Source organism: Pipistrellus hanaki (genome assembly GCF_964339955.1).
Source record: "Pipistrellus hanaki genome assembly, chromosome: 9".
NCBI classification, from domain to species: domain Eukaryota; kingdom Metazoa; phylum Chordata; class Mammalia; order Chiroptera; family Vespertilionidae; genus Pipistrellus; species Pipistrellus hanaki.
The window spans coordinates 64,520,978-64,658,683 of record NC_140511.1 but is presented as its reverse complement, the minus strand read 5'-3'; the positions used below and the strand labels follow the sequence as shown (position 1 = coordinate 64,658,683).

The 137,706-nt window shown below is 48.3% G+C and overlaps 10 protein-coding genes across 20 annotated transcripts; 6 read left to right on the top strand and 4 right to left on the bottom strand.

Moving 5' to 3' along the window:
* Positions 1-255: 255 nt before the first annotated feature.
* On the top strand, positions 256-13,405 carry SMTNL1 (smoothelin like 1). Of its 3 annotated transcripts, none has more exons than XM_084894868.1 (8): positions 256-504; positions 6,064-6,755; positions 7,005-7,137; positions 7,245-7,296; positions 8,232-8,390; positions 8,589-8,703; positions 8,807-8,958; positions 13,115-13,405. In XM_084894868.1, the coding sequence occupies exons 2-8, from the start codon at positions 6,066-6,068 to the stop codon at positions 13,257-13,259; spliced, it is 1,446 nt and encodes a 481-aa protein (XP_084750994.1). In that variant the 5' UTR covers positions 256-504; positions 6,064-6,065; the 3' UTR covers positions 13,260-13,405. The 3 variants fall into 3 exon arrangements, with proteins under 3 accessions (XP_084750994.1, XP_084750995.1, XP_084750993.1); XM_084894869.1 differs by lacking the exon at positions 256-504 and adding an exon at positions 856-1,086; XM_084894867.1 differs by lacking the exon at positions 256-504 and adding an exon at positions 1,072-1,427.
* A 2,440-nt stretch (positions 13,406-15,845) lies between these two features.
* On the bottom strand, positions 15,846-26,452 carry UBE2L6 (ubiquitin conjugating enzyme E2 L6). The gene is made up of 4 exons (XM_084894980.1): positions 25,772-26,452; positions 21,982-22,077; positions 18,167-18,353; positions 15,846-16,630 (listed from the first exon to the last, which is right to left on the bottom strand). The coding sequence occupies exons 1-4, from the start codon at positions 25,796-25,798 to the stop codon at positions 16,479-16,481; spliced, it is 462 nt and encodes a 153-aa protein (XP_084751106.1). The 5' UTR covers positions 25,799-26,452; the 3' UTR covers positions 15,846-16,478.
* Positions 26,453-34,977: 8,525 nt separating this feature from the next.
* On the top strand, positions 34,978-45,988 carry SERPING1 (serpin family G member 1). Its single transcript, XM_084894862.1, has 8 exons — positions 34,978-35,089; positions 35,546-35,623; positions 37,062-37,584; positions 39,341-39,475; positions 41,499-41,699; positions 41,894-42,033; positions 44,463-44,682; positions 45,579-45,988. The coding sequence occupies exons 2-8, from the start codon at positions 35,570-35,572 to the stop codon at positions 45,830-45,832; spliced, it is 1,527 nt and encodes a 508-aa protein (XP_084750988.1). The 5' UTR covers positions 34,978-35,089; positions 35,546-35,569; the 3' UTR covers positions 45,833-45,988.
* Positions 45,989-71,696: 25,708 nt separating this feature from the next.
* On the bottom strand, positions 71,697-76,332 carry YPEL4 (yippee like 4). Of its 5 annotated transcripts, XM_084894982.1 has the most exons (6): positions 76,090-76,332; positions 74,317-74,473; positions 73,429-73,754; positions 73,247-73,290; positions 72,783-72,891; positions 71,697-72,612 (listed from the first exon to the last, which is right to left on the bottom strand). In XM_084894982.1, exons 3-6 carry the CDS (start codon positions 73,567-73,569, stop codon positions 72,523-72,525), a joined length of 384 nt encoding a protein of 127 aa, XP_084751108.1. In that variant the 5' UTR covers positions 73,570-73,754; positions 74,317-74,473; positions 76,090-76,332; the 3' UTR covers positions 71,697-72,522. The 5 variants fall into 5 exon arrangements, with proteins under 5 accessions (XP_084751108.1, XP_084751107.1, XP_084751109.1 ...); XM_084894981.1 differs by lacking the exon at positions 74,317-74,473; XM_084894983.1 differs by lacking the exons at positions 74,317-74,473; positions 76,090-76,332 and adding an exon at positions 75,422-76,081.
* CLP1 (cleavage factor polyribonucleotide kinase subunit 1) lies at positions 75,113-84,718 on the top strand. Of its 3 annotated transcripts, none has more exons than XM_084894854.1 (3): positions 75,113-75,250; positions 82,018-82,645; positions 83,619-84,718. In XM_084894854.1, exons 2-3 carry the CDS (start codon positions 82,040-82,042, stop codon positions 84,288-84,290), a joined length of 1,278 nt encoding a protein of 425 aa, XP_084750980.1. In that variant the 5' UTR covers positions 75,113-75,250; positions 82,018-82,039; the 3' UTR covers positions 84,291-84,718. The 3 variants fall into 3 exon arrangements, with proteins under 3 accessions (XP_084750980.1, XP_084750978.1, XP_084750979.1); XM_084894852.1 differs by lacking the exon at positions 75,113-75,250 and adding an exon at positions 80,782-80,983 and having other exon boundaries at positions 81,993-82,645; XM_084894853.1 differs by lacking the exon at positions 75,113-75,250 and adding an exon at positions 80,839-80,983.
* A 6,074-nt stretch (positions 84,719-90,792) lies between these two features.
* ZDHHC5 (zDHHC palmitoyltransferase 5) lies at positions 90,793-113,569 on the top strand. 2 transcript variants are annotated; one of them, XM_084894843.1, is made up of 12 exons: positions 90,793-91,122; positions 94,176-95,355; positions 103,222-103,343; positions 106,936-107,093; positions 108,238-108,410; positions 108,563-108,665; positions 109,307-109,398; positions 109,823-109,955; positions 110,634-110,757; positions 111,152-111,264; positions 111,716-112,575; positions 113,076-113,569. In XM_084894843.1, the coding sequence occupies exons 2-12, from the start codon at positions 95,252-95,254 to the stop codon at positions 113,239-113,241; spliced, it is 2,148 nt and encodes a 715-aa protein (XP_084750969.1). In that variant the 5' UTR covers positions 90,793-91,122; positions 94,176-95,251; the 3' UTR covers positions 113,242-113,569. The 2 variants fall into 2 exon arrangements, with proteins under 2 accessions (XP_084750969.1, XP_084750970.1); XM_084894844.1 differs by lacking the exon at positions 90,793-91,122 and adding an exon at positions 91,178-91,344.
* Positions 113,570-115,792: 2,223 nt separating this feature from the next.
* On the bottom strand, positions 115,793-121,053 carry MED19 (mediator complex subunit 19). The gene is made up of 5 exons (XM_084894969.1): positions 120,746-121,053; positions 116,887-117,143; positions 116,627-116,723; positions 116,218-116,312; positions 115,793-116,024 (listed from the first exon to the last, which is right to left on the bottom strand). Exons 1-5 carry the CDS (start codon positions 121,050-121,052, stop codon positions 115,956-115,958), a joined length of 825 nt encoding a protein of 274 aa, XP_084751095.1. The 5' UTR covers position 121,053; the 3' UTR covers positions 115,793-115,955.
* Positions 121,054-121,296: 243 nt separating this feature from the next.
* Positions 121,297-128,564, top strand: TMX2 (thioredoxin related transmembrane protein 2). 2 transcript variants are annotated; one of them, XM_084894956.1, is made up of 8 exons: positions 121,299-121,561; positions 125,208-125,268; positions 125,514-125,627; positions 125,886-125,962; positions 126,202-126,308; positions 126,473-126,538; positions 126,631-126,760; positions 127,771-128,564. In XM_084894956.1, the coding sequence occupies exons 1-8, from the start codon at positions 121,373-121,375 to the stop codon at positions 127,915-127,917; spliced, it is 891 nt and encodes a 296-aa protein (XP_084751082.1). In that variant the 5' UTR covers positions 121,299-121,372; the 3' UTR covers positions 127,918-128,564. The 2 variants fall into 2 exon arrangements, with proteins under 2 accessions (XP_084751083.1, XP_084751082.1); XM_084894957.1 differs by lacking the exon at positions 127,771-128,564 and having other exon boundaries at positions 121,297-121,561; positions 126,473-126,527; positions 126,631-126,755.
* Positions 128,565-128,689: 125 nt separating this feature from the next.
* SELENOH (selenoprotein H) lies at positions 128,690-131,011 on the top strand. Its single transcript, XM_084894978.1, has 4 exons — positions 128,690-129,283; positions 129,369-129,514; positions 129,603-129,733; positions 130,821-131,011. Exons 1-3 carry the CDS (start codon positions 128,946-128,948, stop codon positions 129,701-129,703), a joined length of 585 nt encoding a protein of 194 aa, XP_084751104.1. The 5' UTR covers positions 128,690-128,945; the 3' UTR covers positions 129,704-129,733; positions 130,821-131,011.
* A 133-nt stretch (positions 131,012-131,144) lies between these two features.
* On the bottom strand, positions 131,145-133,616 carry BTBD18 (BTB domain containing 18). The gene has a single exon (XM_084894864.1). It carries the CDS (start codon positions 133,383-133,385, stop codon positions 131,538-131,540), a length of 1,848 nt encoding a protein of 615 aa, XP_084750990.1. The 5' UTR covers positions 133,386-133,616; the 3' UTR covers positions 131,145-131,537.
* Between the last annotated feature and the right edge of the window lie 4,090 nt (positions 133,617-137,706).

Sequence of the window (137,706 nt, the reverse complement as noted above, 5' to 3'; positions counted from 1 at the left end):
AAACTATGGATGTGTAAAGGAGATATCTCAATACTGGAGACTGCCAACAACCATCAATATTGAACTGTCCGGCATTGGTACCCACACATCGCTTTCCGATCACCCCAAGCACAGGCCCCCAAGTTCCAATCCCCAACTTCTATTAACTAAGTAATTAGCTCCTGTATTCAATATATTGAGCACCTCATGTGAACCAGGCAATTTGCTAGTTCCTGGGCAGACCGCCACGAGCAGAGTACACACAGTCCCTGCCTCAGAGAGCTTAGAGTCTAATGAGAGAGTCAGATAATAAGGTAAATTTGGATCCCAATAAGTAGTATGAAGAAAATGAAACAGGCTGAAACGATGGCGTGGAACTGAAGGTCACAGAGCCCTCTCCGAGGAAATGGAATTCGAGCTGCGAGCAGAAGAACGAGAAGGAGCTAGTCTTGCAAAGAGCAAAAGCAAAAAGGTTACACCCCTGCGTGTGGCGAGGAATCGATTTATTTAAGGAACAGGAAGGAGGTCAGTGTGGCTGAAGTGGTGGGGGCCGGGAGTGGGGATGGGGGGAGCCACAAGCTTCCTAAGTTGTGTGCGTGGGTAGGAGAGGGGGGACAGGGGGGCGGGAAATGCTCTGCACACATTTTCCAAAAAGCAGGGCCTCTCATAGGACATAGAGAGAAGGTAACGATGGGCTTGGTTTTTCTGAACAAAATCTAGATTCAGTACAAAAAAAGGTCACTTCACTCAAAACTGGAGCTCAGCTTTGTGTTCCTAAACTCTAAGCCCGGGGATCCATCTCCTTGGCCCCTCAGTCTTCTCCCCCCGCCCCTCCCCCCTCCAAATCTCTGCCCGGTGTGAGCCCGGGGACTTCCTAGACACCCCAGTATAGTCTGGGCAGCAGCTGTCCCACTGGCTCCCTCCTTAGCCCACCCTCCAGCAGCTGCTTTTGTCTGAGGAAGAGTAAAAGGGACTGACTATTTAAAGACACAAGGTGGGGGGCGGGGCAGAGGAGGCCGAGCCTGGGCTCTGGATGAACAGGGGAGGCCAGAGGCTGGGGACCATCCAAATGGGCCTGCAGATGGTGTTCCGGGTCTCCGGGGCCAGGCAAGTACGCTGGGAAGAAAGACGACCAGAAAATGCATGCTGCTGGCGGAGGTCAGGGCAGGAGGCACAAGCACTATGATTGAGAGGTGCCACCTGTCAGATCTCCCTGGGAAATCTGAGCCTCCCAGGGCAGGGGACAGTGTTGTACCAACAGGGCCGTAAACAATGCTCTTCGGAGACCCAAGGCTCTCGAAATGGGGGTGGGGTGGGGTGGAAGGAGGGCGGAAGGTGGAGGGGGCAGGGACAGAAGCACTGGGGGCTAGAGGCCTCTGGCAGCCAGGCGTGAGGTGCTCAGCTAGAAGAAGGAGACAGCTCCCCAGGCCCCGGGCAGAGGCCCCCAGGTAAGAGAAGCCCTGGGCTCCTTTCTGAGGGGCCCCCCTTTATCTGCCAACCCCTCTCCCACATCCCAAGGGCAGCAGCCTCCAAGCAGGGCCCCAGCGTTGGAGAAATCCAGGCTTCTTTTTAGATGCCAGAGCTCAAGGACTCAGTCTCAGGGGGTGCTGGGCAACCCGAGATCACCTACCGAGCAGCCTGCAGGTGGCCATCCACGGGAGGCCTGCTGGGCAGAGGGGCTCACTGGCTCAGGTGGGCCGGGTGGCGGACTCTCTAAGCAGCTAGGAGTGGCCTCAGGACTGCCGGAAGGCAGATGGGTGACAGTGGGTCTGACGGTGTCAGCAGAACCATCAAATGTCATCAGCACCATCTGAGGCTTGGAACTGGGGCTCCTGGGTTCTTTTCCTTCCCATCTGCCAAGAGCAACAGGAAGGGGAGAGGAACTGTCTGCAGGGCAGGCCTGCTATGAAGGCTTCCTGAGGGAGGAAGGAGGAAAGGAAGTAGAGAGGAAGGATGAAAAGAGAGAGCCCAACTCCTCAGCCACATCTGACTGTCCTCACCCATCAGCGAGAGGCCCCGCACACTGGGCTGGAGCCTTTTTTTTTTTACAGAGAGGAAGAGAGAGGGATAGAGAGCTAGAAACATCAGTGAGAGAGGATCATCGATCAGCTGCCTCCTGCACACACCCTACCGGGGATGTGCCCGCAACCAAGATACATGCCCTTAACCGGGATCGAACCCAGGATCCTTCAGTTCTCAGCTGATGCTCTGTCCACTGAGCCAAATCAGTTTCGGCTGGGCTGGAGCCTTTGAAGGACTCTGGCTGCGCACCTGGTGGGAGCAGCCACTGTGGTTCAGGCTCCAGCTACTTGTCAGGAGACCTGGATTCCAGGTACGGGTTGGCCATTTAATTGTCCTGTGACTTTACTCAAAAGACTTCTCCTGCCCCAGCTTCGAATTCCTAATGTGTGCCATGGGGCCATCCTGCCTGTTCCCAAGGGCTAGAGGCGGGAACCAGCAAGGTAAAGCAAGGTGCTATGTGAGCTATAAGCTGCTCTAGAGTTGTTCGTGCTGGGGGTGAGGTGTTTCTGAGTTTCTTCACTCTTATCTATTTATGACAAGCCTGGAGGGTGGAAAAGCAGAGGTGATGATGAACACGCAGCGTGGCTGAGGTGTGTGTGTGTGTGTGTGTGTGTGTGTGTGTGTGTGTGTGTACACCTGTCCTTCCCCTCCACCACCCTGAGGGTGTAGTATGTAGATGAAGAGAAAAATGGGTGCAGCACTTTGCTATGTCTTGGCCCATTACTACCACACTTTGAGGTCTAAAAAGGGCTGGTGACCAACTTACTGGCCTTCAGTTCTCTTTGTCTTCAAGGCTAAATGCCCTCACAGCTGGGTCAGAGCCTTACATGGCTGGGAGGAAGCCAACCTACACAGTCCCAGCTGATGCGTGCTGAGGGTGCCCTCCCCAGCAGGCAGGTTTCAGAGTGCTTCCTATGCAGTGGTGTCCTTAACGCTCCCCATCCCTATGCAGCGAGACCTATTTTTACCTCCAAAAATCAAAACACCAGACGGGCAGGTAGCTTGCTCAAGGTCACACCATTAGCACCTAGTGGGAGCTGGGGTCCCATCGTAGGAAGACTCCTGAGTCACGATCTTCACCACTACTCGGTACCACCTCCCAAGCAAGAGCGCAGGGCAGTGAGGGGTTATGCGGGCCATGTAGACCAGGCTGGGCCATACTTTCTTCTGCTAAGCACGGCATTGCTCAAGGAGTAGGCGCTTCAGGAAAAACAGCAAAAAATAAAAGAAAGCAAGAAAAAAATCATGGTCAAAGAGGTTTGGGGAGCCCTAGATGGTTTGGCTCAGTGGATAGAGCATCAGCCTGCAGACTGAAGGGTCCCAGGTTCGATTTCAGTCAGGGCATATGCCTGGGTTGTGGCTCGATCCCCAGTGTAGGGCATGCAGGAGGCAGCTGATCAAGCATTCTCTTTCACCACTGATGTTTCTATCTCTCTCCCCCTCTTCCTGTCTGAAATCAATAAAAATATATATTTTTAAATAGGTTTGGAGAAAAGTTAAATAAGGTTAAGCCAAGTTAAAGTTTCTTTACTATGGGGTATCTAAGTGCTCATGAAGTTGCATAGTTTAAAAGGGTAAAGTTTAGGTTCTGAAACAACCTTAGCCAGAGACTAAACCCCTCGGCCCTTATTAATGTCTTAGTGGACCCTAATTTTCCACGGAACACAGTTTGGGAAAACTGATCTAGACCCATCCTGTCATTATTGGTAGAAACTGAGGCTCGGAGAGGCAAAGGGACTCGCCCAGGTCTCAGAGTGAGTGACTAGGAGATGGGGACAAGGCCAGCTCAATGCCCTGGCTCACGTGTCCCCGCTAACACATGCTGGGGCAGCTGAACCATGAAGGGCTCTGGTGGCAGGGGCAGCACTAGGACAGTGTGAACACCTTCGCCAATTCCACCTGCTTCCTAGGAAATGGTGGGCACGAGTCCAGGGACCCTCAGGACCCTGGTCTGGGGCAGTAAGACCCGAGAACAGAGCCCTGGCCCCCCTCTGCCTGTCCTGCCTCTGTCCCAATTACCCAGGTGCCCTCTCATCCAGAAGGATGGCATTGCGGAGGGCAGGAGGTATTTTTAGCCAGTGACAGGAGTGTCTGCTTTTCTTACTGGCTGAGTCATGGCCTGAACACTATTTGGGGGTTGATTTCTTTGTCAACAGACCCCTCAGAAGGGCAGGGCGATGAAGGAGCTGGCCCCAAACTCCTCATCCACCTGTTATTGCAGATCCTAGAGTACATACAGTACTTGAATAGGAAACCCCAAGTTAGGTGTCATAACCTCCCTCCCCTCACCAAGCCCAGGCAGTTGAAGGATCACATTTCCCTTCAGAGGTTTGAGAGTCATTTCTATTCTTTGCCAAAGGAGACTCTTCCACGCCCAGGCTCACCTTTTCCGAGAACCAGAGGCTGGCAGAGCTGGCAGAGGCTGAGACCAGCGGGCCCAGGGATCCCCAAACTTCAGGCACCCTTATACTACCTCCCTGATTTAGTGCTATCTGTACCCCCTGCTTTCCTGAATGTCTTCCTCTGAACTAACCTATCTGTAAATTCAATAAATGTGGGTGGTGGTTGTTGTTTAAAAAAAACAAAAGAAAAACATTATATCACTACTATAGGCCTGGTGCATGAATTCATGCACGGGTGGGGTCCAGCTGCCCCGCCCTAATGGGGGCTGGTGGAGGGGGGGTGGCACGGGCAGTTGGCCGGCTGGCCCCACCCCTGATCAGGGTGAAGGGGGCCAATAGAGAGCCGGGCTGGTGCAGGGGTTCCGATGGGAGACCAGATCAGGCTGTTGGCTGCGCAGTGTGCATCATAGCCATTGGTCATTCTGGTTGTTCTGCCGTTCCGGTCACTGAGCTTTCATATATATACAGTAGATTGGAAAAAGCAGTAGAGACAAAACCATATTATTAAACCCTGTCTAACTGCTCCTTTCTGCTTTGGGCTCTGCGCCTGAGGCTCGTTCCATCACTGTTCCAGAATGCTAGTGTGGAATTGTAACCACCCAAGCATCATCCTATGCACTGAAAGGCTGTTAGTTCAATGCCCAGTCAGTGCACATACCTAGGTTGCGGGTTCTATCCCTCGTCGATATGTACGGAAAGCAACCAATCAATGTTTCTCTCTCAGATCGATTTATCTCTCTCTCTCTCTCTCTCTCTCTCTCCTTTCTCTCTCTAAGTATGTCCTCAAGTGAGGATTTAAAAAAAAAAAAAAAGGCAAAAATCATTGAAAAGGCATTATGTGACCTAATATTCTTTTGTTGTTGTTGTTAATCATCACCTGACGATATTTTTTCCATTGATTTTTATTTTTATTTATTTATTTTTAATACATCTGTGGGGGTTTTTTAATATATTTTTATTGATTTCAGAGAGGAAGGAAGAGGGAGAGACAGAAACATTCATGATGAGAGAGAATCATGGATCAGCTGTCTCCTGCAAGTCCCCCACTGGGGATCGAGCCCAGGATGCAGACATGTGCCCTTGACCGTAATAGAGCCTGGGACCTTTCAGTTTGCAGGCTGACAGTCTATCCACTGAGCCAAACCATCTAGGGTTTTCCATTGATTTTTAGAGTGGAAAGGGGGAGGGAGAGGGAGAAAGAGATAGAGAAAGAGAAGGGACAAGAGAGAGAGAGAACATTGATGTGAGAGAGATACACAGATTGGTTGCCTCTCCATATACCCTGCAACCCACGTATGAGTCCTTGACCAGAATCAAACCCATGACACTTCAGTGCACTGGCCGATGCTCTAACGGCTGAGAAACACTGGCCAGGGCATGACCTACTGTTCTTTAAAGCCCAAGCCACAATCTGCAAAGGGCAAGTAGGTGGACACCATCCAACAATATGTCAGCGTGGCCCACTCCCCACCTCTGGGGAAGCAGCCCTCTGTCCCTTCATTTTACCCCAGGGAAGTGGATGCTCTGGTCACATGTCCACGTAGGGGGCACCCAGGACTGAAGCCCAGGCCTCCAGACTCCTGGCCAGCGCTGTCTGAGGGCGGGCTCTCACCTCATGCAGGATGGGGCGTGACCAGGCCTGCTTGTCTTCTCTTCCCAGAGATGGAGCAGAAGGAAGGGAAGCCCTGTGAGGATGGGACCACTGTCTCCCCAACCCCAGGGACCCCAGGGACGCCAGGAGGTGACGCCTCTGTGGGAAAGGAGGCCAAAGGCACCAGCACCGCCGCAGAGGGGCCTCCGGATGGGGCAGGAGAGCAGGAACGAGCTCCAGCGGAGGGTGGCGCGTCAGCGGAATTCCAGGGGGGAGCCAATGGGTTGGACGAGGTCAAGGTGGAGTCCAAGGTGGAGGCTGAACCTCCAAAGGAGGACCGTGGGCAGGAAGAGACCAAAGAGGCTCCTCGGGAGGTGACGGGTGGGAAAGAAGAGACCAACTCTGAACCCAAGGAGGCCGAGGGAAAGGCGGGGACGGTGTTAGCCACGGAGAAGCAGAAGGCTGAGGAGAAAGCGGCCACGCCCGAACCCGGGGAGAAAGCCGATGCGGAGGACCAGGCCAACGCTGAGCTGAAGCAGGGCGCTGCCGAGCAGGAGGCTGGGGCTGCGTCCACGGAGGCTGATGGGGAGCAGGAGGCCCCGCCAGCCTCTCGGGAGGAGAGCGCCGAGACGGAGGAGCCCAAGGCTGAAGCCCAGGCGAAAGCCAGTGCCCCAGAGGCCACGTCGGACTCCGAGAAGAAGGCTGCTCTGGAAGATGAGGCCCAGGCTGAGCCACAGGAGAGTGGCCCGAGGGAGGAGGTGGTGAGTGAGGCAGGCGAGAGGAGGGAGGAGGCCCCACGATGCTCAGGAATCCCCTGCCCCCAGGGAAGCAAGGCCCCTGAGTTTTATTTCCTGGGGAAAGTCCAGTCTCCCTCCCATGGATATCAAGAGCCTGGGGCGGGAGCTGCTGCACCGTGTCCAGGCTGCCTTGCAGATCTTTCTGTAGCCCTCACAAAGCCCTGGGCAAGCGCTTGTGTGGCTATGAGCTCATCCAGATCATGTCGGTTCCAGGAGTCAGGCGGTCCCAATGAAGAGCAGGACCAGGGTGTGGAGAAAGAGTTGGAGGAAGGGGCAGGGGCGTGTCCCAGCTCCCCCGAGGAATGGCCCGAGAGCCCCACGGAGGAGGGTCAAGGCCTCAGCCCAGGTGAGTGAGAGCCAGGAGCCCCCAGGCTGCTGCAGGGGCTCTCCTGGAGGGCGTGCAGGGAGGGGGCCTGGAGGACTCACCTCCCTCCCCCTGCTCCTTTCCTGCAGAGGGGCTGGGCCCAGACACCGCAGCTTCCGGAGAGACCAGTCCCTCAGCCAGGTAAATGCCCAACCCCAGGGCCCGGCTCCAAATCTCCCTAACTCCAGCCCCCCTCAGCTGGGCCTGGGCCTGGGCCTCCCCAGCACCTGGCCTGAAGAATTCCAGGATTCCTGGTCTTTGGCACCTTTCCCAGGGCAGAGCCCAGGAAGCTGAAGGAGCCAGGCCTTGGAGGCCAGGGAGCATCAGCACAGCTGGTCCCCCCCTGTTCCCCTCCATCCCTGGCCTCTCGGCATCCCTGGCAGGCCTTACTGAGGCCCTCATCTTGCCGCTCAGCATGTTTCCATGGTGCCAGCACCTTATACAGAGCATGAGCAGAAAGCCCGAGTTTGGACGACTCTGCCACTTACCAGCTGTGTGACCTTGGCCATGTCTCTTGGCCTCTCCTCATGTGTGACGTGGGTGCAGTAACTGTTCCGCCCTCGTAGGGCCCGTGTGAGGCTTACATCATATGTGTATAAAGCACCGAGCACAGTGCCTGGTGCCCAGTGGGTGCTGGAGAAAATGAGAGCCGTAACTGCCCAACTTCAGTCATTGGAAGGATCTTCCTTTATTTGGACCCGAGATCCACCTCTGTGTTACTTTCTTAGAGAAAGATGTACTCACTGAGTGATCACGTAGTTCCGTGGCAGGCTCTGAATTCCCCTTCTTACTCAAGCCTGAGGGCCATCTTGTCAGACGAGGAAGCTGGGGCTCAGAGAAGTTGCAGGAGCAGTGCCAAGATCACACAGCAAATAAGAAGCAAAGCCGGGCTTCAAACTCAGGCCAGAGCCTCGCTATTCCTTCCAGCCCCTTCCAGTGCCAAAAGTGGGCGCCCCAACTGTCCATGTCCCTCTGGACTGCAGGGACCCCCACTCCCAGCCCGGTCCCACCCCTTCTCAGGACCCTGTGCTGACTGGCCCCAGCCCTCTTACTGGTCTCTGCGCCTTTCTGCATAGTGAGTCTTCACCCAGCGAGGTGCCCCAGAGTCCCACGGAGCCCCCTCCCTCACAGGAGAAGAAGAAGGAGAAGGCACCGGAACGCAGGGTGACAGCCCCTGCCCGGCCCCGGGGGGCCCGAGCCCAGAACCGCAAAGCCATCGTGGACAAGTTTGGAGGGTAGGGAGCGGCTGGGCTGGGCTTTCCCAGGCCGTGGGTTGGTAGGATGGAGGCCTCAGGGGGTGGGAACAGCCCAGGCCAAGGTGGGAGGGCTGACTGAGGGTGGCGGGGCGGTGGGGAGAGCTGGGGCACCTCCCTGAGGGCGCTCTGGGTGGCCTCCCACCTCTCCCGCCCGGCCTTCTCCATCCCTCCCCACAGGGCAGCCTCAGGCCCCACGGCCCTGTTCCGGAACACCAAGGCAGCCGGGGCGGCCATTGGCAGCGTCAAGAACATGCTGTTGGAGTGGTGCCGGGCCATGACGAGAAACTACGAGGTGGGCGCGGGCCAGGCCTTCCCGGGCGCAGAGCTGGGAGGGCTGCGGGGTGCAGAGCCCGGGGCGGAGGCTCACGGAGGCCGCCCCTTCCCGCCGCCCGCAGCACGTGGACATCCAGAACTTCTCGTCCAGCTGGAGCAGCGGCATGGCCTTCTGCGCCCTCATCCACAAGTTCTTCCCCGACGCCTTCGACTACGCCGAGCTGGACCCCACCAAGCGCCGGCACAACTTCACCCTGGCCTTCTCCACCGCAGAGTAAGCCCCGGCCCGGACCCTGAGCCCGAGGGGACGGGGCTCGGTGCCCAAGGCCTAAGGGGGCGCTACATCACCACTCAGGGGGGTCCGGAATGTGGCCACACCTTGGTGTAGCCCACAGCCTTTGATCACCAGAAACTGTTTCAGGCCAGAGCAGCGGGTGAATTGACAAAATCCCTGCTTGCCCTGCAGCTTACAGTCCAGAGGGAGAGAGATCCTTAACACGCAAGCACATACCAAATATCATGCCCAGGAGGAATAGGTGCCATAAAGACAGCGCCAGCAGGGGAGGGGTAGAGAAGGGGGAGGGGGAGTGAAGGGGGGACAGGCCTGCTGTTTCAGACAGGGTGGTACAGGGATTTGGGGTCAGGTTCTGACTCGGCCATTTGTTGGCTGCGTCATCTTGGGCCTTCACCTCTCTGAGCCTCATATTCCGATCTTTAAAATGGGCACGAGGTTCCCTCTGCTGCAGGGCTGTCCTGAGAATTAAGTAAATGACTGGTCAAGTCCCCAGAACAGTACCTCACACCCAGAAGACACTTTGAAAGAGTCCTCCTAGCTGCTGCTCCTGTATCGTAATGAACGAGACCACAGCTGTGAAGGTGTGTTTCACTTTGGAACCGGAAGGAGGGTTTGTTCCGGAGACGCACACAGCTGGGGGCCGGCAGTGGTGAGGGACGGAGACCTGGGTGGGCCTGGAAAGGCAGGAGGCGTGTGAGGAACAGAGTGGCCCAAGGAAGAACCTGAGTGAGAGGCAGATACGACTGCTGAGTGGGGGCCAGGGCGGCGCTCTCATCACCAAAGCACTAGAGCCAGACGTCGGTGCCCACCAAGGCCTGACCGCTTCCTGAGGCCTCAGGACTCCAAGGAGCTCCCGCCAGGAGCGCCTGTTTTCTCCTGTCCCAGGGAGAGGCTTCCGAGCCACCTGGCAGAGGCGGGACTGTGCAGAGGCCGTGGCCAGTGAGGGCAACTCTGGCCTTGAGTGGGTGCCCCAAATGTCTGTGACCCTGGGGGCACTTCTAAAGCCCGGGACCGGGAAGAGGTCACAGCCGGTGTTAGCAGCCCCCACGTCTGAGAGGCTGAGCCCTCCGGTCCTGTGCGGGCCTGGCCACCACCAGGCTGCAGGGAAGCCTGGAACAGCAGCCTCCCGCTCTCCGGGCCTGCGTGTCCCCATCCGCAGAACGAGAGCTTTGGGTATGGATCTGTGCTTTCGGCGGGTGCTTTCCCCCCAGCAGATTTCCCAAAGTATTCCATGAAAAACAAATTTAAAGGAGAATCTTTTTAGGTCGGAGGATTCTTGGAGCTTAATGCCCAACCTCCCTTCCCAAGAGGGTCCCTGAAGCATGTCCATGGGCCCTAGGGCACCTGGAGTGCCACTGAGGACCACCCATTGATGGTCCAGAAGGTTCCTTCCAGTTCCACATCATCCCGCCAAGGGAAGGGATGTGTGCTTGGGTGGGGGCTCAGCGGCTCAGAAACACCTTTAGGGACAATGACAAGGCAACATGGATTGAGAGGGGCTGTCTGCCAGGTGGGCTGCTAAGTGCTTCCCTTGGCTTATCCTTCCTGTTCACGCCTCACAGCATCCCAGAGCGTACATCCCAGAGTGTGCTAGTAGATGTGGAGATGTTCCGTGACATCCCAGGGTGGGACAGGAGGGCTGAGGCAGAACTGAGACTGGAAAGTGAACTCCTAATCAGGACTGAGAGCTCCACACGAGCCTCAGAAGTTTCGCGCAGCCGAAACCGGTTTGGCTCAGTGGATAGAGCGTCGGCCTGCGGACTGAAAGGTCCTGGGTTCGATTCCGGTCAAGGGCATGTACCTTGGTTGCGGGGTGTGCACACACCAGTAGGGGGTGTGCAAGAGGCAGCTGATCTATGTTTCTCTCTCATTGATGTTTCTGGCTTTCTGACCCTCTCCCTTCCTCTCTGTGAAAAAATCAATTATATATATATATATATATATTTTTATTTTTTTTAAAAAAAGAAGGGTGCACAGCTCCGCCCTGGCCAGGGGTCCCTGGCCTGTGGGGCACGAGGCATTGCCCTCCTCTGGCAGCTGCCTCGCCTTGGTTCTACGCCAGGCAGAGCCACAGGAAGGCAGAAGGAAGCTCGGCAATGATGATGGGCTGACAGGAGGCATCCGACAGCAGGGTGAAGGGGGGGATGAGGCAGGGACCGTGGGGATGGAGGTTGGGGAATAGAGGTTGAGGTGCCGAGTGTGAATCCTGCCTCCTTAGCTCTGTCGCCCTCGGCAGCTGACTTAACCACCCTTATGGGTTCGAGTGAAGATTAAATGTGCCAACTAAGTTGGCCCCTGCCAGGGCCCTGGCACCTTACCGTCCCCGTAGAACTCCCCTCTGATTCCTGTGAAGTCCTGACCGAGGGGAGGACTTCCAGCTGTGCTGCTGGAGGAGCCTGGCCCCCAGCTCCTGTGCAGGGAGACCCACACCCAGAACCCGAGGTCGCTGTAGGGAGCAGGTCCCATTCTTCGAAATCCTCCCGTCTGCGCTCCTCCCCCGGCACCCAGGCCAGTCCGGCTTGGGTTTCGGCCCAGCTGTCTCAGCCCCAAGGGAGGATTTCTGCTGGGACCCTGGTTTCTCCTACTGCCAGCACCCACGTGGCTTGGCAGGCTGCGGCTGCGGAGGCCTGGCTTCAGGGCACGGATGCCAGAGGTGCCAGGCCAGCCTGGGGCCGAGTCCCAGCCCTATCACTCCCTCCCTTCAACCTTGGGCAAATGATCAAACTGCTCCGCGTGTCCAGCCCCTCCTCTGCAGGCCGAGGACGGAGGGGAGGTGTAAATGAGACAGTTCAAGGGGAAGCGCTTGATAAAGCACCTGGCCCACGGGCGCAAGGCCCCAACAGTGGTTAGCTCAGATTACCAGCCTTCGCAAAGCCACCAAGGGCAGCTGGGGAGACAGAAAGAGAGGACTGACCTCCGTGCAGCCCCTCACACGCATCGAGCACACCTGCCTCAGGGCCTTGGCACGTGCTATTCTGCTGCCTGGCACCCTCATCCAAGATCTGGACACGATTTACTCTCCCCCAAGAGACCTTCCCGGAGCACCCTTCTAAACATACTGTCAACACAGGAACGTCCCCGGCCTCCCTCCTTGCCTCTCACCATCTGATGTACCACCTATTTCATGTGTTCGATTACCGTCTTCTGCCACGAGATTGCCAGTTAACCTGAGAGCAGGGAAGTTTGGGTTTCATCCAGTACTGAATTCCCTCAGCAAATACACGGAGACGGGATGAAGATGGAGACGGTTCAGCTATGAGCCATCATTCTAACTAGGATTGGAGTTCTGTCCTTTATTTTTTTTAAATGTATTCTATTGATTTTTTTTTTTTTTTTTTTTTTTTTTTTTTTTTTTTTTTTACAGAGAGGAAGAGAGAGGGATAGAAAGTTAGAAACATCAGCCGAGACCGGTTTGGCTCAATGGATAGAGCGTCGGCTTGGGGACTGAAGGGTCCCGGGTTCGATTCCGGTCAAGGGCATGTACCTTGGTTGCGGGGATATCCCCAGTAGGGGGTGTGCAAGAGGCAGCTGATCGATGACTATCTCTCATCGATGTTTCTAACTCTCTATCTCTCTCCCTTCCTCTCTGTACAAAATCAATAAAACATATTTAAAAAAAAAAGTTAGAAGCATCGATGAGAGAGAATCACCGATCAGCTGCCTCTTGCATACCCCCTTCTGGGGATGTGCCAGCAACCAAGGTACATGCCTTTGACCGGAATCGAACCCGGGACCTTTCAGTCCGCAGGCTGACGCTCTATCCACTGAGCCAAACCGGTTTCGGCTGGGGTTCTGTCCTTTAAACTCTTCCGGAGGAGCTTGGCCTTCGGGAGGACAGACACAGGAGTGTGTGAGAGGGGCGGGTTAATGCAGACCTGGAGACCAGGGGGTCCCGTCCCACGTGAGGCCACCGTGCAATGAAGACGGTGGGCTCTGGAGTCAGACCAGGCGGAGCGTCAGTTTTGACTCCATCCGGGCCCCAGCTTGCTCATCTGTGCACCGGGATAGCTGGCCTAGATGACTCCCATCTCCAACACACAGTCCATCCGTGCTGGGCTGCCCCCACCCTTTCCCCTGGCTCCCAGGTTCTTCACCTTGGCTCTGGTCCTCACCCCACCCCTCCTCTGCCTCTCAGGAAACTGGCCGACTGTGCCCAGCTGCTGGAGGTGGATGACATGGTGCGCTTGGCAGTGCCTGACTCCAAGTGCGTCTACACCTACATCCAGGAGCTGTACCGCTGCCTCGTGCAGAAGGGCCTGGTGAAGACCAAGAAGAAATGAGGAGCCGACCGACCCTGTGGACAGGGTGCCCAGCTGCCCAGCCCCGGCCCAGGACTGCCTTCTGCTCCAGAGACAAGAGAGCCGGCCGGGGCTTGGGCAAAGGCAGGCGGTACCAGTCTTAACGAATTAAAGGTACTTTTGTAAAATCCTGTCTGGCCCTCCGTGCTCCCGCCCTATCCCAGCTGGGAGCCTGTCCCTCTCTGCGACAATTAACCCTGGCTGCCAGGATTTCTCAGCTGACATTTCCTCACCCGACACAATCTTTTCTTTCTCTCTCTCTCTCTCTCTCTCTCTCTCTCTCTCTCTCTCTCTCTCTCTCTCTCTTTTTAATATATTTTATTGATTTTGTACAGAGAGGAAGGGAGAGAGATAGAGAGTTAGAAACATCGCTGAGAGACATGGATCAGCTGCCTCTTGCACCACCCCCACTGGGGATGTGCCCGCAACCAAGGTACATGCCCTTGACCGGAATCGAACCCGGGACCCTTCAGTCCACAGGCCGATGCTCTATCCACTGAGCCAAACCGGTTTCGGCTCTTCTCTCTTTTTTCAGAGATTTTTTAAATTGACTTTTGGAGAGCTGAAACCAGTTTGGCTCAGTGGATAGAGCGTTGGCCTGCGGACTGAAAGGTCCCGGGTTCGATTCCGGTCAAGGGCATGTACCTTGGTTGCGGGCACATCCCCAGTGGGGGTGGTGCAAGAGGCAGCTGATAGATGATTCTCTCTCATCGATGTTTCTAACTCTCTATCCCTCTCTGTAAAAAATCAATAATATATATATATATATATTATATATTATATATATTATATATATTATATATATATATATATTTTTTTTTTTTTTTCTTTTGGAGAGGAAAGGGAGAGGGGAGGGAGGAACAGCAATGTGAGAGTGAAATATATCGATTGGCTGCCTCCTACACGCCCATTTGGGGGGATCAAGCCTGCAACCCAGACATGTACAGCCTGGGGATCAAACCAGCAACCTTTTGGTACATAGGACGATGCCCAACCCACCGAGCCACACCAGCCAGGGCTGACACCATCTTTTCTACCGGCATGAAAGGCATCTGGGAAAGGACGATGGCCTGGGTTCCACCACCACCAACCCACCGTGTGGCCTTGGGCCAATGAGCTAACTCCTCTGAACCTCTTTGCCATCTGGTAGTGGATAAAAGAAGTTCAAACCTCAGGGAGGCGTTGTAAGGATTAAAGGAAGTACTTAAATGGGCAAAAGCCTTGCCTGGCGCCTGTCACATACACGCTCAGTAAGTGGTGGCCAAGAGTAAAAACAAGTCTTACATTTTCGGCCAGCGGTGGCACTTTTCCCGTCTCTTCCCGCTCTCCACACGTCTCCCGGGTTAGAGAATTCCAGGGCAGGGCTGGAATGGATGCTCTAGAAATCACACCCAAAGTAGGCTGGTGGGGCCTACAATGAAGCCTTGCCTCAAAGATACCCCACATCGCCGAAACCGGTTTGGCTCAGTGGATAGAGCGTCAGCCTGCGGACTGGAAGGTCCCAGGTTCGATTCTGGTCAAGGGCATGTACCTTGGTTGCGGGCACATCCCCGGTTGGGGGGTGTGCAGGAGGCAGCTGATCGATGATTCTCTCTCATCGATGTTTCTGGCTCTCTATCCCTCTCCCTTTCTCTCTGTGAAAAATCAATAAAAAATACTAAAAAAAAAAAAAAAAAAAGAAGATACCCCACATTTCTGTCTCTTAAAAGCAAATGGGTGCTCACTTCGGCAGGACATATACTAAAATTGGAACGATACAGAGATTAGCATGGCCCCTGCGCAAAGATGATACGCAAATTCGTGAAGCATTCCATATTTTTCACAAAAGAAAAAAAAAAAAAAAAAAGCAGATGGGTTTCCTGTAACTCAGAACCATCACACCCAGAAGCGTCTTCCTTCCGATTAGTTAATCCCTCCAACTCCAACTCCAGCTGAAGCTGTGGCTTGTTTTTGTTTTTCCATTGCTCATTAGAGAGGAACTGAGGACTGAGCGGATGACAATGTCCTGCTAACAGCCCTGTCTGGCTTTATCAGCCACTGGGGAATGTTATGCTGATAACAGCCCATGGAAAACACCGAGACAAAACCCAGCCAACTTGGCACCGAGACAGGAGGTGATCTGGCATCCCACTCTGTGCCCTGTGCGGCTGCCGCCTCATCTAGGAAATGATGACATTACCCCTGTGACGGTGTTGATGGCCCTCTGGCCAGGATGGCCTAGCCTAGGGGTGTCGAACTCAATCAGAGAAGGGGCCAAAATCTAAAATCCAACCTAAATCGCGGGCTGAATGGTTTACTGAACAGTCATAAACTGACAATGTCATAAACTGACAGCGGAGTGCAGTGATGACAGCGCGGTGCGGGCCACATTGCAAGGCCTGGCGGGCTGGATTTGGCCCGCGGGCCTTGTGTTTGACACATGTGGCCTAGCCCCTCGTGGCCCCATAATATTTGGGGTTACTCCCGGCACAGGGCCATCAGTTCATGGACCCGACAGCAGCTAACTCCCCAGCCTCCTCTTCTCCTGGTGAAACCACCCCATCCCCTCAAAGGAACACAGAGCCAGAATCCACAAGTCATCTGAGACTTTAATGGCTGGAAAAACACATGGTTTCTGTGACTCCCCCTTGACTGGAAGCTGAAGGGGCCACGCCTCCCAGCCTGAAGCCTGGCCCCCAACCTAATGGGACTGCAAGTGGTTTGGAAACTGTGTAGTCAGATTTCTGGGACAAGGATGAGATTCTTCCCTTAGGGATTCATCGGTGGAAAAGAGGTTTAGCACTTAAATCTACACAGCCCGACTGATAATGTAATCAACAAACCACCCAATTGCAAGGGACTCGCTTCCATGTGCCCGCCTCCCGCCCCCACTCCCCCCAGAAGCCTGGGTCCCAGGGGTTTTCTGGTTGGCTGCCGGGCTCATTGCCCAGCCTGGAAGGGTATCTCTAAGATGGAGCCACTTGCAGGCCTGTGACTCTGCAAACCTAAACTGCCTGGCTCTGGGGGACAGGAAGGGAATGGAAAGCACACCTGTGGTCCACACGTACCACACACACAACTAACAACTAACAACCTGAGAAAGGAAAAACGCAGAAAAACTGAGCAGGACGTGGGCCTCCAAGAGGCTCCGGCCCCAGTCTGTGCGGTGCGTCCGTCCGATGCACGGACAGGACCCGGTGCAGAGGGCCAGGACCGGAGGAGCTAGGAGGGCCGGGGTACTCCAAACTGGAGGGTGAACTTCTCGGCGTCACTGTGGAACTTCTCCGAGTCCAGTGTCAGCAGGTCGGCGAGCTCCAGGCGCAGGGGCTCCGCCAGGTTCGGCTCATTCACCAGCTCGTTGAGGGCCTTCAAGGCTGGGGAGAGGGGCCAGAGCAGGACATGAGGACGGAGAGAGAAATCCTGGGAAGGGTCCAATGGCTGCCCACTCCCAGGCTCCCCTGGAACTCCATGCTCACTCCCTGGGGGACCCCCAAGAAGGTCCAACCTCTCAGGATGACCCCCCTAACCAAACCGAACGCCCCTCACGTCCCCAGCTGACGCCGCCGAAAGCTCTGACGGGTTCCATCAGCGGTTTCTAAACTGTGTTCCGCGAGGAGATCCGCGGGGTGTCTGGGTCCCACGCTCCCTTTTCAACAAGAGCCACTTCGTGTCCCTCGGTTTGATACTAGGATTCCAAATGAGCTTTTACTTGGGAAAAAGGGTTCTGAGGCTGAAGGCTGAGAACCACTGCTGCCCGGCGGCTGACCTTGCACAGGTGCCTTTGGGAACCTGGGGAAGGCAGGGGCCCGGCTCCCCAGGCCCATGCACATGCGCACACACAGGCAGCTCTGAGGTCAGGGTGCTTCACGGGTCCCTGAAGGTCATCCAAGGAGCACTCCCCACCCGCCCCCGCCCCAGGACCCCTCCCAGACCGTCCAGAGGCAGGATGACAGATCGCACATCGACGTGAGCCAACAGCCACCTGTGCTTACCGCGTTTTCAATGAACTGAAATGAACTGTAACTAGGAACCCCGTTCCTCGGCCCATGGGCCACATTCCCAGCGCTCAAAGCCGCGCGGTGGCCACTGATTGTGGAACCGGACAGGGCACACAACACTTCCATCGCTGCAGAAAGGCCTGCTGGATGGCGCCGAGCCATCTGAACGGCCTCAGGCAAGCGCCTCACCTCTCGGTGCCTCCGTGTGCTCATCCGCTAAGTGGGGCTAAGGAGAGCACTGTCCTGTGGAGTTGCTCAGGAGGAGATTCAATGGGATCATGCGTGAAGCTCTCCGCATGGTGCCCCAAGTGCTTAGTCAAGTGACGTGAATTGTCATTACGGGGCCACGCCCTTCCACTGTCCTTCAGGGCACCGGGCCTTGGAAAGGAGTGGAGACTTCGCCGAGGTCCACAGATACAGAGCAGCCGCCTTCTTATCCCCAGCCCGTCCCTCTGGAGCTCAGCTGCTTCTCTCCCGGGACCCACAGACATGTTGCTGTCACACCTGCCCACATACAAGAACAGGAGCAGGTACCTCAGGACGCGCCCCTTCTGTCCACCAACAGACTCCACTGAGACCCACAATTTTTCTCTCTTTTCTTTTGGGTTTTTTTTTTTTAATATATTTTATTGATTTTTTACAGAGAGGAAGGGAGAGAGATAGAGAGCTAGAAACGTCGATGAGAGAGAAACATCGACCAGCTGCCTCTTGCACACCCCCTACTGGGGATGTGCCCACAACCAACGTACATGCCCCTGACCGGAATCGAACCTGGGACCTTTCGGTCCGCAGACCGATGCTCTACCCACTGAGCCAAACCGGTTTCGGCTCTTTTGGGTTTTTCTAACTCAAAATCAGCCCCATAACCCCGCTCCAGCGTGGGCCCCTCCCTGGAGGCAGAGCCCCGCCCACCTTGGTAGGCCTTGGTAGAAGGATTCCAGTTCTGATGGCTGATGATGGGTAGGCAGACCTGGCCATCATCGCCCACGTTGGGGTGGTAGATCTTGGTTGTGAACGTCACCGTGGGGGGACTCATCGGATAGTCCTCGGGGAAGCTGATGCACACGTTGAAGGCCCTGAGGTTGTAGGGTGACCGCTCCTGGATGAGAAAAGGAGTGAAGCTCTGTTCAGTGGCAGGGCTGCTCTGAGATCATTCTCCTCCTCGGGCCCTGGTCCCATTTCCCCTTCCCTGCCCCCACCCCAGGGTCCAAGGCAGCCTCTACTCCACTCCTAAAAAGAATCATGAGCCGAGACCAGTTTGGCTCAGTGGATAGAGTGTCGGCCTGCGGACTGAAAGGTCCCGGGTTCTATTCCAGTCAAGGGTACATTGGTTGCGGGTACATCCCCGGTGGGGGGTGTGCAGGAGGCAGCTGGTCGAAGTCTCTCTCTCATCGATGTTTCTATCCCTCTCCCTTCCTCTCTGTGAAAAATCAATAAAATATATATTAAAAAAAAAGAAAAAAAGAATCATGAATGGAGACAGATGGCACCTGCATTCATTTGGCAACTGAGCCATGGGTTAGTGACGAGTGGAATCACTAAAGAATTCTGAGGGGGAGGGGCAGGGTCCCAAGCCGGATTCTGGCTTTTGCTGGGTGACCCAGGCCAGTGCCTCCCATCTCCAGGCCTCAGTTTCCTCATTTGAAAAGTGGGTAAAGTTTGACTAAATAAGCTCTAAGGACCATCTCATTTTTTTTTTTTTTGTACAGAGAATTAACCTTTCCCCAGATTTATTGAGAAATAATTGGCACACACCATTATATAAGTCTGAGGTGTATAGCCTGAAGATTAGGTTTGCATGTATTGTGAAATAATTACCATAACAGTACCAGCTAACGCTTATCTTCTCAGATAGAGACAAGAAAAGAGAAAAGAAAAAAATGTTTCTCCTTGTGATGAGAACTGTTGGGATCTACTCTTTTTTTTAATATATTTTTTTTATTGATTTCAGAGAGGAAGGGAGAGGGAGAAAAAGAAACATCAGTGATGAGAGATGATCATTGACTGGGCTGCCTCCTGCAAGTCCCACAACCCAGGCATGTGCCCTTGACCAGAATAGAACCTGGGATCCTTCAGTCCACAGGCCCATGCTCTATCCACTGAGCCAACCCAGCTAGGGCAGGATCTACTCTCTTAAAACAACCTTCCTATAGACCTACAGTGGTGTTAGCTATGATCATCACATTATATATCTCATCCCCAGCATTTACTTACCTTATAACTGAAAATTTGCATCTTTTGACCACTTCCCTTCATTCCTCCCGCCCTCCACCCTCTGATCTCTTTTTCTTTCTTTTTTTTTTTTAAATATATTTTATTGATTTTTTTTTACAGAGAGGAAGAGAGAGGGATAGAGAGCTAGAAACGTCAATGAGAGAGAAACATCGACCAGCTGCCTCTTGTACACCCCCTATCGGGGATGTGCCCACAACCAATGTACATGCCCTTGACCGGAATCGAACCTGGGACCTTTCAGTCCGCAGACCGACGCTCTACCCCTGAGCCAAACAAGTTTCAGCCTGATTTCTTTTTCTTGGGAGTTTTGGGGTTTGCTATTTTTACTTATTTTTTTTAGATTCCTCTTTGATGTGAGATCATACGGTATCTGTCTTTCTCCATCTACCTTCAAGGTCCATCCATGTTGTTGCAAATGGTCATCTCAGTTTAAAGCTTCCTGAGAATTACGGAAGAGAAGGACACACAGCCTGTGTCTGGGAGCTGTTAGCAAGTACAGAACACCGTGGTAGAAGGGGATGAAATGGAGGAAGTGAGGAAACCGTAAGAACTCAGGGGACTGGAGGTGTAAAACAGGCAGCCACTGTGGAAAGCTGTACAGGGGTTCCTCAAACATTTAAACAGAATTACCATATGATCCAACAATTCCACTTCTGGCAATATACTCAAAAGAAGTGAAAGCAAGGACTCCAATAGGAATTTGTACACCCGCATTCACAGCTGCGTTATTCATTATAGAAAACTGTGGAAACAACCCAACTGTCCCTCTGCGAATGAAGGCTTAAGCAAAATGTGGCATGAACGTACAATGGAATATTATTCAACCTTAAAAAGGAAGGGAATTCAGCCCTAACCGGTTTGGCTCAGTGGATAGAGCATCGGTCTGCGGACTGAAAGTCCACAGGTTCGATTCAGGTCAAGGGCATGCACCTTGGTTGTGGGCACATCCTCAGTAGGGGGTGTGCAGGAGGCAGCTGATCGATGTTTCTCTCTCATCGACGTTTCTAGCTCTCTGTCTCTCTCTTTTCCTCTCTGTAAAAAAATCAATAAAATATATTTTAAAAAGAAAAAGAAAAAGAAAAGAAAGAACACAGTGGCTAAAGAGATGGAGGGATGGGAGCTGCTGGGACCCAGTAGGAAATCCTCCAGAGTTTGAGCAACCTGAAGGCTTGCCTGAGCACCTACTCTGTGCGGCCCTGTGCTAAGGGCTTGGCACACATTAGGTCGTGTAGCAGACTGTAGGGGTTGCATGGGCTTTGGAGCAAAACTGCCTGGGTGTGAATCCTCACTAGCTGTGTGACCTTAGGTAAGTAGCTTAACTTCTCTGTGCTTCCATTTGGGAATAATAATACACTTCTTCATAGGTTTCTGTGAGGATTAAGTGAGTTATGCTAAGGACTGAGAACAGGGCCTGGCACATGGCAAGCACTACATTGGTGTCAATGGTTATAAGTATTATGAAAACTCATGACTATCAGCATCTCCAATTCCATATGAGGAAACTCAAGTTCAATGCACGCAAGTAGTGGCAGGGCTGGGATGGGAACCCACGCTGTGGACTCTATTTCCACACATGAACACTGTGCTACACCCCGAGACAGAACTTCGGTGACCCCAGTCCAGGCTGGTGCCAAAGCTCCAGACCTTTCAGAACCTTTGCTGCTGAGGAGACAGGACAAAGACAGGATGGCATACAGGGTGACATTCAGGGTTTTCAGAGAACTCCTCTGCCTTAGCAGAAGGCAAAACAGAAGGCACAGTGGTCTTGGATATGTCTGAAATAAGAGATGGGGCAACTAGTGGGCAGATAAAATGTCTCAGCATTTATGTTCTTGAATAACAAGAAGGGGGTGGGACCAGGAAGCAGAGACATGGCCAAAGATGAGGCCTCACCAAAGGCTAACTGACTTTTGCATCTTATCTGTGAGCTCTGAAAACTGAACAAAACGACTCCATGTAATTAAGCACCAACACTGTAGGAGAAGGGCCTCCTAAAGAAAGTCTTCTCAGCTCAACGGACTCATTTCTGTGTCCATCACCCCCGACCCCTTCAGGACACTGATGAAAGGTGCTCTCTCTCGCCACCTGTGTACATGTCGGCGTCACTGACAGTCTTGATATAATGAGCATCTAGGGAACAGTGGAGGTTGGCATAATTTGAGGAACCACACTTTACCTTCGATCAACTGTGGGAAACAGGAAGTTTATCTCTGGCCCCTGACAAAGGCCCAAGAAACCTTTTCTTTTCTTTTTTGTTTTGTTTGTTCGTTTGTTTGTAAGAATAAAACCTTACCATTTGCGACAGCGTGGATAAACAAAGGGTATCTGCTTCAACCTCAGAAGCAGTAAATTCAGAGAGAGATCCCAATGGCAGAGACAGTAAAAAAAAGAACCCCAACACGGGGAAAATTCTTGCCCAGTCCTAACCATCCCTGCCCAGGCCCCTGGCCTCAGTCACCCCAACCCAGGCCCAGGACCCCAGGGGCACTCACGGGCAGGAGGAGGACATGCCACACCAGGACATCCGCGTCGTCGCTGGACAGGTTCCGCAGGTAGTGGGGAAGGTCCCTCTGCAGATCCTCCAGCTCCTGGGGGAACGGGGACAGTCGGCTTAGTCTCCCCTACTTCAGCCGCTTCCCCCCGCCCCAGCACAAGCTGTCCTAAGTCCCGAATGGGGCAGAAGCCGGCAAAGTCAGAGCTCCCATGTATTGAGCGCTTAGTACGTGCCAGGCCGGTGCTGAGTGCTTGACGTGACAGCCGGTGTTAGTCTCACACAGCTCCGGAGGTGCCGGGTGAAGGGACCATGAAGGTCACTGCGTCCAGATGTTAGAACCTGGGAGTCAACTCTCTTAGGAGTCGTTTCTCCTCAAGCCAAGGCACTTCACCTCCATCCTCTAGTCCAGTGTTTCCCAAACTTTTGACATATGTGTGCCCCTTCTATAATTTGCGTAATGCTGAGTACCCCTCGTACTCATGAGAACGTAGAATTAGGCGCAGCTAAGCACGGTGCAGTGCATATCCCCACCAAACTCTTCCCGTACCCCTGGGGGTACGCGTACCACACTTTGGGAAACACTGCTCTAGTCTTTTTCCTAGAGAGTCACAATGCCCTATACCCTCCCCACCTCTGGCCCTCCCTAGCACCCACCCATTAGTGTCCAGCGTGACAGTGTGTCCTTACATGCTCACAGCAGCAGAGGCATCACCCTGTGCCCAGCAGACCCCTCCATCCCAGGGTGAGGGAGGGAGATGGCTCAGACCATGCAAAGCAGACGTCTACACACCACCCAGAGCAACAGAGGATGGAGTGACCCACCTTCCAGTCACATCCCTGAGTTCTCCCAGCAGCCCTCCCTGAGCACGCTCTGCTAACACCTGACTAAGACAGGGCCCCGTCCTCAGGAACTTCCCTGGAGCAATGGAAGAACCAGGGGTGTGATGACCTGGACAACAGCGGGGAAGGAGAGGAGGGGACAGCAGGGAGGCTCTGCAGAAGGTGACCCTGAGCTGGATCATGGGGCAGTAAAGGAGCCCGCCCTGCAGAGAAGGGGAGAGGCACCCAGGCAGAGGACCCAGGCAGCGCAAAATGTGTGTCTCCTGCAAGGTTAACAGTGACCACGGTCAAGTGCTCTGCGGGACGCTAGCTAAACCGATTTCTCTACGGCAGGACTTCCCTAGTCTTCAATATGCTACTGGGAGTCGTGAGCCTCCAAGATGGGAGCCCACAACATACAGTATTTCTCAAACGTATTGGACCAAGGAGCCCTCTCCCTTTCAGGGTTCATCCTGTGGGACAACAGGCCTTTGGTGGGGGAAACAATTAAAAGATTAAAAGACATTCAAGCCCTAACCGGTTTGGCTCAGTGGATAGAGCTTTAGCCTGTGGACTGAAGGGTCCCGGGTTCGATTCTGGTCAAAGGGCATGTATCTTGGTTGCGGGCACATCCCTCAGTAGGGCGCGTGCAGGAGGCAGCTGATTGATGTTTCTCTCTCATCGATGTTTCAAACTCTCTATTCCTCTCCCTTCCTCTCTGTGGAAAATCAATAATATATATATATATTTTTAAAGACATTCAAAGGCAGGTGATATGCTCTGGAACACAGAATGGGGGATGCTACTGGCATTTAGCAGGCAGAGGCCAGGGCTGCTCACAGACATCCTACAAAATATTATCTAGCCCAAAATGTCAGCGGCGGCAAGGCTGAGAGACAGACCCTGGGGTAAACAAAAGCAGAGAGAAAGCTCCTCACAGGCCATCCACACAGAGGGGTCCCTTAGTACGGTGGGCCACCTGAACTTTATCTGCCCCCCAATATATAAACACCCGTCCCCCATTTCCTAGGTTCAGCCCATACTCCATCTCTGTTCGTGCCAACAAGCCACTTCTACCCAAAGTATCTGGCCCTCGTTTATCATTCACCCCAAACTAGAAGAAGCATCTGCCACACCAAGTCCCCGTTCCAACGTAATCTGTGACTCTGTGGAAACAACGAAGGCCAAGGTGGAACAGAGTAGCTGTGGGACAGACACTTCCTGGCTTACTATAACTGGGGTCGCTCTTATTGGTGAGTTCTGCCAAAACTTGCCCCAAGCCCAAGAATGTGGAAACCCAAGCAAGGACGCACGGCTCCTTAATGAGGCCTGTAAGGGAATGACCTGACTCAAAGAAACAGAAAATGAAAGCAGAGAGGCGCCCCCCCCCCCCCCCCGAAAGAAGCTGCAGGTTGGAGCCCCATCCACCTGGACTCAAATCCCAGCCCCTTCACTCCCTACTGGATGACCCTGACAACCAAGCGATTCTGAGCCTCAATGTCCTCATCTGTAAAATGGGGGCAAATGACAATTACATGAAATGACTAATGTGTAAACAGCTTGGCACCTAACGGTGCCAGTGGGATAAATACCAAAGACAGCTCCTAGCCGAGACTGGTTTGGCTCAGTGGCTAGAGCGTCGGCATGTGGACTGAAAGGTCCCAGGTTCGATTCCGGTCAGGGGCATGTACCTTGGTTGCGGGCACATCCCCAGTGGGGGGTGTGCAGGAGGCAGCTGATCGATGATTCTCTCTCATCGATGTTTCTAATTCTCTATCCCTCTCTCTTCCTCTCTGTGAAAAATCAATAAAATGTATTTAAAAAAAAAAAAAAAAGACAGCTCCTAGCTCTTTCCCACCTGGCTGGAAGACCCTCTGCCCAACCCTGAGATTTCAGTTCTGGGCTGTGTCTGCTCCCGGTGCCCCAATCTGGGACCGCCTTCCTCTCAAAGGCTGAAGGTAGCAGGCGCTCCCTGTCACCCTCCTCAAGCCTGCCCCCCACTCTGCACAGTAGAGGGGCACTTCTGAGAAGGTCAGAGTCTGGGGCATGTCAGACTCATATCCCCACGATTGCTCTTCCTTCCCCTTCCATCTCCTGGCTCCACCCGATCCGGTAAACACCCTGGATCTCTCCACCTCCTGGGAGAAATCCTTCCGGATTGTTCCCCATCCTTCCGGACTTCATTTCAAATCGTGTCCCCGACTGGGAAGAACGCTGAATGAGGGCAGAATATTTGCTCATCTCTGCACAGGAACCAGCACACATAGTAGGGACTCAATATTTGTAGAACGAATGAATGCACACTCTTACTCCAGGACACCTTCCAGGTCCCTTTGGATAGCTTTTCCTCCTGAAAATACGCAGGGAACTTTGTTCCCAACTTCTACTCAGCACCACCGCCCCCAAACACACACACACACACACACACACACAGAGAGAGAGAGAGAGAGAGAGAGAGAGAGAGAGAGAGAGAGAGAGAGAGAGAGAGAGAGAGAGAGAGAGAGAGATGTAGGTACCAAAATAGGAGGCGGGCCCGGGCTATTTATTCCAAGACAAGGACCTTGTCCTGGTTATATCTCCTCCGTTCAAGCCCACCCCACTCCGCCTGGCTCCTGGAACCAACCCTTCATTCAGCACCTGAGACTCCAGCAGCCGTTGTTATCGCAAGTTTCTGGCCGGAGAAAAGAAACTGAAACCAGTTTGCGGGGCGCCGGCTCATCCCCATCTTCCTTGCGGCTCAGGGAGACAGCGCCCCCAAACGCCCCTCCGCTCCCCAAACTCCAGCTCCGACCCCTCCCGCGCACCCTGCTTCCCCTGGAGGGGGGAAGGGGGAGATAACGGGGTTCAGCGGCCCCGGAACCCGCACAAACAAGCGCGCGCGGAGAAGTCCGGGAGGGACGGGACGGAGGGCAGAGGGACCGGGGGCGGCGAGGGCAGCCGTGAGAAAGGGCTGCCCTCCGTGCGCTCACCTTCGCCACCCGCTTGCACGCCGTCATCTCGGGTCCGAACGCGGGCTCCGGTGTCGGCGGCGGCGACAGAGAACGGCCGGCGGCCCGGGCTCGCCCCGCACCGAGGACCCCGCCTCCGGGAGCCCCGCCCCCGCCGCTCCCCGCGCGCCCGCCCGCGAGCCGGCGGCGGGGCCGTGGGAACCTGCTCGCCGCCGACCCCGCCGCCAACGGGAAGCCGCCGAGGGCAGGAGACCAGCGGCCCGGGCCCGGGTCCTGCGCGGACGGCTGGGTCCCGGGGACTCGCGCGCTTTGTGGGGAGAGCGGCGGGCCCGGGAGCGCGCGGCGCGGCTAGACCTGGGCGTCCCACTGGGGGGCGCCGTGCACCAGGCGGCGAGCCGCTCCGGGGCGCGGGGCTGGGGTCCGCCCCGCCGCTGCCCGACGCCGCGCCCCCGATCCCCCAGCTCCCCGCCGCTCCAAACACATACTTAGTCACCCCAAGTCTTTGGTTCTGCAATCGCTGGTTTCTGCAAACGCTGCTCCCGACCGCTCGCTCGGCGGCCTCCACCCTCAAACCGCTGCCCTGAGCTCCCCCACTAGCGAATGTTTGGAGCCCCCTGGTCATGCCATTTTCCTTTTCTGGGCCCCTCGCCCCATCTCTAAAAAGGAGTGCGGCACAGCATGCACTCCATGCCCTCCAGAGGCCCCTGCCCTGGCGCCTGAGATCCTTTGTGCGCGATCCTTCGATGGCGCAATCGAGGGTCGTTTCTCCCCGGTGACGGGGTGGTCCAGAGCGCCGCAAGGGGGCGCTGTTGGATCCATTCCCTCTCTTGCTTTGGATCCTTCATTAGATTTAATATTTAGTTAGTGCCAGTTCTGTGTCGATTGGGCAAACAGTGGTTGGGAGCGTCCCAAAGACAGACGTCAGGAACCTCCCTTCTTTTACCACCGATTTTATTACAACCTGCGGGCCTACTGTGTGCCTCCAAGGGGCCCGGAGCGTAAAGGCAGGGACCCATTCTGAGGCCACCGTAGAAGAGCAGTCCCTGGGCACCGAGCAGCATCTGGGGAAGAACGCCCTGGTGATAATGAGACGCCTTGGGAGGAACGAACCCACTTTCCTTACCCCACCACCGCTTTCAGTCCAGCTGAGGAGGAAATGGGCATGCTTTGAGCCCCTGTTTTGAGTTCTGTGCCCGCCACCTCACGGGTTTGTTGTGTTTTTTTTTTAAATCTAAGTGTCTTGGAACGGAATTGCTTTTCTGCGCAGATGTCCAATGTATTTGCAGAACGATTAATTGTTTAATTCAATTCAATAAACTTTAACTCGGCTTCCTCTACACGCCAGAAATGAATAGGACACTGGTCACTATCTTAACCTAGGTAGAGTTGAGGGAACCCGGGTGTTTCACCCTACCTCTGGTCATTCATCTCAGTTAACATGTATTTACTACTGAGTGTCGGGCCCTGACTTTTAGGGAACAGCACGAACCTTGCCCTTGAAGGAAAGAATGTGGCCCCTGCGTGTTATATATATATATATATATATAAAATTGATTTTTTACAGAGAGGAAGAAAGAGGATAGAGAGTTAGAAACATCAATGAGAGAGAAACATCGATCAGGTGCCCCTCGCACACCCCCTACTGGGGATGTGCCCGCAACCCAGGTATATGCCCTTGACCGGAATCGAACCTGGGACCTTTCAGTCCACAGGCCGATGCTCTATCCACTGAACCAAACCGGTTTCAGCTGGCCCCTGTGTTTTTTAATGCAAAGTGGTAAGCAGGAGGATCTAGGGAGCCACCTGGTGCTGTGGGAGCCTGGAGTAGGGGTCACCTGACGCAACCTCAGAGAGGGCCAAGGTTTCCTGGAAGACATCAAAACCCAAGTGCGTTGCAACACAGGGGGAGTTCGCTAGAGTAAGAGCTTGGATGAGTGTGTTCCCAGAAGAGAGAACAGAACAGGAAAAGGTGTGGTCGCAATGCCTGTGGAGACTGAAAGCAGTTCCATAACGTGGAGCAAAGTCTAACCAAAGTTCCGCGGCTCTCCTTCCTTTCTCATCCAGAAACCCTGCCACCCCGGAGTGAATTGGATTCAGTCATGGATTTAACCCAGCCTCCCTGTCCTGGGATGGACTCTAACCGCCCAAACGGCTGGGAGGCCCACGTGCATGACCTCCTCCTTGCACAATGCAGACCTTTGTGTGTGTGTTTGTGTGTGTGTGTGTGTGTGTGTGTGTGTGTGTGTGCCAGAAACAGCCCCAAGGAGAACCTGGATTCCAGATCTACATGGGCCCCCCGTGCAGCATGGCTTTGGGCAGGCTGTGGGACCTCCCACCTCCTTCCCAGGACCACAGTGAGGCTAAGCTCACAGAAGTGGAGGAACTTTGAAAATTATGACTCCCAGATACAAATAATCAGGATTCAATCCCAGCTCGACTATTATTATCTGAAAAACCTTGGGCAAAAATTACTTAGCCTATCCATCTCCTCGTCTGTAAAACGGGGCTCCTAACAGTGGGTGTAAGGAGTAATGAATTAATATGTGCACAATAAATGATTGTGTAATCATCTATAATAATAAAAGGGTAATATGCTAATTAGACTGGATGACCTTGCAGACGAAGCCGTTGGCTGGAGGGAAGCCAGGAGTCCCAGGTGCCTGCTGGCCGTTAGAGCAAAGCCCAGGTCCCGGGTGCCAGAGGGAAGCCGGAGCCAGCAGCCGGGGGAAGGAAAGCCTACTCTAGCACAACTTTTGTGAATCCGGCCTCTACTAATATAATATTCACCTTCATATGCTGCAGCCTGTCTGTAAGATACAAGATATTGTGATGTTCCCTGGGGAGGGTGACTAGGTGACTCTGTATGGGAAGGGAAGGAAAATTTTTCACTATAAAATCCATTTCCTTTTAAATTATATTCTACTAGCCGGGACCGGTTTGGCTCAGTGGATAGAGCGTCGGCCTGCGGACTGAAAGGTCCCAGGTTTGATCCTGGTCAAGGGCATGTACCTTGGTTGTGGGCACATCCCCAGTAGGGGGTGTGCAAGAGGCAGCTGACCGAAGATTCTCTCTCATCGATGTTTCTAACTATCCCTCTCTCTTCCTCTCTGTGAAAAATCAATAAAAAATATATTTTTTTAAAAATTATATTTTACTAGCTGAAACTGGTTTGGCTCAGTGGATGGAGTGTCGCCTGCAGACTGAAGGGTCCCAGGTTCATTTCTGGCCAAGGGCATGTACCTTGGTTGTGGGCACATCCTCAGTAGAGGATGTGCAGAAGGCAGCTGATCGAAGTTTCTAACTCTCTATCCCTCTCCCTTCCTCTCTATAAAAAGATTAATAAAATGTATTTTTTTAAAAATATAATCCAGATCTGATTCATTATTACATTTATTGTTTCTTCTGTTAAATTTTTTAATTCAAGTATTTTCATAAACCCCTAAAAGTATCTTGGGCTCAAGACCCTGTGTCTGGTCAGCCCTGATTCATTATTCTATTAATAGTGAGCGCTACTGATTTTCCATTTACAGAGAGGTCAAGTTCCCTTTTTATATATGTGTATTCAAGAAAACAAAACAAGTCCATTAAACAATATTGTATTAGTCAGCTCGAGCCACCACAGCAAAATGCCATGGACTGGGTGGTTTAAATAATGGAAAGTTATCTTCTTAGAGTTGTAGAGGCTGGAACTCTGAGATCAGGCTGTCAGCATAGTACTCTGGGGAGGTCCCTCTTCCTAGCTTGCAGATGGCCTTGACCTCTTCACTTTGTGTCCTCACACGGAGCGTGTATCTGTGGGCCTCGCTCTTCCTCTTCATAGAAAGCCAAGTCCTATTGGATCAGGGCCCCATCCTTATGACCTTAGTTAAACTTAATTACCTCCTAAAAACTCTCTCTCCAGATACACGCATGCTGCAGATTAGGGCTTCAACATATGAATTTGGGGGGACACAATTCAGTCCAATACAAATATGAAAGAACATAGTATAGGGGTGTGTGAGATAAAGCAAAAATGAAAGACATTCATTTTACCGATGACTGAAGCCTAGGAATAGGAAGCCCCAAGGAGCCAGGATTGGGATTCCTACGCATTCTGGGTCCTTCAGGACACCTGGGCTCCTCCAGCTCACTTCCGGGAATGGGATGAGCCACTCCTGCCCCACGGCCTTTGACCTGCCCAGAGAGTCAGGACTTGCCCCACAGCCTGCTCTTGCCAAGCCCTGCGTCCTGGGGAGTCAGCTTCCCAGAGGAGCTAAACAGAATTTTGTTTCATCAAAAATCTGATGCATTTTGTTTCATCAGAAAGCTACCAAAAAAAATACAAATAGACAACAAGCATGAAAAGGTATCCCATTTCATGAGTAATCAACGAAATAAAAATTAAGACCATAATGAGACATTAATAGTTGGCTAAAAGGCCAAAACCGGTTTGGCTCAGTGGATAAAGCATCGGCCTGCAGACTGAAAGGTCCTGGGTTCGATTTCGGTCAAAGGCATGTACCTTGGTTGTGGGCACATCCCCAGTAGTGGGTGTGCAGGAGGCATCTGATTGATGTTTCTCTCTCATCGATGTTTCTAGCTCTCTGTCCCTCTCTCTTCCTCTCTGTTAAAAATCAATAAAATATGTTTTTAAAAAAATAATTGGCTAAAAGTTTACATTATGACAACCCAAGTGTTGGGAGAATTTGATGGATAGTAACTTTTTGTGTTAAACACCTCTTATTCATCCCATTGCTGAGGGAGGGATTCCTGCCCTATAGTTAAGGGGATGGCTGAACCCATGGCACCTAACACCGGACAGATAAGATAATAGCTGGTGATTGCTCACATATGCTTCCCTCCTGAAGGAGGAAGACATCACATGCCACAAAGGGCCAAACGGAGTTGCACTCAAGAACAGAGCGAGCAACCAGGGGGTCTGGGTCTCGGCCTTTCCAGTACAAAGAGAATGGTGCCCCCTGGTTCCCATGGGAGGATGTAGTATGTGGTTGACATGTTTGAATAATTCTGCAGGCTGTCAGGGAACCGAAACCCACTACTCAGAGTAAGTGGGAACTCTGCCTTCATAAGGAGAGTCATTTGGCTACAGCACCTGATCTAAGGAAGCAGAGTGGGGAGGGGACTTGAAGTTGGGCCATTCACATCTCTCCTCGTTTTACCAGCTGGCAAAGCAGCACATAAGAGTGAGCCTTCAGTTTAGGTCTGCATTAGGCTTATCCAGAAAAACAGAACCAACAGGATGTGTGTGTGTGCATCCATATATACATGTACATGTAGAAATCAGTGGACGTTGAATAAAGCAGATTGCCCTCAATAATGTGGATGGGCCTCAATGCAATTAGTTGAAGATCTTACTAGAATAAATGTTTACCTTTGCCTTTCTCTATATATAAATAGATAGATAACAGATAGATATAGATATAGGTATAGGTATAGATATAGATATAGATATAGATATAGATATAGATATAGATATAGATATAGATATAGATATCTCAAAACAAAATTCAAAAAAGGAACTTAGGATCTGAAGAGGACTAAATTCACAGCTGAGTAAAGAGTTCAAACCTGAGTTTTCTGTCCAAAGAGATGGCAACAGAAAGTTGGAGGCAAAGGTCAAAGACGGAAATGTGGCAGGGAACCCAGGTAAGCTGCTGAGTAAGAAGTGTAAAAGTGGGCAGACAAGACGGAGCCTTTTGGGACCAGTGTGCAGATAGGGGGTTGGGGGGAGGGGGGTGTCAACCCAAATGTATCTCAGTGTGAGATCAAAGAAATAGATTGTGGTAACAACCATCCAGTGGAATACTATGCAGCTGTCAGGAAGAATGAGATAGAATAATGCTCTGACAATTAAGAAAGGAAATATGGAAGAGTAATAATTATGTGTTTGGGAAAGATGTATAAATTTCTGTGTTTTTATAAATAAAGAGGAGGTCTGATTGATTTCAGAGAGAAAGGGAGAGGAAGAGAGAGATAGAAAAATAAATATTTTTTAAAAAAAGCCCTCGCCAGTTTGGCTCGGTGGATAGAGCATCAGCCTGTGGACTGAGGGGTCCCAGGTTCAATTCCGGTCAAGGGCACATGCCCCAGTTGTGGGCTCACCCCCACAGTGGGGGGCGTTCAGGAGGTAGCCAATCAATGATTCCCTCTGATCGTTGATGTTTTTATCTCTCTCTCCTTCTTCCTTCCTCTCTGAAATCAATAAAAAATATTTAAAATAATAATAATAATAAATAAAAAATTAAAGAGGAGGTCTGGAAAAAAGACATTTACAACTGTTACCAGCAGTTGTATCTGAAATATCTTTTCACTTTATAAATGTCTGGGTGGTCTGAAAATTTTGACAAAATATATGCATGGTATTGCAGTGACAACTTTGACAAAGTAATACAAAAATTCCTTAGAACAGAAGAAATTAGGCCATTTAAAACGCCTGTAAAGACTCATCCCTTGTGTCTGTCTACCCAGAGAAGTTCTGTATTCCTTGGCCTTCCAGGGTCTTCAAATACATTGTGAGTTTAAGGTTCTGTGTGTTCGTGTCTGAACAATTATTTGGATCTAATTCCTGTCTTTGTCTCTCATCCCCACCCATCTCTACCCGAAGACTAAAGGAAGATGAAAAGAAAAGGGACTGTTCTATTTTACCTTCATGAGAACACATGAGATTTATCTTCTGAACAGATTTTAATTGCGCATTATTGTGGACCAAAGGTGCAATAATTGTTCAGCAGAGCTCTAGAATCTCTTCATCTTATTTCATTGAAACCGTACACCTGTAAGATGTTAAAGAAAATTTTATGCCCCTCCAATGGTATTTTGCAGCTGGGTTTCTGAAAAGAGGATGGAGCCCTAATGCCCAAGGCATTCTTTGTAATCCATCAGCATCTTTCTGCGTCTAGAGTGGTACTAGTTGAGTCCTTTCTGGGGGAGCACTGAGAAAATTATCACTTGAGTGATTCTCTGTGTTGTGAGAATCAGCTAACCCTGATCCGTCTGCCTTATTTCCAAGTTTTTGTATAGTTTTTCTCCAGAGGAGAAAGTATAGGTATATTGATTGTGAGAAAGTGTTCACCCACAACAACTGGAACCTTTAGTATCTGAGGATCTGCCTGGGAGAAAAAGCTGATTAAATGTTCGAGTTCAGAAAGAGCTTTAGTGAGAACTTAAACTTCATCCAATACCAGAAAACCCACAGCAGGGAGAAGCCATGTACAAACAAAACATGGGGGAAGACGTCCCTGTGGGCTCGTCCCTCCTCACCTACCAGAAGAGAAGGTTCTCATGGCACAGACAACCGAGACCTGGCCCCAGGGCTGGGGGAAGGACCGAAGTCACAGCCCTAAGCTGACTGACTGTCTGAACACCCACGCGAGGGAGGAATTCTCCAAACACCACAATTAAGTCATCCTCTGGCCATTCGGTTAGGGGAAATCCAGGGAGAGCTTCAGCTCCAGCTCCAGCTCTTCAGGCAGGAAAGTCTCCACAGAGCACACACAGCGCTAAACCTGCAGAGTGCAGGGATGGCTTTGGCCAGAGAGCTGAAATGGTGGAAGGAAGTAGACCCCCAGGCTGGGAAACCTTCCACTGGGTCTTGTCCACCTGAGACTTTGGTCCACAGAGCATCAGAGTCCTGCAGCTGGGCAGAGGATGCTCAGTCTCCTGCCTGCTTCAGTCTAGCCTTGGTGTATGCAGTAATGTATAGGGTCAAAAGACTCGGTCCATATTTTGGCCCCGTCACTAACTATGTTAGCTGAGTCAGTTAAATTCTGTGAGGTTCTCTCTCTCTCTCTCTCTCTCTCTCTCTCTCTCTCTCTCTCTCTCTCTCTCTCCTCTCTCTCTCATTTAAGGTGGGACTAACATTATCACCCACTTCATAGGTGTCATGAGAATTAAGGAGAGGGTGAGTGAGGTTGTTTTCCACCACCTCCTTTTTGATTGTCTGACCTACTTCCCAGAACTCACAAGCTCAATGTGCCTTCGAGGCCCTCGGTTGGAACCAGTGTGCAGTTAGGGGGTCAACCCCAATGTATCTCAGCGTGAGATCAAAGAAGTAGGCTATGATCTCAGTTGGGTCCTGGGATAGAGAAGTGATATTGTGTTTGCAGCTGCTCCAACCATGTGTCACATAAACTCAAAAAGGGTCTGGAGGCTTTGGCTAGAAATGAGTGAGAAAGGTTTATTCAAGGGCCTTTGAGTTTGCCCATGGGCAACACAGGCAGGCAAAACCGCAGAAGTGTTCCAAAGAAGAAAGAGCAGTTAAGTGTTCTTACAGTAAAAAAGAGCCTTCTTGAAAATAACCCATCGTGCTGCACTCTTAGCCCTAGGATTGGTCCAGGAAGGCTATCGGTCAGACTCAGGATGATGGATGCCAGGTGGTCTAGACACATGAGTCCTCTTGGGGGGGCGGGGGGGACCATCAGAGGTTTGGTGTATATTCAGACATGGACACAGGACTGGCAAATTTAAAAGTTTAAGTCCCCCGGGTTAGTTAAAATGAGAGTAGACTCATGCCTCAGCCTTCTTGATCTTAGTAATTCAGCAGCTTGACTGGAGTGACTCCGTTTTGTTTCTGGCACTGATGTGAAGGAGCTTACCCACCTGTAGGAGGTTCCCAAGTGGCCACAGGAAATTAAGTTCCCTCAAAGCAGGTGCAAAGTCTTCACAGGTCTTTTCCAAGCCCCTCCCTCCGCCCCCCAACGTGACATTCAAATATTCTCTCCCGTTTCTGCCCCTGTCAGTCCCTTAGAGAAGCACTTCTGGTGGTGCTAACAGCCAACTTTCCCCGACAGGCCCGGTGAGGGGTATCAGGTCACCAGAGAGGGCCTTGTTCTTCAGAGGAGGCGTGCATGGTTGCCTGGCTTAGCAGATAAACTCAATAACTTAACTATCAAACTGTCACAAAGGGGCCTATTTCCAAAGGGTTACGGTACTTGGAAGATCAGCTGAGATAAGCAACTCTGCTTACCCTGGACACTGTGGAGCAACTTGTGTCTGGGCTGCTGTTACCGTGACCCACGAAGGTGGAGGGGACAAGCTTCCTCCTGTAAAGCTCAGAGCTGCACCCCCAAACTTCCCCCCTTCCAGCTCCCAAAGGCCTTCTGGCTAAACCCCTGCTCCAAGCCCCCACAGCCCACCCAGGGACCTCTCCCAGTGTGATTTACAGGAAATCACACCAGCGATCAATCCTCCTTAATTTGTAATTGGGCTGTGTCCTGGGCCAGCCAATAGCAAGGCCGACCCCCCCACACACACACATACACACCCCACCCTCTCTGACCCCGTGGGACTCTCCACTCAGTCTGCACTAAAGCTGCCCGGTGACCAGGAGTTGGGGAGCAGGTTTGGTTCTTGGGAGGGGTGGGGTGGAGGTGGGAAGGGGTCTTCTCGTCTCCCTTTTCCCCTCCCCCAGTTTCTGGCCCCCCTTTTATCTCTGCAGTCTCTACAGACCTGGTCCCCCTAGAGCCTTCTGCCTCCCCTTTCTCTTCCCCTCCTGGGCAGCCCCCTCTGGCCCTCCTCTCCTCCCCCAGCCTCTGGCCCCATTGTTTGTCTGAAGCAGGACCCCCAGGATGGAACAGATGGACAGAGACCCGGGCCTGGGGAGAGGCTGGGGGGGGAGGGAAGGGGAGGCTGAGCCAGCTGCTGCCGGGAAAGGGAAGCGGTTTTGGGAAAAACAAAACAGAGGGAGGAGCCTGGAAGAAGAAGGTGGCGGGGAAGGGCCCCGGAATGGAATGGGGGCGGGCCCGGGGGTGGGCCCCACGCCTGGAAGCCGTCCCTGACGCTGGGTTGGCCCCGCAGGTCCAGGCGGACATCGCCTCCCAGATGGCTTCCTGGTTGACCCCTGTGACCCTCCTGCTGCTGCGGCTGCTGGCTGGGGTGAGTGGCCCTTCGTGGGATGGGAATGGAGGGGTGCCTGGGATTAACCCTTCAGGCCCCGGAAAACGCGGAGATCTCCTCCTGGGATCTTACAAGGTGATCCGTGCAGCTCCATTCATAGAGAGGCTGGGAAGAGCTGGAGACTCTGGAGGGACACAGGTTCGAAACCTGACCCGCTAGGCTCCAGCCTGGTGGCCTTGAGCAAGTCACTTCCTGGAGCTCTCCTGCTCCGGTTTATATGGTGGAGAATAAAGGAGGACCAAGCAGGGCAAGGGAATGGACAGCATTTTGCGATGTAAAAGCAAAGGTTGTTGTGGACACGGAGCTGTGGGTTTGCAGCAGAGACACAGGTTCTCCCGAGGCTGGGCCTGTGAAAGCCAAGTGGCAGCAGACTCACCTGGATGGGTGTGATTCCGTGAGAGGCACCCGTGGTCTGGGAGGTCAGGGGAAAGCAAGGTGGGTGCTTGCCCTGGACTGTGTGTTCCTGGGTGCGGGAGGAGGCACCCACGGTGTCCTTTGAGATTCAACAGGTGACGTAGTGACACGCAGGGGCCCGGAATCAGACTGCGGCTTGGCTCCTAGTTTTTCCTCCAGCTTCTGCAAGACCCTGGACGGGTTACTTAGTATGACTCAGCATCATTTTCTTTTGGCAGTGAAATGGGGATCATAAGTACATGGCTTCTCAACCCAGAGCAAACAGCATTTGGGGCTGGATAATTCCTGGGTATGAAGGGCTGTCCTGTGCACTCTAGGATGTTCTGCTGTAAGCCTGGCCTCACTCACTAGATTCCAGTAGCATCTCCCCCCTCCCCCCAACCTCTTCCCTCCCATATGACAACCAAAGGTGCCTCCAGACATTGCCCCAGTTCCTCGGGTCAAAATGGTCTCTGATTGAGAGCCACTGGTATATACTATTTCTCCCCCCTTACCCCCTTTTCCTTCCTTCCTTCCTTCCTTCCTTCCTTCCTTCCTTCCTTCCTTCCTTTTGGAATGCCGATTGTTTTCAATACCCACTAATGGGTTGCAATCCACAATTTAAAAGGCCACAAGCTCAAATGTCTATACTGGGCAGGTAGGTGAGCCAAGGCTGGCAGATATATTTATTTCAAGAACACAGAGAAGTGGCTGCTGACACTCAGCTCCAAAGTTTGGGAAACCACTTCCTATATGGTAGTACGTGGTCAGCGGTGACAGAGTCCCTGGCTGCTCTGCATCTTCTCAGAGAAATCCCTCCTACCCACACCCCACCCACCGCTGCCTTGCCCCCTATCCTGGAGGAATCCATGGTCATGGCTCCAGGGCAGGCCCCTCACCCACCAGGCCTTTCAGAAATTATCTTGGTACAGAATATTGTCTACATCCCCACCCTCTCTTCCCACTTTCAGTGTTTGAGGGAACTTTGCCTCATAGAAAAATGAGACTGTTTCTTGAACCACAGGAGAATGCCTTCTCACATCCGAATGGTACCAGCTTCAGCCTCACGGATTTAACGAACCAGATATGGGAAATCAAAGAAGACATCTCCAAGGAAGACATCCCCGAGATCCAGTCCACTCAGCCCAGAGTGGGCTCTTCCACGAACCAGACATGGGAAATCAACGAAAACATCTCCGAGAAAGAGATCCCTGAGATTCAATCCACTCAGTCCACTGTGGGCTCTTCCACCAACTCAACTATCCTAAGAGCCAATGGCACTTTGCCCCCCACCTCCCAGCCCTACTTCCAGTCAACCACTCAACCTGCCGACCCAACTACCAGGCCCACTACTGAGCCCCCCTGCCCCGAGCCCGAGATCCACTGCCCTGACTTGGAGAATTCTTCAGCGGAGACCATACTGGGGGAGGCTTTGCTGGATTTCTCCGTGAAACTCTACCACGCCTTCTCATTAGTGAAGATGGAGGAGACCAATATGATCTTCTCACCTTTCAGTGTCGCCAGCCTGCTCACTCAGATCCTGCTTGGTAAGAACCTGACTGAGTTCTCTCTGGTTATATGTCGAACTCTCCCATGAGGGTCCCCCAATGCAGACACCTACGAAGCTACGCCTTAGTGAGGAAGCTATAAAAATGGGTTGCAATGGAGTGTGTGTAAATGTTTTTATTCTTGAACTTTCATGTAACAGTGATTTAATAGGCACTATTGCTTATAAAAACCCTATGGACGATACAAGAACATATAAAACAAGGTCCCAGCCATTAACTATGGTTCAAGTTCAGACAATAACTGAGATGAAACCGTAAGAGATAGAAGTAGAGTAGAATCGTGACAATGGGGGGATGCCACTGGCATCTAGTGGGGAGAGGTTTGGAGTGTTAGGATTCTGGGATTCCTAACTGTGTGACCTTGGGCAGATGACCGAACATCTCCGAGCCTGAGTCCTCATGTGTAAATGGAGATAGTTGTATTTACCTCCTGAAATTAAGTAGATAGCCCAGCACCTGGCTTGATGAGAGATCAAAAAATGCTAATCCCCCTACCTACCTGAAGGATTACTGTCAAGTGCCACAGGTTAATTACCTTAGGAGGGACACAAACAAATTGCTATAAGCAGTGAGGACAGAACTGTCACTCCAAGGGGGAAATTCCAGGAAGGCTTCGAGAGACAGAGGGAGCATATATAAGAACCTTTCCTCTGGAATCCCAGAATCCTAACACCCCTAACCTCTACCCGCTAGATGCCAGTAGCTTCCCTCCAGTTAAGACACCAGAGTATCGCCGAAACCGGTTTGGCTCAATGGATAGAGCGTCGGCCTGGGGACTGAAGGGTCCCGGGTTCAATTCTGGTCAAGGGCATGTACCTTGGTTGCAGGCATATCCCCAGTAGGGGGTGTGCAAGAGGCAGCTGATAGATGACTCTCTCTCATCGATGTTTCTAACTCTATCTCTCTCCCTTCCTCTCTGTACAAAATCAATAAAATATATATTAAAAAAAAAAAAAAAGACACCAGAGTATCTTCAGACACTGCCAAATGCCCCTTGGAAGGCGCATTTCAGTTGATTGGTTTTGGTTAATTTCTTTTTTCTTTGTTTAGTTGATTTTAGAGAAGGAGGAAGGGAGAGAGAGAGAGAGAGAAGCATTGATTGGTTGCCTCCCATGCACACCCAACCTGGGGTCAAACCCACTAACCTTGGCATACCTGGATGATGCTCTAAGCATCGGAGCTACCCAGTCAGGGCTGATGCTGATGTCTCCTCATAGTCATCTAGTATCCCTGCCTATATGGTGAACCCTTGTAAACCTAAACCAACTAAATACTACCCGTGTTTCCCCGAAAATAAGACATCCTCTGAAAATAAGACCTAGTGCATGGAAAGATAAGACATCCCCTGAAAATAAGACCTAGTGCAACTTTGGGAGAAAAAATTAATATAAGACACTGTCTTATTTTCGGGGAAACAGGGTAGTTCATGTATTGTAGTACAGGCACCACCAGGCTTTGAATGATGAGTGGGATAAAAATTAGGTAGAAAATAGGGGAGGAGAGTATTTGCAGCCCGGGAAAAGCCTAACCATGATTATTCATAATCCCCCCCACCCCTCTCTGTTATATGAACTATCTCCTGAAGCAATGCTTCTGGCTCTGATGATAGGTGATCCCCTTCTAGCAGTCAATGACCTCCCCCCACCCCCATTCCAGTTGGTCCCTCTAAAGTGGTCCTGCTAGTAGCTCCCCCACACCTCCTGCAGTTGGCCCTCATCTTTGCCTTTTGTCGTAGGAGCCGGAAACAACACCAAGAAAAACCTGGAGACTGTCCTCTCGTACCCTGAGAACTTTCCCTGTGTCCACCAGGCCCTGAAGGCCTTCACATCCAAAGGCTTCACCTCGGTCTCTCAGATCTTCCACAGCCCAGGTGAGTGCCCAGCGGGGGGCAGCTGCTGGGCAGGGTCCTGAGGGGATGCTGAGGGGGACTCAGCACTGGGGTAAAGGACAGTGGGAATGTGAGAGATAGAACATCCAGGATGGCCTGCAGAGCAGGTAAGGGTTTCAGCAGACAGATAGTCCCCATGGTGAGATCTTGGGTAAGTCATTTGCACTCATCAACTCCATTTAGAATAAGAGTTCATGAATAGATAGGACTAGAGAGCTATAGACATAAAATAGGCAGAGAATGTTTGCTAATCTGGGTTAGGGAAATCCTGGGCCCTCTAGTCTGCACTTTATTTATATTATATGAATTTGTTGTCGTTTACATGTGTTAGATGAATAAGTAGGTAATAAGAGCAATAAACTTCCAGCATGATCAAATGCTTCCGCCCCCCCCACCCCCCAAGGTTGGTCCACCGAGCCCTAGGGTCCTGCAGAGCTCCTTCAGAAGTCACAGTGGATGTGGGGACCAGGAGGCAGAGTGGGGGTGCTTCCTGTGAGAGGGACATAGAGCCAACTGGAGCTCTCAGCTCCTGCCCAGTCTCAACCACAGCCCTTTTATATTGTGGGCTTCAGACATGACATTATTTGAAAACACAGCTCTGCTGCTTGAGAAGGGTTGAAAATTATAGATGTATTATAGTCTCACCCTCTCTTTACTTTTTTTTTTTTTTTTTTTTTTTTATAGAGAGAAGAGGGTTTAGAGGGAGAGAGAGAAAAACACTAATGTGAGAATCAACAATGGGCTGCCTCCTGCATATCCCCTACCAGGGATTGAGCCCACAACCTGGGCAGTCCCAGTGCCCTGACTGGGAATCGAACCAGCAACCTTTCGGTGCACGGGGATGACACCCAACCAACTGAGCCACATAGGCCAGGGTGACACTCTGGCTTTTTTTTTTTTTTTTTTTAACTGATGAAAATAATACTTATTCATTGTAAAAATTGAGAAAATGCAGATAAACAAAGTGGGGGCCGGGAAACCACCCTCTTTTTTAGAGATGGGGAAATATGACATTAAAGTAACATTGTATTTACTTATTTACTATAAATCAATTTGATCCTCTGTTTTGCTGGGTTGGTGGTAAATACAGCTGCCTTCAATGTCAGTTATTTAGTCCAGGAGAATTTCCTCTTTTAGACACTGTTTTTCTTTAGTGGGTCTGGGCTTGGGAGCGCCCACGCCAGGAATTCTAATCACAAACTTTTGCTGAGGCTGGGAAGCAGACTCTATTACCTCTTGAATTAAGAAAAGAAGGGAGGGCCGAAACCAGTTTGGCTCAGTGGATAGAGCATCAGCCTGTGGACTGAAAGGTCCCAGGTTGGATTCCGGTCAAGGGCATGTACCAGTAGGGGGTGTGCAGGAGGCAGCTAATTGATGATTCTCTGTGATCGATGTTTCTGACTCTCTATCCTTCTTTCTTCCTCTCTGTGAAAAATCAATAAAATATATTTTTTTAAAAAAAGAAAGAAAGAAAGAAAGAAAGAAGAGAAGAAAGGAAGGAAAGGGAAGGGAAAGAAGGGAAAGGAAAGGGAAAGGGAAAGGAAAGGGAAAAGGGAAAGGGAAAAGGAAAGGGAAAGGGAAAGGAAAGGGAAAGGGAAAGGGAAAGGAAAGGGAAAGGGAAAGGGAAAGGAAAGGGAAAGGGAAAGGGAAAGGGAAAGGGAAAGGGAAAGGGAAAGGAAAAGGGAAAGGGAAAGGGAAAGAGGGAGGAAAATACAGGCAAATGGAAGTTTCCAAGTACCTTGCCAGCCATGGTCAGTGGAAGCAGAGGCAGGTGGGGCCTGGGATGAGTTCTGCTCCAAGTTCGGGGTTGCCTTCTTTGGGCCTCATTGTCACATCTGTACGAGGAGTGGCCTGGACCCCTGCTCCAACATACTGTGTTCACTGGAGTGAGCACAGAGATCGACGGAAACACACCCCCTCTCAAAACCTGCTCTCGGAAGCAGGGAGAGTGTTCTGGGACTCATGCCTCCTTCTCTTGACCTGCATCCCCCCCACCCCCCACCAGACCTGGCCATAAGGGACGCCTTTGTGAACGCCTCTCAGCACCTGTACGGCACCCCCAGAGCCCTGGGAAATGACAGTGATGCCAACTTGGAGCTCATCAACACCTGGGTGGCAGAGAACACCAACCACAAGATCAACTCTCTGCTAGACAGCCTGCCCTCCGACACCCGCCTTGTCCTCCTCAATGCTATCTATCTAAGCGGTAAGGGGGCCCTGGGCCAGGTCATCTTCCCATCCTGAATCCTTCCTCCCCTCCTGGCCTCAAAGCCCACCCGACCCCACATTCCAAGCCTGGATCCCATTGTACCTGTCTTACCCTTTGCTTATCGGGATTTCAGCTCCATATCCTTTCCCCACCTGTATGAGAGTAACTGTCCCCCTCTCTCTTCCCTCTAGCCAAGTGGAAGACAACATTTGATCACAAAGACACCAGGAGGGAGCCCTTTTACTTGAAATCCTCAAAGAAAAAAGTGCCCACGATGATTAGCAAGAAGTACCCGGTTGTCCAATTCACTGACCCTATGTTGAAGGCCAAGGTGAGTCCTTGCCTCTTCTTACTCCTGTTTCAGCGCCTCTTATGTGTCCTGATTTCTTTCCTGCTAGGGCCCCATTTGTTTGGGGTGCACCCTTATTAATTTCTACTTCTTCCCTCTGTATTTCCACCCTGCCTTTTCTCTTTCTTCCTACTCCCGTCTTGGCCGAGGCAGGCATGGTATATTTTAGGCTGGAAAGCAGGATTCTAAAGTTTCTTCGTTCGTCTCTACTCCATCAAATGGCAAAAACGTGAGTCGTGGTTCCGTCCTGTGCATCGGATGTATGCATGCAGGTGCAGCATGCATATATGTGTGCACATGTGTAGGGATAGCTGTATGTATATATACATGTGGTATTGTGTGCACATGTGTTTAGTGGCTTAAGTTCCTTAGCAGGAATTGAACAGTATCATTTCGGTGGACAGGGAGTGGGAGACAGGAAATACGGAGCCCAGAGGATTTTAATTAATAAAATGCCTCAAGCCCAGTGATCAGATGTTTCTGCCTTGTTAGGACATCAAGACACAGACCTATTAGATAGAAAACAGGGGGAGACACCCAGTGATTCAGTTCCAGGCGAGAAGTAAAGGATGTATCCTGGAACACGCCGGGCTTGTTTCCACCCACCTTGGGAACTGGCCTTAGCTTTCCCTCTGCCTCGACCCTCTTCACTCAGATTTTCACATCACTGTGCCTTCTGCTCATTCAGGTGTCAGCTCAAAGATTTTTCCTTAATCCAGTCACTGCTAACAGATTAAACTTCTGTAAGCCATTTGTTCCATTTATAAACATGGTTACAAATACAGATAATTAATATTCCCATAAGCACTTCGAGCTTATGGGTATACTTTATAAATAAATATACTTCTTTTTTTTTTAAGTATACCATATACCCGACAGGGCAGAATTACAGCCCTGCTTGGCCACATCTTCCAAACACCTGTGACCTGAAAACTAAATTTAAAGAGTAAATCAATTTTAACCCCAACATCTCAACATTGTTCTCAAACTTAACGAAATGATCCTTTATCTTTTTAAAAAATACATATATTTTTATTTATTTCATAGAGGAAGGGAGAGGAAGAGAGAGAGAAACATCAATGATGAGAGAGAACCATGGATCAGCTGCCTCCTGCATGGCCCCCTACGGGGGATGGGGCCCAAAACCCGGACATATGCCCTGACCAGGAATTGAACCATGACCTCCTGCTCAACCGCTGAGCCATGCTGGCTGGGCCCTATACTTTTTTGCTTAGAAGTATAAAACTAGTGTGTCTGATTTTCTTAAGATTATCCTGAATTTACCATCTGGTGTGAATATTATGAAGTTGGTTTACTTTGTCCTTTCCATACTTAATTCTGAATCTTCCTGGGACTTAAAGAGTATTCATCCAACTAAGGGGATTACAGTTACCAGCTCAGGAATGTTCAGGTTACTGGCTTGGAAATTCAAAGCCATAACATGGGACTTTTTAGTCAGAGACTCGAGATCCATCCACAGGGTGCATACTGCCCCAGTGATCCCACCCTAGTTGAAGCCTCCATCAACAGGGACCCCATGTCCGTGCTCCTCAGTCAATAGCAATTTATATCCTGCTTCTTCTGGGCCATGTTTTCACATTCTAACAATTGACTGGTTTCTGTTCATTTCTTCATTGCTCAACTGAATTCCGCAGTCTCGATTCTTCTCATCCATCCTTCAACCTCAACCACATGCCCTTTTAATGATATTCTCTTACATCCTATTTGTCTAAGGTGCCACCCTTGGCCCTGTTGACCTTTTGGGTTGGATAATCCTTCGTTATGCGGTGCTATCCTGGCACTGTAGTATTTAGCATCATCCCTGGCTTCTACCCCTCCTCTAGCAATGACAATCAAAATGTCTCCAGATATTGCCAAATGTCCACTCGGGGCAAATTCACACTGAATTGAGAACCACTATATTAGACCCACAGAGTCCTGCACTTTTCTTATATTTTTGTCTGGCCATCAGTGAAAATCCCTCTAATGGCAAACTGGAAAGGTCAGCTAGGACCCGCTTGTACAAAACCTTGAATGTCACACGAAGAGATTTATACTTACTCTCATAGATACTGCAGAACCATCAAGTCTTTCAAAGGACTGACCCGGTAACTCTGGTGTTACCCTATACACACTTGAGAGGAAGGGAACAGGGTTCAGAGAGATCAAATCACTTGCCTGTATTACATTGCTCATCAGTGGTAGAGTCATCTTCAGCTTGGGTGATCAGAAATTTGTGTCTCTCACCAGCACTGTTCACTTAGCTGGCATCCCCATTTCATGGCAAAACCTGGAAGCTCAAGTCTGGCTGCTGTTTGCTGAAATGGTACAGATTGGAACAGCAGACTGAAGACCAGCCTTGGAACCCAGAGGGCGGGAAGACTGATAAGGTGCATCTTTTTTCTCTCCAGGTGGGGAAACTACAGCTCTCCCACAACCTGAGCATGGTGATCATGGTACCCCAGAACTTGAAATACAGTCTCCGAGACATAGAGCAGGCTCTCAGCTCCCCTGTCTTAAAGGCCGTCATGAAGAAGCTGGAGATGACCAACGCCCAACCCACCTTCGTGACGCTGCCCCGATTCAAACTCAATAGCAACCAGGACATGTTGCTAATCATGGAGACAATGGGTGAGCCCTGGCAGCTCAGAGTTGCTCCCAGATCATCAGAGGAGAAAAGCGTGGCAGGACGGAGGGAGCCCCTAAAAGGCACTTAGCACTCTCTAGGATACTTTGTACATCTATAATCTCAGGTTGTTCCTCAATCCTGAAAGTTAGAGGGATTTGCTATTATCTCATTAGATCATGAGGAAATGACTCAAAAAATTTACATAACTTAGCCAAGATCCCTTGAGCTAGGTAGAAGTGAGCCAGAACACCAATCCAGGTCTTCAGCTCCCTTGACTGTTTCCACTGTGGTCCATTGTGACACTGTGACAGGTGACGTAGGTGGGTCAGGGATGCTCTTCCCCCACAGCCGTGTCGTAACACTCAACCATCCCACAGATTGTGCAAGAAGCACTCAGGATAAGAGGGTAACTGGAGGCTTCTGAGTTTTTGGAAGAGGCTCCATTTCCTAACCTTTGACCTCACTTCCTGACCTTTGACCTCACTCCCAGCTATATCGCTTCATATTCTGTTAAAGAACTTGACCTCCTAATTAGATAATCTTGTTTCCTGGTATATGACCTCTTTTGATAACATATGACCTCTTTCTATATAGTTCCTCACTTCCAAGGTCCTTGTTGACAGAGAAGCAATGATTTCATTTTGGGGGGTTTGTGAGGGAAGGGGCAAGGCCTCTCACCACTTGAGAGAAAATGGTAGTTGGTGTGAAGATGGGCCTTCAGGCAGAGGACCCCAGGAACTGGACCAGAAGGTATGCTATATATTTTGATAAGCAATGAGGAGGAAGAAGAGAGTATTGGGATTTGGGACCAACCCAGAAAATTCCGGACAAATGTCTCTGACAGCTGAGGGTTTCATGCTGGTCTCTGACTCATTATTTTCCTCTGGTTATGCCCTAGAATTCTTTGACTTTGCTTATGATCTCAACCTGTGCGGGCTGACAGAGGACAAGAATCTCCAGGTTTCTGCGATGAAGCACCAGGCGGCGCTGGAGCTGACGGAGAGCGGGGTGGAGGCGGTCGCGGCCTCCTCAATCTCGTTGGCCCGGGCTCTGATGATGTTTGAGGTCCAGCAGCCCTTCCTCTTCCTGCTCTGGGACCAGCAGCACAAGCTCCCTATCTTCATGGGGCGGGTGTATGACCCCACAGCCTGAGACCTGTAGGGGCCAGGCTAGGGCAATCCCTACCCCTCAAGCCTCTGCTTGCCCAGTTGCAGCTCTCCCTGCTGCTGCCCGCCTGAAAACCACGTTTTGCAGCTTTCTCTGGTTCAAGGTCACTAGACTCTACAAATAAAACCTGGCAGATCCTGACTTCCTCTCTCACTTGCCTTTCAAGGGTAATCGTGCCCTTGTGTCAGCTAGCTACTGCCAGGTAACAAGTCATTCCCAAAGACTGGCTTGAAACAACAACTACTTATTATTTCAACCCAAGCCTCGGGTTGGCTGAGTGGTCTTACTGATCCTGCTGGGACTGGGTTGATCTTCCCAAGTCCGATGGGCTCTATGGCACAGTTGTAATAGTTGGCAAGAAAGGAGTCAGAAACAGGCTGTCTTTTTCACACCTCTGCGTCTCTGCTGGCCTCAAGTTTACCACTGTGCCATCAGCCAAAGCAAGCGAGTCACATAGCCAGACCTGAAGTTCTAGTGGACGGGCACTAGAGTTAGAGGGCAAAGTCATTAACCGGAGGCTATTCGTGCAATCCATGTATACCCGTCTCCATCTCGTATATTTGCCTTGATGACGGTAGTAACAGTAATGAACAGTGTTGGGAGCTTACACAGGTGGTCTGCTGAGAGCTTTACAGATGTTCATCCTCCACAGCTTGATATGTAAGCTCTCAACTTGGAGGGGCTCAGTCTTGCTCAAAGTTGTGCCGTTAGGAAAGGCTGACCTGAGGTTCCAAAGCATGTCTCTGTGACTCAAGTCTAGGCTCAGAGCCGCTATCTCTGCCTCTGCCCTTCTAGCTTAATATCCTGCCTTTGCTTTTTTTTTTTTTTTCTTTTAACTCTCACCTGAGGATATTTTTCTATTGATTTTTAGAGAGAGTGGAAAAGAGGGGGAAGGACAGAGAGAAAGATCGATGTGAGAGAAGCATACGGATTGGTTGCCTCCTGAAGGAGCCCCAACCAGGGTCAGGGAGGAACCTGCAATGGAGGTACCCACCGTTGATCAGAATCAAACCCGGGACCCTTCGGTCCGCAGGTCAGTGCTCTGTCCACTGAGCCAAACTGACTAAGGCCTTTCTTAATATTTTCTTTATTTGTTCAACAGATATAGTGCCCTTATATGTCCTCTGTGCTAAGCACAGAGGGCATAAGGATGACTTAAGCCGGTGCCTGCCTTCAACACCTACAGCTCGATGAGGGAGACCAATGGGAAGGCAGATTTTCACAACTTTAGAGATAAAAAGATGTTCTTTTTATCTCTAAAGATGTCTTAGTGTGTTTTTCTTGTTTCTAGCGTATCCTCACGGATCCACTGGTGCTCTGGTTCTCAGCCCTTCTATCTCCCTCCTTCCCTCTCCCTCCTAATCCCATTGCTTTGTCCCCTGTCTATGTTTCTTCCTCCCCCCCCCAATTTCCCCTCTCCTTGAGGGTTGTCAACCCAACGTTCTGACTGCAATTCTGGGTTTAGCCCTTCCCAATGCAGGTCCCGTCATCCTTGGCCCCTGCCCCTTGCTTCTCTCCCCAGCTGTCACACACTCAGACAGTCAGGTTCACAACCAAAAGCAGCCCAAGGGGTACATGTACTCCCCACAACGACAATAGGGACTCAGCTGTCAGTCCACAGCCATTTCTCATTCCTGTCCTGCCAGTATAGGGTCTCAACATGGACCAAGCTAGTCCTGCCCAAAATATTGCGATAGGGTGAGTTTTTCTTCTTTTTGGTTAATTCTCATCTGAGGATATTTTTTCCACTGGTTTTTAGAGAGAGTGGAAGGGAGGGGGACAGACAGACAGAAACATCGACGTGAGAGGGACACATCTATTGCTTGACTCCTGCACATGCCCCAACTGGGGCCAGGGATTGACTCTGCAACCAAATCGAATCCGGGAGCCTTCAGTCCTCAGGCTTATGCTCTAGGAAACTGGCTAGGGCATGCATGAGTGTCCTTCCTAAGGCCATCACAGCCACCACGACGTAGGCTCACATCCCTGCTGCCCCCACTCAGGGACTTCTGCCACCTGAGGCATCTGGCTTCCCAATTCCCCTCTCACAGAACCCCCTGGTGATAAGGAGAAATTGAGACATAGGGGCAGTGTGGTAACTGATCTAGCTGGGTACTGCAGCTGGGCTGGCAGCTGGCGGTCTTTGGGGCTGGTCCCCTTCTCAATGGCCTGAGCTGGGTGCCAAGTTCTGGGCTGAAATGCAAGGTGGGAGGTGACCCAAGCTTCCAGTGTGTTCTTTCTAGCTCGTGCATGCTTTGGTTGAGGTCAGGGGTTTCTGCGAGGGGAAACAAGAAGACGGTTTGAGGATTGTTTGTGGGTTAGCCCCTACCCCATCCTCTACGACCATTGGCTTCCCTCTTTAGCACCTGGCTGCCCACGTGGGCAAAACCTCCGGACGCCACGTCAGGTCTGAGGCCTTTCTTACAGCTCAGTCTCCCAGCCGAGGCTCAGAACCAAACAAGAGTCACCCAGATTTGACTTGTTGCTCTGGGGCAGTGGTCGGCAAACTCATTAGTCAACAGAGCCAAATATCAACAGGACGACGATTGAAATTTCTTTTGAGAGCCACATTTTTTAAACTGAAACTCTATAGGTAGGTACATTGTTATTAACTGGTAATTTAGGGTACTCCTAAGCTGGCCTTTGCTAAAAACTCAAGGGGCCAAAGAGCCGCGTGTGGCTTGCGAGCCGCAGTTTGCCGACCACTGCTCTGGGGGCATGGAGAGATCACCACTTCACATAGGGTTTGATTGGCAGAATGGTCTCTGTGTGCCCAACCTTTTTCAGTGCCCGTAAGGTCCATCGCTCGGGCTGCTGGGAAGAAGCCAGTTCTCTGTGTGGGCTACTGGTGAAAGCAGAGGCACCTCCCAAATTCAGGGAAACTGCCCCTTCCTGCAGGAGAGCCGGATGTGATGAGACATGACCGAGCAAAGGCAGGGGGTGGGAAGGGATTCTGATCCAGGGGCACAGCACTTTGCACATGTTTTTACCCTCCTCCCTCCTCTCATGCCAAGATCCAGGTGTTATCTCTGCTTGTGAGATAAGGAAGGGAAAACTCAGAAAGGTTACGTAACTATCCAGAGGTCACACAGCTGGACAGTGATCCCATGGCTGAATTCGAATGCACTCAGCGGCTTATTTGGCCAGGCTTCTTTCCTTTCTGCCCAAACCAGACTGTAAATCAGGCCTGTGTTTTTTTATGCCCTGTGCCCCCACCAAACCTAACAAAGAGCCTTTACACTGGAAAAAAACAATCTATTGAATGAATGAATGAGTGACTAAATGAATCACTACATCCAGATAAAGGGAAAGAAAAGGTTCTTATTTTTCTGGGAAGAGTAGAAAATCTGGAAGAGAAGAGACTTTTCTGTTCTGAGCCTTTTCCTCTTGTAAGAGAGCATGTATCACTTTGGGAGGGGGTGGTGTTTGTTAAAACAATAACGTTCATTGAGTGCATGAGTCACTGAGTCTGTGTGGGCCTGGCAGGTGAGCTGGAGAATTAGCTGAAAGGTATGATGAGGTTTGGCTTTGCTGAGCTTGTATAGCCTCTTTCATTGTCTTTGGCCTTGGCTGAAAGGAATCAGCTGACAGGTCCTGCTCCTTGTGGTCTGCCATCTTCCAGGAGGATAGTCTGGTCTTACTCATACGTGGAGGTTGCAGGGGTCTAAGGAAGTGAGCAGAGGCAGTATAACACCACTTCTGCCTCATTCTATCAGCCAAAGCAAGTCATGAGACCAGCTTAGGTACAAAGAGTAAGGAAAACATCTCTACTTTTTTTTTTTTTTTTTTTTTGAGGGGGGTGGGGATAGAAACATGGATGAGAGAAAGAAACATCAAGGATGGAGCCCACAACTTGGGCATGTGCCCCATCTCGGAATCAAACCAGTGACCTCTCAGTGCACAGGATGACACTCAATCAGCTGAGCCATACCAGCCAGGGCAAAAGTTGAGAAAAGACTGCAAATATTCACTTAAATGAATAATTGTGGTCACTTTTCCAATCCACCACATATTTGTAGAGAAACTATTAACAATTTCCCCCAGTAACTTGCTACTTTTTGCCAATATCATATTAGAAATGATTTATATTATGTGAAATTTCAAGTGTCTTACATATCGTTTTACTCTTTTCTGCTCTCTGTCATATTTAACCCCTGGCTCCTCCATCTGCATGTGTCACTCTTGAGAAAGAGGGCCATACATTCATAGACACACATCCCTAAGACCCTCACCCTCCCGCCCTGCCCTGCAATCCTACTCTGAGACAGACAAAGTTCCAATGATCTGCTTCCCCTCCCCAAGGACACAGTCCTCCACACCTGGGTTTGGTTGAGGGCTTCCTGAGAAAACCATCAAGCATGATTGATGGTCCGTTGTAGTTATTCCTTACTGCCACATGGTGTCGCTGTTGAAACTTTGTCTTGCATAGCCTTTTGGGCATTTATAACTTCCTGTGAGGTACCGGATTCTTAAACAACCACTGTGGAGATTTAAACTTTGATCCAAAGTTTACAGTTCATACTTGTTAGCCATTGTTTTTTGTTTGTTTGTTTGTTTGTTTGTTTGTTTATTTTATTGATTTTTTTACAGAGAGGAAGGGAGAGGGATAGAAGGTTAGAAACATCCATCAGCTGCCTCCTACGCACCTCCTACTGGGTACATGTCCTTGACCAGAATCGAAACTGGGACCCTTCAGTCCGCAGGCCAACACTCTATCCACTGAGGCAAACCGTTTAGGGCCAGCCACTGTTCTTTGAAGATGCATATCTTCAGGTTCTGCCTGGATTCTGGAAGGCTTCTGATCTGAGCCACGAGTTGTGTCAGAACCATCCTGGTCCCTACAGATCTTTAGGGCCGAGGATGATAACCAAATAGTAGCAAAACAGCACGCATTGAGCACTTACTTACCAAGCTGTCGGGTGCTGCCGTGCTGAGAATTTTTCATGGATTACATTTCCTTTAAAGGGAGACGACAAGTGACTTAAGACGTCGAATGATTCAAGACTTGGGTGATTGGACACTATGTTTTCCAGACAAATAAGTGTAAAAGGCGGGGAGAGGAATCCTTAGCCACTGGAGCATCTGTTTGCCTGTGTGTTATTTTTTTACTCACTAAACTCTCTAATGTTTCACAGAGTTGCCTCTCCTAAGTTAACTGCTTGGCGCATCATGGAAGTGGGTTGGGCTGTTTCCTAGCGTCTTATCACATCTAACTTCCATTAGAACACTATTGAATTTGGAAAGTGGATTTTGGCACTCATGCCATCAGTTATTAAACTCTAAGATAACATCATTCTAGATTACAGGAAGTATTTTAAATGATAATACTGGATATTAAAATAACAGCACATTAGTCATTAATGTCACTATCAGAAGCCAGGAGGAGCATCAAGGACAGCTTGGTTCACAGGATCTAACGTTGATGGCAGATACGGTGCAGCTCAACTGGTGCTGTCATGTAGCACGGTCTACAACCCACTCGGCTCACCAACTAGGACGTCATGCAACCCTGGTGTTTTTTGTGTTTTTTTTTTTAATTTAAAGGGATTTGTAGTTTTTCACATTTTGCATCATTCAAGTGTCTATAATATATGGTAGCACCACACCGTTTTTCTCCCCTTTTTGTGAATGGAAAAATGAAGCCTTAGAGAGCAGTGAATCTGCTCCTTCAAGGTCTCAGCTGGTGAAAAGTGGAGTTGGGAGTAGATCCCAGTGCTCAGTAACCTGGATTCCATTTCTCTCAAGGTAATTTTATTTTAGAGGATTTACTGATATTCTTTGTCCTAAGCTTTGGTGGAAATTACTCTCTACAATTTTGAGTCTCTGGAAGAAATGTTGGGGAAATAGGAATTCCCCTTATCCCAGAAAAACACGTATGCAAACCTGGCAGGAGTGGCTCAGTTGGTTGTTAGGCTGAGCGTGTCCGGTGCACCGAAGGGTTGCCGGTTCAATTCCCCGTCAGGGCACATACTTGGGTTGTGGGTTTGCTCCACCATCAGGGAACATATGGAAGGCAACCGACGGATGTTTCTTTCTCACATCCATGTTTCTCTCTCCCTCCTTCCTGCCCTCCCTTTCTCTCTCCAAGCATTCCTCCAATGAGGACCTGCTTTGGCTGCGGCTGCTGAGGGAGTGGCAGCTCCACGGAGACGGCGGAGGCACGGAGGCTTCTGTTTCTTCTTCCCTCAGGACAGGGGCTGCCTGCCGCCTGGATCACTAAGGCAACGAGTCAAGTGACTTCTTGAAACTGAAAGTCACTTCAAGGGACCCAGACAGAAGTCTAGCATTTCCCACTTTCCTCTCATTGCATGTTCTAATCTTTGTCTTGGCTAGCAACTTAGCACAAAGCACACTCAAGTACACGCAAGTACACACATAGTTGCAGATGTGTTCACACATGAACTGGGACAGGAGTCACAAACACGCACATACACACATGTACCTGCGTGTACAAAAGGCACATGCACACCAACCCCTGGGAGTCCGTCCCAGAGTTCCAGGACAAACTTTGCCTCCAGTCCAGCCCCCCTCCCCTGAGGAGGGCCTCTGGCCGCGGAGCAGGGAGCTCTCCCTCAAGGGAAGAACCTCAGAGCCAGTCAGCACTAATTACAAGCCATGGGATAGGCTCATCCATCATCCTGGAGTGACAGGCTGGCTGTGCAGCCGCCTCCTGGCCTCCCAGCCCCCTCCCCCACTCCCCTCCATTTCTCCTTTAGTGACCGCAGATTGGCTCAGCATTTTAGCCGAGTCTTCAAATCCTCTCCCGAGTCATAAACGTGGACCTGCCCTGGCTCAGCAGTTAGGAACCCTGCTCTTGTCTGCACACTGAGAGCGCACGGAAGCTCCCCCTCCCTCTCAGGCACAGCCCCCTTTCCACGGGCCTTGTACCACCTACCTGCCTTGAAGCCCCTCCCCCCCCCCCCCCCCCGGGGGCTTCACATTTTAGTATTTTCGAGGCAACTGCAACTTTGCAAGAATCCTGTGACATGGTATCCTTTTGCCAGATTCACAGATGAAGAAAAGGAGCCTCTGAGCTACAATTTGCTCAGGGTCACCCAGCTGGAAGGCGAGATAGTCAAGCCAGAGTCGGCTCTGAGTATCTCCCAGGATCCAATGCTCCTCCCACCCCTCCCGCCTCCCTGTGTGACTCCCCCACTCACCATCTCAGTTTGAAGAGCTGGTGTACTGCCAAGCATTTCCTCTCGGAAGCCCCACGGGCACCTCTTCCTATCTTCTCCCTTAAATCCGCTCAAGAGCCAAAGTCTGAGGAATAATCACAGGGGGAGGCCAAACACCAGCCCCAAGAACCAAGGGTCAGGGGCTGAGCAGGAAAATGCATGGGGACAGCAGCCTGGGTGAGATGCGCGTGGTGCTGGACGATGGCCACGCTGAGCACCGAGTGGCGCAGTCACAGTGAGCCAAGTCCTGAGCTGCTGCCACAACCAGACTGTCGGCCCTGGATGGCGGACCCCTGCTCATGAAGCTGTGCTTCGGGGACCTAGTGTCCTATAGGTGCCTCTGGGGTCCCCTCCGAGGGTGAGGCCAGGACAGTGTGAGCCTCATTAGAAAAATCTGCTCCCCCAAGGAAATAACTTTTGGAAACCTCCTGGAAGGCAGGGACCCTGTCTTTCTGTCATTGTCCTCATATTGGCTAAAATAAAAAATAAAAAAAAAAGGCTTTCGGAATCCTGTTGGTTTATTTAAATGCTGTCATTATTCTGAGTCTGATGCAAACTCCATCGCCCAGTCATGCTCTCTGCTCTTCCCAACCAAACGCCCTTCCCCCTCCTCCAAACACCACACTCAACATATACCATTACCTTCTATAATTCAGGCCATGTTCATGAGTATTTGCCTCTTTTTACATATATGTGTGTGTGTGTGTGTGTGTGTGTGTGTGTGTATGTAAAAAATCAATAAAATATATATATATACATTTTATTGATTTTTTTACAGAGAGGAAGAGAGAGGAATAAAGAGGTAGAAATATCGACCAGCTGCCTCCTACACATCTCCTACTAGGGATGTGCCCACAACCAAGGTACATGTTCTTGACCAGAATCGAACCTGGGACCTTTCAGTCCGCAGGCCGATGCTCTAACCACTGAGCCAAACCGGTTTCGGCAGTATTTGCCTTTTCCCTCCAAGGACTAGGAAGCTCCTTGGGAACCTGATTCAACCCATGTTTCTCTGACACTGTCTATGCCTATAAATGCACAGCAAACACTTGATCCGAAGTGTGCAATGTCCGCACTTGGGTGAAGACTTTATTTTGTAGCGACGACATTAATTTTAGTCTTATTTTATGTGCCTCCTCGAGAAATCATTGTAGGAAGGAGTACCCAAGCATGGCTTCTCATACTCGTTAGGGTCAGTCAGAGTTTGGCCCTTAAGAATTGTCTCTCCACAGCGGGGATTGCACATTTGCTTTTGGGTGGTCTTTCTTCCTCACAGCTGCCCCCGGCCTTTGATCTTGGGGTCAGGATTTAGCTCTCCACTGATGGAAGGCCGCTGTGGGAACCGGGGGAGGGTGGAGGGCTCTGCACCCTTCCTGTAGGTAAACATCTGGAGTCTGGAATTTTAGCTGTGCTAAGATTAAACAATGTGACAGCCTTATGGATTGTCACGCCTTATCTATTCAAACAGACCACCTAAAGAGCATCTATAGCTGTTATTGTCCGGGGGAGGGGAGCGGGGGGGGGGGGCCTTATCCCCTTCCCTCTCATTGATATGTGCCTTCTACAGAATCCCCAGATTCCCCTGGTTTGTTTCCACCTAAGGTATTTAACCTAACAGTTATTTACATATAGAAAAAAAAGACACACACACACACACACTCAGGATGTTAAAAGAAAGGAGCGAGCTAGTCTCTTAGTATATGAACTAGTCTCTGACAAGAAGCACCATTTTTGCAGCATCATTCACAATAGTCAGAAATGGAAGCATCCTAGAGGTCGGTTGGATGAGCATTGTGTGAATTTTTAAAATGTGGCATATACATACAGTGAAATAGTATTCGGTCTTCTAAAAGAAGAAAATCCTGCCATGTGCTACAATGTGGAGAAAACTTGAGGATGTCGTGCTAAATGAATAAGCCAGTCACAAAAAGACAAATATTGTATGATTCCACTTATATGAGGTATCTAAACTAGTCAAACTCTTAGTAGAATGGTGGCTGCCAGAGGCTGGAGAGAGAGAAAGAGAGAGAGAGAGACAGACAGAGAGAGAGAGAGAGAGAGAGAGAGAGAGAGAGAGAGAGAGAGAGAAGGGGGGTTGTTCAACAGGTATAGTGTTTCAGTTTTGCAAGATAAAAAAGTGCTAGAAATCTGTTGCCCAACAATGTGCATATAGTTAAGTCTACTGTACGGTACAAGATAAATAGTTAAAAGGGTAAATTGTGTGTTATACGTTTTTTTACCACCAGGAAGAAAGCACCATTCATGGGTAATAACTGTCCCAGGAATTTCCCAGTAGTATTTTACTACAACCTTGCACAATGGGTATTGTTTGCCTCACTTCATAAAGGGAGGAAAGGAGAGGTCCAGAGACATATGGGAACCTACAGCCACCTGACTCCAGCAGCCATGCTTTCTAGCCAGGTCTCAGACTTTCTCTGCCCGCAGGTGGTATTTGGGGCTGGTGACATTGCTTGGTAGAGAAGAGCTGTGAGTGGAAGCGTGAATTCAGAGAAGTTTCTCTGGTTTGGCAAGGCCAGACTTTTCCTGTCACACCACCTCCCCAACCAGTTCAACTGTCTCTCCCAATATACTAGTATTTCCTACTTTGTAACAGAGCCTCTGACTTTTAGCTGGTTGCACAGCCTCCTGAAATGAAGACTTCCTTCACTGAAGCTAGCTGTGGCCATGTGACTAAATTCTGCCCAATGGGATGTAAGCAGAGGTCCCATAGGTAAATTTTGGGAGGTCTCCTTAAAAAAGGAGCACACTTTTCTTCAGTCCTCCTTCCACCATTCTGCTGGCTGGAATAAAAGATGATGGCTGGAGCCCGAGTGGCCATCATGGGTCATGAGGTAAAATCCAATCTTAACTGATAACCCAGACCATAGCGGGTTGATACCATCACGTGAGGCCCTCGCACACAATGCATCTAATTTATGGATGCTGCAAATGTGGCACATGGGAGAAATTTGAAGTCATCCCACTAGTGCTGACATGTCTAGTAGAACCTTCAATGCTTATGGCTGGATAGAATTACAAGATATCAAATGCCTGCAAAGAAAGTACAGAGGTTTCTGAAGACAACTTTTACGAATTAGAAGCCAAGATCATTGACTTCTGTTTTCTCATTTATTCATTTGTTCAGCAAGTATTAATCGAACGCTTAATATGTACTAGGCATTGTTTCAGGCACTGGGAAGACAGTGTTACACAAGACAGAGCGTCCTTGTCCCCACTCCCCGCCCCAGATCGTGCACTTTTATGGATTGATAACGTCTTTCTTCCACTTCCCACCATGTAATGGGAAATGTCCCTGTGTATGTGGGGGGTGTGGGGGAGGACTGAAATGCAGGAGGAATTTTTAAATATGGCCAAGGAAGAGCAATTTTCTTGTCCTAGATTTCCTCGGAATGTCCATTTTGGAGGCACATAGGACACATTCCTGCCCTAGCTTATGTGGGAGTCAGGGTTGAGTCAGAGCTTTAATATGAAGTCTATTAACTCACCTAGCAATCCACGAACCAAGGCCAATTCCTTAAGTTTCTCTGGGGTCCCAATGGACCCCAGCTACCAAAAAAGGATTTCTGGCAATAGTAATCGGCAAATGTGGTCAGTTCACCAGAGGGTGACCTGTATTTTCAAAACCAAAATCATGGCACACATCTAAGAAGTCCCTATACCTATGGGGTCCACTAAAATTGTAAACAGAACTCTCTCCAGATATAGATTTGAAGCAGATGACATTATATCATATTAGCTAGGCCCATCACCCCTAGATCCTTTCCTGCTTCAAATGACTCTAGCAATTCATTGCAACACAAGTACAATACTAAAGATGTGAAAACAATTTGAATGCCCATCAACAATTGAGTGGGTTTTTAAAATATGGTGTATATATATGCAATAGAATACTATTCAGCCTTAAAAAAGGAGAAGCCCAGCCAGCACGACTCAGTGGTTAAGTGTCGACCTATGAACCAGGAGGTCATGATTTGATTCCCTGGGTTGCAGGCTCGATCCCCCGTGTGGGGCATGCAGGAGGCAGCCAATCAATAAGTCTCTCTCAACATTGATGTTTCTATCTCTCTCTCCTTCTCCCTTCCTCTCTGAAATAAATAAAAATATATTTTTAAAATAAATAAAAATAAATAAATCAAAATAAATAAAAAATAAAGTGGATAGGTCTTTTGTTAAGTGTTTGAGTGTTCTTTCCACAATAAAATAAATGAAAAATAAATCTGGTGCCCTAACTGGTTTGGTTCAGTGGATAGAGTGTCAGCCTGCAGACTGAAGGGTCCCAGGTTTGATTCTGGTCAAGGACACATGCCTGAGTTGTGGACTTGATCCCCAGAAGGAGGCATGCTGGAGGCAGCCAATCAATGATTCTCTCTCATCATTGATGTTTCTTTCTTTTTTTTTTTTTAATATATTTTATTGATTTTTGTACAGAGTGGAAGGGAGAGAGATAGCGAGTTCGAAACATCAATGAGAGAGAGTCATCGATCAGCTGCCTCCTGCACACCCCCTACTGGGGATGTGCCCACAACCAAGGTACATGCCCTTGACCGGAATCAAACCCGGGGCCCTTCAGTCCCCAAGCCGACGCTCTATCCTTTGAGCCAAACTGGTCCCGGCTCATCATTGATGTTTCTATCTCTCTTTCCCTCTCCCTTCTTCTTTGAAATTAATACAGGCATATTTAAAAAAAAAAAAAAATTTTTTTAATCTGGCAATGAACCAACAATTTATCTAGCACTATTCTGGGCCTTCTGATTGCTGCTCCTGAGAAACTTCCATTCCACCCAGGAAGATAGAGCAAGGAGAAATGAAAAGGCACCATTCAGGGAAGCTCTTGGTCTGGTGGGAAATCAGACATCAAATAACCCCAACCGCCCAAGGCAGAGGTGCCGCCAGAAAAGCAGGTAAGAATAAATTTGGAAGGCCTTAAATGCCATGTTAAGCAGTTTGGAACATATTCTCTTTAAGGTCTAACCTTAAGGGAGGAGAGGATATGTCATCACATGGGTCGGGTATATAAAGGGACTCCAGAGGGTTCATGTTCCCCTTGAAATGTACAGCAAAACACAAAACACAGATTTTTCTAGAAAGATTTTTATCAGCTTTTTATAAAAGGACCTATGACCCAATAAAGGTTAGAGAGCATGATCTAACACTTGGGAGCCATCACAGTTGGAGGCAGATAAATGATCTGAGGTTTGAGTTATGAAGGAGGAAAGGAAAGCTTTTCAGAGGAGACACAAGATCCCAAGGTGGACATTAAACTAGCAAGGGGATGGAGAAAGCAGGACATGACATGTCTGAGAGGAGAATGCACAGGTTTTAGGACAACTTGACTAAAGGTAGCATAGAAAAGGAAAGGGAAGGATTCAAATTATGACTGGAACCCTAAAGAAAAAGACATAAAAAAAAAATTATGACTGACTTTCAGACAATGGAATTTCCTTTCATCTGCTTTAGATATGGAAGGAATATTTTCACAAATGCAGCCCAAGGGTGCCTTCCAAACCACAAGCTCACCAGGCAGTTTGCCCAAATTTCATTTTAGTCTATGGTGTGTTTTGATATGAGAATCAGATACACTCTTCTCATCCTCTAAATTAGGGGTGTCGAACTCAATCAGAGAAGGGGCCAAAATCTAAAATCCAGCCTAAATCGTGGGCCGAATGGTTTACTGAACAGTCATAAACTGACAATGTCATAAACTGACAGCGGAGTGCAGTGATGACAGCGCGGTGCAGGCCACATTGCAAGGCCTGGCGGACTGGATTTGGCCCGCGGGCCTTGTGTTTGACACATGTGCTCTAAATCATGTGATTCACATCCAGAAATTCTGTTACGGTTTAATGACTTGGAGAAAAACCTAGAGCTACTTGTGTGCCTATACTTAAGATTGTATTTCATTGGGTCACCTTAAGGCCGTGGTCAGCAAACTGCGGCTCGAGAGCCACATGTGGCTCTCGGGCCCCTTGAGAGTGGCTCTTCCACAAAATACCATGGCCTGGGCGAGTCTATTTTGAAGAAGTGGTGTTAGAAGAAGATTAAGTTTAAAAAATTTGGCTCTCAAAAGAAATTTCAATTGTTGTACTGTTGATATTTGGCTCTGTTGACTAATGAGTTTGCCGACCACTTACTTAGGGCATCCCCTATCATTGCAAAGCAGAAAGTCTCTTTTATGGTTCTATAAAATCAATCCATATTCCATGGGCTGTTCCCAAATTTCCACAGCAGCTAAGGAAGAGCAAAGATATCAACAAGGTTATCAGTCTAAGCAATTGTGTTATATTTTTAACTGCAAAATAGAACCTACCAAGAGGAGCTGGTTTGTGGGGGAGATGAAGGTAAAGATAATTAAATTGGGTTTGGGCAAACTGAATCCAGGGCATCTCTGAGACATTTCATCTGTTAGGAACCTTTGGTTGTGGGAGACAGAATCCAACGGAAACCAAAGTAAGGAGAGAGAATGCCTTGGTTTATTTACATAACTGAAAACTCCAGGGGTTCTGCTGGTGGCAAGACTGTATCAGTTCTCAAAGGATGTTATCAGGCATCTGTCTCTCCCTATCTTTTGTTTATTACGTTTTCACTTTAAGCAGATTATCCTCCGGTTTCAAGCTTTCCTTCTTCTACTTTCCCAAAGATTTCAGTAAACATCTGATTGACTCTGATTGAATACTCATCCTGGAATCAGTAATTGTGATTTAGGCTAACTCAGCCTCTAAGTCAGCCCCCACGTCCCAGTAACCATACTCTTGTGTAGTCTCCACCTCTTGAGTAACTTATTTTCTATTGTTTGTTTGTTGTACTTTTACTAGCATTTATTTTATGCTGACTTTACTCCTGGAGTAAATTTATTTCTTCAGCTCCTTCTGCCGTATTCTCCCGTGCAACCTCCTCTGCTGTGTTCAGGAACGATCCGCTGTTTTTCAGTCGGATCACCTCAGTGTGGCAGGAAAAGTTCACGTGGGGTCAATCTGTCCATGAGCCCTGTAAATTCTGGGCCATATCTTGGAAGCTTTGTTCACTTGGATGTACTCAGTGACCAGAGAATCCACATCTAAACCCTTAAGTTCAACGCTACTCTCTGCTTTTTTAAGCATGTGCAGCAAAAATATGGTGCAGCAAAAATATGGTCCACTCTCTTTGGACCACTGACCCTGTGTCCAGCCCCACTGTTTGGTATGGCACATGGAATGGCACTCATTGTTTCTGTAATGACATTCTTCAGATACTTGGTGGCTCTTTGAATGTGTGTATACCTTTGATGGCGTAAGCATTTTCACGCATGTTCATTTGAACTCCTTTATTTGCATGGTTTTTTTTTTTTAATTAATTTATTTTTTTTAAGTATATTTTGATTTTTTACAGAGAGGAAAGGAGAGGGGATAGAAAAAGAAACATCAATGAGAGAAGAACATCGATCAGCTGCCTCCTGCACTCCCCCCTACTGGGGATGTGCCTGCAACCAAGGTACATGCCCTTGACCAGAATTGAATCCAGGACTCTTGAGTCCGCAGGCCGACACTCTATCCACTGAGCCAAACCAGTTTCGGCCATTTGTATGATTTTGTGGGGTTTTCTGAATCAAGTGAATAGTGAGCCTCACTGAGAGGTTATCTCAGGCTGCTTATGGGAAGAGAGCAACTTACTTCTAATCAATAATATATGGCAATGTAGAAGGATTGTCACTTCTGTGATTAGGTTACAAAAGACTGTGACTTCCATCTTGCTATCAGACTCTCTTGTTGACATAGATGCAAGCTACCATATTGGAGACACTCACATTGCTAAGAAATGAGGGTGGCTTCTAGCCAACAGTCACCAAAGAACTGAGGTCCTTGGTCCAATAGCCCTTGAGGTACTGAATCCTGCCAACAACCATGAGAGGGAGTTTGAAAGCAAATTCTTCCCCACTGAGCCTTTAGATGAGACTCCAGCCCTGGGTGACCATTTATTTGCAACATCACGAGATACCATAATCACAGGATCCAACTAAGCCCTACCCACAGAATCCCTGAAAAAAAAAAAAAATGTGTTGTCTTAAGCCACTAGGTTTTGGACTTATTTGTTACACAACAATGGGCAACTAATACACCTGGGTTGTGTGACTGCTCCTGAAGGGGCAGATGGGGTCAGTCTCATGTCAACCCTAGGGACTAAAAATATAATAGAGAATAAGTGCCTCCCCAAAGGAAAGTTAAAGGGTAGTTACCAGACTGACTGTATGGGTTTAATAATGAGTGGGACAGGAAGGAGAGATGTAGAAAACCAAGTAGCATTGTGGAAAGTTTCGTGGCAAGTTGTGAGAAGACTTGAGCATGTGTAGGCTGTGGGGAAAAGTCTGGGCTGTGTCCTTCCACTCTAATCTCAAGGTAATTTCAGTTGCTTTTCTTGAGTTCTGTTACATCTTTCTGAGATAACAGGATCCAAAACTTCCCACAAACTAGATGTTGGCAAACTTTTGTTATAAAGAGCCAGTGAGTAAATATACTAGGCTTTGTTGGCCATAGGGTCTTGTTGCAACCACTCAACACTGCCTTTGTAGTGTGAAAGAAGCCAGAGACAATATGTAACCAAATGAACATGGCTGTGTTCCAATGAACTTTATTTAAAAAAAAAAAAAAAAAAGAAAAACAGGCAGAGGTCAGGATTTGGCTTGTAGGCTGCAGCTTGCTTGACCCTTGCTCTAGGCTCATGGAAAGGGATTGAAAATGCAATAAATGGGGCAACTGATGAAGCAAGAATAGGATCAAGACCTCAGGGGAATATCTTAGCCTCAGAAATAAGGTTCTTTCACCTATTGCGGCACTGGTGCAGTCTGACTTATTCTTCGTGTGTCTGCCTTGTGTTCCTCCACTGTGAGCACCTGGGGGCCCAGAATGTTTCACAGCAATGATTCCAGAACCTTCCACACAGGAGGTGCTTAGACACATATGTGGTTGAGAGATGCAGGACTAAGAGGTGCCTGTTGTGAAGGAGAGGACATTGAAGAGGTTCAAAGGGAAAGGTCTCTATCATCTCGGTGAATTAGGAGCCCTGTGATTGGCAACCCCTCTTGCCTCTGTTAATGTTTAAGCAGGAAGCCAACTCTTCTCCAATGTTTCAGATTCAGTCCTCTCAATAGGCAGAGGTCTTCTCATCTCACAATTACAGAATTCCATGAGATTTACACAAATAAAGATCTGGGTAGGACTCTGAGCATTGGGGAAAAAGACAGAGTACCTCCAGACTGGTCCTAGACTTGCTGTGGGGACGGCAGGGAGGGAGGCTACTGCAAAACCCTGGCACATTATGGAAGGATGTAGAGGTGGGGTGGGGTGGCGAGGAGCCAAATAGCTCCTGGGTAAATTTTTTTTTACACTCCTGTAACAAGTTGGACCATGTCTAGCTGTTTCTGGCCTCCATTTTTTTTTTTTTTTACTTCTCTGGGAAGGGATGGGGCCAAGCAAAGGTTTGGAAGGCGGAGAGTGAAAAAGGAAGTTCATCTCTGGGAATGGGATTCCAGAGACTGGAGGCTGAGCTGAGAGGGACCAAGTACAGCCCATCCCTGATGGGGAACTGAAGTCCACTCTGCCCTGGGAAGCAGACCTGCAGATGAAGGCAAAAGCAGCAGAAAGCAGAGGGTGAGGAGGTGGGATGTGTCTCTTGGCAGAGAAAAGGGCACGGGCCCTTTTACCAACTCAAATGATGTCACTGGAGTTGAGCAAGGGGCTCAAGGGAAGTGTTCAACCCTTGCTATTCTTCTTCCTAGGTTCTCACTGACTTTCCAACCTACCCTGAACACATCCCATTTCCCCACATGTCAGTCTTTGTATTTGTGGTTGCCTCTCCTTGGCATTCCTGGTCTCCTTCCTCCTATCTTCTTTTTTTTTTTTTTTTTTTTTTTTTTTAAATATATTTTATTGATTTTATACAGAGAGGAAGGGAGAGAGATAGAGAGTTAGAAACATCGATGAGAGAGAGTCATCGATCAGCTGCCTCTTGCACACCCCCCACTGGGGATATGCCCGCAACCAAGGTACATGCCCTTGACCGGAATCGAACCCGGGACCCTTCAGTCCCCAAGCCGACGCTCTATCCATTGAGCCAAACCGGTCCCGGCCCTCCTATCTTCTTGATCTAAGTCCTGTCTACTCTTCAAGTCTTAGATGCTACCTTCTCTAGGAAGACTTCTTAGATTCCATTCTCTTTTAGGAGCAACACTTCCCTCCTCTGAATTCCTTGTCTGTCACTAGAGAAGTCATTTAGCCATTATCATCTAGTAGTAAGCAAGTATTGAGGACAAGAGCCATTCCCCAGGCAGCTCTGTCTTCCCTTCACCCATAGAACATTACCCAGACACAGGCCCTTCGGAAGAGGGGACTGTACAAATACCGTACAGGTTCAGGCTGGTGCCGCATTCCCTTGATCAGATTCCTACGGCAGTTCTCTCTGCTAACTTAGGGCCCTGTATGCACCAGTCCTAGCTGGTAGCTACCAGAATCCTGGACACTTCTCTTCTAGTAGTAACAGTCCCCTGTTAATTCTGCTTTTAATCAAGCCAAACGTGAACCCAGAGCATTCTTTACCTACCTTACAACTTCCTCCCCTTATCCTATGGAATGTCACCAAGGGGGTCCCTCAACCACATTGATTCAGGAAGCAGATTCTGGGCTCCCCATGTCCTTGTAACCTGGCATACCCCAGAGCTCTGGGTTTGCACATGCTGGTCAGAGGGCCTGTCTGGCACTCCCATGGAGCTGGCTATAGCTTGATCTCAGCCATACTGGCTGATTTCAATCCCAGTTCACACTTGGCTGGCCTGGGTCAGAGAAGTACTTATTAAATAAACTTAATGATGTACATATGCACATGGGCAGTGCCCCAAAGAGATGTATTAAGTTTATGATGCATGTTAACTTGTAAACAAACATAACGTTATTATTTTTAAAAATATATATATTTTATTGATTTTTTTAGAGAGAGGAATAGAGTTAGAAACATCAATGAGAGAGAATCATCGATCAGCTGCCCTCCTGCACACCCCCTACTGGGAATGTGCCCGCAACCAAGGTACATGCCCTTGATTGGGAATCGAACCTGGGACCTTTCAGTCGGCAGGCTGACGCTCTATCCATTGAGCCAAACCGGTTTCGGCTGAACGTAACTTATTCTTGCCCTTGGGCAAGTGACACCCCCCATCTTCACTCCATCAACATCTTGGTTTCTATCGTTGAAAAGACAAGCAAGTTGGACAAACTTGCAAAGTCCCTGCTAGTCCTAATCTCTCATTGTGTCCTGGGTGTACCTCAGCTTTCTTATCAGAACAGAGATGACAGCCATAAGAGAAGGATTCCTGATCAAGGTGGCGGGGATTGGGACCTCACCTGGCTGTTGAGGCCCTTGGTGAATTGTGATTTGGAGCTGGGCGGTTTTGTACCTGAAGAGGAAGAGAAAGGAAACTTTTCCCCTAGCAAGAATCTGAAACTGTTCTTCACCAGCACTGTCCAATAGGGAAGCCACTGACTGCATGCGGCTATTTAAAAGTAAATGAAATAAATGAAATAAAATATATTTTAAAAAGTCAGTTCCTCAGTTGCAGTAGCCACATTTCAAGCAATAGCCACATGTGGCTAGAGGCTACCCATATTGGATGACGCGGACACAGAATATGTCCATCTTCACACAGAAATGTCTGAAGGCCCTAGCCGTTTTTGGCTCAGTGGGTAGAGCATCCCGGGTTCAAGTCTAGTCAAAGGCACATATCTGGGTTGCAGACTGAATCCCTGGCTCCAATCGGGAGGCAACCAATGGATAGGTCTCTCTCACATTGGTGTTTCTCTCTCTTTCCTCCTCCCTGCCGTTCTGTCTAAAAATCAATGGAAAAATATCCTCCAGCGAGGATTAACAAAAAAAACCACAAAAAACAACCCAACAATCCAAAACAAAAGAAATGTCTACATAACAGCAGTCTTCTAGACTAGTAATTTTCAACCTTTCTCTAACACATAAACTAATTACTAAAATTCTGCAGTAAACCGAAAAATACATTATATTTTTTTGCTGATCTGACAAAAAATAGGTATAATTTTGATTCATTAACACTGGATGACTATTATGTTGGCTCTTGCCATTTTTTAATTTGACAATCTAAGGGGAAAGAGGTCAGTTGCCCCTGACTAAAAGTATTATTGTTTTATATACAGGTATTGAATTTTAAAAAAATTTAAAGTTTAAAAAATTCCATGGCCCGCTGATCGCTGTTCTAGACCAATCTTTTGCAAATAAAGAAACTGAGGCACAGAGAGGAGACATGACCTCACCAAGCATGTAATGGGCAGATCTGGGCCTATAGACAAGGTGCCCTGACCCCCAGGCCTGACTCGCTGCCCCGGTCCCTACTTCCTTCATGTTTCTTTGGACTCCCAGCTCAGGGCCTCTAGTGGGCCCAGCACTCGGGCCGGGCGGCTGGGCTGGTCCCAGGGGATGTTTATGACTGAGCAGAGCTCCAGATGCTGCACATTCTTCAAAGGGTCAGACCTGCCCCCAGGCACTCAGGGAATTAGCTTCTCTGAAGAGCCCCAGATCTTCTTTCCGGAGCTGCCTTCTTCCTGGCCAGCCCCGGAGAGCTGGCTGATCCCAGGAGTGCCGTCTGAGCTCTCCCATCGCCTTGGGTGAGAGGCTCAGAGGCTGCCTGGATGCCCTGTTGGCTCAGAGGTATTTCTGGGCAAGGAGAGGGAGAAGTGGGGCAGGAAATTGTACCCTTTGCATCTCCCTAGGTCTACACGTCCAGCATGAGGGGCATCTGGGAGCAGGGCTTCTGCCACATTTGGCGGGAAACGGACTTGCCTTCACCTGCAGTGCTGGGTGGGGGTTGGGGGTGGATGGAAAAGAGCAGAGAGTGGGGCATCCTGGGGTGGGGATAGGGAGGTGAGGGGCCTGGGGAGGGGGCGCCCGGGGGCGCCCTGACCCGCCGGCTGCTGGGAGTCGGAGGGGGATGGGAGTTGGGGGAGAAGAGGGGGGCCGGGCAGCCAATGGGAGGGAGGATCTCGTTTTAAAAGGGTTAACCCACAGCCAATGGGAGCCTGGGGGAGCGGATCCTGCTCACTCCATTCAAGAATCCCAAGTATTCAAGATGGACGGCAGGGAGTGTGGAAGGAGAAAGGGGGCACGGGAGGAAGAGCCGATCGCCGAGGAGAGGGCGCAGCGCCGGGCCGCCCGGGCCCCCGCTCCCGGGGTGGCGGGCGGAGGGAGGCGCGGCCGCGGGCGGGGGATGGAGCCAGGCCTGGGAGCGGGGCCGAGAGGGCGTGAGAGAGGGGGAGCGCCGCCGGGGAGGGGAGCCGGGAGGGAGGGCAGGGCAGAGAAAGAGCCCGGGAAGAAGGAGGTGGCAGGCAGAGGAGGAACGTAACGAAGAGCCATGTGTAGGTATCTATCGGCAGCTCCCAGAAGGGTAACGCCACGGGCTTTCGGGTTCCTTCTCCGCTGGGGAGGAGGGCAGGGGAGGGGTGGGTTCTTTCTCCCTTCCCTCTCCCCTCCTTCTCCTCCACTCATCATCTCCTCTGTCTTCGCCTCTACTACCAGCAACTCCTAACTGGGAGGCACTGGGCGCGCCTGGCCGGGGCGGCCTCGCTGTCACTTTGCAGCGGGGGGTGTGGTGGGGTGGGGGTGGGGGGCTCCGCGGGGCAGGGCTGCGGCCGGGCCATCTGTCCGCCCGCCCGGGTGTGTGAGGGTGAGGGGCAGGGTGCGGGGCCTCGGCGGGTGGGTTGGGAGGGGAGCACCGTGGCCACAGGGCTGGAGCAGGGCAGGGAGTTGTGCATCTTAAGAAGTTGGACGGAGCTAAGGGACTGAGTGTGTGAGTGTGTGTGTGTGTGTGTGTGTGTGTGTGTGAGTGTGGTGGGAGGGTGAGGCCCACCCCTGAGCTGAGCGTTGTGGGGTGTTTGGGGGTGCGGGAGGCCGGGAGCAGGGTTCGGGGTGAGTGTGTAGGAAGGGCTGAGTTGTGCAGCAACTGCGAGAGTTGTGTGTGTGTGTGTGTGTGTGTGCACGCGTGTGGTCCAGCCTCGAGGTGTGTGTGGGGGGTGGCACAGTAGGGTGTTGAGGGAGAGCGCCCCTCACCCCTTTCTTCTCTCCCCCCCCCCCCCCGCCCCCTACCCTTCTCATCCCATTCACAGAACATGGCTTTCAGGACCCTCCTGGCCTCCTCCTCCTCCTCCTCCTGTCGCCATGGCTGCGGGGAGGGGGTGGGAGGAGACAGTTGGGGCCAGCCGCTGCCCCCGCTGCTCCGGCTCACCCTCGCCGGCCCTTTCTCTCCCTTCCACAGGCTGGGCCCCATCCCCTGCTGCTCTGGGGGGCAGGGGCCGGAAGATGGTGGCCAATGAGGAGGGGGAGCAGAGAGAACTTGAGCCGGGCCTCCCCTCCCCCATTTCCTCCTCGGTCTCTACACCCGCCTCTGGAAGGAGCTGGGGGATGGCTCCTGGGCCCGAGGTGGGGGAGGGGCCCTGCTGGCTGGTGAGTTGCAGGGAATCCCGCTCTGGAATGAGTTGGGTGTGAGAGCCGAGGGGGATCTTGGCCCAGGGCCCCCGACTCTCCCTTCTCTTCCCTAGGAGGGCTCCTTTGGTGAAGAATCTTCTTCTGGCCTCCCTAAAGCTGGCTGGGCAGTCCTGTCTCTGCCCCTCTGCCCTCTTGTTGACATGATCCAGTTCCCAGCTGGGACTGGTTTGCCCAACCCGGGAGCAGAGAGGCCTGGTGACTGACCCTAGCGGGGCCTTAGTTTCCGTCCATTAGAACTGTGCAAACGGCGGGACAGGGCCCATGTTTGCAGATTACAGGAACAAACTCTGCCTGGGAAGGCGGGAGAGCCTCCTGCTTCCTGAGTTGGGGGTGGGAGAAGGCTGGAGGGGAAGCCCAGAGGAAGAGCTCCCCACTGGATTTTCTGTCCTCCATTCCCTCCAGTTGGCCGTGGGTGGGGGAGGAGGGCATCAGCATGGTCCAAAGGCCTTTGCTGGTCTGTACCCCCGAGGAACCTCTGCCCCCCTGGGCGGGCCACAGTTCATTCACCAGCTGGGCTTCTGGGGCCGCCAGCTCCAGCCAGGAGCATGTCCCGCTAGAGCTCTGAGCCTTTGGCTCTCCGGGTCCAGTCTTTGAGCTTTGGGTTTTACTCAGTCTCAGGGTTGTTTACCCGGAGTTTAAGCCCCCCCTCCCTTAGAGTAGGATGGGGAAGTCCTGGGTGAGCTTGAAGACTTCCTAATGGGAGTCCCTGGATAAGACAGGAAGCACCCCAGATTCGAATCCCACTGCCAGGGAAAGCCTGTCCCTACCACTCAGTATACGGGACGGACTCGCCCCCGCCATTTTGATTCTTTGTTGAATCCATAAAGTGGATTTTGAAGACCTACAGAGGAGATACAGGGCTATGGCATCACTCAGCTTCCTCCTCCAGACCTGGAAGCTTATCTGTGCTGCCTGGGGACTTGTGACTAGTCCCTCACCCTCTCTGGTCCTGGAGCTTCAGCCAAGATGTCTCCTTGAGGCCTAGGGAACCCCTACACCCCCCCCATCTAAAAAGGAGAGAGAGCTTTAAAAGTAGGGAAGAAGAGAGGGCTCTGGTCCTGGTGGGCACGCTTCTCTCCAGAAGAGAAGCTGACAGAGATACAAACCCATATAATGTTGAGTGTCCCCAAACGTTTTGGGATTTCCACCAGTCTCTTCCTGCGAAGACGAGAGTCGAGCTCAAGGTATGCCTTCTTGCCCCCTGTTCCCCATGCCAAAACTCAAGAAAAAGGTGGTCGCAGTGCAGGGCCAGCGAGAGGAAGAAGGCAAGGAGTGGAGAGAAAATAGAGGATTAGCTCTGGGAATAGAGGAGAAGGGAGGGAGGCTGAGTGGGCCGGGGACTGGGAGAGGGGTGAGGAGGCAGGGCCGGCTCGCCTCTGCTGCAGGCCGGAGCTCTTTTCACATTGTGCTACTGTCTGCACCTACCACTAGCAGTGCAATGTTAAAAGGGCATTGGCCGTGCAGTGCTACCAGCGCCGGCTGTCTCCTCAGCATTAGGACTTCCTCTCCCATCTGGGCGCCAATCAGCTACCCTAGTGGGAATTTGGGAAGCCTCTCTATCACAGGCGAATAGCTCACATTTATGGAAGGGCTTCTGCATACAATCTGTGTGCTAGGCCCTCATTATGTGATGATGCGCAAGTCATACCCATTTCACAGATGGAGAAACTGAGCCAGACGGTTGGAGCAGTATGGCCAAGGTTATAGAACTCTTAAAATTGCAGAGCCTGGACATAACCTTGTCCAGAATCTGACAATTCACCTATCTTTTTGTAGAACCATCTGAAGAGGTTTGGGTAGGTTCTCCACTGAGCTGAGGGGTGGGAGGTTTGAATGCCACCTGCTGGTTGTGTGAGGGTATCTCCCAAAGTCTGAAGCCTTGAAGGATAAAAGTGGTGGCTTGTTGGCTAAGGAGGTCTCGGGCTTGGTTGGGGATTGGAGGGTGGTGAATGGAGAAGATTGACCAGAGTAGACCTCTACGAGGAAAAGCGGATGCACAGGAAAGATAAAAGGGCTAACTTGAAAACACTGCTCCCCAGGGATGAAGACAATGCCTGTGGCTTTTTCTCTGGGTCGTGGCTGTAGAAAGGAGAGCTCACATCCCCCTGTAATTCCCAGCATGACCCCTCTTGGTCACGGGTGTTTGATAATGATTTTTAAAAAATATATTTTATTGATTTGTACAGAGAGGAAGGGAGAGAGATAGAGAGTTAGAAACATCGATGAGAGAATCATCGATCAGCTGCCTCTTGCACACCCCCTACTGGGGATTTGCCCGCAACCAAGGTACATGCCTCTGACCGGAATCGAACCCGGGACCCTTCAGTCCCCAAGCTGACGCTCTATCCATTGAGCCAAACCGGTCTCGGCTGATAATGATTCTTGAGGGTATACTTGTCTGAACCTCCAAGATTTAGACCGCATTGCCCACAGCCTGATCTTAGAGACTAAAACAGGATCCCTGAGCTGGGCCCACAGAAGGTTTCTTCCAGGAAAGATTGCAGGCGCTTGAAAGCTACAACTATGCCATTTACTCCTTTGCTTCCCACGGTGCCTAGTTGGCTTAGTAAGAACTTTAAAAGTAAGTTGAGAGACAGGCATATTGTGGGGAGCCTTAAGAAGGCAGCCAGTTTGTGCCCGATTTTCAAGGTCAGAGATTGAAGCTTCAGAAACCTTCCTAAACTTTGCTGCAAGAAATGGACCAAGAGGGACAGGGTTCTGGGTCCCTTGCTGGAGCCCAGAGGATCTCTAGACATCACCAGGCATGCAGACACTGAAGAGGGGAGCAGACCCCCCCACTTCCAAGACCTCCGATCGGGATGCATTTGCTTTCTTGCACCTGACTTCCAGTTCTCTTCTGTTCTGCCCAGACAGCTCCATTCTGACATCTGACAGTACTGGAGATGCTGCACAGTTTATGTCCCGTACTCTCTTCAGTCTATGAATGGTTCTGCTTAAGTGTCTTCTCTGGGCACACACACACAAAAAAGTCATTTGACGAATGCCACTCCACTTTTGTGAAAAAACAAGAACTTTTCAGTGTTTCCTCAATGCCCTTGGGATGAAATCTTGATTCCCTAAATGGTCTATGACTGCTGCCTGTCTGTCCCGTGTCCTCTCCTCTCTCACCCATTTGCACCTACACTCCAGATATGGGAAACATTTCCTCCTTCAATTGGCTAAGTAAGAGCCACTGACGCAGTTCTCTCTGCCTGAACTATTCCCCCACCTCCCACTCTTCTCTTCACCCACCCAGCTTCTCATCCTGCATTTGTCATCACAGTCATCACTTCCGCTAAGCCTGCCTTGACTTTTCAGATTCTGACTAAGCCTCTCCTGCATGCTCCCAAGGTTGCTCCCCACCCCTGTTCAGATCCCGTCACCTATTGGAATTGCCTGATGACCGTTTGTCCTCCCACTAGACCACCATGAAGTCAGGCCCTGCTGCCTTGCTCTTCACTTAGCCTCTCCTGTGGTGAACGCCATGCCTGAAGAGCAATAGTCGCTTTGCAAATATTTGCAGTATCCGTGAGTGAATCTGGAAATCACAAGCCAGCTTGTTATTCGGTTTTTATAAATGTGTACAGTCCTCTGCAGTTGTCCGTGACCCAACAACAATAGCAACCTCGCATCACTGCCAAAAATGGCGCTTGGGTCACATGATTGCGTTGATGCTGCAATTTTGAACCGTTTTTGTTCCACTCTGTATCACTTGCCAGGGCAGCACCTTGGCTGGTCGACTTTCCTCTTTGCCTTAGGTATGGCCATGGGCTGACCAAAATATGACAGGATCAGGCGCAAAGGCAATGAATGGGACCCAAGAATACCCTAGCTCCGGGATGAGTTTCTTCCAGATGCCCAATCATGAATCCAGGTAAAATTGGATTCATCATTAAGGGCTCCTCCGGTAGACTCAAACTGTTTGGGATGCTCCAAATGGAAGGACTCCCAAAGGCCATCCCTCTTACTAAACAAAACCTCACTTGAATGCCCATCCTTTCTAAAAACTCCAGTGGGGTTTTGCCACAGACAAAGCAACTGCTGCCCCCTAGCGGCATGAAGGAACGGTGGTGGGGAGGTGACTGGTTACTTGCACAAGAGAAGGAAAGTCAGAGGACAGCACTTCATAGCTGCTTTTCCTCTTTTTATTAAAAATAAACCCAAACACTTTAAGTCTCATACAAAAGTTTCATTCGCTGGTGGCAGCCACGAGAACGCCTGGCCCCGTAGCACTGGTATCCCACCTCCCCTCCCAGGAATCAGAGCTGGGCCTCAGGGAATGCCCCTAGAGACCGCTCGCTCCGGAAACAGCCAGCTGGGGGTGGGGGCTGCTCCAGAGGCAGCTCTCCCCATCCCACTAAGTGGCAAAGGTTAGATACTGGAAAGTGCCTCTTTAGTGCCAAGATAAACAAGTGGAGTGAAATGGAAACCCCTGTGATTCCTTTATTTCCCAGGGCATGGGACTTGAGAGTTTTCCTGTCGCCCCCGGAGACTGGTTTCTCCTTGTGTAGGAGGCCCAAACCTCGCCCCAACCCTGATATTCTGTGGCCCTGGATAGACCAGCCCCTGACTCAAGCTTTGGCCTCTGTTTTACTCGAAAAGGCGGAGCAAAAGCAGATTCCTCCTCCTGGCCTCTGCCTAACGCTCGGCCTGCCATCTCCTCCATGTATAGGACCTCAGGCCTAGGAGGAACCCACAACCACCCCTTTCCCCAGTTGTGCCTCTCTCCTGACTGCTGCCCACTCCTGAGCCTTGGACACCCCTGGAGCCCCCCAGACCCCTGTTCCAGAGAGGCCTGGGAGCGATGAGGTGGAGGCGGGAGGGGTTGGTGGGAGCCGGGATCCCCCCAGAGGTGGAGCAGTACTCATGCTGGTACGGACTGCTTGTCAGGGCCAGGAGACAGGTGTGGGAGGGTGGGGCATGCGGAGGAAGGGCACTGCCTGCCTGAGCCCCTCAGTCCCAGCCGTTGTCCTTCACCATGTGTGACATTTCAATGATGTATTTTCCCTCCTTGTACTTCTGGCTCGTCTCAAAGGCTTGCTCCTGGTGGGGAGGGAGTGGTGAATGTGGGACCACGCAGTCCCCGCCAGGTCCTCCTACCTCCTGTATTACCCCTGCCATGATAGTCCTCCCCCCCCCTCACCCAGTCCCCCCCACGAGGGCTTGGAGGCCATGGAGACTGTCCATTTTGGAGGGTGCCCCCCTGTACTTACATATTTCCAGCCCAGTGTGGTTTTGCAGCTCTCACAGAAAATATCAGCTACCGAGTGGAGCCCCGTGAGCAGAAGGCGCTGTTCTGCCGGCCCACAACCCACGTTGACCCTGTCTCAAGAAACAGGAGGGACCCAGCACCCGGTGGAGTCGCTCTGTCAGTCCAGCCCCCAAACAGCCCAAAGGGACTTCCATCTGGAGAGCTTAACCCGCCCAACTGGGAGCGCCCCTGCCTTCAGCGACCGGCCCCTTTAGGACCAGCGCCTGGGCTTCTTCCAACGGGGAATTCCAGTTCTGCCCAGGCTCCCCATGGGAGAACTGCAGCCTGAGTTTCTGAACCCCTTCGCAAGAGGGGACGCAAAGCAGAGTTGCGAGGCCACCTTCTGGCGGCTCACCTTTGTCCACAGAGGGACATTAAGCACACACGCGCGCGCGCACACACACACAAAGAGAGAGGTGGACTCACACGGAGTTAAACAGGTAGGCTCGGCCATGGCTCCCTTGGAAGGACTGTGGAGACATGGGACAGGCAGTGACTGCGGGGTGGCCCTTGAACCCCCCTGCTTGAGTCCCCAGGGGCATGGAGGAGGAAGGGCAGGCTGGTGGGGGACAGGCGGTGGGGGAGTGGCGGGCCCCCACGTGGCGTACCTTGGAGATAAGCTCATCATGTTTGGCCAGGTGTGCTCGGCAGTGGACGCAGCTGTAGGTGCGGTGGCAGCGGGGCAGGTAGCTGCGGAACGTCTTGGCGGGGAGGCAGGCAGGGCCCGGGCCCGGGTCACAGCTGGGCATGACGGGCTGCAGGACGATGCCCTGGCGGGCTGGAGGGGCCGGCGCTGTGCAGCCCCCACACAGGCGGTCGCAGGTGAAGCAGCGGAGCAGGTTGGCTAGAGCCGTGTTTCAGGGCAGGAGAAATGTGGGGGGGCTGCCCGGCCAGGGCCCCCCCCAGACGTGAACCAGATAGAAATAGAAGTCACCTGGCAAGAGGGGAAGGTGCATCATCAGGAGAGCTGTGACCTCATGGAGAGCCCCTCCCGAGGGAACGGCCAACCCGGTGCCCCTCCCCCCGCTGCCCTGCGTGCCCCATCGCCATCAATTCAGCGTCTGAGCCAGCCTCCCTTTTCCCCTGGATTCCCATCTGCTCCGGCAAGCCTGGCAGCCGTTCCAGGCCGCAGGTGCCCTTGCTGGGGAGGCGCTGTCTCACCCCCGCCCCCGGGGGCGGGAGCAGCCTCCAGCATCTCCATGGGGAGCAGCCGCTGGTCCCCGCTGCCATGGGAGCCACACAATCTGCAGTGCTCTCCTGGATTTCGGTCCTCGGTGACGATCTGCCTCCCGCATGCTCTGATAGGCTGAGGGGCTCTAAGCCTCTTAGCACTGGGGTAGTCTGGCAGTGTTTCTATCTCATCGCCTCTACAATTGGTCCTCCATACATTTTGTGTGGGAGGAGGAGGGGAAGATGAAAGGGAGAGCAGGCCAGGCCAGCAGATGCGCACGCTGGGATTCATCCCTCTCCTGGGTGTCTCCTTCTCTACCAGAGACCTTGGAAGGGGCCGCTATTGCCTGGTCCTGCCCCTTGGTCCACTCGGTGCGGCTCAGCAGCAGTGCCTGGCTGTCTTCTCAGCCACTGAGCCCCGGGGTCTCTTCCTCCTGCTCTTTACGATGGCCTTAGCCCTCCATTCAGGGTGCAGGCCCCTAGCTGTAGGAGAAGAACTCTGCTTCAGGCAAACCTGACGGCTGGAATTGATGGAAAACGGGCCCTCTGGCAGGAACGGCAGCACTCCTCCGGGGCTGAGCAGGGCTGGGGGCGTAGTGTATGAACAACATCTTCCAGGAGCAGCAAGAGGGAGACTCGAATATTCAAAAGCTGTGCTTTGGGGCACGAGGCAGAGAATGTCTCCACCGTCGGCTGGGGGCAGGGGCAAACAGCAGTGCCCCTGTGGGTGGCAGAAGATATATTTGGCCAGGTTCTGATTAGGAGTCTTGAGGAAGATGTTGACATGTGTCCAGACTCCAGCCCGTGCAGCTGAGGGGGCTGGAGGCAGAGGATAAGAAGGGAGGTGGCCTCTGGTGGCTCCGATAAGCAGGTGAGATGCTGCCTCCTCCTTCCTGGGGCCTTCAGGGCCGGGGCGGGTGGGTTACCCCAAGTCCGGTTCCGAGGTGCCCGCTGGGTGCTCTCTGGCAACGGCAGGCCCTGAGGCACAGCAAAGGCAGCGTGGCTCCGGGGAGCCTGGGCACACAGGCTGTCCTCCTGCCCTCTGCAGGAGCGGCTGCTGCCCAGCTGCTCCAGTCCTTTCTGGGGCCTGCAGTCTCTCCATAAAACCCCGGACAGAGACCATCTTCCAGTTTCGCGTCCTGTCCCCGTGGCCGGGCCCCAGGAAGACGCCGTGGGCTGAATTCAGGGTGACATTGGGCTCTGGTCGCAAGAAACAGGCTCTCCTCAACCAGCACAAACCGGTCAGCATCCACTTCACAGGTCAGCCTCCAACTTCGCCTGCGGTGGCCCTCTGCCGCTCCACCTAGCACACCTTCCAGGTCCCTGCTCAGCCTCCTTCCCCCGGCGGCCTCCGTCACGCCTCCCACCCCCTCTGTCCCCTGCTTCCCCATCAAGCAAAGCAGAGGCGGCACAGGCCAGAGACTCACTCACAGGAGGGGCGGTAGGGGTCATGTCTTCTCCATCTCAGATCACAGAGAAAAGCAAGTTGGGCAAATGACAGGGAAAAACAAAGACAAGCTGGGTGCTGGGGAGAGGATGGTCCCCGAGAGAGCCGGAGCTGGACCGTGGGAGGCAGGGGAGAGGGAGGGGAGGGTTGGGGAGGGCGTGCTGCTGAGCAACCATCACCGGCAGCAGAGGCCCCAAGGCAGAGGCTCTGGGAACCAGGTGCGAATCCTGTGCCTCTCAGGGGGGCGGAAATGGAGGGGGCCACACGCTCACAATGGATTTTCTCATCTGCTCTGAGGCTTCGGCCCCCTCTGGGCTGGCACTCTCGCATGGTATGGTCCAACACCATTAGCGGCGCAGCCAGCTCCCAGGGCAGGCTTGGGAAGAGGGGCGGGGGGCGGGGGTCTGCAACAGCCACAAAACAATCAACAGCGATGCCTGATGCTGCAGCCAAAGTTGCTGGGAAATAAGTGCGGAACCGTCAGAGCTCGGTGAGGGATGGAGGAGCCGAGGAGCGGAGGCAGCAGGGAGGGGGAAGGGAGGACAAAGGATGGATGAATAATGCTTTTGCAAAGGGGAGAAAGCAACACGCAGCAGGAGGAGGAAATTTGCAAAGGGGGGGAAAATCATTTGGAGAAGGGCTGCCCCCTCACCTTGAGGTCTGCTCCAGAGATCTCCGTCTACCTCTCTCTCTCTCTCTATCTCTCTGCTCACTCTTCTCTCTTCTCTGTCCGCTCCTTCAATTGGGAAGGGGGGTGGGGGGGAGGGGGAGGGGATTCAGGGTCTAGAGACTGGGGCTGCAGAGCTGGCCAGCTGCTGGGGGGCCAGAGGTTGTCTCCCGTCTGTCCCTCGGTCTGTGGGTGAATGTAGCTGTGTGTTGTGGAACTGCATCATAACACTGTGAGTCATCCATCCCCCCACCCCCCTCACCTCCCACGTCAGAGCAGGGCTGGGAGACACAGGAGGCGGGTCGGGAGGGAGAAGGCAGGCATCCAGAGAAAGGGTTGGGGTGGGGGGTGGGGGGAGGAGGTGAGGCAGGGGTGGGAACAGAAAGCCAGGACAGGAGGGGTGCGAAAGAGGAAAGGCTGGTTGCTGAGGAGGAAGACAGTGTGGTCAAGGAGAGAGGACCTTGGGGAAGGACAGGACTGGACAAGGATGGAGCACCGGTGGCAGGGCCGGAGGAGAGGAGGTGGTGAGGCAGGGGGCTGTGAGAGATGGATGCAGAGAGTCAGGCTCCTGTGCACACGGTTAAGATGACATGGTTAAGATGACATTTCCCGTTTCAGCTCGGATCCCAGTCTGACACAGAGAGAAGGCATACTGGTGGTCCCCTACAGCAAATTGTGCCCCCAAGCTCGTGCCAGGCACTTCCCAGCCTCAAAGCCTCAGCTTAAGACCCCCCAAAGGAGTCACCGACCCAAGAGGACATCTTACTCCCAGGAACCTGTGAGCCACCTCCAAATTCCTTGTGCCTCACGAATGGAGACACCTACATTACAGAAGGTTCCCTCCTGGGCAGTAGACTTTCTGAGGCAGGGGCTCTAGGCCAGGGGTCGCCAACCCATGGTCCACGGACCAATGGTGGTCCATGAGGTCTGAAAGGTTGGCAACCGCTGGCCTAGACCACAAGCCAGGAAGTGAGGAAATTTAGCAAAACCCCTTTGGACACAGGGAAACCTGGTGGTAGGGAAAGTGAGGAACGCAGCCTGACAAGAGACGCACCTAGGCTGTCATCCCCTACTTGACACATTGGTTGGCACCTAGAGGACATTAAAATTGTTTTTAATAAAAACAAAAACCCAGCCCTAGCTAGTTTGGCTCAATGGAGGGAGCGTCAGACTGTGGACTGAAGGGTCCCAGGTTTGATTTCTGTCAGGGGTACATGCCCAGGTTGCTGGCTCCGTCCCCCATGAGGGGAAATGCAGGAGGCAGCCAATCATGATTCTCTCTCATCGTTGATGTTTCTCTCTCCCTCTCCCTTCCTCCCTGAAATAAATAAATATATATTTTTTAAAATCCAAGAATTTCTTCCGGGTATTCTGTAAAATCAGTCTCTACCCAACAACCTCTCTCCTATTGGGCTGTGAGTTTTACTGGGGTCTCTTTCCCTCCTTGAATCCCGGACAGTTACACAATGTCAGTCATTTACCCTGCAGGCAACAGGTCAGGCCACGTCTATAAGCCTCTTGTCACGAGCTTGGGCTTTGGAATCTTATATATATTTTTTTAATATATTTTATTGATTTTGTACAGAGAGGAAGGGAGAGAGATAGAGAGTTAGAAACATTGATGAGAGAGAGTCATCAATCAGCTGCCTCTTGCACACCCTCAACTGGGGATATGCCCGCAACCAAGGTACATGCCCTTGACGGGAATCGAACCCGGGACCCTTCAGTCCCCAAGTCGACGCTCTATCCATTGAGCCAAACCGGTCCCGGCTTGTATATTTTTTTGCTATGACATTTGCTCATGGTGTGACTTTGAGCAAATGACAGGTTTACACTTTCTGAGACCCAGTTTCTTGTCTGTAAAATAAGGGTAATAACAGTAACCATCCTCTTAAAAGTTGTTCTGAAGATTGAATGGGATGATACACATAAAGTACTAAGCATGATGCCTATAACAAGAAAGCATCTGATGTTAGCTTTTAAGTTTTTACTGCAGTTTGAGGAGGGGAAGCTATGATAATGCCATCCATTTATACAGTGGCTTACATTTTTCAAAGCCCTTTCAGGTATCTTCTTTCATAGACACTCTGTACAGTCCGTTTTATTACTTCCAGAGGAAGGAGGAGAGATAAGTGGAGGAACTTGCCTAAGCTAGGACTCAAACCCAGGATTTTGGAAACTGAGTCCAGTTATCATAACAACAGCAAACACCTAAGTAGTGCCAGGGACTGTCCTCTAGGCTTTACAGGTGTAAATTCACTTAGTCCTCACTGTCATTGTCATCCTCACTTTACAGATGAGGCCTTTTTTCAGTCTAGCTCACATGGTTAATTTCCTGCTGGCCCTACCTTAGCACTCATTTTCTTAGGATGTCATCCTCACTTCTCAGTTTTTTCTCTGATGATTTGCTTGAATTATTTCATTCATTCACCATGCATGCATGAGTTCCTCAATGAACTATTAGGTATCGCCTAATCTTTCAACATTCTTCAGAAATTCAATTCCAGTCTTCCATTCGCATATGCTCTCTTCAAGTGAGCTCATGCTGTCCTGCTTCTCTACAGTGTTATCTCCTAAATCTGTTTCTTCGCCTCCACACTCTTTCTCTTGAGGCAAATTCTCTGAAGGTCGTCTTTATTTGGATGCTGTACAGCTACCTCAAACTGAATTTAGGGAGGAGCACGCACTCCACCCCCTTTAGACTGCTCTTCATTCTGCTTCGTAAACACAGTCAGGGCACAACATTTAAAGCATCTGTGCATGCCTACACTCACTTTTCTCACCAAGCCCTCCTGTCATCTCCACTCCCGCCCCCAAATAGCACTGTCCTCATGGTCTTTTTCAATCTCCTCTCCAGCTAAATCCTTGATTATTATTTTCCTGAGTTAAATTGATAACATATTTTGCTTCCAAACATTCAATCCTTACCCCCCACTTCCCACTGTTTTCCTCAAAAATAGTTCCTCATATTCCTCCAGCACTTTCATTTCCTTTCTGGTCTGTTGTATAGATAAGAACACTTCCTCCATCTCCTCCCCCTCCCTCTCTTCTCCTTTTTATCCCCCCCCCCCCCCCCCAATTCTCCCTCTCAATGTCAAACTTCTGGTACTCTCACTCAAGGTACCAGAGAGTGCTATCACTCAAAATACATTATGTTTTCAGAATTTATCTTAAACCCCAGAATCCTGTGGAGTTCCTTTCTTCATACCCAGCTAGCAACATCTCCCATTACATTTCTCTAATTTAAGGTTTCCCCTCCTTACACGTGAAAAGAAAAACAAACCATCCACAGGCAATCCTATGTGTAAGTCCCTAACTTTATGATACTTCATGTTCTGTATGTTAGCCTGTTAGAAATTAGGACATGTTCTTTTTAAAAAAATATGTTTTATTGATTTTTTACAGAGAGGAAGGTAGAGGGATAGAGAGAAACATCGATCAGCTGCCTCCCACACCCCCCCCACTGGGGATGTGCCTGCAACCAAGGCACATGCCCTTGACCGGAATTGAACCCGGGACCCTTCAGTCCGAAGGCCAACACTCTATCCACTGAGCCAAACCGGTTTCAGCAGGACATGTTCTGTGACTACACACTTTAGTGATGCGCACAGGGCAGCATTCCAAGAGAAATATTGAGTCAAAATGAAGTATAATTGGAATCTGATAGAAAAATAACACTGAAAGAGAAAAGTTCTTTTTAAAAAAATATATATTTTATTGATTTTTTACAATGAGGAAGGGAGAGGGATAGTCAGAAATATTGATGAGAGAGAAACATTAGTCAGCTGCCTCCGTCAGAGCGAGAGAAGTTCTTAAGACACAAATTTAGCACGTGTCTCTTGAGATAGAACTCTTAATAATAAACCCTCTTTAGGTTCCAGGGTATGAAGTTGAGAACAGTGTTTTGAAATAACAGCAACTACTGTTCCCTAAGTGCCAGTTAGGGGTCGGGCAGTTTGTTTCACATCAGGAACTTGTCCAGTGGTTGCTGCTGAGTATATTGGCAGGTCTGGAATTCCAATTCAGGCCACACACCTTGACCCTGCCTAAAGGTGCAACTCAGGCGAAACCGGTTTGGCTCAGTGGATAGAGCCTCGGCCTGTGGAGGTCCCAGGTTCGATTCTGGTCAAGGACATGTATGTACTTTGGTTGCGGGCACATCCCCAGTAGGGGTTGTGCAAGAGGCAGCTGATTGATGTTTCTCTCTCATCGATGTTTCTAACTCTCTATCCCTCTCCCTTACAAAAAATTAAATAAATAAATAAATAAATAAATAAATAAATAAATAAATAAAGGCGCAACTCAGCTGCTGACTTGGGAGCATCATCTCTTTGCTAGGCATTGCTGTCCTGGAAGGCAGAGAGAAGTTGCCTCCCTGGGAGGCTATCTTGGGACCTAGACAGTGAGTCTCCCTCCGTTCCCGCCACCGCCCTTCCCCTTCCCCGGCAGCGGATGAGCGAGAACCGGGTGGTGAGTCCGCTCCCGCTACACTCCGGCAACCCTTGGCCCCTCGGCGGGTCAGGGCCGCGCGGAGGCGTCACCGCCGCTCCTACAGGAGTAAGAGGATTAAGTCAGCAGGCGAACAATGACCGTCGCTGCTCCGCCCACCTTTTGCGTCACAATCAAAACAGCCCTATAACTACAACTCCCAGAAGGCCGGGCCCAGAAGGCTGGGCGGCTGCACGAGCTCAACTGCACCCAGCCGTTTCCGCAAAACTACATTTCCCAAGGGGCATTGCGCGGCCGCGTCGCCTCCACTGCGCAAGTGCAGGGCTGCTCGCGTTTCCGGCGTGGGTCTGGGCCGGCCCGGCTGTGGTTGGGCTAGGGTCCTGCCCCGAAGGGCTTCTCGGTTTACCGTCACGGGGTAGTGGCTGTGCAGGTAAGATAATAAGCTCTGGAAGGCCACCGTCGCCTCCTTGGGACATGGGCGGATTTTGTATCTGGGTCAGCTGGGACAGATGCTGGACCAAGAGCTGCGGTCCGGTGTCGGAAATAACTTCCTGGTCATTTCTCGGCGTTTTCTAGTTTCAAAGTGATGTTTTCCCCCAACAATCCCTGCTGGCCCCCAGAACAATATTTTGTGTGAGGAAGTGTAAGTGCCTCCAGTTGGCAGCTGAGGAAAAGATTCAGAGAGGTTAAGTGATTTGTGTGAAGAGGACAATGCTGACAAGAAGCCAACAACTAAATTTGAACTAGAGCGAGAAACAGAACTTCGCTTTGAGGTGGAAGCATCTCAGACAGTTCAGCTGCTGAGCGGAATATTGAAATGTTTTGGGTTGTGCTTTTTTTTTAAAGTCCAATATTGCTATTCTCTGGTTTGCGTCCGGATTTTTGTTGACCAAGAGGGTTAGGGAGTAGGCACCTCTTGCCTTCTCTGGAGTATCCCAATGGAGTGATGAAGGGAGCGATGAGGTGACGTGATCAAGTGTTTTGTCGATCTGTAGATATAATTTTTAAAATATATTTTTACTGATTTCAGAGAGGAAGAGAGAGGGAAAGAGAAACATCAATGATGAGAGGGAATCATTGATAGGCTGCCTCCTGAACGCCCCCTACTGGGGATTGAGCCTGCAGTCTAGGCATGTGCCCTTGGCTGGAGTGGAACCTGGGACCCTTCAGGCCACAGGCCAACGCTCTAGCCACTGAGCCAAACCAGCTAGGGCTATAATTTTATTCTAATGTCTCAGTCATGTCCTCATTCGGTGTATGTACAGAGGTGCTTGTGGGTTATCGAGCCCTATCCTGGGTACTAAAGATACAGCAGGAAACAAAAATGCCCAACCTTAGTGGCATAGACAGATGGTGATCAGAGATAAGGAGAAAAATAAAGCAGGGTCAGGGGAAACATTCATTGGAGGATTTTGAACAGAGTTCTAACTTGTATTTAGATCTGATACTTAATTTGTGTACTAGGCACAGCAGCTACACCGAAAAGATGGGAGAGGAGTCCAATGATGACAAGAAGCCAACCACTAAATTTGAACTAGAGCGAGAAACAGAACTTCGCTTTGAGGTGGAAGCATCTCAGACAGTTCAGCTGGAGCTGCTGGCTGGCATGGCAGAGATCTTTGGCACAGAGCTGACCCGAAACAAGAAGTTCACCTTTGATGCCGGTGCCAAGGTGGCTGTTTTCACCTGGCACGGCTGCTCCGTGCAGCTCAGTGGCCGCACCGAGGTGGCTTATGTCTCCAAGGACACCCCTATGTTGCTTTACCTCAACACTCATACAGCTTTGGAGCAGATGCGGAGGCAGGCGGAGAAGGAAGAAGAGCGAGGCCCCCGGGTGATGGTAGTGGGCCCCACTGATGTGGGCAAGTCCACGGTGTGCCGCCTGCTGCTCAACTACGCAGTGCGTTTGGGCCGCCGTCCCACTTACGTGGAGCTGGATGTGGGCCAGGGCTCTGTGTCTATCCCTGGCACCATGGGGGCCCTCTACATTGAGCGGCCAGCAGATGTTGAAGAAGGATTCTCCATCCAGGCCCCTCTGGTGTATCATTTTGGATCCACCACTCCTGGCACCAACATCAAGCTTTATAATAAGGTCAGAGCCAAGGTGGGATGGAGGGTAGGGTTGCTATCAGGGTAGGAAGCTTTGCAGAAGTTGCTGGTTTGTGGGAACCCCTTTCACGTCCTGCATGGTTCAGGGTTGCATGGTTCAGGGTTCGGGTTCTGGAGAAGGGCCACACACAAATTAAAGAGAGACTGGAAGAGATTTAATTTGGCGATATGGGGGTCAGGCAGGAGCCCACCTCTAGTGGGAGGACTGCCACTAGGCTCTGGCCTTGTTATCCCTTTATATATATATATTATTGATTTTTTTACAGAGAGGAAGGGAGAGAGATAGAGAGGAACATCGATGAGAGAGAATCATCGATCAGCTGCCTCTTGCACACCCCCTACTGGGGATGTGCCCACAACCAAGGTACATGCCCTTGACCGGAATCGAACCTGGGACCTTTCAATCCACAGCCCGACACTCTATCCACTGAGCCAAACCGGTCTGGGATACACCCATAGCCCTTTGGCAGGTAATAAGTGTATTATAACATCTAAGGATTTACATGATTACAAGATGGGAAAGTTGCCTCAGTTACCAATGTCTCAATTAGATGGGGAGTGGTTGGCTCTGACCTTTCAGAGCTTCAAGGTTGACCAGCCTTTTACATCTTTCTGTTAGTGAGACAATGATCAGTTTCCGGCCACTGGTTAAAACTATAGGCATCTCTTTGCTCCTTCTCCGCAGGTATTATTGCCATATGATTTTGGAAAAGATAGTTCCAAATATAAGTCTATCTCAGATTATTAGATGTTTCTGTGGACCTATTAAGTTATTTATTAAATTCCCACTTGGGAGACAGAAAAAGCAACATAAAAATTAAATCCGTGTTACGGGATCAAAACCATAGTCATTAAAAATGTTTTTCTTGTACCTAATAGTATTTATTCTAAAGAGGGACAAAATAATAATAGGTTTGTTCGTTTTTGTGTTTTTTTTCCTTGGTTGTCTTTCGCAGATTACATCTCGTCTAGCAGATGTGTTCAACCAAAGGTGTGAAGTGAACCGAAGGGCTTCTGTGAGTGGCTGTGTCATTAACACCTGTGGCTGGGTCAAGGGCTCTGGTTACCAGGCCCTGGTGCATGCAGCTTCAGCCTTTGAGGTAGACGTGGTTGTGGTTCTGGATCAAGAACGACTTTACAATGAACTGAAACGGGACTTGCCACACTTTGTGCGTACTGTGCTGCTCCCTAAATCAGGGGGTGTGGTTGAGCGCTCCAAAGATTTCCGGCGGGAATGTAGGGATGAGCGTATCCGTGAGTATTTCTATGGATTCCGGGGCTGTTTTTATCCCCATGCCTTCAATGTCAAATTTTCAGATGTGAAAATCTACAAAGTTGGGGCACCCACCATTCCAGACTCCTGTTTGCCTTTGGGCATGTCTCAGGAGGACAATCAGCTGAAGCTAGTACCTGTCACCCCTGGCCGAGATATGGTGCACCACCTCCTGAGCGTCAGCACTGCTGAGGGCACAGAGGAGAACCTTTCTGAGACCAGTGTGGCCGGTTTCATCGTGGTGACCAGTGTGGACCTGGAGCATCAGGTGTTTACCGTTCTCTCTCCAGCCCCTCGCCCACTGCCGAAGAACTTCCTTCTCATCATGGATATCCGGTTCATGGATCTCAAGTAGAATCAGGGAGTCTTGCTCTCTGGGGTACGGAGATCTCTGGCCATCACCAGAGACAGATGGGCTGAAGAGTGAGAGTCTGTTGAGGCCAGTAAATGGTGGACCAGTAAAAAGCATGTATTCTACCTCTTAAAACGGGTGATGCTAACTTAACTACTAATCTTGAAACAAAAGAAAAACCACGAGACTATAATTGGTTTCTTAGATCACCTAAGGTGCCACTTCAAATTCTCTAAGGCCCTGGAGAATCCCATTTCTTTCACTGTGCTACTATGTGGACTCATTTTTTTTTAAAAAAAAACCCACTGCTTTGTATACAATATATAGTACTTGTTACCTTATTTTTCCAGGATGTACGAGTGTGTTAGAAGGACTCTTTAAAGTTCAAACTTGGAAAAAATTTTAATAAATATTTTTGCCATATCACAGAAGTTGGTATAATTTTTTTCCCCCTAAGAATTATAGAAACATTATTAGAATGACTTATTGCTGAATGCTTAGAAAAGGGGAAAACAAAGAGCCCACCTATAAGCCAAGCAGGTAAATAGGTGCTAACTAACTCTGTTCTCTGTGCAGAGGGATAACTATGAGGAGCCAAAGAGGCTAGTGCTAAACTTGGGCTGAGGATTCAAATCTAATAACTTGCCAGAGATCATTTTCTCCCAGGTGCAATTATCTTTCCTATTGTCTATTTGCTTGGAATCAGAATCTAAGTCAAACTGTAAATTGAGCTTTCAGGTAATAAGAAGCCGGGAAAGCCCATTCTCTGATCTGCAAATGCTTGGTGTCCCTAGTTTGGACTTGGATTACTGAATAAGTATCTGTTGCCCTTCATCTGTTCATTGTTTCCACAAGTATTTATTGAGCACCTACTGTTTGCCAGGAACCATTCTAGATGGGGAACAAGATAAAGTCTTATGGAGCTAACATCATAAAACAAACACAAAAAACAGTGCTATTCAAAGACTTAAAATTGGGTGACACGGGGCAGTGACTGAGAGGCTACTTTAGACTGGGGTGGTCAGGAGAGGCGTCTCCTGAGTTAAGAACTGAATGGTGCACAGCTAGTGTGGCTCAGTGGTTGAGACTTGACTCCTGCACCAAGAGATCGCTGGTTGATTCCTAGTCAGGCCACGTGCCTGGGTTTCAGGGTCAATCCCCAGCAGGGAATGTGCAAGAGGTAGCAGATCAATGTTGTTGCATTGCTGTTTCTATCTCCCTCTCCCTTCTCTAAAATCAATAAAAAACATATTTTAAAAAAGAGTATATAGGAAATTAAAAAGAGAGGGAGACTTGAATGGCTGTGCAAAATTTGGCCAAAATCTAGGTTGAGGGAACAGTGCAAAAACAAGGGAAAAGCTCAAATGTGTTTGGTGAAGGAAAGGTCTGCTTGGCTGGAGTACAGTGAATCAAGGGGAGCGAGGTAAAAATTGAGGGGGGAGGGAGCAACTAAGATAAGATAACGTAGGGCTTTTGTAATCCCAGAGCAGTGGGAAACAATGGGTAAGGATGTGTATTTTAGTCCTTTAGAACTGCTATAACAAATACTACCATCTGGGTAGTTTACAAATACTAGACACCTCACAGGGCTAAAGTCCAAGATCAAGGCACCAGCATGGTTGTGTTCTGATAGAGACTCTCTTCCAGGTTGCTAATTGCCAACTTCTAACCTGTGTCCTCGTGTACTGGAAGGGGTAAGGGAGCTCTATGGAGGCACTTTATGCATGACCTAAGCATCTCTCAGAGGCCCCATTCCTAAGACAGTCATCTTTGGGGGTTAGGATTTCAATATATAAATTTAGGGGGACAAACATTCATACCATAGCAGGTAATTAAACAGGAATGACATGATCTGAGTTACATTTTTAAAAGATAATTACTGTGTGGAAAATGGATTAAAGAGGTAAGAGTGGAGAAGCAAGGACACAAGTTAATTTCAATGAGAAAATTGGTGGGGAATTAAGAGTATGGCAGCAGCCCTAGTTAGTTTGGCTCAGTGGATAGAGCATCAGCCTGCACTGAAAGGTCCTAGGTTCAATTCCGGTCAAGGGCACATTTCCCCGTTGCGGTCCCTGGGCTCGATCCCAAGTATGGGGTGTGCAGGAAGCAGCCGATCAGTGATTCTCTGTCATCATTGGTGTTTCAATCTCTCTCCCTCTCGTCATCTCTGAAATCAATAAAAATATACTTTAAAAAAAAGAGTATGGCAGCAAAGGTGGAGTTGGTGAGTAGATTGCCTGGGGATATTTTGGATGTAAAGTTGATAGGCTTGCTGATGGGAACAATAAGGAAAAGAAACTGGAATCAAAGATGATTCCTAGCCCAGTCAGTGCTGTGTTGACCTATGAACCAGGAGGTCATGGTTGGATTCCTGGGCACATCCTGGGGTTTGGGGCTCCATCCCCAGTAGCGGGTGTGCAGGAGGCAACCAGTTAATGATTCTCCTCATTGATGTTTCTATCCCTCTCTCCCCTCCCTTCCTCTCTGTAATCGATACAAATATATATATATATATATATATATATATATATATATATATATATATATATATATATAAATTGCTACATTTTTTTTACTTGAGCAACTTTGGCTGTGAGATTGGGGAAACTCAGGGAGGAGGTAAGGGAATATCAAGTTCTACTTTGGCACTTAAATTTGGGCTATGACTCATCCATATGGAGATGCCACATAGACAGCTGGAAACATGAATCTGGAGGGTTAGGGCTGAAGGTTCGTGGGAGCTATGGTCCTATAGAAGGCATTTAAAGCAGTGGTATTGGATGAAGTCACTTAAAGACTGGAAATCAGAAGGCAGATGGACTTTCAGAGTACTCCAAAAAAGAGGTGAAGTGTGATGGCAGCTAGCAAAGGTGACTTGACTATGAATCTGGAGGCATGCATTTCAGCAGTAATGTTGAAGAGTGTAGTCTTGGAATGGTGGGGATAAAAGTCCTATTGGAATATACTGAGATATAATCTGAATAAATATGTATAACCACTATAGACAACTCTTTGAAGAAGCTTGGTAAGGAAGGGAGTATGGATATGGAGTCAAGGGAGAGTAATTTTTATTTATTTATTTATTTATTTATTTGTGTGTGTGTGTGTGTGTGTGTGTGTGTGTGTGTTTAGATAGAATGTCTCTCAGCATAACAGACTCAAAAGGGAGAGGATTTAATGATGGACATGGTATGTTCTTGACACTATCCTATTTTTCTGTATTTCATTTTTCAAATAAAGTATCAGAAAAAATTCAGAAGAAATTGCAAGAGTGAAGGGGAGAAACTGTCCTTTAACACAAGCAGAGACATTTCATGAGGACAGGAGGGAAGGTGGCAGTATTTAAATATAAAGAGATGGTTGGTGCTGAAAGATTAGTCATTTCTCACTAATTGAGTCTAAACCCAAGGGTAGCATTTTGTTCTTGTCTGCCGTTTTATTTACCAGTGAGTTGAACTAAAAATGACCCTGTGGTTTGCCATCTATAGGCATGAGGGAATACGAGTGAAGATAATTTTTAAAAGTATGGGTAAACTACACTAGAAACATCATAACAGTATTTTTTTGTTTTAAATTTACCTTTATTTTTGAAAGTATTACAAATGTCCTCCCTCCTTCTCTTCCAGTAACCCTCCTCCCCCATGCCTTCACCGAATTCTTGTGTGTTCGTGGGTTGTGGGTTATGTATATATGCATATTAAGTTCTTTAATCTCTTCCCACCCTACCCTCCACCCCCACCCTCCTCTGAGATTTGTCAGTCTATTCCATGCTTTAGTACCTCTGGGTTTATTTTGTTTATTAGATTCCACATAAGAGTCAGATCATGTGATACTTTTCATCTTTCTCTGACTGGCTTTTTTCACTTAGCATAATACTCTCCAGGTCCCTCCATGCTGTCTCAAAGAGTAAGAAATTTTATAGCTGTGTAGTATTCCCATTGTGTAAAAGTAATCCATCTTTTTGATCCACTCATCTACTGATGGGCACTTGGGCTGTTTCCAAATCTTAGCTATTGTAAATAGTGCTGCTATGAACATAGGGGTGTATATATTCTGAGTGGTGTTTCAGGATTCTTAGGAAATATTCCTAGAAGTGGGGTCACTGGGTCAAATAGCAGTTCCATTTTTAATTTTGTTGAGGAAACTCCATACTGTTTTCCATAGTGGCTGTACCAGTCTGCATTCCCACCTGCTTTTTTTCCCCCTCTCTCTACCCACTTTTATTTTATTTATTTATTTGTTTGTTTGTTTAATGGATTTAAGAGAGAAAGGAAGAGGAAGAGAGAGATAGAAGCATCAATGATAAGAGAGAATCATTGATCAGTTGCTTCCTGCAAGCCCCACACTGGGGTTTGAGACTGCAGCCCAAGCATGTGCCCTTGTCCAGAATTGAACCTGGGACCTTTCAGTCCTCAGGCCGATGCTCTATCCACTAAGCAAAACCAGCTAGGACTGTAAGGTATTTCTTGATATACAAAGTAATTTATTGGAAGTTTGGTGGTCTAGATATCCCACTGTTTTAACCTGGATTATATTGTGCAATACTTTTCAGAAATGGCTGGCAGTTTAAACCTTATGTTCTATTAAACAACCTTTCCAGGAAATATGTTGCATGCTCCTAGGGAAAACTGGACAAGAACTTGGAATCTCCAAACCTTGGGATAGTAATTGTGCCACTGTTAGTGCTCATCCAGATAAGAGTTTGGCATCCAGTAGTCAGTGTCCCAGGGGAATTTAGAATGTGTGGTTGGACTGTGGAAGATCGAATTTTTATTTCCAGTTAGCACTGTAGAGACAAGATACAAAGCAATTTATAGGTTGCAAGGAAAAGAGAGATGCTTAATCTATGAATTTGGGGAAATTCGAAGTCTTGAAATCCAAGAAAAATATGCAATAGAAAAAAAATGAAATTGATTTCTTCCTAAGGAAACAAATCAACCTGACAGAAAAGCCTCAATAAATAAAAAATTATGCTATCCAGGAATAACTTTACTTCCGTAAGGTCAAAAGAATTTTGAAGATACAATTAAAAATATTTTTATTTATTTCAGAGAGGAAGAGAGAGAGAGAAACATCACTGATGAGAGAGAACTATGGATTGGCAGCTTCCTGCACGCCCCCCACTGGGGATTGAGCCCGCAACCTGGGCATGTGTCCCTGACCAGAATGGAACCCAGGACCTTTCCGGTGCGCAGGTCCCACTGAGCTAAGCTGGCTAAGGGTGATACAGCTTTTTAATACACACTGTCACTGAAAGGAGAACCCCCCGAAGTGTGTGACAATCAAAGATGGGTTTTGCAGCCCTTAGCAAGAACAAACCAGAACTGGAGGTATATGCCATGTTAGATAAGGAACCAGACTGGATCCCAGAAAACAGAAGGTAGCCCTTTCTCCTCCTCCTTGCTACGTGGTGCTTAAGTGTAAACCCACGATTAAGCCAACAACATCTGCCACAAACTCAAGGGCAGACCGCAAGATTTAGAATTACACTCGATAGATGAGTACCTTGGCTTCAGAAGTGCCTGGTGGAGGAGCACTTTTGTTTTTAAAGATCGTTATGTAATGACGAGAGCGGCTTTCAGAAGAGAAATGGCCTCGAACTAAACGAGGAGAGAACACCTGGCCTTGCAGCAACGTGAGGCTAAGTAAGGTAAAGGGTGGCGCAGGTTTTCTAGGGAACGCCTCCGTTCCAGCGAGGTTCGGGAGGCGGCGCCCGCTCCTTGGGTGGCAGTGAGAAACTGGGGTAATTAAACCGAGTCGAGAACAGGCTCGCACTCAGGGGGCTGCCGCCGCCTCCAATGGCGCGCAGTCCAAGCGCCTCCTTCCTCTCATGCCCGGAGTCTGGCTGGAGCTTTGCCCCCTTACGGACTCTTCTAGTCCCGGCGTCCCACGCCAGACGAGACCTGCAGCCCGAGACCGTTCCATTCTCCTGGGATTCTGCTGATCCCAGGAAACTCCCTGGACAGAGAACTGCTTCCTCAAGGCTGTTTTAAATAAAGTTTTCGCCATAAAAAAAAAAAAAAGGGTGAGGGGGCGGGGAAGAGGAGGGCTATTTAGTCGTCCGAAGTTTGGCCAATGAGTGAAGGTGCTAAAGCAGGAAGCAGGCGGGGCCTTCGTAGGTGACTGGTTAGACTAGAAGCCTGTCTGGACTGTACCAACGTACGTGGGGGGTAGGGGGGGAGGTTGGCAAACTCCCGAAGGTAGCTGCTTGCTTTTGAGTTCTTCCAGTACACACGTGTAACTACTTTTACTTCCGAAGATTCCTTCTTGGATACAGCAGGAAGGGAAAGGAGGACACAGGAAAAAGGGAACACTCGCCCGGCCACTTCCCCATTTCCGACTCCTGCGCAGTACGCCAACCCCCTTTTCCCAGGCGTCCGCGGGACCCGACGGCCTTGCGCGCGCGTCCTCGTGGCCGTGCGTGCGTACGGCGCTGTGCTCCTGCAGCCAATCGGACCGCGAGGTCGCTGCGGTCGCCGCGGGTCGCGTGCACGGCCTACAGAGGGGCGGGGGCGGGGCCTTGGGTGAATGGGAGAGTGAGCGGGGGGGCGGGCTCGGCGGCTAGAGCCGCATGAATGAGAGAAACGTGCCCGGCTCGAGACGTCGCGCGCGCCCGGGACAGGGAGCCAATGGGAGCGCTGGGAGGGCTCGAGACCCGGCACTGAGGGCAGCGGCCGCGCGCCGGCGCGGAGACGAGCGTCACCGAGCGGGAGCGCGCGCAGCAGGGCGGGCGTGGAGCGTGCGGGGGCCGCGCGCTGCCTCCCAGAGGCCGGACGGCGCTGCCGAGAGGCGGCCGCGATAACGACGGCAGCGGTGACGGGAACCGTGCCGGGGGGTGAGTACCAGGGACACCGGCCCCTGCGGAACCGGAAGTGCGGGGCCAGTGAGGTGGGAGGGGAGAGTGACCTCTAGGGAAGGGGGAACCTGGAAGGGGGAGGTGGTTGGAGGCCCCACTGCTCCTCTGGGCCGGGTCATCCAACTGCGGCGGGACCCATGGGCCCCGGAAACGGACGACGAGCAGAGGCCGGGGATCCACGGCCTCTCGGGCTCAGAACGGGTTAGTGCCGGGCCGTTCGGTTCTACCTCGGGACCCCGGTCCCCCTTGGCGCCGGGTGCCCAGCCGCCGCCCCTTCCGCCCCCGGCCCTGCGCTGCCGGGCTCTGCAGTCTCCCGCAGCCCCAGTGGGCCCTGCCCAGTGAATTCTGTCTTCTCCGTCTCAGACAGCTCTGCCCCATACAGTGACTCTCTCCCAGCTCCCCTTCTGAGTGGGGACCGGGTGCTGTTCCCCTTTTGCCTCCCTCCGTTTCAGGTCGCTGGCTCCACTCTGCTGATACTTATTTTGGCTCAAGCCTCACCCAGTTACCTGTTCTCTCCCGTCTGTGCGCTTCCTCACTCCCACCAGCCGGTGCTTCATGCTTTTAGCACTTTGTACTTAATACAAGCGGGGCTCGGATGTATTTGCTAATATTTTACCAATAGGAATCTATCTCTTTGTGGGACAGGAAGCGGAAGATGTTTTATTGGCTGAATGAAAACACTTAAATGGGAAGTAAGAAAGTGACCTAAAGTTATGGAAGGCATAAGATCAGATATGTGTTATATTGTAGTGCAGACCCTTTTTCAGTCTTGGATTTTTTTACTTCCTGATTAATGTTTTCTTGTCTAGGCTGATCTTCTATCCGAATTTCTGTCCTTTTATCCCAGTATCCCTCTGTACTGTTTCAAATCTCTTCAGAATGCTCACTATCACCCATTCTTCAAAATCCACCTAATGCTTACAAGAATTATATATATACACCTGTGTACCTTGCTACCTTGGTATATAACGATAACACCCATGTTAAACTTCTGTTTGACTCTTCAGCTCTCTTGCCATGTGGATTATTCCATGAGACCTTGAGTACTTTGTATTCAGATTTACTAGGTTGTACTGTTTGTTTCATCTCTTTGTTTCAACAAACAATACTTGTGTTTTACTGGTACTGTTCATATCCATTCACCCTTTAAGGAGGTCCTTTTATGAAACCTTTATTAGAGCCTTCAAGCACATATTCTCTAGTTTATTTCATATATACATATTCCATTCCATAAATTACTCTGCCTGTGTCATACACATGCTTGTACACCTCATACTAGTATGGATCCAGACTACTGGCTCTGATGAAACACACTCATCTTATCCTCACTACCCACGTCCTTCTGCTAAGACTTGGTATGTCTTTATTATACCCAATAAATTCTTAGGTTATGTCTTGTCCATTGTAATGTGTATCCCCCAATCATCTTAGTTGTTTCTCAGTATAATACTCCCAAACTTGCATGGCCTTTTATGATCCTGTATTACAGTGGCAGTATTAACCCAAGTTACTTTTTTTCCTGTTAGAAAATATAATCTGGAATACTAATGCTGTCTAAATTATAGCCTGCTCAAAATAAAATATAAGCAGTACAATTTTCTGTTTTTCTCCAATCTTCAGGGTTTTGAGGGGGAAAGCTTAATAGTATTGCCTGCAAGTCAAGAATTTGCTTTTCATTGTTAACAAAGTTTTAGGCCTATATTCAGAAGGTTGGGATTTGATTGTTTTAGGAAACTGAGAATTAAATAGTCATAAAATTAGGAGCTAGCGAGGATTTAAATTTTTTAGGATGTTAACAGTTTTTTGTACTATCTGGGTGTTCACTTCTAATATTGCTGTTTGGCCCTCTAAAACGCTGTTTTTTAAAGAGAGAGACAATGCATATTTTTTGAAAAGGGGCTCCTTTGCCTTCCATGCCACAGGTAAGAGAGGAAGTGATAAATTCCAGGGCACATTTGTATTTCATTTGAATCTTCTGATACTTTGATCTCTGCCTTGGTATTAAGGGGTATTAAATTCCAACAAGTAAAATGTTTGGTTTGCAGATTTCAGTTGTGATCACTGGGCAGGTAGTATAGTGGATGAGAAAGAGATAGAAAGAGTTTGGGTTGGCAAAGGGGCATGTGAACTCTCGGGGCTCTGGACTTGACTGCTCAAGTGATTCAGTGGAATAGCCTCGGGCATTCTCTAGCCTTCAATTTTACGGGGTGGAATAGGGACTCTATCACTGATAATGTGAGTTAAGTGCTTTGAGATCACTAGATGAAAAGCACCCTATAAAATCCAAAATGCTAGTGTTAATTTTGCTACTGCCATCAACAGAATTAATTGTTACTTTAATCATATTGAGGAAGGTGGGGCTCAGTTGACTTCCTAATAGGCCAATGTAGGAATAAAAAAAACTATTAAATTGGGAAAAAAGGACCAGCCCCTAGGGTTGACTCAGTTTCCTAAAGAGGACATCTCACCTTTCAGTGCAAGCACATTTCTCATTCAGGTCCTTTCATGTGTTACTCTAGAAGATCAAATATTCAGCTTCTACCTTTTCAGGGTTATAACTAAAAAAGCATACAGAGAGACAGAAAGGAAATTAGACTTACTGCCCTAGTTTTGAGGTTATTTTTTTCTCTTTTCATCGTAGCAAGAAATATTCCTTGTCAACCCAGTTGAACAAGGAGAAATCTCTTGTCTAGGACTGCCTGTCACTGCTGACCTTTTGTTTGTCTTTAGATTTTGATATTTGTTACTATTTGTGCCAGGTGTGATGGCCCCCTTACAAGAACTAGTTCTTTGATCACCTTAGGCCAGGTAAAGCCACGTTCTTCTCTTTCTAATATGAACAGCATTTAGAAGAGTGAAGAATTTACTGTTCCAAATGTAAGAGCCCATCATACACATAAGTGAAGTGGAAACTAATCTTTCTTTCAAAAGGCACTTTTAAACAGTGCTCTATGGGGTTTGAGCCTTGATGATCTTAAGAAATGCCCTGAAAGAATTTCTTTGATAAAGATATTTGTGTGTTTTTTTTCCAGGTGAGGCACTGTAACCCAGTTGAACTCTGCATTCAGACAGCCCAAGATTGAAGACAAAAGAGCAGACACACTAACCTGGAAACAGGGACCTCTTTGGAACTTTGCTTTCATTCACAGTAATCTTTAAAAAGTATCCAGTGGAATTTATTTTTTTTTCCATCTAAATTTTGCTTATTGGGAAGAACATGGCCTCAGGGATTTTATGTTTCCCTTTAGTTTTGCATGAATTCTCTAGGAAACGGAACCCTAAAAGGGCTTGAGAATAACAAGAGATTGAAGACAGACAAGCTTGCTCTTTCTCTGTTTTCTGTCCCCCTTCAAAGAAAAGGATTTACAACTCAATCTTGTACCAGCTGCCGCCAAGCTTTAGCCATCAAGAGAAAAGAAATAAAATTAAACCTCCATTGCCATACTACAAGCCCTGAAGTCAAGGTGTGGGAGTGGTGACATTGAGAAAACTGCCTAAAAGAGACAAGGACTACAGTAAAAACAGTTTCTCTTTAAAGCTGAAAATCCCAGTTTCCTTCTTGGATTAAAATAGAAGCACAGTGCACGCCTCTGGGTGAAGCTCACATTTTGTGGAAGTGTGGTAGTCGTGGAGGTACTACAGTATCTCTTCCGAAGAATTTTTCCTTGTCCGAAGTGTTCTGCCCTACCCTGATACTCTCCCCTTCTTTCCTTTTGAAGACTTATCTCCATCCATGAGCTATTCCTTGATCTGCCTGACTGTCTGTGTTCTCTACCTGCAACCATTTGCATGTGTACAGCCTCTTGTTTGTCTCCAGTTTTTAAATTGTACAAGTTGTGTTTCTTAGTCACCTTCTGCCTCGTGTTTGGGAGGTGGTTATTCATTATTTGGAATCACCTTTCCCCCTCCCATATACTCTCCTTCATTTGAGATCTTTTGACCTTTGGTTTTATTTGGGAGGGGGAAGGGTGATAATTTAAAATTTTCTCTTTCCCTGGTGTCCTGTGCTCTTACCTTCGGTGTTGCCCTCATCCCATTTTCTTGTCTGTTCTGCCGTTGTGTGGGCCTGGGCTATGCGGCAGGGCAGATCTCCCATCAGACCTCCAACATGCCCGCAGAGTCTGGAAAGAGATTCAAACCCAGCAAGTATGTTCCGGTCTCAGCAGCCGCCATCTTCTTAGTGGGAGCTACGACCCTCTTCTTTGCCTTTACGTGAGTTTCCTCCCAGCAGTGGTATTTGGGGGGCACTCCATGGGAGGTGATGGGCTAGTTTTTCTCTTTGAGTTTTGCTTTCAAAGCCAAGTGACTGAGTGTTGGATGTCTGATAGAGGTAAATCTGAATCTCAGAAACATGGTATATGTTTTACTCCATTGAATCCTCTACCTTCCCCTGCCTCCCTTCCTCTGGAATCAGAGATGTTCACATTTTCCTACCCAGCTCCATCATTAGATGATCCTGAGCTAGGAAGGAAGTGGGAGGAAACCACCAGAGAGGCTTGAAGCAGCTTAAGCAATCAGCCACTGGCAGTGGCTTTTCCCCTGGTTATTTGAAGCTTAAATTTAAGATTATGGGAACAGAGTACAGGAGAATTTCAGAATTGATTTAGAAGATATACCATTGAGAGAGTTTTAGCTTTTAGTGTTACTTAAGGAGTGAAGGCCAATGGGAAGTAAACACAAATTTTATTTAGGAGGAGAGTCCTAGAAGACTTCTATTAGTTCCCGCTGAAGGGAATGGCAGCAATTCTTCCATTCCCTTGTTGTGTTAGGAAATGCAGTTGGTATTAAAAGATTTTCCACTTAGGATATCCAGACTTTGTTCGTTGGCTTGTTATTGGAGACTGATTGATTTTTCCCCTTTCCCCCGTATTTTAACTGTCAACTACATGAGAAACACCTTTGCTGTTACCTGTTTATAATTAAGATGGACCAGTCTTCTGAGCCTTAAACTGTTGAGACATTGGTGTTCTAGTTGTAGCTCTTGGAACAATCTGAGCATGTGGATATTTCTGGGGAGTTCACTTTGCTGTAGTTCAGGCTTAAACCTAATTGTGAGGTGCTTTTTAGAACAATGGGAGGTTGCTGGGAAGAGGAAAATGAAGTGGTGAGGTATAAAGCAGTTTGGACTCATTGAAGGATGAATGAAGCAGGAATTGTTAGCAATTACTTTTATGTGAAGAAGTAGCGAACAGGAATTAAATCTGAGAAAGGAGGGAGGGAAACCTCCCAAATTGCCAGAAGGAATTTTTAAAAATATGGGCCAGCAAAATATTGAATAATAGTGATTTTTTTTCTATTTAGTTGTCTTTTTGATAATCCTCATCTGAGGATATCTTTCTGTTGATTTTTAGAGAGAGTAGAAGGGCGGAGGAGAGACGGAGAGAAACATCTATTGATTGCCTCCTGCATGTGTCCTGACTTGGCCAGGAATCGAGCCAGCAACCTAGGTACATGCCCTTGACTGGAATCGAACCCGGGACTCTTCAGTCCACAGGCCAATACTCTATCCACTGAGCCAAACTGGCTAGGGCTCTTAGTTTTTTGGTAAGGGAAAGCTCTATTGCCTAAGGTACAAGCACCATCCTATTTCTCACCTCTTTCTCTGATGACTAGAAGTCATAGTTTCCTTGCCCCTAGCTCTCCAACCTGAACTTACCTGTGAAATCCTTAGAGATCTAGAGCAGCCCCGCTCTTCTCTGTTCTTTATAATCTTTGTCTCAACATGTTCAGTGTTCTGCCCTTCTTCATGCATTGACTGCCAAAAAGGAGCAGGGAATTTTAGTGTCATCCTTATTGTGGTTTCTGCTCTTATGGGTAGATAGAATCAACATTTTAACCATGGGACAATTATATGGGATCTTATTATCCTTGTAGCCTTTGTGGCGCTGTGTCAGGAGGGATATATACAAGACCCTTTGACACCCTCAGACCTGCTTAATTGGGGAGGTTCTATATTCCTTGAAGGGGCAAAACTTTGGGGGAAGTTGGAAATTAAGGGGACTAAGTGTTTTCTCTCTTTCAACCCATTTGTTCTTGAGCAGAATCCTTGCTCTTAATTTGCTAATCTGGAAACATTGAAGTGCTTGGCTGGTTATACCAGTTTTGCCACAAATTGTTGTCCTGACATAGACATTTTCTCAACTGATAGTTGAAGCTATTTAACCTACTTTTCCATTCCCTGGTGCCAGAAAAGTAGGGGCCCTCCTTATTCTATGGTCTCTTAGCCTGAAGAAATAGAATTTTGGAGGACAATATTGACTTTGGAATTATTGCCTCTAATCCAAAATTAGAAGTCTTAAGTCCTAGTGAGAGTCCCCCTCCCCCGGAACTTTCCTCAGGACCAACTTCTGGGCTCTTTTCCTCCCTAGAGTCTCCTCACCCATCTGTGGAGACATAAACACCCTGAACCTCTGAAAATCTCATCTCTTCCTCTTCATCTAACCATAGCAGTTCCTCTATAAGCTACATCTGGAATAAGGTGTCATTGATCTCAAAAACTGTTCTCCCACATATCCTATCCCTTAGAGGTTCAAATCCTTGGAGAACCCTCTGTTTAAAACTGTATACAACCTAAAAAATAATTTATGGTTTCAAGTAGAGAGACAAGAGGAAGGCTCTCTTTGAACCTGCTCCTATTTGGGCTCTAAGTCTGTAACTACTCTGTCATCCTCCTATTCTCTTCCTTCAGCTACCACTATCTTTCCAACCATTTGTACAAGCCCCAGGAGACAATTACTTTGGGACCTAGAAGACTGGGGAGTAGGAGAAAAAGGCCCTTTTAGCTAACAGACATAATTAGTGGAAGCGTATAAACTTCAACCAATTAGATGTAATATACCCGCCAAGTAGGGAAAGCTATGAGCAGAAATTATCAGTTGGGCTTGATCATCAAAAAATGATCTTTCCCAGAGAAGCTTGAATAGAAGAGTGCAGGTCTTCCTCCTAGAAGCCCAATCTCCCTCATTCACTGAATTTTTTCAGTACTAAAACTAAGCAGGTGAGTTATTGGGGATCATGTCTTAAATCTTTCCTGTTTTTACTGCTTGGGAAGGAGAGTGTCTGCTAAAGTAACCCTTCCCCTTCTAATTAGGTATTAGACTCTGCATTTAAGATAATGTGCCTGTATCCTCATCTGTCTTTGCTAAGCCTCCTTTTGTGATTAGCAAGGAGGCAGTGCTAAGTAAAAGGAATCACACTTTTGGGGAGCCAGGAGACAGATTTTGGTAAAGTCTGTTAAACTTTGTGGACCTGCTTCTTCCTCTGTATAATGAGGAAGTTGACCTAGAGCAGCTATTTATAAACACCATGACCTTTTTAAAATGAGATCTTATTTGGAACCCCCAGTACATAAAACGTAAGGGTAGAGCTTTCTGGTTCAGCCAAGGCCGATGCATAGCTACTTGTTGCATACTCTTTGTCTTCCTGAGGAGCCTTGAGACCTTTTTAGGGCTCCTAGCAGTGGTCTTTGAAATAAATCACGGAATTGTATCCTCTAAAGCACATGTGTCAAACACAAGGCCCTCGGGCCAAATCCAGCCCGCCAGGCCTTGCAATGTGGCCCGAACCGCGCTGTCATCACTGCACTCCGCTGTCAGTTTATGACATTGTCAGTTTATGACTGTTCAGTAAACCATTCGGCCCGTGATTTAGGCTGGATTTTAGATTTTGGCCCCTTCTCTGATTGAGTTCGACACCCCTACTCTAAAGCCTCCTTGAACTGTGAGTAAAGTCAACCAGTGTCTCATTTTGTTTATTTTTAAGGTCCGTAGGGTGGGCATGGGGCACATCTCTGCTGCAGATGGTGCTCTTCAGGAAGATAAAGTCTGGATTGTGCAGAAATCTGTGGTCTTTCCAGTGTCCCATCCATAGAGAGCTTTCTTCCTTTCAATTTCTACCTCTGGCCCCTCCCAACCCTTTTACCCTAGAGAGTTGGGCAACTGGAGTGACTCTCCCTCTGGCTTTTTCCCCCCCTGATGGTGGCGGTGTTAGCACCTGATTTGAGTGGGAGCAGTCTCGTGATTTAGGGCATTAATTGAGCAGTGGTTGTTCCTTCTCCTTCCCACGTTTTTTTCCTCATCCAGGAGTAAGTGTCCAGGTCCTATGTCTTGAACTGAGCTGCTTGAAAGTCTGAGTAACAAACACACCATAAATGAAGTATTTTAAGGGGAACTTACCCACCTATAAGAGAAGAAATTGTTTTCCTGTGGAATCTTGATTCCCAAGGGGCAGGAAGTGGGGTATTCATTTCAACCTTTCCTTATTAACAAGAAACACTACTCATTTATTCAAACTATGTGCCAGGCATGGATGGAATGCATAGACCTGTTCTTTAGGAGGGCAGTGCCTATGTTTCAAGTGTTCTTGAATGTCCAGTACCTCAGAATGGGGAAGTGGAATGAAGGGTGAAGGTGGAGCTGGAATGATAATTGATGATGGTTGTAATAGTAATGGGTGTGTGTGGTGTGTGTGTATGTGTGTATGTATAGCTTTTAGCTAGTGAATGCCCAGTATTAAGCCATCTGGTTTAAAAAGAATTCTTTCAAACTTTCTCATTCTCATATTTATATTATGTAGTTGAAGTAATTAACTTGGAGAGTTTTCTGTGGATTACCTTAGGTTACCTAGCAAAATATTGATTGAGAGAGAATTAAGATTAAAGCTGCTTGACTCCTATTTTTTTTTTTTTTTTTTTTGTACTAGGAATTGAACCATTTATAGTAGGAAGTGTGAGAGATGGCTATGCAACAGATTTTTCAAGAGTGTAGGTATTGAAACCTACTCTCATTTTATTTGGCTCGAAAACAGGAGGGCTGAATGGGTAGGCAGAAGAACCTGTTCTTTCTGGGTTGGTAAAGGACTGGGAGTTTCATCAGTGAGTCAGTCAGCCAGCCTTCTGGGCTGCGGCCACTCCCTGTGCTTTGGAGCACTATGATTATTGCTATAGGCTGAGAACGAGCCCCAACAATTCTTCTCAGCTCAGCCCTCATCTCCTTCCATCAAAGGCAACAGCTTCAGACAGACTCCTTGGAGTGGTCACCTAGGATCTGACAGAATACTATAGCAACAGGCCTCTCCCTTAGCTAAACAGAATGGGATATGACAGGACCAGGCCCTGCTCACACATGCCTCTCCTTGGCAGGGTGCTCTCTGGGCTAGAGTGTTTAGGTTAGAAGCAGTAGGTCCCTGATTTGCATCTAGGAGCAAATACTGCCTATGCGCTTATTTGTATCATTTCTAGAAACTGCCAGCTCTGGGGCAGGCTTTATTTTGGCAACAGATCCTAGAACTTGATTCTAGGTTTTCACACTTTGGGATAGGTTGATATAAGGAAGGTTGTAGGGGTAAAGTTTATTATCCCAGAGTTTGACCAGATACAGAAGAAATTGTGTGATTTTCTTTGTTTAGAAATGCAGAAACTGAAGAAAGAATGGGTTCAGAAAGGCTGACATTTGGGCCTGCGAAGTAGCTGCTGTCTCATTGTCATTTACCTTGGTTTCCCTCAAGAACAGTAATACCCTAATTTTTTTCCCCCAGAAGCTCAACAGGCCGCCACAGTAGCCATAATGGCCAATTCTAGGAATGAGACTTAAATCATGGTACCTCAGTGTTCTAAGGATTTAATTTCTTTTTCCCTTCTAATTATCTTCCCAGGCTGTAGGAGTCAAGTGAGTCACCCTTTCTCCTCTTCCCCAGGCGGAAATTAAAATGACAGCTAAGTACTAGGGAGGGGCTCCGACCTGGATGACTGGTTTTCAGTTTCTCTCCCTCCCTTCCTAGGAGCTAGGAACTCAGGCTATAGGTGGGGCTGTGTAAGGACTCTTCCTTCTTGCTTATAGTTCACCCCAAAACCTGCCAAAGTAGGGAGACATCTTTTCTGAACCAAAGAAACCCCAGAGGAAGACGCTTTTATAGGAGACTGATGATAAACCCAGAACTGTGATGGGAGATGTTTTTTCCTTGAAATCAGTGCCTTTATTCTAACTTCATTATCTTCCAGTTTTGATCCATCAGAAGCTAAGAGTTAATTGATATTTACTACCTAAAAAACTTTGCACATAATATTTACTTAAAATTTTTTCATGGAATTTGAATAAATAGATGGTGGTGGTCAAGACTTTTAGATGCTTTGTGACAGTCACCTTTGTCTCTTATCATTAGTTTATTTATATCTCATTATGGAGTTCAGTTCCTATGAATCACTGCTCAGGGCCCTGCTTTTTGTTTTGTTAGAGACACATCACAACAGAATCCAGGACTGCTGTGGATGAATTCTCCAGACTCATGCTGTCATGTTCTCTTGGCCCTTGCTTCCTTCAATGAGCTCTTCTTTTCCTTCTGAGTGGTCTAGATAAAGGGGACAAAGACAGATGCTGTCCTAATTCTGGAGATTAAGTTCTCAGCCACAAAGCAGATTAGGGTATTTAGCCACAGTCTTGTAATGGGAAGTGTTTCCTGAGCTGAGACAGGAGCGAGGGTCTTTGATATACTGACAGAGCAAGCAGCACATCTGTGTTCTGAAACTTCCAGTTCCCAGATTATCATCAGAGAAAGGAAGAGCACCTGCAGCATTCCTACTATACTCACATCCCAACAGAAACTGAGTGTAATTGCTTTTTTTTGTTTTGTTTTTTGTAATCCAAGAAAAGTTATCAGGCATATTTCTTGATTTGGACCCTGTGAGATACTGGATATATTTAACCAGCTTCTTTTACCTACAGGATTTAGGGTGGCTTGGTCTGGTATCTTCTCCTTTATTTTTTTAAAGCGTTATTGATTTTAGAGGGAGAGAAAGCAGGAGAAGGAGAAACATCCTTTGGTTGCCTTTTGTACACACCTTGACCGGGGATTGAACTCAAAACCTAGGTATGTGCCCTGTCCTAGAATCGAACCCATAACCTTTCGGTGCATGGGACAACACTCCAGCTAAGCTACTCAGCCAGGCCTGGAATCTTTTCTTTGTTCCCCACTCTTCTGCTTCATTTATAGACCTCAAGAAGTCTAGTTTTGTGCCATTCATATCTGGGTATTATTATTTTTTCCCTTTTTTCACCTTGAGAACTAGTTTCTAGTTGAATAAAACTCTCAGGAATATCTGACATAGTGAAGAAATGTCAGACAGTTGAGAGCGGTACAAAGCCAGAGGGAGTGGAAGCCAGAGAGGCAGGTGGTATCTCATGCTTTGGGCCAATGTACAGGTCACTGGGGCATGGCTGGGATTCAGAAGCCTCAAGGCTGCTACAGAGAAGGAAGGGTAGTTGGTATCAGTGTAGTTGGTACAATATCAGTCCCTAACTCTTGTGCCCTTTTAAAAAGGAGATAAGAGCAGATTCTAAAACCTTTTAAAGATCCACCAGGGAAGAAACAATCTGAGGAACCCAGACCTTTAGTGCAAGGGGTTATGGTAGGAAAGAGTGTCTTTTTTTTTTTTTTTTTTTAAATTTTCTTTATTGATTTCAGAGAGGAAGGGAGAGGGAGAGAGAGATAGAAACATCAATCATGAGAATCATTGAGTGGCTGCCTCCTGCATGCCCCCTACCGGGGATCGAGCCCACAACCTGGGCATGTGCCCTTGGCCTGAATTGAACCCAGGACCCTTCAGTCTGCAGGCCAATGCTCTATCTACTGAGCCAAACTGGCTAGGGCATGGAAGGAAAGAGTGTCTTGTACATTGATCTAAAATGAGCATTTCTGCCGAAACCGGTTTGGCTCAGCGATAGAGCATCGGTCTGCGGACTGAAAGGTTCCAGGTTCGATTCCGGTCAAGGGCATGTACGTTGGTTGCGGGCATATCCCCGGTAGGGGGTGTGCAAGAGGCAGCTTGTCGATGTTTCTGTCTCATCGACGTTTCTAGCTGTCTATCTCTCTTCCTTCATCTCTGTTAAAAAATCAATAAAAATACATTAAATAAATAAATAAATAATTAAAATGAGCATTTCTTTGGGAAACTGGAATACAATAATTTGAGACAGCAAATGTGAACTACACAAGATTTAAATATAAGTATGGGGGCTGAATCTTTATATGGTTGGTGTCCAAAGTGTTAGAAGCAGCCCCTCATTTTCTTTCTTATTTATGCAGCTGTCCAGGACTAAGCCTCTATGTGTCACCTGCAGTGCCCATCTACAATGCGATTGTTTTTCTCTTCGTGCTGGCTAACTTCAGCATGGCCACCTTCATGGACCCAGGGATTTTCCCTCGAGGTAAGAGGAAGCTCCTTATTACCTTTAAAAAATAATGATTTTTGGACATATATAATACATTGAATGATAAGGTTTTGGGATACTTTTATAGTCTAATGATGAAAAGCAGGTCAGGACCTTTAGTACTACTATATGTCATAACTTCTAGCCATGTGATTCACTTTGAATCAGCTCTTTGTTTTTTCAGTTATCTGTTTAGCAGAAATATATGTGAACATACCGGTTGGGCGGTATTGCTAGGCACAGTACTATCCAAGATGAATTAGGTAGTTATAACAGTGTGATGCAAACTGTAATGGAGGCATGAACAAGATTCTGTGAGACCATAGAAAAAGTGTGCACTAATATGTGCCCAGATAAACTGGGAAATGCTGCCAATGATAGGTAGGAAAGACTTTACCATGTAGAGGATGGAAAAGAAGGACCTTCTAGGCAGAAGCTTGTAGCCATGAAATGCTGAACTCAGTGGGGTGAAAGATAGAGAGCATGGTATGGCCAGAAGGGGCAAAAGAGAAACCCAGAACCAAATAGTGGAAGACTTTATATGTTAAATTAAATAGATTTTCTTCCTTTAATTGGAAGAAGCACAGGACCAGATTTCACTTTACAAATATAATTTTTGTAAGAACGTACAGATACCATTTGGGAGGCTATTGGGATAATGCAAACCAGATGAAAAATCTGGTTTGCATTATCCCAATAGCCTGGATAGGGATTTACAGATTTTTTAGAAGAAGACTCAACAGAACTCAAGACCAGTGGCTTACTGGGGAAAAGTGAGAGGGTAAAGGAATTGTTCCTAGGTTCCTAACTTAGGAGATAAGTTTGATGCTAATTTTTGTAAACCAAGATGCTACAGGAATGTTGAACAAGTTTGGAGGGAAGATAGCATCTCAGAATGTTGAATTGGAGATATTTATGAGTCATTTAAATAGCTTTACCCTGTGCACAGTTGAGTAGTCAGACTCTCCAAGTCTTTAGAATGTGGTATTTGAAGCAATAGGAGTAAAATTTGTCTAGAGAGAGTAGAATGAGATTAGAAAAAAACTAAGATCATACCTGACCAGCACTGACATTTTAATTTTTTTTTTAAATATTTTATTGACTTTTTACAGAGAGGAAGGGAGAGAGGGATAGAGAGCTAGAAACATCGACGAGAGAAACATCGACCAGCTGCCTCCTGCACACCCCCCACTGGGGATGTGCCTGCAACCAATGTACATGCCCCTGACCGGAATCGAACCTGGGACCCCTCGGTCCGCAGATCGACGCTCCATCCACTGAGCCAAACCGGCTTCGGCAGCACTGACATTTTAATGAGGAGTAGACCAGAAGGAAGAGTAATTGAAGAGGGATTGAGCAAGAAAAGTTAGTGCCCTGGCCAGTTTGGCTCAGTGGATAGAGCATCAACCTGCAGACTGAAAGGTCCCAGGTTCGATTCCGGTCAAGGGCATGTACCTTGGTTGCGGGCACATCCCCAGTAGGGGGTGTGCAAGATGCAGCTAATCGATGTTTCTCATCGATATTTCTAACTCTATCCCTCTCTCTTCCTCTCTGTAAAAAATCAATAAAGTATATTAAAAAACAAAACAAAAAAAACTGTCATTGGTAGAATAAGAAGAAAAAAGAAAGACACTGATGAAGACACTTTTTCTCTCAAATGTAAAGTTATCTTGTAAGAGTGAGACAATTGGGATTGGGATAGCAACTTTGGTGAGGTGAAGTTTTTCTGAAATTCATTGTGTACAAAAAAGCTGTGTTACTGTGCTTCATCTGTAACTTCTGTTTCAAATATCAGATGAATGAAAGGAACTTTAAGTTCCTAAAAACAAGTAGGGCTATTTTAATAAGCTTTTAGTGTTCTTTTGTCAAGTATTTATCTATTCCAGTGATTTTGCCGAAACCAGTTTGGCTCAGTGGTAGAGCATCAGTCTGTGGACTGAACGGTCCCAGGTTCGATTCCGGTCAAGGGCATGTACATTGGTTGCAGGCACATCCCCGGTAGGGGGTGTGCAAGAGGCAGCTGGTCGATGTTTCTCTCTCATTGACGTTTCTAGCTCTCTATCTCTCTCCCTTCTTCTCTGTAAAAAATCAATAAAATATATATATAAAAATTTTTTAATATATTCCAGTGATTCCCAACCAGTGTGCTGCAAGAATTTTTAAAACATGACTATTTAGTTGGGCACTTCTTTTCTAGATTGTCAAATGAAAAAAATGACAACCAATACAACAGTAGCCTTCTGGTGTGAATAAATCAAATGTATACCTTTTATTTTGTCACATCAGCAAAAAGTATATTTTTTGGTGTACCAAAGAATTTTAGTAATTAGTTTATATGTGCCATGAGATAAAAAAGGTTGAAAGTTGCTGATCTGTATGGAAGACATGGTCATTAGGGGTGATTTTTTTTTTTTTTTAAAGGTCCTTGCTTTCAAATAGAAGGGAAGATAGGAAAGATATTTGTATGAATAGGTACCCTGCATATACTATATAATGAAAGCCTAATATGCTAAGTGTCTGTTCAACCAATCAAAACATAATATGCTAATGGATGCTAAGGCTGCTCAACTGCTCGCTATGACGTGTACTGACCACAAGGGGACAGACGCTCCCACCAATAGGTTAGCTTGCTGCTAGGGTCCGGCCAATTGGAAATGAACAAGATGAGTCAGACAGGCCCTGGAGCCCTCCCTCGGTTCCTTTCGGGCTGGCCAACCTCCTGCCCTGGCCCCGATCATGCACCAGTGGGGTCCCTTGGCCTGACCTGCACCCTCTTGCAATCCAGGCTAAGAGACCCCCTTCCCCAAGTATAGGAGTTTTGTGCACCGGCCTCTAGTTAAGTTATAAGAGTAATCAAATAATTATATAGTACTTTAAAAAAATAAAGAACTCACTTCTGATAGATGATGCTGTGGAAGGATAAGAGATTTCAAAGTAGCATTAAAATTTTAAAATATGAACATTTTAATAGTGTATGTTCATTATATAGAAAGTATAAACAAGACAAGTATCACCTATAATTTCAAAGCTCAGAGATAACTAGTTTATATGTTATTTGTAGTATGTAAATTGGGAATATCAATGCACCCATATCATAGCCACCTGAGTCATATTCTCTTTTTTCTCTTGCTTTAAAAATAAATAAATAAATAAATAAATAAATACACAGACACACACATATATTATCGATTTCAGAGAGAAAGGGAGAGGGAGAGATAGAAACATCCATGATGAGAGAGAATCATTGATTGGCTGCCTTCGGCACACCCCACACTGAGGAATGAGCCCAAAACCTGGGCATGTGCCCTGACCTGTAATTGAACCACGACCTTCTGGTTCTGAGCCATGCCAGCCGGGTGAGTCATATTCTCTTGAACCTCATTTCCCAGTGCAGAAAAAATTGCTTCTTCAACTGTGTTCCAATAATGTTGTATTAGTCTCACAGTATTAGTTCCTAGTTCCTAGTCTCTCCCCCATTAGTCTTAATTCCTTGAAGGCAGAAAGAGGCCATATTTTAAATATCACTGCATCCCTAGTGCTTGGTACAGTTCTGACACAGTTGTTTTTTCATTGACTTTCCTCTCTGCAGCTGAGGAGGATGAAGACAAGGAAGATGACTTCCGAGCTCCCCTTTACAAAACAGTGGAAATCAAGGGCATCCAAGTGCGCATGAAATGGTGTGCCACCTGCCGATTCTACCGTCCTCCTCGATGTTCCCACTGCAGTGTCTGTGACAATTGTGTGGAGGTGAGAACCCTGAGTGGGGTATCACTTGATGCTTAACCCAAGTGGTCTTCTTCCGACTCAGAGTAAGGATCGAATCCTGTGCGTGAAATATAGTCCTGGCGAACTATGTGGGCAGTGTGTACATGAGAGGTAGAGTACAAATATTCTGTTACAGGAGGGATCCCAAGTGCCATAGGCTTTCCCAGCACCAGGATTCATGGCTCTAGCCTTCCTTCCTTTGGCTCATCTTTCTGGTTACCTGTCCTGACTTTGTGTTATCTTTTGCGTCTACAACAGCATACTGTTGCATTCAATTTTTAAAAAAATACATATTTTATTGATTTTTTTTACAGAGAGGAAGAGAGAGGGATAGAGTTAGAAATATCGATGAGAAACATTGATTAGCTGCCTCTTGCACACCCAATACTGGGGATGTGCCCACAACCAAGGTACATGCCCTTGACCGAAATCAAACCTGGGACCTTTCAGTTCGCAGGCTGACGCTCTATCCACTGAGCCAAACCGGTTTCGGCTAGTTATATTTTTCTTAAGGTTTTGTGTTTTTGGGGGGTTTGGAGAGAGAGAGGAAAGGAGAGGGAGAGACAGAATCATCCATGTGACAGTGGAACACAGGTCAGCTGCCTCCTGCATGCCCCTTCCCAGGGATGGAGCCCACAACCTGGGCATATGCCCTGACTAGGAATTGAACTGGCAACCTTTGCATGCCCAGGATTGTACACAACCAACTGAGTCACACTGGCCAGGGCTCTTTTGACTCTCTCCCCCCCCCCCCCCCCCCCCAAATCAGTTTTTACTTAGCTGTAAGCATTTGCCTGTCATTTTCCTTCCAAGCCTCTTAAGAATCCTGATGTTTTTGCAAAGCCTCTGACATTCTTCCATTTCAGAGTTCCTTGGTCACATAGGATAAACTTTTGAGAGGCAACTTTGGTCTTTGATCATCAATTTTTGGAAAGCCTTCCTTAGAGACTGGTAGAGCAAGATAAACTGCTCGATCCTGTTTCCTGTTTTAATTGTGCAACGAAATAATTAACATGATTATAGATAAAACAACAGTTAAGCTCTGCCATTTGTCTGTCTTCTTGACTGAAAAGTGATCTAGTGCTGTGGTCCAAGGATGCCTCTCATTCTCTCTTTTTGCCCCTAGGAATTTGATCATCACTGCCCCTGGGTGAACAACTGTATTGGTCGCCGGAACTACCGTTATTTCTTCCTCTTCCTCCTTTCCCTGACAGTGCACATTATGGGTGTGTTTGGCTTTGGCCTCCTTTATGTTCTCTACCACGTGGAGGAACTCTCAGGGGTCCACACAGCTGTCACGTATCCTTCAAGGCTTGGATTGTGGGAATGGGAGGGGGAAGAGTGAGGAATGTTAAATCCTGTGGTAGTGAGGCTCAAGGGAAGATGGCTACAGTATGGGTCAGAGAAGACGAGATCATGTTGTTCTGCTCTCCTTGACTGTTTGGCTTCAGGATGGCAGTGATGTGTGTGGCTGGCTTATTCTTCATCCCTGTAGCTGGCCTCACAGGATTTCATGTGGTGCTGGTGGCTAGGGGACGCACAACCAATGAACAGGTACAGGAAGAAGTGATGGGATACCTCTGCAGAGTAGGGCTTGTCTTTTAGTCCTGAGATTAGTGTTTAGCCTGTGCTTCCACACATGGATACCTAAATATATTTTTTTCTCCGCAACCTTAATATGTTTATGAGGCGGTGTCCATTTTCCTCATGCAAGCATGAGAATAGAAGCTATCTCTAGTTAACATTTTCAGAATGCCCACTTCTATTAGACAATTTGGGCTCTAAGTTTAGAGAAGCTTAATAAAAGACCTGCACCAGCCCTCAAGAAGCTTATCGTGCTGCTTAAAGCCAGTTATTTTTGTGCATTGCTGTTTTGTATATTATCGTAGTTTTCAATATTCAGAGAGGTATTTATCCCCATTTTACATGAGGAAACTGGTGTTGAGGGTGAGATAGCTATGGTGAGGAAGACCTAGGATTTGAACTGAGGACACTGACTCTAGAGTTGCCATTCTTAGCTATCACAGGTAGAAGTTGGTTGATGGCCGGATTGTGTTTTACTCATTTCCTTTTTTTTTTTTTTTTGTATCTCCCAGATAGTGGATATACCATAATTTGTCATTGGTTTGTGTTTTGGTCTTGGGAAGTCAGGGATCCATTGTCTGACTGCTCCGGCCCTTTTTCCCTCCCTCCAGGTAACAGGTAAATTCCGGGGAGGTGTGAACCCCTTCACCAATGGCTGCTGTAACAATGTCAGCCGTGTACTCTGCAGTTCCCCAGCACCCAGGTACATCTATATCTATCCCTTTGGTTTGCTGTTCACCCTTCATAACTTTTGTCTCCTTTGGACTGCTTCTGGTGCCAGGTCTGCTGAGAGACTGCCATTAGGAAGAGTTCCCTTAGAATGGGAAGTAACTGCATGGGAAAGACATGCCATCCTTTAGTGGACACTATGAGTTTAGCTGATACTCGTCAGGTATCAGGTTACTTTCCTCTGAGAGTTGAGATTTACTCCAGAGTGTCCTGAGCTAGCTATCTGCCCAAAGGCCTAGTTTTATTGCAGTTGTGGAATCAAAGAAATCTGTTCAATGCTGATCTTTTCACTGGCCTGGTTGGACTGTTTATGTATAAATGTGTTACACAAGGTTGGCAATCAGTAGATACATTTAAGTGAATGAATGAATGAAAGCCTTTTTACTCTTAACACTCAGGTATTTGGGGAGACCAAAGAAAGAGAAGACCATTGTAATCAGACCTCCCTTCCTTCGACCAGAAGTGTCAGATGGGCAGATAACTGTGAAGATTATGGACAATGGCATCCAGGGAGAACTGAGGAGAACTAAGGTGAGGAATTTAGGGGAGCAAAACTAGGTACTTGGAAGCTCTCACTCTGGGAAAGAAATGGAAACATTCTTATAGTTTACATCTCTCATGGTATTTATCACTTTCTGTCTTGTGTTAAAATTACTTAAAATTCGTATCTTTTCTCTCTTAGGTTGTGATTTACTGACATAAATTGAGTCCATTCATTTCTATGTCTTCATAGGACTTAACATAGCAGCTTGCAGGTGGTTGGAACTCAAGTAATAGTTATGATTAAAATGAGCAAAGCCCTGGCCAGTGAGCTCAACGATTATAGTGCCAGCCTGCGCTCAAATGGTCATGAGTTCAATGCCTGGTCAAGGTCATACACGTGGGTTGCAGGTTCGATCCCACATGGGGGAGGCAACTAATTGATGTATCTTGCTCACAATGATGTTTCTCTCTCTCTAGCCCTTCTACTCTCTTTAACAATCAGTGGAAAAATAACATCAAATGAGGATTAACAAAATAAATGGCAGGATGAAACCCTTACTGAAAACTTTTTTTAACCCAGTACCATTCTCAAACTGACTCTTGTCCCTTGTCTTCCAGTCCAGAAATATATAATTGACTCTCCAACAACTCCTGTGTTACCAGTTTAATATTTTTGAGTTGCCTAATGCCCAGTTCTCCAAATCTGATTTTCCCTCCTTTATCCAGTCTAAAGGAAGCTTGGAGATTACAGAGAGCCAGTCCGCTGATGCTGAACCTCCACCTCCTCCTAAACCAGACCTGAGCCGTTATACAGGGCTACGAACACACCTCAACCTGGCTGCTAATGAGGGTAAGGGCAGCAGTAGGAGTGAGAAGGTGACTGAATTGTAGAGCACATACAGGCAAGGACTAGGAGATAATGCTTTTCTTGTAGCTGAGAACACCTAATAGTTGGCACTTGAGCCACTACTTTGAACAGCTGGGAGAAAGGGGATACCACTTAGCTAATGGCAGTGAATTAGAAATTAGGTGTTTGTGGGGGAACTGTCAGCTTTAGACAGGGAGCATCCCAGTCCTGTTTGGTATATTCACTCTGAGATCTTTAGTCTTGATTTCAACAAAATCGTGTTCCCTTGGCTGAGTATACCTATTCCTACCTTATTCTCTCCTGTATCTGAATGAACTCTAGCCAGGTTAAGAGAATAGCTTGTAAAGTGGTTCTCCTGGGCCTTTTCCCCCTACAGACAGCAGCCTGTTGAGCAAGGACAGCCCTCCCACACCTACCATGTACAAGTATCGGCCAGGCTACAGTAGCAGCAGCACATCAGCCGCCATGCCTCACTCTTCCAGCGCCAAGGTACTGGGTTCTCCCTAAGCAGTAGGGTTGTAAATATGCCACTTGTTCTGGGAAAAAGATTGGGTGAAGGGAAAGGAGAGGCAGAGGGAAGAAAAGAAAATCAAAGGCGTTTTACTAATTGTTGGTGTTAGGGGGATTGAATCTCCTTGATTTTACTCTATTAAAGGGGGGCAAGGAAGTAAAATAGATAAAAATACCGATTGTCATACCTAAATTCAAAACCCATCATGAGCAAGTTACTTAACCTGTTTTATTTTTTGCATCTTAAAATGTGGTATTATTTGTACTAACTCATAAATTTGCTTTAGGGATTAAACAAGATAATGCATACAAATGTTCTAAACATTGCTGGCAAGTAACAGGCCATTTTTGAGGGACATCTTGGGCTTTGGGACCTGGCATCTGTCACATGAGGAGCCGCACTAAGAGCCTGCTTTATTTTCTCCCCCAGTTAAGTCGTGGTGACAGCTTGAAGGAGCCAACCTCAATTGCAGAGAGCAGCCGCCATCCCAGCTACCGGTCAGAACCCAGCCTGGAGCCAGAGAGCTTCCGCTCTCCCACTTTTGGCAAAAGCTTTCACTTCGATCCACTGTCCAGTGGTTCACGCTCCTCCAGCCTCAAGTCAGCCCAGGGCACAGGCTTTGAGCTGGGCCAGTTGCAATCCATCCGTTCAGAAGGCACAACCTCCACCTCCTATAAGAGCCTGGTAAACCAGACACGCAATGGAAGCTTATCTTACGACAGCCTGCTCACTCCTTCCGACAGCCCTGATTTCGAGTCAGTGCAGGCAGGGCCGGAGCCAGACACACCGTTAGGCTACACCTCTCCCTTCCTGTCAGCCCGACTGGCTCAGCAGCGGGAAGCTGAGAGGCACCCACATTTGGTGCCAACTGGCCCAGCACACCGAGAGCCCTCACCAGTCCGGTACGACAATCTGTCGCGCCATATTGTGGCCTCCCTCCAGGAACGAGAGAAGCTGCTACGCCAGTCACCCCCACTCCCAGGTCGAGAGGAAGAACCAGGCTTGGGGGACTCAGGCATTCAGTCGACACCAGGCTCAGGCCATGCCCCTCGTACTAGTTCCTCCTCAGATGATTCGAAGAGGTCACCCTTGGGCAAGACTCCATTGGGACGCCCAGCTGTGCCCCGATTTGGCAAGCCAGATGGACTAAGGGGCCGGGGACTAGGGTCCCCTGAATCAGGCCCAACTGCTCCATACCTGGGCCGATCCATGTCGTATAGCAGCCAAAAAGCTCCACCTGGTGTCTCTGAGACTGAAGAAGTGGCCTTGCAGCCGTTACTGACACCCAAGTAAGTATTAGTTCATCCTGGCCTTCAGCGCACTTATAATTAGCATCCTGCCCTGCAGAAGGTATCAGGACTGCCCTTGTATGTTCTAGTGCAAATGGACCCAGGGTTGTCCTGCTTGTGGATAGCTCTTCATTTTCATTCTCACTCCAGCTGCCTTCATGGGCCATTCCTGTCAAGAGACTGAAGTTTAATACTTTTTCTTAATCCTGTCCTAAAAATTTATTTGAGTGTAAACATACAAGATAGGTGCTACTGGAGAGAATAAATAGGATAGGGAGTCAGGCTTGTTTCAAGCAGTGCAATAAAACAAAAGGGAATGTTTAGGTGTAAAGTATATATTTCCTAAGTACAAATCATTTAATTAAAAGTTATTCATCATACTAAAATAAATATGTATGGAGAAAAGTACATAATTTTTTTTCCTCCTGAACTTTTAAAACTGTCTCCCTTTTCTGTGTTTTGTGTCCCAGTTCCTGATACCTCTCTTCTTTTCTTCCCAGAGATGAAGTACAGCTCAAGACCGCCTACAGCAAGTCCAATGGGCAGCCCAAGAGTATAGGCTCAGCTTCCCCTGGCCCAGGCCAGCCACCTCTCAGTAGCCCCACAAGGGGAGGAGTCAAGAAGGTGTCAGGAGTAGGTGGTACCACCTACGAGATTTCGGTGTGAGCCTTCGGCACCTCCCCTCCCCCACACCTCTGCGCCTGCACCAAAGGGCCCCCAGGTGGCCACCTTCCTTTCCTCAAGGGGCTCTCCCCTGCATGGACATTTTTTTAAATCACCGATTCCAAGAGGATGAGGAGCGTTTTATAAAATGCAATGGGGTTGGGGAGTCGGAGAGTTGGGGCCCTGAGACTGGGGTAGCAACCCCCTTTACCTATTAAGACCTTCCCTACCTTAGCCCCTGGACCAGACTCAGTGGACATTTGTGCAATTGCTCGCCCTGGAGAGAACCAGATCATTTTTAAACCAGAAATAATTTTTTTTATTATTGTTACGGATTCTATTTTTTTCCTCTTCTGCGTTACCAGGTGTGTGTGTGTACATATATATATTATACATATATATATTATAAATATCAAAGAAATTATATATCTATCCTGGGATGGGAAAATGAGGGAGGGATATGTTTAAGGAGGGGGATCTTACTCTTCCCATTCCTGGGGCCAGCAGGACAAGAAAAAGGTGTGGATAGAAGTCTTCCTTTGCCCCAGGGTTCTCTCTTTTGTCCATCACCAATTAAGAAAATAGCACCCCCTGTTGGTGCTTAGTGATCAGGAAAGGAACTAGAGAGAGGCGAGTCTGAAGTCTTGGTCAGAGGAGAGAGTGAAGTTTTTAGGGCTCATTGGCACTTAGTTTCCCCAGGAAAGGGGTTGTACCCCCATGATTTTCTTTGGTGGAGGGGAGATCAGGAAAAGAACTTGGCCAAACTCCAGAAACAACTGGATAATCCCCTTTTTGGGATGGAAGGATTAGGGTGGGCTTTTTCAACTAGCCCCTCAAAACCTTCCCTCATTTCACACAGTTAACATTTTTATATCCAAGGCCAGGAGAGAAGAATCCAAAAAGCAATATTTTTCATCACATGCCAAAAACTGGGGATAGAGAGGAGCCTAAGCCCCTCCGATGATCCCTCGAGAGGTACCCCTCAGCCCACCTCAGTATGGTGCTGGGTAAAGGAGATACCTGGGTTCTAACCTCTAAACAGGGAGACCCCAGCCTCTAGATAGAGGCCCTTTTATTTTTTATTCTGATTAGCCATTTTAAAACCAAGGAATAAAAAGAAATCCTGATCTAACCAGCTCCCCCCTGACTTGTGTTATTTTGTCTGGTTAAGGCAGGGTGAATGATCTCTGGTGGGGAGTCATAAAGCCTCATAAGTTTCTCTGGTCCTGACCCATCTTTAGACAGGACTATAGTGAAAATAATACCTAAGACAACAGTCCTGATATTTTTTCCCCCCCAGTGATTTAATCCAAAAAATTCCTGGGGGGAAAAATCATTTGCAACTACTAAAGTCTGTTATTTTGAAACTTAGAGAACTCTTGACTTGTGCCACACTTGTTCCTCAATACAGAATTTGTCTCTGAAAAGTAAAGTTCATTTTGGATGTAGCCAATGGGAAGACTGAATGATCAAAGTATGAAAGCTCTCTTAATAGCCAACTGTACAGATGGGTGGCAGTTCAATTTGATACCTCCTATTTTTGTCTCTATTTGCAAAAGCAAAAGGCCCTAATTTTAATAGGCACCCTTGGACACTTAATCTCAGAAAACTGGCTAGAACCCTTTATTTTCACTGCTGATAAGTATATGAACTCTTCCTCTGAAATCCTACTTTAAAACTGGAGATAAATGAGTGAGAGGTTTTTCCTCTATGATCTTGGGACAGCCTTGGCTCATAGCAACAGATTTTAACTGTTCTGCCAATTTAACTTCAAGTCTGATTACATTAAGCTGGGTTTTCTCAGATTTATTTTAGTTATTTGGCCTACAAAGACCAAAGGGATTTAATTTTACATTTTGTTAGTGTAGGCTGCCTTTTTGTTGCTGTCTTAGAAGCTTAGAAATGTTTCCTCATCAACCAAATACTTTGTCTTAACTAAGGAATGAGGCAGTTCCAAAGTTCTTACTACTAGTATAAAGATAAGAGAAGCATTTACCTTTGTTTGCCAGATATTCACTTCAAAAAAAATCATGGGCTTGACCAAGAATCAACCTGTTGAAGTACAGTGGTGACTGTAGGTGGTTGTTTGGCTACTCTGTTTCCACACAAAATTGACCTAGAATACAGTAAACCCTAACTGGATCAGCTCTTCAGATGGAGTATGAAGATCATCCAGGTGTCTGGTTGTCAACATTATGGGCAAGGTGTTATTTTATTTGTCTTCTGTGGAAAGGCATTAAGAAGCTCTTCCTAACTTTGGACCATGCTCCCCAATTTCATTTTGGTTGGTTCCCTGCCTACTGATAATATAATACAAAGCCCAAATCCCCACCCAGATCTCTGACTCTTACAGAAAGGCACTTACCTCTTAATAGGCAGCCATACTTCAGCCAGTTTGATAAATGCAATTTTTTTTTTTTTTTTAAGAAAAACCCTAACAAATCAGATAAGGTTGTAAATCAGACAAACTGCACAAAAGAGATGAAAAGAAAGCTTTCCTGGGAGAGGAAGTGATGTCCATGAGAAAGCTGGGCTGAGCCTTACAAAAGCATGGCCCTTCTCTCTCATAATGCATTCCTCTTATGAGCACAGTAGGTCTGCTTCTGATCCAGCCACTGAGATGCTCCTAAGGCAGTGTCCAAGAGCCAGGAAGGCAGTTTTTGACAGCAGGTTCAGTACAGCAGGAAAAGTCATTCTGGTAGAGTCCAGTTGTCTTGTTAGCGGAGGCTGCTGCTGCTGCTGGCCTGAGAACTGCCCATACCTGGGTGGTCTGGACTGTGTCGGTTCTGGGGAAGACAAAGCAGGAGCACAAGAACAACTAGGAAGTAGCCTTGGCATTGACCAGGAGTGGAAGGGAAAACAGAGCAACCTGCCCTGAGTTTTCAATTTTGGTCCAACCTGAAGCTAAGGACTCTACCTAGTATAGGGGTGAGACATAAGGGAAACTCACTGGACTACAGCAACAGGCCCCTATTTTACCTTCTTTTTCTTCTTCTCTTTCTTCTTCCTTTTCCGTTCAGGATCCTCTTCTTTCTTCTTTTTCTTTTTCTTGTGATCTGAATCAGATGGCGTTTCTGTTGGAGACATTAGGTGCCTATCAACTGCAGAGCTCAAAATCCTCTCCTGCTAGAACTCTGCAGATTATAGGAAGACCCCTAGTCATTGGCAACTGCTTTTGTTCAAATGGCCAGAGAGGCTATGCAGGCACTGCTAAGGTCCCTGTCCCAAGGTCCCACTTGCCCAGAAAACCCCAGGACATTAATTTCTTCTTTCAGGAGAATTTGGGAGTCCAGGACTCGGGAAAGAACTTTTTTTTCTTCACCCTGAGGATGGGTGAACCCGATTCAGAACATCAGGTTTTCTGGCTTTAAATAGAACTGCTTCTTACCTGGGGGGACAGGATCCTGGGTACGGCTCTGTTTGTGCTTGTGCTTATTCTTCTTCTTGGGAGGCTGAATATGCATCAGACGACATTGCTCCGGCAACTGAAGGAACCAAAGGAAGGTCGGGGTGAGTGGAGGGAGCAAATCCCCTGCTCGCCATTGTTCTGCTCAGTAAGTTAGGAAGGAACAGACTTGGACAGAAAAACTACCTCCATGCCTTTCAGACCTCCCCATTTGCCTCCTTCCTCCCCAAGAGGGGACTCACCGGGCCAGTGTGGAGGCGGAATCCAGCCAGCATGGTTCCTGTGATAGGATTGAAAGAGCCACCAAGAATAGGGGGCTTCTCAATGAGGGAGCGGAGGCTGCTGTTATCATGGGAACCTGGCAGATCAATCATTCCGGGTAGGTCAGGCAGGAAGTTACTCAGCTTCTCTTTCACTTTCTTCCCACAGAATTTATTATAGGCATGTTCCAGGTTGTAGTGTGTGATCAGGTTGGTGCTGCCTGTCAGCTCCGTGCTGCCTAGAGAACGCAGGGAAAATAATAAAATGTATTTAAGTCAGCCACATAATATTTGTACTTACATTTATATAATACTTTATACTTTTCAGTATGTGTTCATTTGAACCGGAAAAAAAAAAAATTTCAATGTATTTAAGATATTATCACATTCCATTGATAAGAGACAGCCCTGGCCAAGTAGTTAAATTGGTTGGATTGTCATCACCATATACCAAGGTTGTGGGTTCGATTTCTGGTCAGGGCACATAATAAGAATCAACCAATGAATACATATAAAAGTGGAACAGCAAATTGGTGTTTCTCCCTCCCCAACTCTCATCCTATCTAATAAAAGAGTATTATGCAAGTTAACCAGCACTCCAATACACAAGATGGCTGTCCCCAAGTGGACACAAGAAGGCCAGCAGGGGAGGGATTTGGGAGGGACCAAGCCTGCAAGGGAGGGCAGTTGGGGACGATCAAGCCTGCAGAGGAGGGCAGTTAGGGGTGACCAGGCTGGCAGAGGAGGGAAGTTGGGGGTGACCAGGCCTGCCGGGAAGGGCAGTTAGGGGGGATCCAGGCCTGCAGGGGAGGGCAGTTGGGTGTGGCCAGCCCTGCAGGGGAGGGCAGTTAGGTGTGACCAGGATGGCAGGGGAGGGCAGTTAGGGGCAACTGGGCTGGCATCAATCAGGCTGGCAGGGGAGTGGTTAGGGGGTGATCAGGCTGGCAGGCAGAAGTGGTTAGGGGCAATCAGGCAGGCAAGCGAGCAGTTGGGAGCCAGCAGTCCTGGATTGTGAGAAGGATCCCAGATTGGAGAGGGTGCAGGCTGGGCTGAGGGAGACTGCCCTCATCCCCTGTGCACCAATTTCGTGCACTGAGCCTCTAGTCAATAAAAATAAAAACACACTGTTAATGGTAGGAGACAGTGCCAGAGTACCTCTCCTCATAACTTGGTATTGCCTTTGACCATTATAGTATTCTGATTTAAAATATGTATTTTATTGTTTTTTTTACAGAGAGGAAGAGAGAAGGATAGAGTTAGAAACATTGATGAGAGAGAATCATTGATCAGCTGCCTCTTGCACACCCCCTACTGGGGATGTGCCTGCAACAAAGGTACATGCCCTTGACCAGAATTGAACCTGGGACCTTTTAGTCTGCAGGCCAACACTCCACTGAGCCAAACCAGTTTTGGCTATAGTATTCTGATTTTATCCCCCACTCTTTGTTGGCTCTCCTCCTTACAGGTGAGAAGACACTGCCTTTTCTGAACTTTAAGAGTCATTCCAACTTTGTCAGTTCTATGAACATGATTTAAAATCTCTCTTCCCAGCCCTAACTCCTCTCCTGAAAACTAATCTTGCATTTCCAATCTCCGCTTAGTCCAGGATCGGGGAACCTTTTTTCTGCCAAGGGCCTTTTAGATATTTATAACACCATTTGAGGATCATACAAAATTATCAACTTAAAAATTAGCCTGCTATATTTAATCAAACAGTTAACTCACCCCTCATGCCTCGTCAGAGCTAGACCAAATGATTTTTTGGACCTTAAATGGCCCATGGGCCAGATGTTCCTCACCTCTGTGACTTAGTCAATTCTATGTAGATACTATGGCTTTTTATTTATTGATTGATTTTAGAGAAAGGAGGGGGATGAGACAGAGAGAGACAGAGAAAGATACTTGTTGTTCTACTTATTTGTGTATCCACTAGTGGCCCAGTGCACAAAATTCATGCACCAAGGGGGTGGGGGTTCCCTCACCCCAACTTGCACCCTCTCCAATCAGACATCCCTCTCACAATCTGGACTGCTGGCTCCTAACCGTTCACCTGCCTGATCAGCCTTAACTGCCTTTGCCTGCCTGCCAGATTGCCCCTAAGTACCCTCCCCTGCCGGCCTGATCTTGCCCCCAACTGGCCTCTCCTGCTGGCCTGATCTCACCCCCAACTGCTCTCCCCTACCAGCCTGATTGCCCCTAACTGTCTCTGCCTGCCTGACAGACTGCAACTTCCCTCCTCAGCTGGCCTGATCTCACCCCCAACTGCCCTCCCCTGCCTGCAAATTTGGTTTTGACTGGTCGATTTCTATGCCAGTCAGTGCGACAAGCTCTGCCTCCTAGGCAGTCATTGGCTCCTCACAGTTCACCCAGATTTGGTTCTGGTTGGTTTCTATGCCAGTCAGTGTCTCTGGGCCTATCTCCAGGCCTGATCAGAGAGCCGGGGCTGATCAGCAGCCCCTGTGGAGGCCTGGAGAGAAACAGAGGTGCAGCTGCTAGCAAAGCCCAAAGAGAAAGAAAGGCAGTGGCTGATCAACAGCTGCCACAGAGGCTTCAGATCAGACCCTGCCTCTCTCTTCGGGCCTGATCTGCAGCCTCCTGGGTAGTCAATGCTGGGTCGCCTCAGCAACCTAGCCCCGACTGCAGACTGACTTCCGGTGTTTGGTGGAGCCTTTGTTCGGCTGTTGCAGACATTTTTATATATTAGGTTTGGTTGATTTTTGTATGTGCCCTGACCAAGGATTGAACCTTGGCATATGAGGATAATGTGCTGATACATGGTACCTCCCATTCTCTAGATATTTTTAGAAGCAGTACCCCTGAGTTTTAAAAAATCTTCAATGATTTCCTATAACCCTCAGAAAAGACCTAAAAATTCCAATGGCACTCATGGTTAAACACTGTATTATAACTTAGCTTTGGGACCTAGTCAACCATTAGTCCCCTATGCAAAATTTCTGACCCATCCAAATGGGTCTCCGTCATTTCCTGAGAAAAACAAAAAACACCCCTCATTGTGTTTCCTTTTAGGAAAACTGACCTAATTATAGGAAAAGTCTGCCTAATATTCTTCAATAATATAAATTCATCAAGGTCTAGCTCAAGTGACTACTTATTCTTGCTCTCATTTTGGATATTTTCAAAACCACTACATAGTTATGTGAGGCATGACCACCAAATAATGAGATTGGCCTTGACAAGAAATATGGTCACTATCCTTAAACTACATACTTTGCATCCTTAAGTAAAAGAAGCTACTTAAAAACAAGGACCAGACTTATTAATCTTGTTCCTCTTCTCACCATATGTCCTCCCCTCTACTTCCTATACACACAACATTTGCCCAAAACATATATTCAACATCTGTCAACTGATAGGTAAAATCAGAGTAGGTAAGGTCAGTGGAAGACATCAACCAACAACTAACCAAAGGAAGGTTCTATGCTTCAACCTCTCTATGCTTTAGTTTTTTTCAACTATAAAATGCAGATAACAATGCCTACCTGTAACAATTGTCCTATATATTGTTACATATATAATTGCGTCGTGAACTTCAAATTACTGTACGAATACCCATTATTATTTCCCTCCACTCTTGATGGGATGAACTAAAAGCAGAACTTGGGATGAACTAAAAGCCATTATGGAGCCTTAACATGTCCAAAATGACTCTTGATTTCCATCTCCTCAAACTTGTTACACAGACGCCTTTCGATTTAGAGCTCCTGGGTTCTGGTACCAGTTGCCCAGGTTACCTTGCACCTCCGCTAGCCGGCTAAGCATCACGCTCATCACTCCCTCGTTATGATCTGATTGGCTGATTTTGGCCAGGCCTGGCACTCACCTGGCAGTTCCCGCATTAGGTAGAAAGGACCGCAACCAGCTGCTGACTTGTCGGCACCAGGAGGGGCCGTGGCCGCGGTGGGGGGCGGAGCCGTGCCGGGCCCCCCGCCTGGAGGAGGAGGAGGCGGGGGTGGAGGCTTTCCTGGTCCGAAGCCGAGTGCGGTTGGGGGCGGAGGTGGGTCAGCCTGAGCTCCGAACAGCGCCGTGAAATTCTCCATCTTTCCTTCTGCCCCGGCGCTATCCTGCTGTCTGGCGCTAGTGCTTTTCATTGGACAATCCTTCCCCGGCGTACCGCCCTCTTCCTCCATGAGCCACTTATCATTGGGTGCCTCGGGACCTGCCTCCCTTGTTCCGGCAGCTACTTCCGTCGCTTGAAGAGTACGTACCGGAAGTACTAGCTCACCTATATCCAATAAAATGACTTAAGTGGAAAAGCGACAGCTAGATTGACCAATAAGGTATCATATGCCTTTTTTAGGGCGTCCCTACCGTAGCGTCCAATCAGAAATCTGCTTTTGGCTCTGGAGGCGGTGCTTCCAAGTCTCGGCCCACTGGAAGTCTCAATGGTCGGAGAGGCGGGGCCAGGCCTAGCGACGCCCGAGAGCGGCCAGTGCCGCCTGCCGAGAAGATGGCGGTCCTGGCACCTCTGATTGCATTGGTGTATTCGGTGCCGCGTCTTTCACGATGGCTGGCCCGACCTTACTACCTTCTTTCAGCCCTGCTCTCCGCGGCCTTCCTACTCGTGAGGAAGCTGCCCCCGCTCTGTCACACTCTCCCCACGCAGCGCGAAGACGGCAACCCGTGTGACTTTGACTGGGTGAGCGACCCCCGCCTTCGTTAGGAAGGACCCCGCGACCTTGACGGTCCCTTTCTCCGTGGTTGCATCCTGGGGACCCGGAATGCCGAGCCGGTAGCGGACTCACCATTGAAGTAGAGAGCCTGGACCGTAATCGAGTCTAAATCTCTTCTTGTTTAATGAAGATGGTCAAAAGGGTTAGCCTGCACCACAGTCATACCCAAACTCCGCGTATGTGTGTGCACAGTCATTAACAGTGCTGCTCGTGGGTGAAGCCTCTCAAGGAGCCTTTGAGATAAGCCAGTAGTAGTGTTCCCGTTTTATGGGTGGAGAAGTTGATCTCCGCGTGATTAGGCAGCTTGTCCAAGGTCACACAAGTAGGACTTGAAACCATGCTCCTGGCCATATTTCCTACACACCATCCACTTTAAAAAAAAATAATAATTTTATTGATTTTTTTTTTTTTTACAGAAAGGTAGGGAGAGGGATAAAGAGTTAGAAATATCGATGAGAGAGAAACATCCATCAGCTGCCTCCTGCACACTGGGGATGTGCCCGCAACCAAGGTAAATGCCCTTGACCGGAATCGAACCCGGGACCCCTCAGTCCGCAGGCCGACGCTCTATCCACTGACCCAAACCAGTCAGGCATCATCCACTTCTTAATACACACTATATGCTTGGAACTATGCTGTATTCGGAGGATGCAAAAATGAGTAATAAAATTGTTACACCAATTGAAAGGAAATTGTAACAAATACATCATAAATGATCCCAAGCCTCTTGCTGTATACTTTCCGAGTGGGGGTGCAGAGAGCACCCAGACAAATCAGTTGAGGAAGCTCTGTGCCCTCTGCTGTAATAGCAGCATCTGTTTCTGAGGAAGGAGGGCTATCCTGAGTTTTGATCTTTTTTCCAAAAATGAGTCTTGACCTTTACCAGAGCCCACTCCCTTACTTTTATCCTCCATCCCTTGTTTACTCTTTAATATTTCCCCCGTCCTTTCCCAGACCATACTATTAATTAGCTTAAGTTTAGCCATGTCACTCCAAAAGATCCTATTTTTATCTGATATCCTGTACCACTTTCACCAAAATGGGACTGAAAAATATGATATTAGTAAAGATTTTACTAAAGAGGTGGCTTAAAACTCTGACTTACAGTATCTTTAACAAGGAACAGTAAAGTTATGGAGAAATGACTAGTCAGAAGTGTTAGACTTCCAAAGGTGACTAGGAACATAAACTAATGGTATATAAAGGCTAGTATCTTATCTAATAAAAGAATAATATGCAAATTGACTGTTACTCCAACACACAAGATGGCCGGTAGGGGAGGGCAGTTGTGGGCCATCAGACCAACAGGGGAGGGCAGTTTGGAGGGAACAGGCCTGCAGGGGAGGGGAGTTGGGGGTGACCAGGCCTGCAGGGGAGGGCAGTTAGGTGTGACCAGGCTGGCAGGGGAGGGCAGTTAGGGGTGACCAGGCTGGCAGGGGAGGGCAGTTAGGGGTGACCAGGCTGGCAGGGGAGCAGTTAGGTGTTGATCAGGTTGGCAGGGGAGTGGTTAGGGGGTGATTAGGCTAGCAGGCAGAAGCGTTAGGGGCAGTCAGGCAGGCAGGCAGGCAGGCAAGCAGTTGGGAGCCAGGAGTCCTGGATTGTGAGAGGGATGTCCAACTGCTCCATGGGATCAGGCCTAAATGGGCAGTTGGACATCTCTTGCGGGGTCCCAGATTAGAGAGGGTGCAGGCTGGGCTGAGGGATAAACCCCCCACCCCCTCGGGTGCACAAACTTCGTGCACCGGGCCTCTAGTATTATATAAACTCCTCTGGCGCTGTCTTCAGGCTGATAGGGATTAAGGTTATCTCCCTTAATTAGCTGTTGCCCTTCCTGATAGAGTGGGTTCGAAACTTTATATCTTGTTTTTAGACAAATACAATAGGTTGGGGCTTTTTTTTTTTTTTTTGTATTTAGTTGTTCTCAGTTGCCTTCAAAAAAATCCTTCAGCCAAAGTGGCATATTTTGGGGTATCATATTCTGCTATCATTCAGTATCCTCTCAACTTATGTGCATGTTTGAAAATGTCCATAATAAAAAAAAAATTTAAAAACAATGAGCAAACAAGCAGAACAATCAATCAAAAGGGCTCTGCTGCCCTAACCAGTTGGGCTCAGTGGATAGCATCGGTCTGCAGACTGAAGGGTCCCAGGTTCGATTCCAATCAAGGGCATGTACCTTGTTTGCGTGCACATCCCTAATAAGGGGTGTATAGAAGGCAGCTGATCAATGTTTCTCTCTCATCTATGTTTCTAACTCTATCCCTCTCCCTTCCTCTCTGTAAAAAATTCAATTAAAAATAAATGGGCGGGGGGATGGGGGGGGGTGCGGAAAGAGGTCTGCTTCATATAGTTAGTCTGGAATCCAGTCTCATACTGTCTTCAATTTATGGACTTAAGGTCATCCCAGCTTCGTCCTGACAGCAGATGAAGAGAGAGACCTGGAATGCAGTGACACACCCTTTCTTACTGCCTTTGTGCAACAGTGACACATCACTTTCATTCACATTCTATTCAGGAGTGCTCCTCACACAGTTCTCCCTAGATGTAAGGAGACAGAGAGTCTAGCTACAGTTTGTCCAGGAAGAAAAGGAAATAATCAGAGTGTACATAGTTAGTATCAGAGTATACATAGCTAGTCTTTGCTATAGAGCCAGAATATTTCTGTTAATCCTAATCGTTGGTCTCCTGATTGACCACAGTTCCCTTTTTAAATCCATCCTTCTACAATTTTAAGTCTCAATTCTAACCAATTTCTTTTCTTTCTTTTTTTAATTCTCCTCCGAGGATATTTTTCCATTCATTTCCAAGGAGAGTGGAAGAGAGATGGAAAGACAAATATCGATGTGAGAAAAACACATAATTGGTTGCCTCCTGCATGAGCTCTAACCAGGGCCCAGGCCAGGGAGGAGCATGCAACCCAGATATTAGTGCAAGCCCTAGACCAGAATTGAACCTGGGACCCTTTGGTCCGTAGGCCAAGACTCTATTGACTGAGCCAAACCAGTTAGGGCTTTTTTTTTTAGTTGATTTCAGAGAAGAAAAGGGAGAGAGAACCATCAGTGTCACTGAAAAGGGCCTTTAGGAGCTCTGAAATGCCTCCTTCAGGTTTCAGATTATATTAAAGGTGCATGATTATTAGTGAATATTAGATGAAGAGGAGTAATTTAACTTAGGCAAAACCAAATAAAGTAAATAACCATATATTGTATGAATGTAATATTATAAGAAAGTCTCCCCGGAAAAGTTTCATTTTCCCAGGGTCAGAGAATTGGTTGTAATTTCTCACATTTTTATTCCATGTTATACTTTATACAAATGATATGATATTCATATCATTTAATCTTTACAATAGCATTTTGAGGTAGATGTTATTCAACGGAAGAAACCAAAGCTCAGCAGTTGATGCGCTGAAAGGCACCAGTCAGGTTGCGGCAGGGTTAGAACTTGAACCTAGATCTTCTGACTGGTGTTTTTCCCACTACGCCTTAGCGTAGTTATTTATTGTTATCGTTCCCTCTTTGGATCTCTGTTGGGTTTTGTTCCATATTGGCTCCTTTACCCACCCAAGTTACCTCTGCTGATTGCATTTCTGCCACTTTGATTCTGTTGCAGAGAGAAATAGAGATCCTGATGTTTCTCAGTGCCATCGTGATGATGAAGAACCGCAGGTCCAGTAAGTTTAGCCTGTTTCTCTGTCTCCCAAGGGTAGGCCTAAAGCCCTTCGGAGCTGTTTTCACTCATGTTATGAGAGAGCATTATTTAATGTACCAGTGCCTCGTTCTATACCAACGCTGAATTTGATCTTGGACTTTTATCCCTTTCCCCCTCTCCCATTTCAAAGTATTTCAGGAAGAGGGACAAAGAATGGGATATAGGAGCTTGCCGCCTAGCCTGACCCGTGACATCTTTGTGTTTCAGTCACTGTGGAGCAACATATAGGCAACATCTTCATGTTCAGTAAAGTGGCCAATGCAATTCTTTTCTTCCGCCTGGATATTCGCATGGGCCTGCTTTACATCACACTCTGCATAGGTAAGGAGACTACAAGACTTGGTTGGAACCCAATTCAAACCAGTTTCTCCATAGTCTTCTTCTTCCATATCTGTTCCTAATTACGTGCGTAGCTCAAGACGGTGTGAATCTACAGAGACTTTATTTTAAGAGGAAGGGAATATCAGCCCACAAAGTGTGTGTTCTTTGGTGCTTGAAGTCTTTGATTTGGTTTGAAAGGAAAGCCTTGCCCAAGGCCTTATCTGTTTCCTTCAACATATATATTCTTTGTGTGTTTAGTGTTCCTGATGACATGCAAGCCTCCCCTATACATGGGCCCTGAGTACATCAAGTACTTCAATGATAAAACCATTGATGTGAGTGATCATCCTCCCTCCCATTTCTTGGGTCCATTGTGGGTAATTTTGTAGTTGTGCACCTTACTCACTAGGAGGAGCAACTGTGCTTCAGAATGGAAGTCAAGGGTTTTTGGTTCATCGTGGGAGCTAAGGGAGGCAGAGAGGGGAAGCCCTGATGAGGAATTAAGATGCTAAGCTCTGAACCTTTCCAGGGGCCCGTGTGATCCAGCTCACTGTTTCTTCCCTGTGTGTGGCAGGAAGAGCTGGAGCGGGACAAGAGGGTCACTTGGATTGTGGAGTTCTTTGCCAATTGGTCTAATGACTGCCAATCATTTGCTCCAATCTACGCTGACCTCTCCCTCAAGTGAGTGGTGCAGAGCGGGGGATGATGGGAATTGAGAGGCTGTACTTTCCCTCTCACTGATTTTTGTACATTGCAACCAAAGGCATCTCCCCCAATAGCTGTATTTCTACTTCCCTCAATCCATTCTTCTTCTCACACTATGTTAAATAATATATCCTTCCCAGGTACAACTGTACAGGGCTCAATTTTGGGAAGGTGGATGTTGGACGCTACACTGATGTTAGTAAACGGTACGTAAGGGCCTGAGTGGAGGGTGTAAACAGGGAATCACTTTGAGTGACGTATACAGATTCGGTTACAGAGCACTTTCTGGGCCCTGTAGGTACAAAGTGAGCACATCCCCCCTCACCAAGCAGCTTCCTACCCTGATCCTGTTCCAAGGTGGCAAGGAAGTCATGCGGCGGCCACAGATCGATAAGAAAGGACGAGCTGTCTCCTGGACTTTCTCTGAGGTACAGGGAAGAGGGGGCAAGTGGTTTAGAGAAGCATATGGGACAGTAGGTGGTCGTTGAAGCCCAACCTGGGTTTGATTCCTCGCTCTACCACTTACACACAATGTGGATTAGTTATTAGATCTTATTCATGAATTCACTCAGCAAATTTATATTATACTTCTCCTGCTAGTCCTGGGGAATTATTAGTTAACATTCAGTCTTAAAGGACCTGTATCTATAGTCTGTAGCCCCTAGGTTCCTTTTTTTTTTTTTTTTTTTAATATATATATATTTTATTGATTTTTTACAGAGATGAAGGGAGAGAGATGGAGAGCTAGAAACGTCGATGAGAGAGATACATCGACCAGCTGCCTCTTGCACACCCCCTACTGGGATTGTGCCTGTAACCAAGGTACATGCCCTTGACCGGAATCGAACCTGGGACCTTTCAGTCCGCAGACCGACGCTCTACCACTGAGCCAAACCGGCTTCGGCAGCCCCTAGGTTTCTTAGCAGTAAATTGCAGACAGTAATACCTAGCTCATAGTGTTGTTGTTTTTTTAAGAAGATAGAGGCATTTTAAATATATATATATTTTATTGATTTTTTACAGAGTGGAAGGGAGAGGGATAGAAAGTTAGAAACATCAATGAGAGAGAAACATTGACCAGCTGCCTCCTGCACACCCCCTACTGGGGCTGTGCCCGCAACTAATGTACACGCCCTTGACCGGAATGGAACCTGGGACCTTTCAGTCAGCAGGCTGACGCTCTATCCACTGAGCCAAATCGATTTCGGCTCGTAGTGTTGTTTTGCAGATTACATTATAATGTAGTTATAATTCTTGGTATAGCACATAATAGGTGCTTAAGTATTAGTTGACTTTTAGGTACCCATAAAAGAGATTTAGGTTAGAGTAGATTTCTGTGCTTTGCTTCCTCTTTTCCTAAACTGTGCCTAAATACTTCTTATTTTCCAAACTCTGAACTCTCCTCCCCAACCTTGACCTCTGCATCTCCTTTGTGCAGGAGAATGTGATCCGAGAATTCAGCTTGAATGAACTGTATCAGAGGGCCAAGAAGCAATGGAAGACTGGAGATAATACTCCAGAGGAGCAGCCTGTGGCCTCAACCTCCACAGCAGTGCCAGATGGGGAAAGCAAGAAGGACAAATAGGTTTCCTGCCTTGTTAGTGCTTCCTTCTGGTCAATCCTAGGCACCTTTGAAGCCCTGCCCCTTCTGTAACCACAGCCTTGCCTGAGTGAGGCTTCGCCTTTTATTTATGCTTTCCCTGTTTGGCTGTGCCCGGGTGGTGCAGGGTGCTGCTTCTGGTTTTAAAGAGGCATCCAGGGAATTGACAGGCACATTTCACTGGAGGAAGGGAGAGATCTCACATAATGGAAGAGGAAGTGCTTTCTCGCCAAGCTTGGAGTGCTGCCCTCCACTCACAACATCTCCACCATGTTGTTTTTCAGTATTCCTTACTGGACTGACTTTTACAGTAGGTTGAACCCTAACATAAGATGCCAGGGTACAGAGTCTGCACTAAAAATTTTTCCTCAAGGACCCTTACTTCTTTAAGCCCCCTGGCTTGGTCTTTGGCCTTCATTAAAAATAAACCTAATTTTGTTACTCGTCCCAAGGACAAACCTTTAACCACAATATGGAGGTTGGGAGGAAGGGGAATAGAAGTTTAAGGCCTTCCTTTGTGGGGTGGGGCCTGGAAGAGAGCCCTAGGGCAGGATTGGGGTTTCCCTTACCTTCCTACCTACTCCCCCACACCCAGTTGATGGTTTTCCATAATAAAAGACACTGGGATTTCCTTTTGTTTGCGCCTCTGTGTATTAAAAAGCCTGGCTACTGCAAAGGAATTGCTTAATTTCTTAGTAACTTCAAAGGCCATTCTCATTAGTTTCACCATATACCAGTCATTGATACCCAGGATTGGGGAGAGTTGGGGAGGAACAGTTTCTTTAAATCCAGAGTTGGGGTCGCACCCCGTTAAGATTGTAGACTAGCCTCGGGATAGGTCCCAGGGAAGAAGTTTTAATTGCGGGGTGGGGGGAATGTCCGAGTTCATTATGACTATTTAGCCGCTCGTGCGGTTGCGGTTAAAGAAAAACCTGAAACAGGATTGATTTTAGAGCTACCTAGTTCTTGTCCCAGCCCCTGCGGTGCCTCATGGATTCACTAAGCAAATTTCTATGAGGCGCAGGTGGTTGGGCCTGGTGCTCCCCCGGCCCGGCGTGCAGAGTGGGTGTGCCCGGAGGTCCCGCCCCGGACCGCGTGCGCCACGCTTCCCGCCGCGGGGGAGACGTTTTGTTCTGGGCGCGGAGGTTTGGGCCTGCGGTTTGGAGCTCGCACAGGGGCTGCCCGCTGCTCCGTGGCCGCGTCTCCACCCTGTTCCCGGGCCGGGTTCCATGGCTTCCCGCGGGAGGAAGCGGAAGGCCGAGGCGGCGGCGGGCCCGGCCGCGGGGAAGCAGGAGAAGCTGGCTGACGGCCAGAAGGAGGTGGAGGAGGCGACGGTCGTCATCGAGCATTGGTGAGGGCCCCGGGGAGGCGCGGAGAAGGGGGGTGAGGGCGGCGCACACCCGGAGCCCTGATCTCTGACCCTCTTCGTCTCCTAGCACGAGCTGACGCGTGTACGGGCGCAACGCCGCGGCCCTGAGCCAGGCGCTGCGCCTGGAGGCCTCGGAGCTCCCGGTGCAGGTGAACCCCGCCAAGCCCCGCAGGGGCAGCTTCGAGGTGACGCTGCTGCGCCCGGACGGCAGCAGTGAGTGGGGACCCGGGGCTGGAGGAGGGGAAGGGCCGGCCTCACCGCGGGGGAGGTGGTAACGCCGCTTCTTCCCGTCCTTCCCCAGGTGTGGAGCTCTGGACTGGGATTAAGAAGGGGCCCCCACGCAAGCTCAAGTTCCCCGAGCCGCAGGAGGTCGTAGAGAAGCTGAAGAAGTACCTTTCGTAGGGAGGCCTGGGCCGAGATCCTCACGCTGAGGTTTGAAATGGGGGCGACGGTCGAGGGAGGGATGGGTTGATCTTGGTGTGGATATTTTCGAAGCAACTGTTACACCGAATTTCACAGAGGAGCTACCATACACAAACACCCCCTCCCCCCTTTAATTGTTCTCAGTATTTCCTCTATTGGGAATACAATACCTCTTTCCCTTTACATTGGTAGGAAAAAACTGAAATCAGCATTTTTGTTTTTTTACTGTGTTCTATCTAGTGTGCCCTTTATTAATTCCAGGTTTTATTTCATAATCTAAGTTCTAAGGCTTGTCTCAAAGACAAATGTAAATGATTTGTAGAAATGCGATTTATGTCCTTTGAAGGTACAGTTTATTGTCCTGAGGGTATGGGCCGGTTTTGTAAAATATCTCATTTTCCACACCCCTGGTGGCGGGTGTTTTGAATCTTCAAAGTGGATTGTAAATCCTACCAGTACCCTCACTTATGAGTTAAAATCACTGACACGTGTTTATTTGTATAGGTTGTGATTTCCCCTTTTATTGGCAAAACCTTTGTGTAACTTCATGCATACTTACCCAACCCTCTTGTGTTATTTGTTCCTAGTAGGGTCTTTCTATTAATAGTCCCATATGGTAACACTTCATTACTGTACTCTTATTCCCTTAAATTTGTCGTTTTCCTATCTAGTGGTTCATACAGTGCTTTCACATATGATAGGTATGTGCCTCATAACCTTGAGATGTGGGAGGGGGGTGCAATCCTTGAGCTCTCCTGAGTCTTTGGGTTCAAGGATGGAGGAACACGCCTTCCTCAGGCTATATGATTGCCTAGATCAGTGGTCGGCAAACTGCAACTTGAGAGCCGTCTCTTGCTGCTCTGTTGACTGAGTTTGCCGACCACTTTGTAAGGCATTACCCTTACCCAGAAGTTTTGACTTCAGGTTAAAGACATTAGTACATTATTAAAATGTTTTTTTTAAGTGTTTTTCCCTAAGGCAGTGGTCGGCAAACTCATTAGTCTACAGAGCAGCAAACCGATGCTCACGAGCCACAGTTTGCTGACCACTGGGTACTAGATCTCTACTAACATTTTTCTTCCTCTTGTTTTCACAGCTTTCTGTTTCTGGTGATGTTGGAGCATTTATGACGGGACATGGCCAAACTTCAGTTATGTGCCTGAAGCTATAGTTTCTTCTCCAGAATTGATGGTTCAGTTGTGAGGCAACACTCTAGTAAGGCATTGAAAAGTTCTTGGATTTGGTTTAATAAAAGTTGAAATAAAGTACTTGACTAATGAAGTAAAACTTAATTATATGGTAAGGGATAAAAGCCAGCCTATGGGATTGGTCTCCTTTGTGTGTTTCATAAACAAGTCCCACATATAAGGTGCTGGATGTCCTCTCCCGTACACTGTGTTCCACTCCAGCACCACTTCACACCTTTTGGAACTTCTCTGACAGAACTACTGCAGAGGATGTACTTAATTTTTCCTGAATTCGCCGTGTCTTATCCTGGGAGACCTGGCCTTGGCTGTTACCTATGAAACACTAGAGTTGGAGACCTCATAGTTTACTATTCTACTTATTTGTCACTTTAAAGTAGGTTATAAGGAACGAAGAAGGTTCAAGTTCATAATTTTCTACCCATGGTACTAAATTTCTGCCCAGCTCCCAAAACCTGGGGAGGGGAGAGCATAGGCTAAGGAGAGCAAGGGGAATGCCTGCCTCTTGTGCTAAGAGGGCAGACATGTGCTAGCCTCTCTGCCAATACCACTTTAGCTAGCCAACATTTCCCATCCTCCCAGGGCCCCTAAACTGCCTTCCCTATCCACTAGGTTAGTATATCTACCTCTGTTTCTGACTCTGAGGAAGGGTCTGGCCATACGGAGGGAATACTGGTAAGTACTAGCTTCCCCTCTGATGTCCAGTCTACCACATCAATCTCTTCCTCTTCAGGGCTGCCACAAGGTGAGTCTAACAGCTCAGAGTTGCTATTAAGTACCTCCTTGCCTGGTTCTAGGGCAGGGTATAGCACCTCTTCCATAGTTACTTCCAGCCCTGTCTCTACCCAGTTAGAACAGGGAGGTAAGAGGTCCCCATAGGACCTTTGGGGAAGGTCAAGGGAGTCAATGTGGAGAAGTTTGTCCCTCTGACCATCCAGTGGCTTGGAACTGGTAATTTCCTGGTCTTGAGTCCAGGAGTGTCCTGCAGAAAGCACCTCCCCTTCACTAATCTTAGAGGGCATGACAAGGGGGCTAAAGGATTCAATTGTCTCTTTGTTCTCACCAACAGGTTCCTTCTCTAATCCAGTTAGCTCCCTGGGCCAGAGTTCCATGTCTGGTAAATACCATTCTTCCCCTTCCATCCAGTTCTTTCCTGTTTCTGTCAAGTGATAACTAGGGGTCCTGCAGCCCTCAGCTTCAGGACTCTCCAGAGACACTGTAGGATGCTCAATGTCTGAGCCACATAGCATGAAGTCCAAGATCTCCTCCAGCTCACTGGTGGCAGCAACACTTGTGATTCGGTACTCCTCGGCTTCACAGGGCTGCTCTAGCAGAGCCGTGTCAAATGCATATGACTCCCTGCAGTCAACATCAAAACCAGGTTTCTTCCCTGCCAGCTCTGGACTGGATCCAAACTCGGACTTCACCACTTGATGGTCTGGGGAGTGGCTAGCAGAGAGCAGAATGTCTTGTAGCTTACAGGACACAGGGGAGTCCTGACACAGGTCTATTCTAGTTGATGACATTTCTAGCTGGTTGACTGAGGATGGCTGAATTCCTGGAGGCTCTTTTGAGTCTCCAGGTTCTGGGACATGAGGGCTCTCTGTAGAGGTTTTGAGGGGAGGTTCCTGTACCACCTCCCAGCAGGTCCCATTAACAGTCTTCCTAAGCTTCACTCTCCCAACCTGCCCCTCTTCTGCAGAGTCTAAATTAGGTGCCCTGACTTCAGGGCTCCATTTCTTACTCCCACCCATCTTTCCAAGACCAGATGGGCTTGAGGTGCTTTGTAGAGGACTGGCTCTCTGTGGTGTATCCTTGTCCTCTAGCACTTCTTTATTTATACTCTTTTGTCGCCAAAGACGCCGGCCAGGGGCAGCTGGCACTGAACTGGATCCACTTAAAATGCTGGAAGGCTTGGATATATAGACATCGGGCGACAGCTTTGAACGACTCAGTCTGATCTTTCTGGGCAAGAGTCGCTTATCCACAGAGGGGTACAAGCTGGGTGGGGAAAGCTCTGTAGGACCAAGGGCAGGGTCACTCTTGTTTTCTTTAGATCCCTGACTATGGCTTGATGGCAAAGAGCTTGCTTCCTCCAGAGCTGGGCAGGCTCTGACCTTCCTCTTGAGCAAAAGAGTGCCAGATAAGTTCCCTGCATTCTGTCGGTTGCTCTTGTCCTGGGGCCCTTCGTCCTTCCCTGACAACTTCAATCTCACTGTCCCAAGAGGACAAGGAGTCTGGGTAACAGGCAGTGGAGTAGGGCAGTGGCTGGATGCCACCACCCTGGCAGAGATTGGTGCAGCACTTGGAGGTTGTAAGCACTCCCTGTTCAGTCTTCGGCCCTGAGGGGCCTTTACTAACTTCCCACCCTCTAGCTGAAGGGATTCTAGCTCAGAGATTCGGAGCTGACGGGCAGCAGAAAGCACATCTTGGGCTTCTTCCAGAGATACTTCCATTTCTGAGGTGTACAGGAAGTCCACCAGCTTCCTAAGTGTCGTGATCTTCAGGCCCCCCAGCTCCAGCACCACCTTACAACCCTGAGCTGGCCTCTCCTGCTCCAGGCGCTTTGTGAAGAAGGGGCTGCAGGCGGACAGGATACAGCAATGGGCTGGGACTACCTCACCTGGAGGGAAACCCAAACACTTAGTTATCTCATGCAGGCTGGCATGTTCATGAGCTAAGCACAGATACTACTACTGAAATGAGTTGCTTCTCTCAATTTCCCTCCATGGAAGTTCAAGTAGAAGGAAAAATATGTCCCTTTTGCCTTCCTGGAACCTTGAGCTATTACCTAGCTAACTAAAAATCTAGTTTGGATATTACTTTTTTCAAAAAGCCTTCCCCCACTCTATCCCATATCTGGGTTTGGTGTTCCTGAACACAGGTATTCTGCAGCTATCATAGCACTTAGCAATCTGTATCATCCCCCTTCACTAAAAGTAAGGACCGACTGTCTTACTGCAGTATACCCAATGTTTGACAGAGTAGGATCTAATACCTGCTAAATAAATTTTTGTGATACACACGAATGTAAAAAAGCTATAGAAGCTGCTTGTGCTTTAATAGAAAGGGCATGACCTTTGGATATGTACACTCAGAGCTCAGTTCTCTCCTGAGCTCTATCTACTGCTTAATAGGCAGTGGTCTGTGCTGAACCACCTTCTCACTTTATGGGCACTTCCTGGGTAATCTCTCCAATGGCTTCAAATACCAAAGGCTTGCTGATGACGCCACCAAAAGTGTTTATTTCAAAATAAAGTATCACATTCACCCAGTTGTTCAAACCTGAGCACTTGAAGTTATCTTTGATTGTTCTCCTTTACCTACTGCATTTAATTAAACATTTAAAAAAATATATTTTTATTGCCGAAACCGGTTTGGCTCAATGGATAGAGCGTCGGCTTGGGGACTGAAGGGTCTAGGGTTCGATTCTGGTCAAGGGCATGTACCTTGGTTGCGGGCATATTCCCAGTAGGGGGTGTGCAAGAGGCAGCTGATCGATGACTCTTTCTCATTGATGTTTCTAACTGTATCTCCCTTCCTCTGTATCTCCCTTCCTCTGTATCTCCCTCTCTGTACAAAATCAATAAAATATATATAAAATATATATATATACATATATATATATTGATTGATTGATTTCAGAAAGCAAGGGAGAGGGAGAGAAACGTCAATGATGAAAATCGTTGATTGCCTGCTTCTTGCATGCCCCTTACTGGGGATTGAGTCTGCAACGGGGCATGTGCCCTTGATCTGAATTGAACCTGGGACCCTTCAGTCTGCAGGTCAATGCTTTATCAACTGAACCACACCAATTAGGGCTAAGCATTAATTTTTTTAAAAGCAAGTCATTTTTTAGTCATTATTTGCCAAGTATTATTCTAAGAGTTTTATCAGTATTCATTTAGTCTTCATCAGACCCCTATGAAGTAGCTTTGTTATTATAGATGAATAAATTTTGGCATATTTAAATATGTGCCTACAATTATATGGTTAGTAAGTGGCAAACAAAAGATGTGTACTGGGATTTAGGGAGTGTGGCTGGTTACAGAATTTATACTCAAGTGTAAGAAGTCTTAAAAATTATTTCTCTATATCTTAGTTCAGGCCACTATCCTCTCTCTTCTGGATTACAAAACAGCCTTCTATCTGGGCCCATGAGTAATCAAATAATTCTTAATGTAGCTTGAGTGCTGTTTCTAAAAGTAGGTATCTGATCATGACCTTAAAACCTATAAATACAATTCCCAATGTTCTGAGGACAAGATCTACTTCCTTTGTATAACACTTCAGACCTCACATGGCTGTTGCTAATTTCTCTAGAAATATTTCTGGTCACTCCCTGTAGTCTGCACTCTAGCCAAAAGGAGCCACTCACAAATCACTGGTCACATCTCTAATTCTCTGTATATTCTGTTCTCTTTGCCTGGGGAAAACCTTTCCTTACTTCTTCCTACTTCTGTTTGCTCTTCAGACCTCACTATAGGGGGTTACTTCCTCCAAGAAAATCTCCCTAATCCCCATCCCCCAAACTCCTCAAGCCTGTAAAAGATGCTTCTTGCCGAAACCGGTTTGACTCAGTGGATAGCATCAGCCTGCAGACTGAGAGGTCCCAGGTTCGATTCCGGTCAAGGGCATGTTCCTTGGTTGTGGGTACATCTCTGGTGTGAGGTGTGCAGGAGACAGCTGGTCAATGTCTCTCTCTCATTGATGTTTCTAGCTATCTCTTTCCCTTCCTCTCTATAAAAAAAATCAATAAAATATATTTTTTAAAAATCAGCCAATAGTTACCCCAATTTGTTATCATACTACACAGTTACCCTCACTCCCATGAGAATGCCTGTCCCTCCCGCTCCTATCTGAATACACTGTTTATAAAGTGATTTCCTTTCAAGGAAGGACTTATCTTTACATATACTGTGTGCCCATACTAGTATAGTGCACTAGCATACAATAGCCAATACTTTTTTTGTTTATTCTGAATTAAGGAATGAATCCCAACTCTGCACTTACTAAGAGAACGAACAGGCAAGTCACTTAATTCTCTGGGCCTCAGTTCGTTTACCTTATATATAACATTATTTATTTCACAAGGCTGTTATAAGAGACATATACTGTAGAATATATACTATTTAAACTGTAGAGTGCTATACAATACTGTTGTCAAAATCCCTTTCTATAAATGAAACTGAGCTCCAGAGAAATGAAGTAACTTGCCCATTTCTCAGTTACTAAATAAAAAGCTATAATAGAATGTAAACTGACTCCTAGTATTGGGCCTTTCCCAGGCTCAATCTCATGTTGATTTAACATATCAAATATAAAGGGAAGAGGTAGAAATAAGGTATATATACAGGGGTGACCAAAAGCTGGTTTACAATTGTGAGTATGCCAAACACAGCTTAGTTTTTTGTTTTGTTTTTTTAATATACTTTAATTTTTTACAGAGAGGAAGGGAGAGGGACAGATAGCCAGAAACATCGATGAGAGAGAAACATTGGCCAGCTGCCTCCTGCACACACATCCCCCCCACCCCCACCCCACCGGGGATGTGCCCACAACCAATGCACATGCCCTCTACTGGAACTGAACCCAGGACCCCCCAGTACACAAGCCAACACTCTATTCACTGAGCCAAACCAGTCTCGCCACACAGCTTAGTTTTATATTATTTACTAGAGGGCTGGTGCATGGATTTGTGCACAGGGGATGGCGTGGGGGGGGGGGGGAGGAGGGGAGAGAAAGGGGACCCTTATCCTGGCCTGTGCCCTCTTGCAATCCAGGACCCCTCGGAGGATGTCCGACTGCCGGTTTAGGCCTAATCTCCACAGACCAGTTTAGCCTACGGGGATCAAGCCTAAGCCCACAGTTGGGCATCGCCTGAGGGATATAGCAATGCGCCAAATGGCAGGTGGCCAGGGAGGAGCCCAAGCCAGGGCTGGGTGCCGCACCACTCACACTCATCCTGGCCTGCTGCGCCTGCCCCTGCTGCTTGCTGCTCAGAAGCGCTGATGCAGAGGCAGGAGAGGCTCCCGCTGCTGCAGCTGCTCTCACCAGCTGTGAGCCTAGCTTCTGGCTGAATGGCGCTCCCCCTGTGGGAATGCACTGACCACCAGGGGGCAGCTCCTGCATTGCCCCCTGATGGTCAGTGCACATTGCAGTGACTGGTTCCAGTCATTCAGTCATAACTCATTTAGGTTTTTATTATATATATATATAGATTCTTGTGTTATATGTTTTTCTGTATGAACAACTGTAAACCTACTTTTGCCCACATCTGTATTTTAGGTCAAACAACAATAAAAACCATAAATTTGAAGACAAGAATAAAAAAAGCAACAGATTGGCAAGAAAATAGGAAACTATGTAATAGCATCACCTAATATATTAAAAGCATTTTTCTGAGTGCTTTACATATGTTAACTCAATACTCACGACCATCCCATTATATTATCCAAGTTTTATAGAATTTCTAGACTTAAAGAAACTTTACAATTATTATATTTTGGTTAATCCTCACCTGAGGATATTCTTCCATTGATCTTTCGGAGAGAGTGGAGGGAAGGAAAGAGAAACACATTGATTGGCAGCCTTCTACACATGGACCAGGGAGGACCCTACAACTGAGGTATATGCCCTTGACCAGAATTGAACCCGGGACCCTTTGATCTGCAGGCTGATGCTCCTATCCACTCAAACTGGGTGGGGCTAACTTCATTTTTTAACAGAAAAAGTGTATAGTCTGATTTTCACACTTGCAAATATAACTATCTTAGA

Excerpts from the sequence above, each read along its gene's own strand:
- SMTNL1 (XM_084894868.1), top strand. The coding sequence starts at position 6,066 with ATGGAGCAGAAGGAAGGGAAGCCCTGTGAGGATGGGACCACTGTCTCC. Across the intron at positions 6,756-7,004 it reads GTGGCCCGAGGGAGGAGGTG|GAGTCAGGCGGTCCCAATGA; the intron begins GTGAGTGAGGCA and ends TGTCGGTTCCAG. Across the intron at positions 7,297-8,231 it reads GAGACCAGTCCCTCAGCCAG|TGAGTCTTCACCCAGCGAGG; the intron begins GTAAATGCCCAA and ends CTTTCTGCATAG.
- UBE2L6 (XM_084894980.1), bottom strand. The coding sequence starts at position 25,798 with ATGACGGCGTGCAAGCGGGTGGCGAAG. Across the intron at positions 18,354-21,981 it reads GGCATGTCCTCCTCCTGCCC|GAGCGGTCACCCTACAACCT; the intron begins GTGAGTGCCCCT and ends TTTCTCATCCAG. Across the intron at positions 16,631-18,166 it reads TTCTACCAAGGCCTACCAAG|CCTTGAAGGCCCTCAACGAG; the intron begins GTGGGCGGGGCT and ends CCCTCTCCCCAG.
- SERPING1 (XM_084894862.1), top strand. The coding sequence starts at position 35,570 with ATGGCTTCCTGGTTGACCCCTGTGACCCTCCTGCTGCTGCGGCTGCTG. Across the intron at positions 37,585-39,340 it reads GCTCACTCAGATCCTGCTTG|GAGCCGGAAACAACACCAAG; the intron begins GTAAGAACCTGA and ends CTTTTGTCGTAG. Across the intron at positions 44,683-45,578 it reads GCTAATCATGGAGACAATGG|AATTCTTTGACTTTGCTTAT; the intron begins GTGAGCCCTGGC and ends GTTATGCCCTAG.
- YPEL4 (XM_084894982.1), bottom strand. The coding sequence starts at position 73,569 with ATGCCCAGCTGTGACCCGGGCCCGGGCCCTGCCTGCCTCCCCGCCAAG. Across the intron at positions 73,291-73,428 it reads ATGATGAGCTTATCTCCAAG|TCCTTCCAAGGGAGCCATGG; the intron begins GTACGCCACGTG and ends ATGTCTCCACAG. Across the intron at positions 72,613-72,782 it reads CCACACTGGGCTGGAAATAT|GAGCAAGCCTTTGAGACGAG; the intron begins GTAAGTACAGGG and ends CCTCCCCACCAG.
- CLP1 (XM_084894854.1), top strand. The coding sequence starts at position 82,040 with ATGGGAGAGGAGTCCAATGATGACAAGAAGCCAACCACTAAATTTGAA. Across the intron at positions 82,646-83,618 it reads ACATCAAGCTTTATAATAAG|ATTACATCTCGTCTAGCAGA; the intron begins GTCAGAGCCAAG and ends TGTCTTTCGCAG.
- ZDHHC5 (XM_084894843.1), top strand. The coding sequence starts at position 95,252 with ATGCCCGCAGAGTCTGGAAAGAGATTCAAACCCAGCAAGTATGTTCCG. Across the intron at positions 109,399-109,822 it reads TGCAGTTCCCCAGCACCCAG|GTATTTGGGGAGACCAAAGA; the intron begins GTACATCTATAT and ends CTTAACACTCAG. Across the intron at positions 110,758-111,151 it reads CAACCTGGCTGCTAATGAGG|ACAGCAGCCTGTTGAGCAAG; the intron begins GTAAGGGCAGCA and ends TTCCCCCTACAG.
- MED19 (XM_084894969.1), bottom strand. The coding sequence starts at position 121,052 with ATGGAGGAAGAGGGCGGTACGCCGGGGAAGGATTGTCCAATGAAAAGC. Across the intron at positions 117,144-120,745 it reads CCTAATGCGGGAACTGCCAG|GCAGCACGGAGCTGACAGGC; the intron begins GTGAGTGCCAGG and ends TGCGTTCTCTAG. Across the intron at positions 116,313-116,626 it reads CCAGGATCCTGTCCCCCCAG|AAACGCCATCTGATTCAGAT; the intron begins GTAAGAAGCAGT and ends TGTCTCCAACAG.
- TMX2 (XM_084894956.1), top strand. The coding sequence starts at position 121,373 with ATGGCGGTCCTGGCACCTCTGATTGCATTGGTGTATTCGGTGCCGCGT. Across the intron at positions 125,628-125,885 it reads TTACATCACACTCTGCATAG|TGTTCCTGATGACATGCAAG; the intron begins GTAAGGAGACTA and ends TTGTGTGTTTAG. Across the intron at positions 125,963-126,201 it reads TCAATGATAAAACCATTGAT|GAAGAGCTGGAGCGGGACAA; the intron begins GTGAGTGATCAT and ends TGTGTGTGGCAG.
- BTBD18 (XM_084894864.1), bottom strand. The coding sequence starts at position 133,385 with ATGGAAGTATCTCTGGAAGAAGCCCAAGATGTGCTTTCTGCTGCCCGT.